Source organism: Diospyros lotus, chromosome 12 (assembly GCF_014633365.1).
Source record: "Diospyros lotus cultivar Yz01 chromosome 12, ASM1463336v1, whole genome shotgun sequence".
Taxonomy (NCBI): Eukaryota; Viridiplantae; Streptophyta; class Magnoliopsida; order Ericales; family Ebenaceae; genus Diospyros; species Diospyros lotus.
Window position 1 is genome coordinate 27,866,951 of NC_068349.1, and position 144,179 is coordinate 28,011,129.

The following is a 144,179-nucleotide window of genomic DNA, read 5'->3' on the forward strand; positions in this document are numbered from 1 at the left end:
ACACTTCAGGTCGCATTGCCTCAATTGCACAATTTTTTACTCTAGGAACAAGCCAATTTCCATGTAGAGGGTTGTCCTCAAATTGTGAACCTGAAAATCTTACTTCTGGGTACTCCGAACTGGCTCCTCTTTCATTACCATCACCACTACTATCATCACCATTATCATATGTTTCATCTGTTTCATTATCACCATCATCATCCATGTGTGCAGCATCATCTAACAAACCAGTCGTACCATATGTATCAAAATCATCATTCCACATTGGACTGCGTGTTGATGTAAGTGGAATGTCAACACCTATATCTTGATTACCACCACAAACTCCAGTATCTTTACTAATCATATCAACATAAATCACTTTATATATGTCTCCTTCGCACATAACAAACTCGACGCTATAGTCGTCATCGATAGGGAACTTAGTACTTGGAAGATTACTTGATGGTTCACTTAAAAAATGAATAATGATGCCGTACATTGTTTTATCAATTCCCATCATCGTGTAAACAATATCATTCAATTGATTAAAAGTTGCATTCTTGTTAGCCATCATACATTTCTTATTCCCCCCAATGTACTGATCATCATCATTCCATTTCCCGTTCCACATGATAACCAACGACACTTTATCCATTGCTGCAAAATTAAAAGCAAGAAGTTAGGCTATTAAACTCGAATATTCCCCAATTCTTTTTAACTATTAGTAAGTATAAAAGACTTATTTTTTTAGATTTGTACAATTCAAATGATTTTTGACTTATAAAAACTACAATCTTATTATTAATTCTAATTATTCAGTTTATGTAATTATGTAGTTTCTGATAAAAAATTAGTTCTATAGTTTCTGACAAAAATTTAAAATTCACTCCTAGAAATTTAAAACTTTTATGAAAAACTTATTAAATATTATATTAAATATTTTAAACTAACTAAATAAATACAAATAATACCCTTGATAAACCCGGCACCGGGCTTAGTGGGTGCCAAACCCAGCCACCAATCCTGGGTTTGGTGGGCCGACCAAACCCGGTCCGAGTTTGGTGGGGAACCAAACCCGTTCTGGGTTTGGTCAGCCCACCAAACCCAATTTCATTGTGCAGATTCTAATTTTTTTTTTTCTTTTCTTCCACACAAATCCTTCAAATCTGGAATAATAGACTAACCATATGTTTTTTACTCATAATTACAATCATTATACACAGCTTAATAAGCAATGTGAACATAAAAATAATTGAAAACCTAAATAGAAATCATAATCGATACCTTGAGATTGAGAATGCTTGCTGGAGAGGAAAGATAGTGAAACATGGTGAATGCGGCTTCAATGAAGTCCTAACTGTGATTGATGAAGAAGATTGAATGACCCAAGTAGCAAAATATTGAATGTCGGAAGAATGGTTGAGTTTGGATGCTTTCAGCAATGGAGAAGAAAGAAAATAAGAGCGTGAATGTTGAGAAATGATAGGTAAAGTGAAAGAGGCAAGGGTATTTTGGTAAATGAAGATAAGGGCAAGGTGAGCTTTCCAATTTAAAATCTCATTAAGGGTATTTTAGGCATCTCACATAAAAGTGGCTATAGAGTGCAATTAGTTTGTTTGATTTGTCAGAAACGTTTTTTTACTAGAAAGTGGTTAAAAACAATTTTTTAAATTTCTTTTAGGTTATTTATGAATTCCTCCCTTTAATCAATTGTCATTTTAGAAAACTCTTTCCTTTATGACGACCCCTCGTTATATCGACATCATTAGGTTTAGTTGTTCTTTTTTCGTGAGAACCTACGATAGCACAATTTCTTGTCGAAGTGTCCCACTTAACCATATGTCTGCTCTCCTTGTTTAAGCCAAGGACTGTGCATATTGCGTATAACTCATTAAGCTTCCGAATATGTTGGCAATGTGTCGGTACAAACACATAAGACAAGATTTGCCTCTAGCAAGGCATCATGCCTACCCAATTATTTAAAAGGATTCATAATCCGTAAATAATCTTTCACGAGCATGGTTATTGTGTAATTCCATCCTCTCGTCAATGTATCTTTTGTGATCTCAAGTCTGGCTATGTGTTGCTTGGTTACGATCACATGAGTTTTCTTCGGTCTTCCGGATATCCTCACTTAATAGAAAGTGAATCAATAATTCCTTATTGATTTATTTCACTATGGCCATGGATTTAAAGTGAATATCCACTAAAGGCACCTTAAATACATCATCCTTTATCAAGGGATAGACGAGTTCCATCTTAGTTATGCACCCATCTCTATAAGCCTAACGATATGCCCAACGATCGCCCACGTGTAACCTTTGTTTAGGCTCATTGAAATGATGTCAAAGCATATTAGTCTTCTTATAAGATAACCGTAACAACCTTAGATTCAAGGATTAGTTACACCCATCTCGTATGAGAATACCATCAACATATAATCAAAATGGATTCTCATGGTGAGTCATGTCCAGTGACACATTCTCCAATATTGGTCACCTATGTACTTGCCTACGTATCCCCATGCCTATGGGTGTAAGACCCCCCATTGCTATCACATAGCAAAAATATAGCACATATAAGTCTTACCACAATTGTCAATATTCATTCTTGTCATTGCTACGACTTGGGACATTTAATGATGTTTAGAAATTCTGATGTATCATCTCACATCTTTATAGATTAATCACAATATACATCATATGGACTTCTATCTAGTTTCATCAAGTCATTACAATAATAACAAGAAACTAATAGAATGACTTCTTGTGAATTTGAATATCTCCTTATTGAATAATAAATATGATTACAATTGTCAGTGTTCAACATGCCCAATCTGATTGGATCTAGTACACCTACACTAACAATCTCCCACTTACACTAGAGTCAATCACTCATGTATCTTATACCTGATGATCGAACATAACTTTCATGTTTCTCTTAGAACAGAGCTTTAGTCAAGGGATATGCAACGTTGTCATCTGTCAACACTTTCTGTATACATGTCACCTCGACAGATAATCTCCATTATCAGATGGTGATGCCGTAATACAAATTTGGTCTATTGATGAGACCGTGGTTCCTTCTCTCTTACACGATGGCTCCATTGTTCTCCCAATAACTATTATTAGATCAACAATGCCGGACACCACTCCAAGTTCATTAATGAACTTACATATCCATACAAGCTCCTTAGCTGCTTCAGAGGCTACTATGTATTCGATTTCAGTTGTTGAATATACCACTATCTCTGGTTGGAACTCTTCCAACTCATTGCCCTTCCATTTAGGTAGAATATGAATCTCGACTATGATTTAAAATCATCATGGTCAGACCAGAAATTGGCATCCGTGAACCCCTTCACGATAAGATCTTATTCTCCATATTCCAAAAACATCTATTTAGTCACTCTTAAGTACTTAAGGATGTTCTTCACTGCAATCCAGTGTTTCTCACCTAGATCAGCCTGATATTTATTACATATGCTCAAAGCATATGCCACATCAGGCCTCGTACATAGCATGGCATACATGATCGAGCCAATAGCTGAGGCATGCGGTGCTCGACTCATCATATCTCTCTCATCTTGTGTCTTTAGACACATAGCCATGGAGAGATGTATTCCATGTGACATGGGAAGACTTCTCCTCCTAGAATCTTCCATGCTAAACCTTTTTAGCACCTTGTCAATGTACGCACTTTGGGAGAGTCCTAACAACCTCTTGGTTCTATCTCTATAGATCTTTATTCCAACAATATAGGTTGCTTCTCCCAAATCCTTCATAGAGAAATTTTCTAAAATCCATTTTAAACTGATTGTAGCATAGGAACATCATTCCCAACGAGCAATATATCGTCCACATAAAGGACTAAAAAGACCACCGCGCTCCCACTAATCTTCTTGTAAACACAAGGATCATCTTCATTTTGTAAAAAAAGCAAACTCTTTGATTGTTTCATCAAAACATTGATTCCAACTCTAGGATGCTTGCTTTAAGCCATAAATGGCTCTTTGTAACTTACAAATCTTATTTCCATGTTCTTCGATGACAAAACCATTGCATTGTGTCATATACACATCCTCAACCAAGTTTTCAATAAGAAAAGTTGCTCTGACATCCATCTACCAAATCTCATAGTCATGATAGGCAACTATTGCAAGCAGAATCCGAATGGATTTTATCATTTCTACAAGTGAGAAGGTTTCGTCATAGTCAACTCCTTGTCTTTGACTGTAACCTTTGGCCACGAGCCTGGCTTTGTACATCTGTATATTGCCTTCCATGTCAGTCTTCTTTTAAAGACCCACTTACACCCAATGGATCTAATACCCTCGGGTGGATCCACCAATGTCCATATATGGTTAATGTACATGGAATCCAATTCGGATTTCATGGCATCAAGCCATTTCCTAGAGTCAATGTTTGACATTACTTCATCATAGGTATTTGGTTCGTCATTCTCAACCAGAAGCACATCTCCATATGTTAAGATGCAAAATCCATATTTCTCAGACTCATGACGAACTCTCATTACGAAGTCCTTGTGTGGAAGATTGGGGAATTAACACAACATCTTGTGTTTGATCTTTCTCGGGTTCTTAGAGGGGAGTATTTGTTTGTGGTTCACCTCGAATCTCATTGAGCTTAACATTCCTCCCACTAACCACAGCATCTAATAATTCCTTCTCAAAGAATACCACTTGCTTGGCAACAAAACACCTTTTGTTCCTGTGGGTGGTAAAAGTAATATCTATTTATTTCTTTTAGATATCCCACAAACAAACATCTCGTCGATTTGGGTTCTAGCTTATTACTGTCAACACGCTTGACATAAGCTTCACAAGCCCAAATCTTAAGGAAAGACAAATTTATCTTCTTTTCTTTCCATATCTCATATGGAGTTTGAGTAACTGACTTATTTGGAACCCTATTCAAAACAAAGATAGTGGTGAGAAAAATGAAATGGGGAGTTCAATGTGACTCATCATGGACTGGACCATGTCCAACAAGGTCCTATTCCTCATTTCAGACACACCATTCATCTCTGGTATTCTAGGTGGAGTCCATTGTGAGAGAATTTCATTCTGCTTCAGATGATCTAGAAACTCACTGTTCAAGTATTCACCACCTCTATCTGATCGAAGTACTTTGATGCTTTTACCAGTTTGGTTCTCTACTTCAAATCTGAATTCCTTGAACTTCCCAAAAGTTTCAGATTTCTGTCTCATGAGATACACATAACCAAAATATGATCAATCATCAATAAAGGTTATGAAGTAGACATATCCACCTCTAGCCTAGGTGGACATGGGCCCACACATGTCAGTGTGCACAAGCCCTAGTTCTTTTGTGACCCTCTCTCCTTTTCAATTAAAATGAGACTTAATCATCTTGCCAAGTAAATAAGATTTGCAAACACCATATGATTCATAATCAAATGTGCCAACATATCCATTGGATATGCGAGTCTCATTTATATGGCCAAGGAAACATTGCCATAAATAAGTTCTATTTAAATCACCTGATTTAAATCGCTTAATATTTATGTTATTGATAGGAGTATCAACATCAAGGATATACAAACCGTTACGTACTATTGCTTTACCATAAAACAACTCATTTTATAAAATGAACAACTATTGTTCTTAACTAAAAATGAATATCCATCATTGTCAAACAAGAATTAGAAATTATATTCCTAATCAAACTAGGATTGTAGTAACAGTTATGTAACTCCAAAACAAGTCTTGTGGGCAATGTCAATAAATAGGTCTCTACAACTAATGGAACAACTCTCGATCCATTTTCCACGTGTAGGTACACTTCTCTCATTATTAATCTCCTCGTACTCCTAAGCCCATACACAAAAGTGTAAATATGAGCACTAGATCCAATATCTAATACCCATGTGGACTAATTAGAAGTAGATAGATTAACTTTAATAACATAAATACCTGAAGTGCCCTGAGTAGAACTTTTCTTACTCTACACTTCTGTAAGGTATTGTTCTATTTCCAATGGCCCAGCTTATTATTGTGGAAACAGATCACATCCTTCTTGCCCTTTTGGGCTTTGGTCTTCTGGACTCTTCCAGATGGCGATGTAAACAAACTTTTCTTCCTTTTGACTTTCTTACTCTTGGGCTTCCCCCTATGCACCTTGGGCCCTTCAACTAAGAGAACACTTCCCTTGGTCTTTATATCAATTTTGGGCTCAAACTCCCTTAGCATGGACAACAACTCTCCAAGAGTTTCCTCCATGACCGTCATGGAGGGATTGTAGCACCAAATCCAGGGTAGGTATCCATAACTAAGTTCAGCTCAAACAACCTGTCGATAAAACCTATCATCTATATGACATGCTTCTCAACAGATGATTCTTGAGCCTAGCCATGATCTCATAGGATTCATAACTCTTATGTTGAGGCCTACATTTTGGGGTTATGGAAACCAAGATGATACACCAAGCGATGATCATATCACCCTCGTGCATTCTCCAAGCCTCATGTGCTACTATCTCCTCAACTGGTAGCTTATCATATGTGAGGACTATCACATAAAGAGTCTTATCATATGTGAGGACTATCCTCAAGATGATCTCCCAGTCATAGAAATTAGACTCGTTGAAGGTATTATTGCCCTCAAGTATTGATCTTATCGACATGTTTCTAGACATTCTGGATCAACAACTGAATTATAGAGATAAATGTTATATTCATGTTGAATTACAAAATCATAAATTGAAAAAAGTAACATTTTATGATTGCTCCCACTATTTTCTACGAGTTCACCACCGTCAAGACGTAACTCGAGAAATCCCATTGGAAGATTTTCTAGTGGGCTAGGATCCCATCTCCCCTTGCACAACCTTGAGTGACTCAACAAATTGTGCTAAGATCGATTAGGTAGGTACTTGCTACCAATTGCATCTCCATGCAACTCCTAGATACGTTGGGTTGACAACTTCTTGTCATGCACATCATATGTGACTCCCAACCTTTGCCTCTATACTTAGTGAGCCCTGAGTGACTCAACAAACCCACCTTTCTAGTTAAGTCAGACCCATCATTCGGGGACATCTCATGGCCCATGAAACATAGGTATCATAGGTGACACATGACCAAGGGTGACTCAACAAATCAAGTGCCAACTAGAAACCTAATGCCTCATAATGATGGATGGCAAGTTGGCTTAATATAAATGAGGGATTTATTATTTATTTATTTAGGTCTCATCACATGCAATTAATCAAATTAATAATGCATAATAAACGACTCAAACTGGTGTATGGTATGGATAACTACGGCTAGCCCCCTCGAGCCATAGAAGGAAAGCTAGCGGGTTAAACCTAGGTGAAGAATCACAACATGTTTCTCAAGCACATTCTTCAAGCCTTCAATGGTCTTCGAATCTTGTCTTCAATTTGGTTCCATCTCTTTCTTTTCATACAAACTACAAATATCACTACTTTATTTTATTCTACATACATTACATAGACTCAGAAACCCTGAGTTACATTTAGGGGGAGTGAGATGAGAAGAGAATGTACATCAGAGTATAAGAGAAAAGCAGGACACGTAGACCCTATTTCAAAAACCAAATTTACAAGCATTCATTCCCAACATAAAATAAATGGTTGACTCGATCCATACCATACACCCATGCAATCAATCACATTGGTTCATTCAAATTATTTTAATTAATTGTTACATAAATCTCATTGAAACATTTTCAATAAATTAAAATTTGTATAATTTTTGGAAAAACAAAAACTGTTTCAATTGTATTTGGGCTTGGGCTTTATCCACTACTCCAACTAACAAGGCTCAATAGCCCTTGGATCAACTAATGCATGTCAAACATGCACTAGAATCCCAATAATCAATAAAACGCCCGTTAAACGACCCTGGTCCATTTTAATCACGGCCCATAGGTGTCATACACGCATGGATTACATCAAAAAAGCCAAAAAAATTGTCAAACAATTTGGTCGGGCCCAACCTGAGGGCACAAAACACACTAAGCCATCGAAGGGTCGACCCGGGTGTTCATCGTGCGCCTCGGGGAAAGGTCAAGACATAGCCCGAGGAAGCAGAAGGGGCCGAGAGGCGACTGGGCAGCCTGTCACATAGGCTGCCAAGCTGTAGGGGCATGCCTGGCGAGCGCGTGGGGCGTCTGGGCCGCGCAGGTGGCAAGGTACATGTGAGTCGCGGGTCTCTGCTCGCACGCCCACACATGCCGATCACGACGTCCAAATTTGGGGTGTGACAGGGGGTTGACATCATAAAATGTCAACTTTCATGTCAAACGATGGCTTAAAATACAAGTATACTTTGCACTCTAGGCTATTATTTAGGAGAGTAACCGAGTGTTTCCATCATAAAATGTTGACATTTATGTTAAAAGCCTAGTAATCCTTAGAGAGGTATTATGTGTGTGACTTATGTGCTCTCTATGCTTTTTTTAGGAGAGTAACTAGGTGTTTTCATCATTAAATATTCGCATTGCATCAAAGCCTAATAATGCTTAGGGAGATGAAAATGTGACGACATTTGTCTTCTTGAAAGCAATTGTGGCTATTTGGCGACTTCTTTTAGCATTTTCTTTTTTTTTTTTTTTTTGGCACTTGTTGTGAGGAATGACTCTTTTTGTTTTGATTGTTGGGTTCATGGTGTTTTTTGGTTAAGCTTGTTTGTTTCTTTATGAGGATTTGGGTACGGCTTAGTTTCTATTGTCGTGCCTTTATAGACTTTTCATGTTGGTAGTTTTTTCTTGTCTTGTGTTGTTGCTTGGGGCATACTCTAGCATGGTTGTTGTATCCTTTTTTTTTTTTCTATTTAATAAAAATCTTATTTATAGAACAAAAGAAAATGAACAAAAAATTATACAAGGTACGATAGAGATCGTGATTGAATACATTCTTTTTTTTGTGTTTTTTCTATTTTTCTAAACATTTTGGAGCATCATTGAAATGACCAAACTACCCCTAAAGAGGCCATGAAAGCAATTAAAAAGAGTTTCAAAGGCTTGCTCAAGCAGTAACTTTAACCTTTCTTATTATCACTCTTTAAATTTTTATAGTTTCTGAAATTTTACATTTATTATACATTTTTTATAAGAAAAACATAATTTTCAAAAAAAAATTCCTCAGAGCTTTTTTTTTTTCTTTAAAAAGCTCTTGCATTGGCAATAAACCAATTTTTTTCGGGTACTAGGTGTTGGTTTTTCTACCTGTCGGGGCTTAACCAAAATTTCTTCTTTCCAAATATTTCACACCTCTAATTAAGGAACTTTATATTTTGCTAAGCATATTTTGGACCTTGATGTATCATGAATAATTCGAGAAATTTCAAAGATTTACTTAGCAAAATATAAAGTTCAAAAAATATTTGGGATAAAAACCCAAAGTTTATAAAGTATATCGTCATTTTCTTTTCTAATTTCGTTGTTGTGGGAGTTAAAAAAAGATGAGAGAAAGAGAAGGTATTTTGTAATTTTTTTAACAATTGAATGGTGATAAAATAATGATATGGAAAAATTGGAACAAAATTTTCATGGCAAATGTAATTGTTAAAAATTGACTAATTTTTCATATTTATGCTTTTTATTTGTAAGTTAAAGACTAGGGATATTGAGTTTATTTTATCTGACATCATAGTAGATATATAATGTACATATTCTTATGATTATAATGTTAATATCAAAATTTGTTTATTGTGTATATTTCTTATGATATTTAATTTTTATTTTTAATTCAACATGTTTAGATTTTATTTTTAATTAAAATAAAAATAAATGCAAAAATAAGAAAATAAATTCGAAAGAATGCTACATTAATCTAACGTTTGATAATCATTATGGGTATTCTGAGATTGATTAGGATTTGCACTTCTATGGATAAACCTTATTCCTTGCATAATTCTTGGAGGAATTTTCAGAGATGTCTGTTTGTGCTTTTGGTTCTGGGAATACCTCACGATGAGAAACTATTTTGGAAGACTTTTTAACTCTCCTAAAACTTTTTTGGTAGGAGTTTGTTGAGACTCTCTTGGGGACCCCTTTGCCGAGAGGGTTTTTTGGGATTTTTTTGTTCGAGACTTTATTCTTATACTTTATCTTCAACTTTTGGACTTGTCGTTCATGGGCCTACATGATTGTGTTAATATGTATTCATTAGGTCCTTTTATTCCAAAATCTTTTTCCATTAGAGTCTACTCTGTGTTTCTTGTTGAATTTATTTGACTAGATCTTAGTCCGCATATACAAAAGAATAATTATAATTTTCACAAGAAAAAGACACGAGTTGCCTTATTTAGGTGGTCACAAAATTAGGATGGAAATTTCATGGTTGAGACATCATTAATATATATAGTGAGAAACCACACATACATACATATAGAATCTTTCTAAGAAAACAACATTTTTGTTTCATATCAACTTCTACAACTACAAGCACTAGAATAGGAGAAAGTGTTATTTGTATGTGATGTTTTCATATTTTGATACTCACATAATTATAAGTATTTCTTTAAAGAATTAACAATATTTCCTTATAAATTATCAATTATTTTTCACAAAGTATAAGCATTTTTGTTGCATGTAAAAAATGTATATAATTATAAAAAAATTAGAAAAAATACTTAAAACTTTATAATTTTATAAATATACAACACTTCTTTATAGTTAATAGTTTCATGAAAAAATGTTGTTAATTAATTGAAAAAATACTTATAATTTTATAAATATCAAATATATTATTAACAAACTCTATTTTTTCACCAAAACTAAAAGAGAAATATTCAATAGAAATCATTTTTGCCAATTCTTTCCTATTTTTTTCATTGGAACAAATAAAAAGAGAAGTGGTATTTTTAATTATTTTTTAATTTTATGATCTGAGATTATGATTCTATTTTATGGACTATCATTTGATCCAACTTAAAATCTCAATTTTAATAACTTTCTTTTTTTAACATTCTATATTGAATCTTATACATTTACATTAATATGACATATAATATAATATATCAATGCAAGAGTATCATCAAAAATATCAAATTTGAGTATACAAATAATATTTATGCTATATTTAATGGATCTTTTAGATGATTTGGATGTGTATTGGATTGTGAAATCTTTTAAAGGACTTTTAGGAGTTTTTATGGTATTTCTCCCCTCCCAAAAAAAAAAAAAAACTACTAGCAATAAGAATAGATAACAATTTTTTTTTTCTTGAAGCAAGATCGAAAATCTCATTGGAGAATCTTTGTAAGAGATTCCAAAATTACTGACAATGAAAAGATGGAAATGTTGATATTAAAAAAGATATTCTTTCAAATATAAAAATGCGAATCAACGCAATCAAAATGTAAGGTAAGATAAAGATCGTGATTGAATCCCAATAAACAAGATGTTTGAGAATTTTCTTTATTTCATATTTATTAATATTTATTTTCTTTTCTTTCTTTAACAAAAAATAAGGAGATTGGAAAATAGAGAAGACAAATTAACAAAGGCTAAATTTGCATTACAATTGATAAGCGAGGTCTGCAAAAGAAAATAAAGAACAATTTTGGGCAAAACTGAAATAACAACAAAATACCCCCAACTAAACTAAACGGCATGCGAACCTATATATACATGGGGCAGGGAGGGAGGGAGAGATTGGATTGGGTCAATCGGAATTGGGATTGGGGATATAAAACCTTTCTAGCTTTCGATTTTCGTTTCGAATTTGAATCTGGATTTTGATTACGTTTTTAATTTGGATTTGGATTTCGAAGCTATATAGAGACAGAGGAGGGAGGGCTTCGTCGATCAGTGTTTGTTTTGCTATCATTCTGAACGGATCAATCGGTAAAGATTCAAGAATCGAGCGACCGGCGACCATTGTCGAAGGAAGGCCTTTAATCTCGACTTCAGGTTTGCATATCTCTCATCTGCGACCGATCTTCCTTTATCAGCATTGATGGTTGAGGGTTTTCTTTTACCGCAATCGTCAAGATGGCTATGGACTGATAGTTTAGGGTTTTATTTTACCACAATCCATCAAGAAGCTGTCAAGAAGGCTACGGCGACCGTAGTCGGTTCTGTGTTTTTGAGTTGTCCGTGTTCGCCCTTCGGGGTTTCGAAATTTTGGAATTTTGTATTTAGGGCATGGAAATCCCGGGTTCGTTCACGGTTAGTGAAACGGTCTTCGGCTTGCAGTCGAGAAATCCGAAGGCTCAGTTGTGTTATGGGGATAGGAGATCCAGAGATTTTGGTCTTGATCGGTTTCTTGGATTTGGATTTGGATTTTGGACGGTTTTTCTTGATGAAAGACGGACGCTGTTGGTTACAGACTACAGCGCGATTGTACACGTCATTAATTAATTAAATATCTTTCTGTGCGTATAGCATGGCTACCGTAGCGGCAAGAGTTTCAGAGAGGACGCAGGGGTCGGGTTTTCATCGGCGGCAATGCAGAGGAGGAGCAGCGAACGTTATTTGTGCCTTTTGGCTTGAGGGGAGGTGCAGTCGACACCCATGTAAGTTCTTGCACGCAGAATCAGAATCAGTGGCTCCACCGCGGCCTAAACAATTCCAAGCTCCCAAGTCAAGAACCTGGAAGAGGACTCCCGACAACAGCAGTACTGTCAAGAATTCGTCCGCGTTGTCTAGTGGAGAGGATGGACCTAAACATATTAATGGTACTGAAACAGTTCAGGACAAAGTTTGCCAACATTGGCTTTCTGGAAAGTGCGTGCGTGGTGAGGACTGCAAATACTTGCACTCGTGGTCCTGTGGCAATGGGTTTTCAATGTTCACGAAGCTAGAAGGGCACAGGAAGGTGATTGTTTGAAATTAGACAGTTCCTGCATTGTTTGGTTCCTGCATTTTCTTTTACTTACAGTATGTGAATAACATTAATTTTGGGCTCAATATATAGGCTGTTAAAGGGATTGCACTTCCTTCTGGCTCCTACAAACTTTACACGGGTTGTAAGGACAAAACCATACGAGTATGGGACTGCAATACTGGTCAGGTCAGTATAATTACCTCCTTTTGCACTGGCCTCTTCTTATTGATAAATCTTGCTTTCCGTGCAATATATAAATTGACATGTTGTATCAATTCTCTGCATGGAAAATGCAGAGTGTGTTCAAGTGGTTGATCTTCCAGGTGAAGTTGGGTCGCTGATCAGTGAGGGTCCATGGGTATTTGTGGGCCTGGAAGATGCTGTTAAGGTACTTTACATTTTGGCCTGAATGCACGATTGTAAATTTTATTTCCTAATATGGTGGTCCAAATTTGTTAATTTTTTTGTGGGTGTTGCAGGTGTGGAACACACAGACAGGCAATGAACTGACCCTCCTCGGACCAGTTGGACTAGTTCGTGCTTTGGCCACCACGGATGATATGCTTTTCGCTGCGACACAGGTATATACTTCATGGACTTGTCAGTTGTTTCAGATATGTAGTTTCACAAGTCTCCATTGAGTACTCATTAGAAAAAATATATAGAGCCCCCTACGATTGGTTTTGGATGCATACGTATGCTTCCATATTGTTGATAAACATATGTTCTCTTCTTAAAATTGAGAGTCTCTTTATGTAGGTGGCTAACAATGTGTAGTCTTTTTTTGAGGGTATCTACATATAGCTAACTGTGTTTTGTCTTTTTCTCTTTTAAAAAATTAAGATGCATGGTTGTAGTTAGCCTTAGATTTGTCAGGCAATTTTCTGACTAATCTTCTTTTTCCTTTTGTTGTAATATGATAATAATTTGTATGTTCTGAAGTTCTTTGTTTTCTTTTTCTGTTTTTTCTTTTTTACCATAGGATGGCACCATATTGGCCTGGAAATTTAGGTCCGAAAATGAACCCCCTGAATTAATCGCATCACTGAAGGGTCATAATGGTCCCCTGAATTAATCGCATCACTGAAGGGTCATAATGGTATAGTTATTTCTCTTGCTATTGGAGCAAACAAGATCTACTCTGGTTCGATGGACAACACAATAAGAGTAAGTTGATTGGCGTTCTAATCTTCAACTTATCCATTGTGGCTTATCATTTAGGTTGACCGCTCATATGTCTTGGCTTCCATGGGTTTTAGGTGTGGGACCTGAATACCTTGCTCTGTGTCCAAACACTACAAGGACATACAGGTGCCGTTATGTCTGTTCTCTGCTGGGACAAGTATTTGTTGTCCTGTTCATTGGATGAAAGCATAAAGGTTGGGTTTTTTTTTTTTTTTTTCCTGCTTTTAGTTCAGAATATCAGCCCCTATAGCTATTATATTCCATTTTTGTCTGTTCTGATTGTGTTTTTCTGAGCAGGCTTGGGGTTCCACCGAAGCTGGGGACATAGAGATGATCTACACGCATGAAGAAGAACATGTAATGACTATTGTGAATGAATTTTTTGCACTAGCTACATCCATCCCCTGTATTGCATTTCTCTGCCTGCATGTGGATACTTGTTCTTTTTTGCTTCTGTTCTCTCCTTTATCTTTTATGTTCTCTATTAGTTCAAAGCATTTTAGCTCATCCAAACATAGTGGCCGCCTAAAACTCACAGTTGAACTGAATCGTGGGCATTTTCTTTTGTTCAATAAGTATTTTGGCTCATCATCCAAACATAGTGGCCAAAAGCTTGCAGTTGAACTAATTAAGATTGTAAAATTCCAATCTGTCTGATGTTTCAGGGTGTTCTTGGCCTTTGTGGACTTAATGATGCTGAGGCCAAACCTATTCTGCTCTGCTCATGCCACGACAACTACGTCCGCTCGTATGACTTGCCAACGTAAGTATGAAATAGATGATGCACACGTCTCCAAATGTCACATTTTTGTTTACAGCACAAACAATTAACCAAACAACCAAGTGATTTGATTTTATGAAAATGAAATGGGTTTTAGGTTCACTGAAAGGGGCAAGCTGTTTGCAAAACGAGAAGTCCGGGCAATTCAGATTGGCCCAGCAGGCACAGGCCTGTTCTTCACCGGGGATGCAACGGGCCAAATAACAGTGTGGAAAATGGATGCAGACTTGAAGAAGGAGACGTCGTCTTCATCATGAGCCAGCCAGCCATTCTTGGTTTTTTAACCCATCGAAACTAATTCTTCTTTCGAAAGTTTTCACTCTTAATTTAGGAAGTTCGGATATGTTTTTTTCTATTTTTCAGGAATGGTTTAGACCTTAAAGGAGCTTATTTCAGTTTATCTATTTCAAAAACTCAATTTGAGGCAATACCCTTAAATTGAAAAACCACATTCTTAACCAAAACTTGAGATCTTTTTAATAGATTATCGACATGGAATTAGTTTGTGACACAATGTTATGCCAAATTAAGCTCATTAACTAATGATTGTATACTTCTATATTTGTTTATGGGGAGCCTTTGGCCTTCATTTGAATCGGATTATACTAATTTGTCCTTGTCTTCATGATCACTTCGTTGAAGATACATAAATAAAAATACCGTAATGTTATTTGTACACAGTATTTTAATATTATATTTTATATTCATAACATTATAAGTATTTTTTCAAGTGATCAACAACATTTTTTCTTGAAACTATCAATTACTTTTCAAAGATTATAACACACTTTAAAAAGTAAAAGTATTTCTAATTTTTGAAAATATTACTAAACGATTAAATATGACTTTTAATTAATTAAATCTAAAGAGGAATCAAAATCACCAATCAAAATTGACAAAGACAAATTTATCAAAATGATCATGAGATGAACCACAAATAGTCAACAAATTAACTAGCACGTCAAAAAAGATGTCAATTAAAGATACTTGTGAATTAGCTATCCTTTGTCCGAAAATGGGAATAGATAAAATGTTTCTTCTTGAAGCATACCAAAAAACTTGTTGGAAAATCTTTGTAGGAGATTATAAAGCTATTGACAATGAAGAGATAATGATTAAGGTTGTCGATAATAAAATGTTCCCCAAGTTAAAGATATGGATACTAAAGAAAGTATTGATACAAATATCAGCTTGTGAATAATATGATCAAAATTGGTTAAATCAACTAATTTGTTGAGAAATATCTTATGATAAAAAAAAGAAGAGAGAGAGAGAAAGAGGGTATTTTGTAATTTTTTAACAATTGAAGGGTAACAAAATAATGATATGGGAAAATTGGAACAAAATTTTCATGGCAAAAGTAATTGTTAAAAATTGACTAATTTTTCATATTTATGCTTTTTATTTGTAAGTTAAAGATTAGGGATATTGAGTTTATTTTATCTGACATCATAGTAGATATATAATGTACATATTCTTATTGTTATGATTATAATATCAATATCAAAATTTGTTTATTGTATATATTTCTTATGATATTTAATTTTTATTTTTAATTCAACATGTTTAGATTTTATTTTTAATTAAAATAAAAATAAATGCAAAAATAAGAAAATAAATTCGAAAGAATGCTACATTAATCTAATGTTTGATAACCATTCTGAGTATTCTAAGATTGATTAGGATTTGCACTTCTATGGATAAACCTTATTCCTTGCATGATTTTTAGAGGAATTTTTAGAGATATTTGTTTGTGCTTTTGGTTCTGGTAATACCTCGCAATGAGAGACTCTTTTGGAAGACTTTTTAACTCTCCTAGAGTTTATTTGCTAGGAGTTTGTTGAGACTCTCTTGGGGACTCCTTTGCCGAGAGGATCTCTTGGGGTTTTTTTGTACGAGACTTTATTCTTATATTTTATATTCATAACATTATAAGTATTTTTTCAAGTGATCAACAACATTTTTTCTTGAAACTATCAATTACTTTTCAAAGATTATAAACACTTTAAAAAGTAAAAGTATTTCTAATTTTTGAAAACATTACTAGCCGATTAAATATGACTTTTAATTAATTAAATCTAAAGAGGAATCAAAAGCACCAATCAAAATTGACAAAGACAAATTTATCAAAATGATCACAAGATGAACCACAAATTGTTAACAAATCAACTAGCACATCAAAAAAGATGTCAATTAAAGATAATTGTGAATTAACTATCATTTGTCCAAAAATGAGAACAAATAAAAAAAAATTCTTGAAGCAAAACCAAAAAAATTCATTGGAGAATCTTTGTAGGAGATTCTAAAGCTACTGACAATGAAGAGATAATGATTAACGTTGTCGATAATAAAAAGTTTCACAAGTTAGAGATGTGGATACTAAAGAAAGTATTGTTACAAACATCAGGTTGTGAATCAATATGATCAGAATTGGTCAAATCAACTAATTTATTGAGAAATATCTTATGATGTCCAAGAACAAGTTGAACAAAGTATGTAAATGTAATTTGCATCTTTGATGAGATAGCGATTTTGGGAGAGTCTTTCTACTTTAGAAAAGGTTAATCTATATCTTCCCTTCCTCAATCGGTGTTATCTCTGTAAGTTGGTAGCGCAACGACACTGTCACATTTTCTTTGGTTGTCCTTACTTCAAATGGATTTTGACTTTCTTCTGAAGACAAGTGAAATTCACAATTGGCCTTGGTCGCGATGGGATTCGAACCACAAGTGAGTGGTTTATTTACATGTGTGGTTTTATATGTATTTTGATGCCTTGGTGCTGTTATGATATTTGTGAACCCTAAGGGTTGTATACATGATTTGAGCATATTGGTAATGTGTGAGCCTTAAGGACCATATGTGTAGTTTTGAACATGTGCATGTGATGTAAAATGGATTATGGCATAGCATGGGGGCATATCGTTATGAACATAGTGTGGATCATGTGGCTGTTGTATATGGGTAACTCCTTTTTGTTTCAATTTCCTATTGCTCTCCGTTTATTTCAGATATGCTTGCTGGGTATTATGGCTCACTTTACTTTAACATCATTCTAGGGTCGGGAAAAGTGAAGTTCGAGGATGGGGTCCAGTGGAGTTTGATTTTCGTGGGATAGTCATGTGTACAGAGCATATCCCGACCGGAAAGATCTTCGAGGTTTCGTCTTTCAAGTGAAAAGGAGTATCTGTTATGCTGTTAAATGGATCCTAAGTGCACCTTTTATGTATTATGGGAGATTAAACCCTAATGGATGTGTTAAAAGGATTTGATCTATATTAGCTTCTGCTGTGCTTTTCTCTTAACTAGAGTTATATTTTTTTTATTTTTTTTTGTTATGGCTTACTATTCCCGTGTGGGAGTTATTGTTGTTTTTTTGGGGAGTAATGTCAGTCACGGCCTCCTAATTTGGGGCGTGATAGGGGGTTGACATCATAAAATGTCAACCTTCACGTCAAACAGTGGCTTAAAATACAAGTATACTTTGCACTATTTAGGAGAGAAATCGAGTGTCTCCATCATAAAATGTTGACATTTATGCTAAAAAGCCTAGTAATGCTTAGGGAGGTATTATGTGTGTGATTTCTGTGCTTTCTATGCTTTTTTCAGGGGAGTAACTAGGTGTTTTCATCATTAAATGTTGGCATTTGCATCAAAAGCCTAATAATGCTTAGGGAGATGAAAATTTGATGGCCTTTGTTTTCTTGAAAGCAATTGCGACTATTTGGCGACTTCCTTTATCATTTTTTTTTTTTTTTTGAGGAATGACTCTTTTCGTTTTGATTGTTGGGTTCATGATTTTTTTTTTGGTTAAGCTTGTTTGTTTCTTTGTGAGGACCTGGGTATGGCCTAGTCTTTGTTGTAGTGCCCTTATAGACTTTTTATGTTGGTAGTTATTTTCATGTCTTGTGTTGTTGCTCGGGTCATGCACTAGCATGGTTGTTGTATCATTTTTTTTCTATTCAATAAAAATCTTATTTATAGAAAAAAGGAAAATAAACAAAAAAATCATACAAAAATTATACAAGGTACGACATAGATCATGATTGAATATATTCTTTTTTGTGTGTGTTTTTTCTATTTTTTCAAACATTTTGGAGCATCACTAAAATGACCGAACTACCCCTGAAGAGGCCGTTGAAGCAATTAAAAAGAGTTCCAAAGGTTTGCTCAAGCAACCACTTTGACCTCTCTTATTGTCACTCTCTAGATTTTTATAATTTTTGAGATTTTACACTTATTATACACTTTTTTATAAGTAAAGAACATATTTTCACAAAAAAAATTTCTCAATCTTTATTTAAATAAAAAGAGAACTCTTAAAAAGCTTTTGCATTGACAATAATCCAGATTTTTGGCGTTTTAGGTCTTGGTTTTTCTACCTATCGAGGCTTGATCAAAATTTCTTCTTTCAAAATATTTCACACCTCTAATTAAGGAACTTTATATTTTGCTAAGTATATTTGGGACCTTGATGTATCGTGACTAATTTGAGAAATTTCAAAAACTTACTTACCAAAATATAAAGTTCAAACAATATTTGTGATAAAAACTTATAGTTTATAAAGTATACCGTTAATTACTTTTTCAATTTTGTTGCCGTGGGAGTTAAAAAAAGAGGAGAGGAAAATGGGAGAGAAAGGGTATTTTTTTAAATTTTTAACAATTTAAGGGTGATAAAAATAATGATATGGAAAAATTGGAACAAAATTTGCATGGTAAAAGTTATTCTAATAAATTGACTAATTTCTCATATATATGCTTTTTATTTGTAAGCTAAAGATTAGGAATATTGAGTTTATTTTATCTGACATCACAGTAGATATATTCAAGTATATATTCTTATGATTATAATATTAATATCAAAATTTGTATATTGTGTATATTTCTTATTATATTTATTTTTATTTTTAACTCAACTTGTTTAAATTTTATTTTTAATTAAAATAAAAATAAAAATAAATGCAAAAATAAGAATTTTTTTTTTGAAAGAATACTACATTAATCTAATGTTTGATAACCATTCTGAGAATTCTGAGATCGATTAGGATTTGGACTTTTATGGATAAATCTTATTCCTTGCATGATTCGTGGAGGAATTTTTGGAGATGTCTGTTTGTGCTTTTGGTTTTGGGAATGATGATACTAGACTGATCACCGAGGTCTGCCTCAAAGCAAGTACCTGCAAGGGCGGGGCCTTTAATCCCCCGAGAGAACTCCAACGCTCAAGTCAGTAGAAGAAAAATACCTGAAATGGAAAGTCACAAAGTAGTCAAATAATCCATACCTGTAGAAGTTGACCTCTATTTAAAGATGGCGTAAAGCATACTTTGAAGAGATAGGATAACCTCTGAACAAGACGTTGGAGAGAATCTCGGTTGACCGAGTCAACCTTGTTCAAAATCAAATATGGGATGAAGATCTAGATTACACGTGGCGCTTCCTGAGATAGGCACGTGGCGGCACCAGGCTGGTAGTCTCCGAGGGTAGTATAGTAATTTTGCCTTTAGTAAAATATCCCCTCACCACTTGCCCCCCCAACTCCTTGAGCTGTGAGGGTGAGGAGCTCGGGCAGCTGAAGGAGTAGTCCTCTAAGCTTTTCTGCTTTCCTATAAAAAAAAGTTTTGCAAAAAATAAATAGGATTAATAATCTCAATTATTGGCTCACTTCCCAACTCAAAGTTCCCTCACCCTTTTCATGGCCCTCCAAGGACTCTATAAAAAGGGATGTGGGTATGGTCCCCTCCTCCTAAGAATTATTGGACTGAAAGCATTCTTGGAGTAGAGAAAAAAAGGTAAAAGGTCTCCCCTCTCTTCTTTTTTTTTCTTTTAATTTTATTTTTTCATTATTTATTTATTTATTTATTTATTTTTATTTATTTATTTATTTTTTGCTTGGCCGAGACCAGCGATCTTAGCCTCACTGGTGGAGGCCGCGGAGGCCTCAGCTGCGCTGGCCTCGACTGTGCGCGCTAAGGCCGCAAGGCCAAGGCCCCGCGCCTCAGCCACGCTGGCCGAGGTTGCATGGCTCGGCCACACACGCTGAGGCCGAGGCCCAGCTCCTCGGCCTTGCGCACCCCCGCTCGAGCGCGTGGCTTTGCCTACGGGGGTTCAACATTCCCCCCCCCCCTTTTTTTTTTGGAATCACTTGACCTGCCTCTAATATTTTTTATTTATTTTTTCATGCAGGCTCCCCACAAGGTACGTGAGACTTTGAGCAGCGTTTTCAAGTCCAACAGGGGACGGACCGACTCCCTCCTAAGGGTTCTTTCGTGCATTTCCCTTCCATCTCCGGAATCAGCCGATATTCTTTTGCCTTCTTTCTCTTATTTTATGTGGTTTTTCATTGTCTCTCTTCCCCATGTCACGCTGTTTTAGTAAGTCGATCCCCATGACCTCATCTAGTAACTCGGATGGGAATAGCTCAGACTCTTCTAGCTCATCTTCCCAGTCTGATATGCAAATAGGAGACGTTGGGACCTCCCAGCCCTATCCTAATACCTCATCTTTTGATAACGATACTGACCTAGAGTTAGAGCTCCATCATAGTGGTCTCCTTGATGACCTAACCCCTTCTTATTCTACTTTGTTCGAGGATGAGGTCTCTGGACTCGCCTGAAAATATCACCTCCCCATCAAGGGCTACTGGTTCACTGCACTCTCCAACCTTAGATCCCATCAAGCCCCTTCTAGTAGTTTAACCATCTATAAAGCCTCTCTTGAAGCCGAGTGTCGGTTCCCTTTCGAAGGCACCCTAGCTAAGATCTTTCGTCTCGTAGGGTTATCTTGTTTTCAGCTAGTGCACAACGGGTGGAGGAACTTAGTCTCTTTCGTTATATATTGTCGGGGGAGAGGTATCGTCCCTAAAGCTGAGCTCTTCTTAAAATTATTTCACCTTGTATGCGTTGATAAGTCCGAATTTCGCTACTCCTTCATGGCATATCTTGGTTGTAAGTTCCTTGTAGACACCCCGTCCTCTTTGAATGGTTGGAAAAATTAGTATTTTTTCATGGGATCTTCCTCTGTTACCATGGGTGTGCCCACCGCCTGGCGTCGGCCTCCCTTTACAAATTTCCCACATGAAATGTCCCCTTTAGAGATGAGGAATGCTGAGCTTTTGATGGGTTTAGAGTACGTCAGTACCGCCAAATTGATTAACGAGCAAACTCTGTCTCTCGGGGGTGTGTGTCGATACCCCTGTCCAGCAGCTGACATTCCCTTAGGTTAATTTTTCCAATCCTCTCGTTCTGCTTCATGTCTCCCATTTATGTGTACTTTATCCTAACAATTAATCTTATTTTGTCATGTTTTGTAGCCAAGATGATTGACGATGCGGAGCTGTGGGGGGATCGATAAGCAGGCCGTTAAAGAGGCCAAACGGGCCCCAAAAAAATGCCAAGAGACACACCAAAGACTCTCGGCTCCCACCTCGGCACAAAAAATCGAAGGCCACTGGGTCTCGTTCTTCTTTGCCCCGAGCTGAGGTAGGCGGCTCCCAAGGCATCGAGCCTCTTTCTGACATGATCGAGGGGGAGGCGTCCATTCTCGCCCGGGTTCTTCACCGACCAGACTGGAACGTTCATGAGTCAGACCACAGCAGCGAGGCTTGGGTGGCGACTAAGCTTATTCAGGGTCTACCAACTCAAGCAGACCTGGAGAGGGCCGCGGATTTGACTTCAGAGACCTTGGAGTCATGTTACTACCAGGGTTTGGTTCAGGTTAGTCTCTTGGTCCTTTATCATGGAGAACTTTTGGCCCCCCATATTCTAATTTTTGCTATTTGCATACAGAGTATTGTCACTCAGAACGAGCTCTAGAGACGTATGGCAAGGAACTCACAAAAAATGCTTGAGTTGGATAATGCCCTTGCTGAGTGCCATAGGACCATCGAGCAGCGGGATAGGGATCTAAGGGCTCAACATCAATGATCCACGGAGCTGGAGGAGCGCCTCCAAAATCTTGAGATTAACCACCATTCAACGGGGGGAGAGTTGGGGTGGTTTAAACAACGCGTTCGAGAGCTAAATGAGAGATATTCAGACCCCACCCAACTCCCCGAGGTGAAAGGGTTTATCAGACGGGAGTTGCAGGGTGTTTGGAAGAAAGGCTTCATTCGGAGCAAGGAGGAAGTGCAAAAAGCCTGCCCCGACTTCGATTTCTCCCCCATCAGACCTATGGAGGACGTGATTGCAGAGCTCAGCCAGGCATCATCCTCCTGAGCCTCCGCCATTGAATCTGAGGAGTTCGAAGAAGAAGAAACCTAGTTGTTAGTTCTAGGTTCATATGTACCTTCTTGCTGTGAGCATGAGTTGTATTAGACTTTTGATCCTTTGTTAAATAAAATCCCTCAAAGTTATGTTTTTTGCAATAGTCCGAGTTGAGTGGTCTCTGTTATCTGATTTCTTGCACCTCTACCGTAACTCTCATGTTGACATGGTGGTGGATGTCATTCTATTTGGTTCCTTTTTATTGGGGGTGGTCCCCTGGGTCACATCTGCCCCTATTATTTTTTAGTCCTCTTTAACTTCAGTATGGAGGTGAGGACTTAGGAGTCTCCTCCGGGACCCCTTAGGTCGGCTTCTTTGGGGGTCGTTTCCACCCCCTTAGCCTTTCTTTCCTTTTTATTTTAGGGGTGATCCCATAGGGCCATATCTGGTCCCTTACTCTTCCTTTTTTTATCGTCAGGGGTGGTCCCCTAAGACCATATCTGGTCCATTGCTCTTTCTTCGTCCTCGCTATCTTTGATAACGAAAGGACTCAAAAAATCTCTTTGGAGGTTTCTGAGGTCAAGGGAAAGTAGTTCCTTCCCCTTCACCTCTTTTTTCGTTTTATATTCTGTAGGATAAAAAATCTACACATGTAAAAAGAAACATAATGAGATTTTATTGGGAAAAATACGCAGCTCCAAATTCCTTGGGGTAAACCCATTATTAATAAAATTTTCTCAAATTCTGAATATTTCGAGTATTCTTTATGGGAGTGTCGTCCACGGTCTCGAGCCGGTATGCCCCAGGGCTGAGGGTCTCGGTAACCTGGTAAGGGCCTTCCCATGTTGGTGACAACTTGTTGGAGTCTCGGGGGTTGCTAACACTTGCTCGTCGAAGGACCAGATCGCCAGGTAGAAAACTTCAAGCTTTCACCCTTCGGTTGTAGTTCCTCTCAATCAGCTGATTATAAACCACCTGGTGGACCCTTGGTTCATCTTGAAGCTCCTCCACTGTATCTAAGTTATTCCTCAAGCCTTGCTTATTGGACTCTAGGTCAAAATGCTCCACCCTAAAAGTTGGGATCCCGATCTCTACCGGAATAAGGGCCTCTGAGCCGTAACATAAGCTGAACGGGGTCTCCCCGGTGGACCCCTTCCTCGTGGTCCGATAAGACAAAAGGATGCTTGGTAACTCATCCACCCAACTTCCGTCTGCCTTGTCCACCCAAGCTTTTAATCCATGGAGCATAGTCCTATTGGTAAGCTCAATCTGTCTGTTAGCTTGTGGATGAGCTACAGAGGTGAAGTGCTGCTTGATCCCCAACTCCTGACACCATTCCTTGACCGTCTGATCTGTAAACTGGGTCCCATTATCTGAAACAATCACCTGTGGGATCCCAAATCGACAAACCATGTTCTTCCATAAAAATTGCTTCACTTTTCAAGCAGTAATGGAGGCCTGGGGCTCGGCCTCTATCCATTTGGAGAAGTAATCTATAGCTTCGATCAAGAATTTTACTTGACCTACGGCAGGCGAGAACAGACCTAGGTTGTCAATCCCCCATTGCGCGAAGGAGCACGGCTGAACTAGGTGGGTGAGCATGGAACTAGGAACATGAATCAGGTTAGAGACCCGTTGGCATCTTTCACATTTCTTAACCAGCTGCTCTGCATTAAACACCATAGTCGGCCAGTAGTACCCTTGTCGAAGGGCTTTCTGATAGAGAGTCCGGGCTCCTATGTGACTCCCACATATTCCCTCATGGATCTCTCTTAAAACATAGTCAACTTCGCGTGGCCTCACGTACCTCAAGAGTGGTTGGGTGAAGGATCTCTTATACAACTCCTCGTTGACTAGTATAAACTTCTGGGCCCTCATTTTTAGCTCACGGGCCTCTAAGTCACTCTCTGGTAGCTTGCCATCCTTCAAATAACTGATAAGAGAGTCCATCCAACTTGGTTCTAGGTCGAGACATAGCTGCTCCACCATCTCGTCAATGCTTCTCTGAGGTAGTGTCTCAATAAAAATCTGTCTGGAATTGGTTGGGAAAGAAGCCGATGCAATCCGGGACAAAGTGTTTGCTTCCACATTTAGGGATCGAGGCACATGCTCATTTTTCACAGATCGAAAATGACTCATCAATTTCTGAACAAAAACCAAATATTTGGACATGTGGTCCTCCCTAGCCTCGTATTCTCCCTTCACCTGCTAAACAACAAGGTTAGAATCAGACTGTACGTTGAGATGCCTCGCCCCAAACTATGCGGCGAGCCTCAACCCTGCTATGAGGGCCTCATATTCTGCTTCATTGTTAGACACCCAGAACTCAAAATGCAGAGCGTATAACTAGGACTGGCCCTTAGGGCTCTTAATCATCAACCCAGCTCCTCCACCCCCAGGGTTTGAGCTGCCATCCATTGCCAACATCCATGGTCCTAGGCTATCTTCTGGAGATTCGCCGAGCCCAAATCCTTCGACAATGAAGTCTGCTAAGGCCTGGGCCTTAATAGCTGAACAAGGCTTGTACTCTATGTCGAATGTTATTAGCTCCATTGACCACTTAAGCATTCTCCCTGAGAGCTCCGACTTCCCCAAAACCTGCCTTAGAGGCTGGTCAGTAAGCACAATGATAGAGTGCGCTTGGAAGTAGGGTCGCAACTTCCTCGTTGAAACGACCAGGGCAAATGCTAATTTCTCCATGAGGGAATACTGAGCCTCTGCCACAGACAATCATTTGCTCGTGTAGTATACTGGCCTCTGCCTCTTATTCTCTTCGAGCACCAGTATTGAGCTTACTACCTCTTCTGCTACGGCCAAGTAGAGGTAGAGCGGCTCGCCCATCCGTGGCTTGGTGAGAACTGGCGGTGAGGGCAAACATGCCTTGAGCTCGTTGAAGGCCTCCTGGCACTTGTCGTCCCAAACAAATTCCTTGGTCCTGGATAGGGCTTTGAAGAAAGGGAGGCCCTTTTCTGCCGATCGGGAAAGGAATCTCCCTAGAGCCGTTATCCTTCTCGTGAGCTGCTAGACCTCCTTAATGATTCTTGGGGTCGGCATTTCTAGTATCACTTTAATCTTCTCAAGATTCACCTCGATCCCAAGATGATGCACGATGTACCCGAGGAGCTTCCCTGTAGAGACACCAAAAGCGCACTTAGAGGGATTAAGCTTTAATTGGAACTTGCGCAAGGTTTTGAAACACTCTTCCAGGTTTGCCGGATGCTCCTCTACCAGTAGGCTTTTTATTAGCATGTCATCCACCTAGGCCTCCATGTTGCATCCTAACTGGTCTTGAAATAGCCTATTTACAAGCCATTGGTATGTAGCTCCTGCATTCTTCAAACCGAAAGGCATAACAGTATAACAATAGGTGCCCCGGTCCATAACGAATGTCATCTTCTCCTGATCCTCTTTTATGTAACGGGATCTGATGATATCCCTGAAAAGCATCTAAAAAACTCATAAGGTGGCATCCAGCCGTGCCATCAATTAGGGTATCGATCCAGGGAAGTGGGTAATTATCTTTTGGACAGGCCTTGTTTAGGTCAGTGAAATCAATACATAACCTCCACTTACCTTCTCCCTTGGGGACCAAAACCACATTGGCGAGTCACTTTGGATAATCAACCTCCCAAATATACCGTGCTGCCATAAGTTTTTCCACCTCGGCCTCATAACCCTTGCCCTATCTGGGGCAAAATTCCTCTTCTTATGTATGACGGATCGGTACCCCCGCTTCACTCCCAAACGGTGCATCATCACTCTCGAGTCTATGCAAGGAATGTCGTGGACCGACCATGCGAAAATATCTGCATATTGGCGAAGAAGGGATACAATCCGAGCCTAAAGAGGGTCTTTCAATTGGGTGCTCACCCTCATGCATCTATCAAGTCGGTCCGGGTCCAATGGTACCTCTACGAGCTCATCCACCAGCTCAGCAGTCTTCGGGTCCTCTGGCCCCTCCAGCAAAAAACTGACAATGGCGGGAGGGGAGATTCCGACCTCTCTCCCTTTGGGGCCCTGTCCATGTCCTAAATCTTCTTGGGGTTCTGACTGCTCCTGTACAATACCCCTAGCAGTGTTGATGGATGTCATGTAGCACTCCCGGGCGGACCTTAGGTCTTCTCTGACTTCGCTAACCCCCGCAGCAGTAGGGAACTTAAGCACCATGTGGTAAGTACTCGGTACGACCCGGAGAGCATTTAATCCTGATCTCCCCAAGATCATATTGTAGGCCGAGGGGACCTCTGCTACCAAAATGTCTAACATGACCTGGGCAAACCGAGAACCCTTTCCAAGAGTTAATGAGAGCTGAAACATACCGTCTGCATACACCACTTCCCCATGGAATCTAATCAAAGGGACACGAGCTGGCTTCAGCTATTCCATCTTATATCCCATGCCTAAGAAGGCCTGTCGATATAAAACCTTAAATGAGCTCCTTAGGTCCACAAGGATCCGTCGAAGCTCCAATTTTCCCAACTTTGTTGTGATGACTAGTGGATCATTAGAAATCGGATACACGGGCAAGTGGTTGTCCGTAAAGGAAACGTCCCCCGATCGAGCCCTCTTGACTCCATCGTTTCGATGCAGATAAGAGTTTTCTCCTGACTCCTTGCCTGGCACCATCCCAGCGGCTAAAGTGTGAAAAATTAAATGTTGTGGAGGACTTCCCTCCCTCTGGCGACTCTCTCTCCTGGGCGAAGTTCTGGTCCTTCCCCTTTCCTGGGATCTACCACGCCTATGGGGAAGGCTCCTTGATCTTCGATGTTCGCCCCTCCTTAGCTACGAACCTCCTTAGGAAACCCCGATTGATGAGCTCCTGAATCTCCTCTTTCAGCTGATGGTACTCCTCCGTGTCATGTCTATGATCTCGATGAAATCGGCAATACTTGTCTTTACTCATTTTGTTAGCCGGGGCCTTCATAGGTCTCGATTTTTTCAAGTAATCCTTATTCTCAATTGTAGCCAAGATCTTTGCCCGAGGGGTATTAAGTAGGGTGAACCTGACCAGACTCCATCAGGGGCCCGACCTTTCCCCCCATCGGCCTGATTTATCTTCCGGCTTCTGCTCCCTATTATGACTTTTCTTCTCTTTCTTATTCGAGTACTCGATTCTCTTGGCCCGCATTACCTCCTCGGCATTAATGTACTTGGTGGCTCAGCTCAGGGTCTCCGTGAACGTCTGGGGAGGCCTCTTAGCCAGTGACTGGGTAAAAGGACCAACCCTCAAGGCATTCTGAAAGGCTACCATGGCAATACTCTGATCGAGATTCTCAATGCTCAGTGCCTCCATATTAAACCTAGCCATAAAATCTTTTAATGACTCCCTTTGGTTCTGCTTGAGATTCACAAGGGTCATAGTTGACCTTTGGTGCCTTCGGAAGGGAGCAAATGCGCCAAGAACTTGTTCAGAAGCTGTACGAAGTTAGCAATCAACCCGTGTGCCAGGCTTGAATACCAGGCCCGTGCATGTCCTTCCAAAGTGGCCAGGAAGACTCTACACCACATAGCATCAGGTGCTACCTGGACCATCATGTGAGAGGTGAAGAGACTCAAGTGGTTAGCAGGGTCGGTTGTGCCTCCATATGGCTTGATGGCTGGGATTCGGAGGCACTCAGATGGAATAATCGCCATGATCTCCCGACTTAATGGCTGGTTGGAAACAATGTCATGTGGCTCTTCCTCCCTCTGTCTCAACTCTGCAACCTCCCTCTCCAAATGCCGCAAATGCCTTTCTCGCTGAGCCCTTCCGACTCGGGCATAATCGGGACCAGAGGACTCCTCCTCCTCTGAGCTCGGCCTCCCATAATCTCCATGCCTGGAGGGTCTGCTCAGTCTCTCGTCTCAATAAGACTCTTTCCCAGCACGGGGGGATCCGCCACCTTGGAATTCTCTATGACTAGAGTGGCGGTCTCCCTGGTGCCGACTATCGTGGTTGGAGTTTTCCCCTTGTCTCCCATTTGGAGGCTGTTGTTGGGCCAAAAAGGTGTTGAGTAACTCCGTCAAGCGTTGGACCTGTCCCTCTAACTGGGCGACACGATCTTGTGATGGCGAGGGATCTGGGGGATGACCCCCTACAGGTCCACTCTCTGGTGGTTGGTGTTGACTCTGATCTGGGACAGGTTGGGTACTAACAGCTCACGGTGGATTTCTTCTTGTCGCCATAACGGGGGGAACTTGAGCTCGTCTAAGGTACTCGACGAACAAGAGCAGATAGAGCAACCGGCCCCACGGTGGGCGCTAAATGATGATACTGGACCGATCACCGAGATTTGCCTTGAAGCAAGTACCTGCAAGGGCGGGACCTTTAATCCCCCAGGAGAACTCCAACGCTCAAGTCAGTAGAAGAAAAATACCCGAAATGAAAAGTCACATAGTAGTCAAATAATCTATACCTGTAGAAGTTGACCTCTATTTAAATATGGCATAAAGCATACTTTGAAGAGATATGATAACCTTTGAACAAGACGTTGGAGAGAATCTCAGTTGACCGAGTCAACCTCGTTCAAAATTCAATTATGGGATAAAGATCTAGATGACGCGTGGCGCTTCCTGAGACAGACATGTGGCGGCACCAGGCTGGTAGTCTCCGAGGGTAGTATAGTAATTTTGCCCTTAGTAAAATATCCCCTCACCAGGGAATATCTCGTGACGAGAGACTCTTCTAGAAGACCTTTTAACTCTCATAGAGCCCCTTTGGTAGGAATATGTTGAGACTCTCTTGGGGACCCTTTTGTTTAGAGGGTCTCTTAAGGTTTTTCTATGTGAGACTTTATTCTTATGCTTTATCTTTGGCTTTTGTGATTGTAGTTTGTTGGCCTTCATGGTTGGGTTAGGGTTAGTATGTATTCATTAGGTATTTTTGTTCTAAATCTTTTTCGAGCGTGTTATAACTTAGGATTTCGGGAATATAAAAATTTTTCATATCACAATAGCTGTCATACATCACACAATATCCCAAAAACCCTAATTTTCACCTTCTCGGTTTAACAAACCCAATAATCGAATAGCTAAGACAGGCGTTAAAATCTTGAATGAAGAAGCTAGATCGAACCTGATATGGTTCACAACCATAATACTTTATTTAACATAAAATTGTTCAAGACATCTACAAAACGTATTACATGGACATCATCTCTAGCAAGTGATAACTGAACATCTTAAACATATCCAAAATTACATAAGTTCGCACATAAACAAAAATAAGCTAAACATGCTACAGGCAGTAAATTAAGCTTATTCTTCAGCTACCTCTTTTCCCTTAAAGCCGCTCATCGAACCTGGAACTTTAAATATTCCAGGGACATAGTCCAATTAGAAGATGAATCTTCTAGTGAGAAACTCCAAAAACAGTTTATATCAATTCATGATCAGGTATAAAATGTATGAGAAAAATAACGAGAACTACTCCGAAGTGCCTCGTGAACATCTCAGCCTCCTCCAATGAGAGCTTTCTCAATGAGGCATGCATAGCGCCTCTCGGGAGGTCCCTAACCATGTCACTTCAGCCAGACCTCATAGCACTCATGCAAGCACCACATCCATTGTTCCTTAAACTCATGGTCTTCCCCACGAGAGCTTTCTCGATGGCTCACGCATAGTGTCTCTTGGGGGATATCCGACTTTTTCCCTCGGCCAACAACAAATAGGTACAACAGTATGGCCACACGAATTTTATAAATGCGATAGTTAAAAAGCCAATAGCATATATTTTTCAGATAAATACATTTCATATATGCAACATGATTTCACGTAAGAGAATAAATAGAGTTTATGAACAAGAACTTCACAAAACACGTCTCATGCAATAGACGTCTCTCATAAGAGAATAAAAAATAGGATTTGGAGTATAGGAGTCTCACCTTGTTGGTTTATCTCTTGGACGGTATAATTTCATAGCAAATGGCTTAGGTTTCTGCAGAAAACACGCGTTTTGGTAAACCTAACCTCAAATATTTTTACATAGGGTTGAGGGACATTAAAGTAGGAACAAAACTGAAAAATTTGAAGAAAAATGGGCCCCTCATGCGCCCTAGAAAAGTGGGCCACGCGCCCTCACACGCAGCTATATTCCGGCACATGTATCTCACACGCTGCATAGCAATTTCGAACTGCTTCGCCTCGATTTGGTATTTCGGCCATAACTTCCTCATTTTAACTCTGATTCGACCCCCGTTTGAACTTACACGACCATCTCTTCCCCCTCTACAGGATTATCAAAAAAATGGGACTTATCTTGCTTTTTCTAACTAACTTTTGCAAATTTTAGCAAAGACTCGTAACTCCGACGAGGCTCGTTCTCCCCGACTTCTCCTTCGATTCCTTCCCGCCTTCTGGCCAAACTTCCTATTCTCTCTCTAGAGTAAGATCCTCCTCTTAGAGTGCCTCAACTCTCAAACTTGCTTGGAATGATTTGAGAACAACCCATGGTGCCTATTTATAGATTTCTTCAACCAATCACATTATGCCACTTGTCACAATCTTAGCCATGGACTCCAAAGACTCAAACCGATTATTGAATGGCTTTTGAAATCCAAAGCTAGAATGAATTTAACTTTTGAAATCCAAGCTAATTCTCAAAAGTTCTTCCAAATAACATTTTGGCCCTTATTTCAAGTTCTCAACTTTAATATTTTACCACATAGGCTCTTAATTTTATCCTTATTTCGTTTGGATAATTCTCTAATTACAATTACACCCTCAAATGTCAAATTTATCGAGATACTTAAAATCTCAAAATTAATAACTCAAAATTACTCGATATGTATGATTTCCTGAAGCACCTTACCATCATTCGGCTATTTTAGGCTACAACTTAGCTTAACCGAAAAATCGTCTCTGATTTAATTTCTTTCAGCGTCATAAATCTCGCCTCGAAATGTTTGTCAAAAATATACCTTTGTCTTCAGGTATCTAAGATCTAGGGTACTCCCTGCGACTAATTTGCTCACTTGTTGCCATTTCAAACATATTTTTTGATATTTTAAACTCACTTAAAATACATGGGATCTTCACAAAAATATGGGGTCTTATAAAGACAACAAGCATAAGTGGGAAATTTGAAAATTGTGGTTAAGGTAAATGTAAAATTAATTAAAATTAAATAGAAGATAGTCTTGGTAATATTTAATTTAAACATTTATTTTTCCTTTCGAAGTTTAATTTTATTAAGAAGAGACTTGAGTTGAGCTGTCGACAGCCCTAGTGTTGTGAGAGATTTAAAAGTGGAAATCTAAGGCAAGTTCCTATCACCTTCTTTCCATTTGGCCAGCTTTATATCCTTTTATGCAAGGTCTCATATTTTTCATATGAGTTCTCATACTCTCTGATTGTTTGGTCAATTAGTTCCTAGTCAGTCTGTGATTTACGTTTAAAAATCCTTATCCTTGGACACTTGTTTAATTTTATAGGATTTTCTTTGTGGAATGATGCCTAACCATATGGGGATAGGTTCCTAGATGGTAATGGGGGTGGTGTTTGTATGCTTATAACTTTATTTTTATTGTTGCATGGTTATGGATGGTTGGCATTTAGGGGTTCATATGTTGAATATGCAAGGGCATGAGCATACTAGTGTGTCATGGGTGTGTGTTTAGAAAGCATCTACATGGCATCTGTATTCCTATATGGGCATAACATGGCTTATGAGAGTTTTGTATCATCGTCAATGCTGCAATAGCCTTGCATCCTTATATGTTGCATTATATGGTTATTATTGCCCCGCAGATTTATCCGTGGGATGTACATTCACAGGCTTAGGTTGTGGTTCATGGCATGGTTTGTATGCGGAATACGGGCAAGACAGTCTCTAGCCTTGTAGCCCTTTTGTTACCTTATGCTTATAGAGTCTTGTAACTCACTCTTGCTCTCTATCATTCTAAGTAAGGAAAAAGCGAAGGTCGAGGGCAGTGCCTAATTCGACTAGATAGAGTGTGTACAGGGTAATCCCAATTGAAGACCCTTGGGAGAGTGGTTGATGTTCTTAGGTGCGGGAGGATGTTGTTTTGTTTTTTTATTTTGTTGTTATGTATGGTAGTATCCTAGCGATTGGCTAGTGGTTCTTGTTGTGTAGAGTCTGTTCCGTACTTGACAGCTTATCTATGTATATTATGCTCCCGCTGTGTTTCTATATGTCTTTTTCTCTTCTTTAAGGACTCCACCTCGGCTTTCTTGGCTTAAGGGTTACCAAGTTGGGGCTCTCTACAATCCCTTTGAGTTTTTCTCAAGATTTTGCTCTGGGTCTCCTATTGAATTTATTTGACTAGATCTTAGCCCATATACACATAAGAATAATTATAATTTTTGCAAGAAAAAGACACATGCTGCCTTATTTATGTGGTCACAAAATTAGGATGGGAATTTCATGATTGAGACACCATGAATATATATAGTGAGAGACCACACACACATACATCTAGAATTTTTTTGAGAAAACAACGTTTGTGTTTAATATCAACTTCCACAACTACAAGCACTAGAGTAGGAGAAAATGTTATTTGTATATGACATTTTCATGTTTTGACACTCACATAATTATAAGTATTTCTTTAGGAGGTGTTTGTTAACCAAGATAAGAGGGAGAAAAGGTTAGATATGGGAACCATTCCGGATGTTTGATATTTCCAACGTGTTTGTTAACCTTATCTGACCATTTCCGGAAAAGGCCTCACGTGACCTCTTATCTCCCCCTTTCAAGATAAATTTATCCGACCTCTTTCAAGATAAGGCTAAATTACTTATCTACCCCTTGTAAGATAATTAATGCCATTTAGTGCATTTTAAAGATTTAAATTTATTAAAAAACCTTATTTATTTAACTCTTATAATTAATATTTTTTAATATATTTTTAAATTATTATATGTTTTGACAATTTTTAAAATTTAAATGACATTATTCATTTCATTGATTTTTAAAATTTAAATTTCTCTCTCTATATATATTTTATTTAACTCTTTTCAACTCTTTTTAAATTTATTTTTGGACATGAATTTGAAAAATAAAATATTATTTTTAATTTTAATCTTAATTTTTTGACAATTCATATTAATCATAAAATACTATTTTAATCATAAATTTGGTAATAGGGATATTTTGGTAAAAAAAACCCTTATCTTGGTGCTTATCATATGTATTAACAAACACATGGAAAGAAAAAATACAATTATCAGTAGATTATAAAAAATTTAACAAACAGTCTGATAGAAATCTTGGAATGCTTCCTGACCTTATCTTGATTATTTCATATCTTGATCTGGAAAGTATTCCAATCTTATCTTGATACCACCTTATCTTGCTCATTTTAACAAACGCCCCCTTAAGGAATTGACGACAATTCTTTATAAATTATCAACTATTTTTCAAAAAATATAAGCATTTTGTTGTACGTAAAAAGTGTATAATTATCAAAAAGATTAGAAAAAATACTTAAAACTCTATAATTTTATAAATATACTTATAACACTTCTTTATAGTTATTAGTTTCACGAAAAAATGTTGTTAATTAATTGAAAAAATACTTATAATATCAAATATATTATTAACAAACCCTGTTTTTTCACCTAAACTAAAATATAAATGTTTAATAGAAATCATTTTTGCTAATTCTTTCCTTTTTTTTCATCAAAACAAATAAAAAGAGATGAGGTATTTTTAAAATTTTACAATTTTACGATTTGAGTTTATGATTCGATTTTATTGAGTATCATTCGATATCACTTAAAATCTCAATTTTAATAACCTTCTTTTATTAACATTCTATATCGAATCTTATACATTTACATTAACATGACACACAATATAATACATCAATGCTTGAGTATCATAAAAAATATGAAATTTGAGTATAAAAATAATATTTCTGTTGTATTTCATGGATCTTTTGGATGATTTGGGTGTGCATTGGCTTGTGAATGCTTTTAAAGGACTTTTGGGAGTTTGATGCCCCCCCCCCCCCCCAAAAAAAAAACTACTGGCAATGAGAATAGATAATAATTTTTTTCTTTCTTAAAGCAAGATCAAAAATCTTTTTGGAGAATCTTTGTAAGATTCCAAAACTACTGGCAATGAAAAGATGAAAATATTGTTATTAAAGAAAGTATTCTTACAAATATGAAAACGTGAATCAATGTAATCAGAATACAAGGTAAGATAGAGATCGTGATTGATTACCAAAAAAAACAAGATGTTTGGTTTAAATTGAGAATTTTCTTTATTTCATAATTAGAAAATTTCAACTTCTTTTTTTTCTTTAACAAAAAATAAGAAGATTGGAAAATCGACGAAACAAACTAATATGATTGTTTGACCGTTTGAGCTTGATTTCTTTATTTTATATGGTATGTTGATTGTCTCTTATAATAGAATGATAAATATGCTTATGCATGGTATGCAAAATGTTTTATCTTAATAATATGCATATTTGTCTTAACTAATTTCATTGTTATCAATTAAATCAAAGAAGTTGTGAGTATCACCTTTTTGGACATCCCACATCTCATGCTATTACCTTTTCGTCTTGCATTTCAATACAATCTCATTTCATTCTGAAAACAACCAACAGTTTGATTGTTTTTTCATAATTGTCTAACAATTTTAAGCAATTTACAAAAATTGTTGACTAATTTCAAAAATCTTATCATAGAAAGGCTCCAATATGACTATTTTAATTTAATCAAAGATAATTTTAAGGAAAGAAAGTCAATATAACTATATAACCAACCAAGGGAGGGAATCCTCCCCGAAGAAGTAGTAATTCATTACCCCTACAATCCTTAACACACACCTCTTCATTCCCACCCCCCCCCCCCCCCCCCCCCCCCCCCCCCACGGCCACCCAAAGTACTCATCTTTTATCTTTTGAGATTTCCAGCAAATATTAGATTTATTCTGTACCACACATTTGAATGCAGTATATATATCGTCTAAAGACAGATATACTATGTATGTGTGTATACACATCGTGTCAATCTAACACATGATACCACCCACCACCAATGAAATACGTCAGTTTCGGCCAAAACCCAAACATCAAAAGCTGTGCCCAGCCCAACCCAATGGGCTAGGCCGAAATATTAACTTAGGCGTAAGAGCTCCTTAGGGATTGGATTCAGGTTGAGTTCAACCTGAAAGACTTCGCAAAACTCCTTCACCAGAGATTTGTGAGTAATATCGAGTACTTTAAGATCATCAATTGGAGAGTCATTGGATGGTAAATGTTCTCTAAGCAATTCCTTGATGCTTCCAACTCGACGATCTCGGATGCCACATGGAACTATGCGTTGAAACGGAGTGAGATCATTGATCACGTTCAGTGCTAAGCCGTGATATGCTATCCATTGAGAAACTCGTATCCCAATGGCTGCCAACTTCTCATCTCCTGAAAGAAGCAAAATTTTGTAGGTTAAAAACAAGGAAAGAACAAAAAGATACTCACGTACGATAACAGAATGTTTTCCTTTTGTCTTGACAGGTAGAACTGTAAAACTTTCGTAAGGAAGCTACTTGAATTTAAGCTGTTATGCAACTGATTTTTCTTAAGAAACTTCCCACACAAACTAGGCTCCGGGCATTTTATGAGGACTTTTTAAGTTCCTAGGCTCACATCCAATAATGGGATGCCATATAAACACAAGTTTTCTTAAAACCAATAACGAATCATTGAAAATTTTCACCTACATCAAGTAATAACTTGTGCAGCATAGCAAGAATACAGTGTTCAGATTTCTAGGCCCCAAAAATGAATACTAATCAATAGAATCTTTTCATTCATGTTTAGATAAATATTTTGGACGCCAGCATTTTCTCAACTAGACAATGAGATTCTTCACTATAACTAATATAATCAACCAAATGGTAGGTGAGAAAGCAGCAAACCAATTACCATCATGTTCAGATATATGAGCTTCAATAGCAGCCAAAAGTGCAAGGTTTTAGACACTCACCAATCCAAACACCAGTCAAACCCTCAATCCGAGAAGCATCAATAGAAAATGTTGAGGAAAGAACACGAATGACGACCTCTTCAAGTGCCCTAAGGTACCAATGAAGATCCATCTTGTGATAACGAAGATTCATAATAGGGTACATTACCAGCTACAACGCAAAACACATAGATAACAAGTTAAATACAAAATTCGACCATCTGCTACTAGACATTTCAAACAATTGATTCACACCAAGGCAATTCAGAATTTGAATCCAGAGCTCTCCATTCTTGGGCATTTTCAACAAGATTCTGAAATTTGGGCTCCAAAAAAGTGATATTGTCTTAATTTAAGTTGCATTCCCTATTTACCTAAAAAACAGAAGTCCAAAAACATGCATTATTTTGTAATTAAGTTGAAGGATTTTATTGAGGAACTCAAGATTTCATGCCTCTCTGTTAGTAACACAGGACACAAGTTCACGCATGCAAAAGACAAAAGAAAATTGCAATTTAAAAGATGTTACTACAATCAAAATACTTCTAGAAAACTCTGCACCCAATAAACTACGAAAAATATAAACAAAAATTTAAAACTGTTCAAACATCAGCTATTGGGATGTGTGCTTGACAAAGCAGACAAAAATTACCTGCCCAGGCCCATGGAATGTAACTTCACCACCACGTTCAGTTCTATATACATTGTAACCAGAATCTTTTATATCAAAATTCAAGAACTCTTCTGAACTACCAGTGCCCAATGTATAAACTGGGTGGTGTTGCAAAACAATCAATGTGTCAGAAGAATCTTGATTTTCTTTGATCAATGCCTTTTTCGCCTTAACAACAGACTTCTGCCAAGACCATGCCACATTATAAGGAACTTGAATGTCGTATAAATCATAGAATTCACACCTGTAATAGGCAGCTTGTAAGTTAACTACCAAGTATGGGAAGATGCACATGAGTCTGACAAGATACAAAACATAGCAATTTTACCTTCTTTTGCGTTCACAAGTCAATGAGGTAGCCTTTGAGGCATTGAATTTGGGCAAGGCCAGGCAAATGCAAGATGGGTATAGTCTCTGTGAATGCTTGCCAGTTGGGTATGTTGGAATGGAGCCTAAATTGGGATTTTCCACTACAATTACGTTATTCATACATATTTTATGAATAACTAAGAGTAGAGAAGTTTATTGATAGCCACTTATAAGATATGAACATATTTATTATCCATGATTGTGAGCTTTTAAAAAGGTGCACATTAAGTTAGCTATAAAGAGTGGAAGTTTCTATAACTGGCAAAAATCATAATCAATGAATCAGGTTTAAGTGAATTGAAGTCTTATTACATAAATGCCATGTGCCTGACAAATAACAAGTTAAACTAAGTTGATGAAGTATAGTTAACAAATAAAATTAATTTCCATGTAAATAAACGCATGTTCGAGAGAAGTTAGCAACACAATCAATAATTTTAGCAAAAACAACTGCTTGTACCATGAAATATATTAAAAAGAAGGTAGATTTCTCAGACAAATGCCTTGTTTTATCATCAGGGATGAATTGTATGGATACATGTAAATATCAGACTTGTCATCATCCAATTATCACAGAGAAATCAAGCGCTAATCTTCTAACTAAACGAAGATCACTCTACAATTAGCCATAAAATGTAAGCACCAAAAGATAAAGGAGGCCATTATACAGAAATCTGCATATAAAATATGCATAAAACAGAAGCATGCAGTAATGCAAACCTATTTGCAACTCTGCTCTAGTTTTACAATTGAAGAAACTTTCCAATTAGGGTTTATCAAGTCACAAGGCTTATGAGTTTATAAGTACAATAGCAACCCTTATTGTCGGACCACATGTAAAGATCAGACTCATCATCATTCAATTATCACAGAGAAATCAAGTGCTAATCATCAAACTTAAAAATGATCATTCTACAATAAGCCATAAAATGTAAGCACTGGGATAGAAAGGAGGTCATTATACACAAATCTGCATAAAACAGGAGCATGCAGTAATGCAAATCCATTTGCAACTCTGCTCTAGTTTTACAAGTGAAGAAACTTCCCAATTAGGGTTTATCAAGTCACGAGGAAGTCAAGTTTAAAGTATAATAGCGACCCTTATTGTCAAACCACTCTCCCAAATCCAATCCCACAACCCTTTTATGAGAAGCCGAAAGGGACTAACTCATAAATTTTTCTTTTCATTTCATAGCCTTCCCATTTTTCTAGCATGACACAGAAGCATTTTGACCTCCCACGGTCCCACATTCAATTTATTAATCATACTTGGCTTGGAATAATTGTTGTAAGTGTTAAATTGACCTATTCTAATTATAATACCCTTAATAAAAAGGTTTCACCAAATCTAGAAGTATAACACCACAATTGCATCTCAATACATCACTCTTCCAAAACTGGGCAGGCTTGGTTAACTATGCCTTGCCATTCAGTCAACCTAACTTTGGCAGTGTGTCTTCGATTGACTATATCACCTCCTCTTTGGTCGAATGAAATAAGGCAGAATGCCTTCCCGATGTCCAGTTTCTTTGCTCGATTGACTATGTGTACTTCCTTGATCAACCTTAGGTCACTGCAGTGCAAGTCCTTGTTTTATTTAAATTTCCAGCCACCAAACTCAACTCTTTTGGCAGTAGAAAGGTATATAACACCTACTACAAGCTTGGTAACCCTTTACATGCTTGTTTGATATATAATGCCACGGGAAACAACCTTTTTCATAGATACAAAGGGTAAAATCTTCAATTTTTTTTTTTTTTCTTTTTGGCTAAGATTAAAATCTTCATATTACATACGCTTCCATAACCATATACATAGAGTAAATACAGAAAACAGGTATAACAAGTTGCTATCTACATCAAGAATCCTGCATATAAAACTTGAATATTCTCAGCTTCGTCCAAAACAAACTGTCTGCAGGTCAAAAATTTATTAATCTGTCACATATTTTAGAATACATGGTAAGCTTCCTAGCTTAGTGAGAAATGTATGCAATGCAATCACAAGCAAGTCATGTGTCTATGTTCATGGTATGTGCATTTAAAAAGAACATAGTTTAGGGTAGCCACATAATTTCATAAGCTATATCCCGCTAGCTAAATATCAGACTACCCATGGTGAAGAGACTAATATTGAGCAACCACCAGCGAGCTAAACAAGGCACTAGCCATTATTCAATATTTTCATGCAACAATTCCATAATTGCAGCTTTCAATAAATTCCTAGTAACAATTCATGACGGATTCTCATTCATCCAACATTCAAAGTACTAAGAACCTACTTGGTTCTTACCTTTCCTCTTTCAACAAATAGCTTCTTCAAGCTTCATAGTTTTTTGACTTGAGGAAAGTCAGAAACCTATTTTAAAAACAAAGCATCATCTTCAATTATTGACAAAATTTCACTGCAGAAAAGAATACAGGTACATATATTTCAAAATCAAACAGAGATTCCAAACTCATGCTTACCTCAAGGTTGAAGATAAACCTATAATTTTTTGTTATTTCCTATTACTTTATCTTCTCTCAGCCTCTGTATTTTCTTAACCAAGGGTGCAAAGAACTCAAGTTTTGTAAAATTTCCTACTTGCAAAACTTCTTCTCTTTTGTGCCACCTCAACCAATTAGACATATATTGAGGCCTATTATAAGCCCATGCACAAATTTAGATCAATTCGCCTTGGAATAGCTTGGATTTTTCTTCAAAATTTGATAAATTTTTGTGTTCGAGCACTTTGGTCTACTGAGCCTTCATTTTGGTTGACCAAAGATTTCAAGATTGTTCTTCTTAGCTCTTTGGACAAGTTTGGCCGACTACATAACCAAAGCCTTCTAGTGTACAATTCCAAAAGTTTGGGAAAAACTTCCAACTTTATGTTGTTGTTTGAGAAGTCAAAAGATATCAGAATCACACGATTTTTTGATTTGTCATAGCTCTTTAAGAGAGCTTTCCAACTATATATATTGTGTTAAATTGATATAGGAATTGCCTGGTCAAATTGTCAAATTAATAGGTGTCTGAAATGGACTACATTCAAGGGACAAATTTTCTCAATTTAAGCCATTTGCATCTCAAATGCATCCAAACTTTCTGCATTACTTCCCAACCCTTCTAATTCATTTAACAACTCATCAAAACCCCTTCCATAGTGTCACAAGCAATTATCAAAATTTTTGTAATTTGTCTAAATGAAAATTTTATTTCATTTACAAGATGCTTCCAAATTTGTACATAAGTGCACAATGTTACACTTATTTTGCTAAATTAAAGTTTTCTCATACTTCAAATGCTCTGTAACTTTGCTACTATTTCCTAATCTGGATCTGCTTTCTTAAGATTATAACTGAGAATCAAAGGACTTCTCTACAACGATGACCACCCCGAGGCCTAATCCCATTGGCTACATCAATTGTAACTTTCCAACCATCTCTATCAATGGGTAAATCTTTTATAAAGCCATGATACCCATATCATGTTTTAAGGATTTCCCACCAAATTCGCTTTGGTCTTTCACTACCTTTCTTATTACATCTTTCATTCTATCAACTCACCTCCCAGATGCAGCTATTGGTCTTCTTTCACATGTTCAAACCATCTTTGTTGTATCTTATGCATCTCACCTTCAACAGGCATCACCTCAACATTATTGCATATAATTTGGCTTCTAATTCTATCTTTGATTGCACCAGAGCACATCCAACATAACATTCTTATCTCAGTTACACTCGTAATTTTCACATGCTAATTCTTAACTACCTAATAATTTAAGCCATTAACAAAGATGCTCTTATAATCCTCAGTTGAAGCTTCTCTTTTAGCTTGAAAGAGATTTTATGATTGCATAAATGATTAGGTGCGCTGCTTCATTTTAACTATCATGACAACATTCTCATCCCAATTACACTCCTAATTTACACATGTTAATTCTTAACTGCCTAATAATTTAATTCGTAAAACAAAGACGCTCTTATAATCCTTAGATTATAAGAGGTTTTATGATTGCATAGAAGATTAGGCATGCTTCTTCATTTTAATCATCGTGTCTTGATTTTGTAAGTAACATTCTTAGTAGTCTCTATTTCTTTTTTGGACAATTAATAAGAAATATCTAAATTGATCTTTTTCTTAGAATAATTTGGTCTTTAGGTCTCACCGCAACATCTTCCACACTTTTATTTTTACCAAACTTAACATTCCATATATTTAATTTTCAACTTACTCAACTTCAAACCTTTAGATTTTAAAGTGCTTATTCATCATTCAAGCTTAATATTCATGCTTTTCTTTAGTCCCATTTACCAAGACAATATCAACAACAAATAACAAATACTTCAAGTCACCTCTTCTTACATGTGCTTGGCGAGTTCACCCATTACAAGAGTAAAATGGTAGAGTTCATTCTAGATACTTGACATAATCCATTTTTTTTTTAAAAAAAAAAAATCTCAATACCATCTATAAGTCCTAACAGAAGTTTTTGCTAAATGAAATGTCCTTAATAACTCGTATAAAAGCAATTAGAACTCAATTCTTTTCTAAAACCCTTCACAAGACTTTTTTGTAGATGATCATAGGCTTTTTGCAATCTATAAATACCATATATTTATCTTTAGATGTTACTTTTAGATGCTTTAGTAAGTACATAGCTTCCTTGTGAATGTACCAGGCATAAGTTAAATTTATTTCTCTACTCCTTTTTTATTCTTGAAAATATATACATATGCATAAAGTGATTGTTGTGAGAAATCCAAATTTTGACTCCATCCCACTTTTTCGACATCTCATCTAATGATTAAACAACCCATAGTTGTCAAAGGCTCCCCTCTTTAGCTATGAGGCAAAGCATCATCTAGAGGTGTGTGCCTTCTACACCTTATCTCATAGAGTACTAAAACCATAGTTGCCAAAGGTGGGCCTAGGCTCAAGGCTCAGCTAAGGGCACCTCGCTCTCTTAGGGCTCACACCTAGTAAATAAAGGCTCGGGCCTAGGTTCCAAGCACTCTTGTGCCTCAGTGCACCTTGATCCTTTAACAACTAAGCTAAAACATAACAAGTTAAGGCGGGAACTCATAAGTCATAACCATTCAACATACTTACACTAAGAGCTAGGAAGTCCTTGTTGCCTTCAACTAGAACCATCAACTGTCCTTCAATAAATTGACCATTCTAAATCTAAATGTAAGTTCACGTTTTCCACAGTTGTTCTGAATGCAAATTTGTACAAAGGGTCAACATGACTGCTGAAAATCTTGCTATTGGCATTAGCCTGCCTTTATACAATAAAACAAACCTGATGTTGGAAGTTGGAACCTCATTCCCCCAAATGAAAAAACATTAAATCAAATTTTTTACGGATTAAAGGAATGATGACATCTTGAGCATCTTGAACCTTGCACCTTGTTGGTGGAGTAGTCCTCACATTTATTAACAGTGGAGACAAATTCTTGCCCACAGACTCTAGTTTCAAAAGGAACATTATTTCAATTCAAAAAGCTCTATCATATAAAGCATACTTTTCACAATCAAATCCTGAATGGACAAACTTCAAATGGATTATTCTATCTTTGCAACTATGATTTAAAGAGGGAAATCAACATGATTGATCAAATAAAGACATAATCCCACAAATGTTAAACATAGAGCTTCTAAATTTTGAAGCTTGTATGATTATATAAACCCAACCAATTCTCATATTGGATAATGTTAATATAAAAATAATAATAGCACGAATAAATACACCACCAACTAGAAATGCATAGACATGTACAAGCAAAGCATAACATCGTTTTTATATTTATGTCAAGCTATTGTTTTAATAGGATACAACAAATAAGAACTAGCTCCAATGAGATTTGAGTAAAAACTCCCTAAACGAGGATAATAAGAAATATGTGGTACCTGAACCAAAAATGTCCTTGAGATCATCAGTAGAAAGGTTAAACTTTCCACCTAACACAGTTGGCAAACAAGCAATGATCACCTTCATCCTGCAAATGATGAAACGACTATCCAAATCAAAGCCCTGGATGATTTTGGAATGGAACAAAAGGTTCGAAGAACAATCGCAATAACACACACAAGAAACCAAAGAATGAACTAATTTCATGGAAGTCATAAATGGGATTCAACTTTGTACCCAAGATGATCTTAATGCCTTCCATGTACAAATGTAAGAATTTATTTGAGAATGAGATGTAAAAGGATGGGTTAGGTAATATTATTTGCATTAATTATAGAAAAAACCTAAATTTTAACTATAACCAAACTTTAGATTTTTCCAATAGTAGGATTCTAGTATTATTTTGTTTCAACCCATGTTTTGAAAACTAGACTAAACTAGACGATCTGACTGAGAAAATCGGGAACCAGCTATAAAGTCAGTTTGGTTCAAGCTAAAAAATGCTGGCTAGCGAAGAACTGGGCAATTCTTTAAATAACCAACTGTTGAACCAACAACTGGATGAACCAAGCCAGCTCAATGTCAGATCTGAGATCTGACCAGGTAGTTCTTCTGTAATTGAGGAAGAATAGAGGGTTGGAGGGAAGAGAAAGATCACAAGAATCAAAAAGAGAGAGAGAGATAAGAGAATGAGAGAATTGGAGGGAAAGGACTTGTGGAATAAACCTCACATAATCCCCATCCTCGTGTATGCATCTTATTTATAGGAGGGTTACATCACTAGAGGCTTCTCCTAACCAACTACTTCTTGGCAGTTAGGACCAACTGGCCATGTGCAATTGGAGTCCTACTAGCCTTAGAATCTCTACTAATTACAATTATGTCCTGCCCCTAATTACAGTCATGCCCTCGGGCTGTAACAACTCCCCTCCTCTTGAGTTATTTCTTTTCCCCAAGAAATCAAAGAAGTCTGCCATCCTGGGATATTACTGGAGAAGATCTGGTAGGTGCTCCCAAGTGGTATTGTCAGGGTGCAAGTATGACCACTGCACCAAAACTTGTGTAAGGGGCATGGAATCTTGGTAGATCACCCGTTTGTCCAACACAGCTTTGGGTTCCACTTCTACCACCAGATCTTCAACCACTTCCAGTACTTCCCTACTAATTGTCTCATATGGTCCATTTGCCTTCTTCAAGAATGACACATGAAACACTAGGTGCATCCCTACCCCTTCAAGAAGCTGTAATCGGTAGGCTACCATTCCCACTTTAGCAAGAATTTAGAAGGGCCCAAAGTACTTTGGGCTGATCTTAGACATAGGTCCCTTACAAAAAGGTGTTGTTTGAACCTTTTAACCTTCAAGTAGACTTCCTCACCCACTTCAAACGTCCTATCAGAGCGGTGTTTGCCAACCATTTGTTTCATTCTCTGTTGTGCCATAGCAAGCTCCTTCTTAATAACTTGCAGAGTGCCTTGCCTGTAAGTATTGATCAGCTGAAGTTTCGGATAGAGTATAGTGCATAATGGCTGGAATTATAGGGGAAGGGTATCCAAAGAGAGCTTCAAAGGGGGTTCTTTTATGAGTTGTGTGGAAGTTGGTGTTGTACCACCATTGGGCCAATGCCATCCACCTACTCTCTCCTGGGTTTATTGAAGCCTAGGCACCTAAAGTATGTCTTTAGACACTAGTTCACATGCTTTGTTTGTCTATCGGTCTCTAGGTGATAAGCCGAAGACAACTGCAGCTCGATTACCAATCCTTGAAATAGTGCTTTCTAGAACTAACTTGTGAATACTTTGAGACAACTACCCTTGATAGCCCATGTATCTTAAACACCGAGTCCATCAATCTCCTAGCCACCTCTATCAGTGTTCTAAAATGCGCTAGGTGTTAGTCGGATGTCAGATTGGGGCCTAGCACCTAGGACGCCTAGGTGGGGCCTAGGCGGACTGTTATTTTTTTTTTAAGTTTTTAATATAATTTCATGTTATTTTTAAATAAATCAAAGTTAAAAGACAAATGAAATTTTTATATATATATAAATCAGAAAATTATATATATGTTTATATATATTATTTATATATGAACAAATAAATATATAGACAAATAAATATATAAATAGTTCTGTTTATATATATATATATATATATGAACTAGGGTGATGGCTAGGGCGGGGAAGAACAGCGGAGATGGAGCTTGAGTCAACGAGGACGTGCCGGCGAGGATGGAGCTTGACGGCGATGATGGCGTAGAGGCGGTGAGGAGGTCACGATGGAGCTGGAGGCAGTGAGGAGGTACCGACGACGTTTAGGCAGCGGCAGCCTTGGGCTAGAAAAGGGGGAGACGGCTGAGAGATGAGGGGTTTCAGAAATGAAGAAACCTTAAAATGGGCGTCCCAGGCGACTAGGCGCCATTGCTGGCCAATTAATCGGGTCGGCGCCTAAGGGGGGCGACTAGGCCAAATTTGCGACGATCGTCTAGGTCGATTTTTAGAACACTGACCTCTGTAGCAACAAATGGGTGTACCAAAGTGATGAATCCGGTCCATTGGGATAGTATCAAACCCTTCAGATTTGGGCAAAGTGATGAAGTGGCTGAACTTCATCATCCGATCCACTAGGATAGTATGAAACCCTTCAAATTTGGGCAAACCCTCCACAAAGTCCATGGAGATATGTTCCCAAGCTTGGGATGGTATCTTCAGGGGTTGTAGGAGGCCTGGATAGGGCACTTGCTCATGTTTGCACCGTTGGCAGGTGGTGCACTAAAGCACTTACTTGGTCACGTCTCCTTTTAGCCCTGGCTAGTAAAAGAGTTACCTCACCCTATGATAAGTGACATTTAGCCTTGAATGGCCTTCTATAGGGGACTCATGCAATGATTGAAGGATTCATTGTCTACGTTGCTCATCTTCCTCAATGACTACCCTACCGTGGTATCTTAGTAATCCCCCCTTGAAAGTATACCTAGATCATAGTTTTGAAAGACGAGAGGTGCAGCGAGGTGCAAAGGGTCCTGGAGCTTGAGGCGCGCGGCGCACGAGGTGAGGCGCGCCTTTGCGAAGTGAGGCGTGCCTTTGCGAAGTGAGGCACACCTTTTAGAAAAAAATCTCAAAATATTGTAAAATCATAAACAACTATCAAATTATCAATAATAATACATTAATATCATTCATGATTCATTATCTTCAAATTCTAGACTAATAACATCAAAATTGATTCATTCATCATGCAAATTCTAAACTAGAAATATCATCAAAGTTCAAACTTAAAATCTCAAACTCAAACAAGTACCAATCATAATGCAAAGTTCTAAACAAACGCATAAACACTACAAGTCCACAATCAATATAAAGAAGTTTTAATCAATCATCATCAAGGAGATCATCAACATCAAGGTCAATATCTTTATCATCCCTTTCAATCACCCCTTCATCTTCTTCTTCATCTCCCAATTCTTCTCCCTCTTCCAAGTCTTCATCATCTTTGGTCTCTGCCTCGCTTTCCTCCTCTTCTTCAATCTCCTGAGTTACTCGCCGCTTTGAAGTAAAAGCCGAAGTTGAACCTGATTGTGATTGAGTTTGTTTAATTCTAAATTAATAATTAGGCTCTCCAACTCCTGCAGCCGCAGCGACATTACTCCATGTTAACCCATCCCCAACGTCATCTAGAAAAACAATTTCATCATCTTTATCATTCTCCTCATCAAGTTTTCCAGTCAACCATTCATTGCTTTCATCAATGTGGCTCAATATGATAGGGTCAATGGTATCACGCATTTGATATCGACGCTTCAATGCTCTATTGTATTTTTCAAACACCAAGTCATTTAAACGAAGTTGATCAAGCCTGTTTCTCCGTTTAGTATAAAGCTGCAACAATTTATACAAAAACATACTAAGAATAAGCTACATGAAACAAACCAACTACTAATAAAAATTGTAAGTGTTATATGTACAATGCACTTACATTTTCAAACACTCCAATTACGTTCACACCCAGATGAACAAAAAGTCAAGCTAAGAATTTTAATTGCAAAATTTTGCAATGTGGGTGTTGACATTTCATATGAAGCCCACCATTCAGCTGTCCAATAAAATTCATGGGTTAATTATTATCTATTATCTAGAATGATTATATATATAATGTAATATATATATATGTGTGTACCTGGTGATTTCTCGGCCCTCTTTCTAATAGCCATATAGTTTCCAAAGAACCCATCTGCCTTGCTATATATCGAAAGCTCCGCATCAATTTTGTCTTGAACCTTTACATCTAGATTTAACTTTCTAATGCATTCATATAAGCCAATCATGATCTTTGGATCTATACGTTCAGCCTTGTAGAAATATTCTGGGTTCAAGTACCAACCAACAACGTGCAGGGGGCGGTGAAGCTGCACATCCCATCGATTATCAATGATCTGAAAAATGGGTGCATACTTCTTTTCATTCTCATTAAAAGAGTTAGCAATCGCTTCTTTGGCCCTATCCATGGCCGCATATATGTATCCCATAGCCAGCTTTTTCTCACCATCCACTAAGCGCAGTACATGCACCAATGGACCAGCCACCTTTAAAGCATATACAACATTGTTCCAAAATGAAGGCATCAAAATCACTTCTAGAATCTTTTTAGCCCCCGCTTCGTTTACCAACTTGCTTGTCATCCACTCCTCGGAGGTAAACATCTTTCTAAGGTTGTTTTTCAGACTATGCATCCTGCCCAAAGTGATAAAGACAATTGCAAACCGTGTTTTTGCAAGCTGTTGAATTTTGACTTAGTAGCTGCTGATGTGGTTTGAAGAAATCAAAATAAAATAGGATTATCCATAACCAATAAATTAGCAAATATCTGATATTGTTTGTTAATTGTTTTGGCTGGATATTATGCCATATTATTCTCCACTTTATGCTCATTTCAGTTTATATTTTAGTTGTATAAATTGGAGTTTACGATTGAATAAAATATATGACTTTTGCTTTGGTATTTTTTTTCATTCTCTTTTTTTTTTCTTCATAAAATACCAACACAGGCCTCAACAACTTTTTCTTGTCAGTAAACCTTCTAAGCATGTTTACTAGACCCGAAAGAGTATAGATGTAGCTATTCACCATAACAGCTCTCTCAACTATCTTCTTCATATTAGGCAACTTGAAAATATCTTCCAACATTAAATCCAAACAGTGTGCTACACATGGTGTCCAAAACAACGTAGGATATTTTGCCTCCAAAAATCTTCCTGTTATTATTTAGAGTAAAATTAACAAGATATTAGTAAATAATAAATATCTAATAAATATTCAAATTGTTCTATTTCTAAACATAATACAAATTACAAAAATGAATTTCATACCTGCTAAAACATTGTTTGAAGCACTATCGGCGACCACTTGTACCACATTTCTTACTCCAATCTTTTCCACACATTTACTTAATAATTGAAACATCTTTTCCTCAGTCTTTAAATAGCTAGAACCATCACCAGACTCCAAAAACATACTTCCTTTAGGAGAATTGATTAAAAAATTAATCAATGTCCTTTCCCTCTTGTCTTTCCAGCCATCTGACAAAATGAAACATCCATATTTGGCCCATGCCTCTTCATGATCTTTCATCATTTCACAAGTGGCTTCCACCTCTTGTTTGAGAAGGGGAACCCTAACTTCATGGTAACTAGGCAGCTTCATACCCGGACTATATTGACCAACTACTTCTATAAATACTTTAAAACTGTCATATGTCACTACATTGAATGAAATGCCTGCATCATACACCCATCATGCAAAGCTTCTACAAACTCGAGCTCTTAACTCTTTTTTTGCAAAATCATTCTCACCCAACCTTGTTTGCTTTCCTTTGCCCTTGCTTTTCAACACATTAACTTCCGGGTTTTTAAGAAAAACATCAAGTGGGCCCTTTTGTGTTGGCCCTTTAACACTACCAACACTACTAGTACCGCTTCCACTTCCAGTAGATACATTGGGTCTTTTTCTACTTCGAGGCGGCGGCTCATCATCATCATCATACCCTTCACCAAATTGAAGATCATCATCTAACAGTGCCATATTTCGTTCATCCCTGTTATTTTTCTTCTTTTGAATGTACTCTCCAATCTCTTCTTTTACTAATGGAGGACATTTTGGAAAAGCTTTAGTATTCCTAAAACCACCCACTAGATGTTGTTTCGCCCGAAATATACCATCTTTTGTTACTTTACGACAAAATTTACATGTGGTGGTATTTCTATCATTAGGATCAGCTTCAAAATAATTCCATGCCGGGTCAGTTTTGGAAGTGGTTGATGACATTTATTGGGCTGCTGCAACACAATTCCAACTTCCATAAAATTCTCCAATCAACACAAAAACAACAACTGTATAAACTATAAAGAGAGAGGAGCAACCAGCAAGAGAAATTAAGCAAGAATGCAAAAAATAATCAAATAAAAAAAAAGTAAAGAACTCACAAGATAGGTGGCGAACTCACAAGAAAAGGGGAGGCTGGAATGGAACCGAGATTGGCAGTTGCTTTCAGTGGGTAGCGGACTGCTTAACAACTTGAACTTGAAGAGTAAATGAGAAGAGAGGCGAGGAAGAGAGGAGAAGAGCGTGAGCAGAGGAGAATAGAGAAAGAGGGCGTGACTAGAGAGGAAATTAACAAGATAGGAGGCGGGCCTGGCTGGAGAGGAGGCAGGCGCGGCTAGAAAGGAAAGGAAAAGGAAGATTGGGCCGAACTGGAGAGGAGAGGAAGAGAGGAGGGGGTCATGACTGGATAGGAGAGGAAGAAGAAGATAGGGCCGAGCTGGAGAGGAGAGGAAGAGAGAAGGGGATCGCGGCTGGAAAGGAGAGGAAGAAAAAGATCGGGCCGAGCTGGAGAAGAGGAAGAGAGGAAGAAGAAGATCAGGCTAAGCTGGAGAGGAGGAAGAGAGGAGGGGGTCGCGGCTGGAGAGGAAGAAGAGGATCGGAGAGGCTGGAGGGGATGCGGGCGAGGAAGAAGAAGATCGAAAGGGGCTGGAAAGGATGTGGGTGAGGAAGAAGAAGATCGAGAGAGGCTGGAGAGGAAGAAAAAGATCGGGAGAGGCTGGAGAGGATGCAGGCGCTGCTGAATGCTGGAGTCGGGAGGAGTGAGGAGCGATTGGACTGCTAGTTTTAATTAAAAGACCTAAGTTTCTTATGGCGCGCCTCACGCCCCAGCGCCTAGGCGCGCAAGGTGAGGGCCTTGCCAAAACCGCCTCGCCTCGGCCCAGGCAAGGCGCCAAACTGGCGCCTTAAGGTGCCTTACGCCTAGGCGCGCCTTTGATAACTATGACCTAGATTCCTTTTGATGGTGTACTGCCAACCTAGTAAGTATCTCTTTAATTCACGTGGTTTGCTCATAGTTGTGGGTGATGTAATACTCGAAATCCTTGTAAGATATTATTCTTAAAGAAATAAAGTATCTTGGAATTAAGGGCTCGGGGAGTAAGAGCAGTTTTTGAAAAATAGAAAAAATTTGGAGAACAAGTGCAAATTCCCAAAAACTTTGGGAATGAATGCAAGAGACCATTATTCCAAGGGTATTTGGAGGATTTAAAGTAAATCCAAGGGCTCGAATGATAAAGGGCAAGGTACTTTAGGCCAAACCATAATTCTTTGAAAGCATGTACTAGATTCTTAGAATAACCAAATGGGGGCAAACGAGAAGTTGAAGGAGTAATGATGAGGAACTAATCTCAAAGAACAAGTGGCACAATAGGGTAAAACTCATGATGGGGCTCTTATCTCGACACGACACATGGTGAAACCCGATTCACCAGAAAAGTCTATAAATAAAAGAAGTGTTCTAAAATGCGCTAGGCACTAGTCGGGTGCCAAGCTGGGGCCTAGCGCCTAGGGCGCTTAGGCAACTTAGGAAAACTGCTGGATTTTTTTTATTTTTTTTAACATTGTGATGTGACTTGATGTTATTTTCAATTAAATCAAAGCTAAAATAGGCATGAAAATATATTGATGATACTGGACCAATCACCGAGGTCTGCTTCGAAGCAAGTACCTACAAGGGCGGAGCTTTAATCCCCCGGGAAGACTCCGACGCTCAAGTCAGTAGAAGAAGATACTCGAAATGGAAAGTCACTCAGTAGTCAGATACCCATACATGTAGAAGTTTACCTCTATTTAAAGATGGCGTAGAGCTTACTCTGAAGAGATGGGATAACCTTTGAAAAAGTTGTTGAGGAGAATCTCAGTTAACCGAGTCACTCTCGTTCAAAATCAAATATGGGATGAAGATCTGGAGGACACGTGGCGCTTCTTGAGACAGGCACGTGGCGACACTAGGCTGATAATCTCTGAGGGTAGTATAGTAAATTTGCCTTTAGTAAAATATCCTCTCACCACTTGCCCCCCCAACTCCTTGAGCTATGAGGGTAGGGAGCTCGGGCAGCTAAAGGAGTAGTCCTCCAAGCTTTTCTGGTCTCCTGCAAAACAGAGTTTTGCAAAAAATAGGATTAATGATCTCAATTATTGGCTCGCTTCCCAACTCAAAATCTCATCACCCTTCTCATGGCTCTCAAAGATCTCTATAAAAAGGGATGTGGACATGGTCCCCTCCTCCTAAGCATCATTGGAGTGAAAGTATTCTTGGAGTGGAGTAAAAGGTAAGAGGCCTTCCCCCCCTCTTCTTCCTTTTTTTTTTTCTTTTTTTTTTTTTTTTTTGTGGTCGAGACCAGCGGTCTCAGCCTTGTTGGCGGAGGCCGCGGTCTCTCTTCCCCATGTCATGTTGTTTTAGTAAATTGATCCCCACGACCTCCTCTAGCAACTCGGATGGGAATAGTTCGAACTCTTTTACCTCCTTTCCCAGTCTGGTATGCAAATAAGAGACGCTGGGACCTCCCGACCCCACCCTGATGCCTCATTTTTGATAACGATATTGACATAGAGTTAGAGCTCGATCGTAGTGGTCTCCCGATGACCTAACCCCTGCTTATTCTACCTTGTTTGAGGATAAGGTCTCCGGACTAGTCCGAAAATATCATCTCCCCATCAAGGGCTTTTGGTACGCTGCATCCTCCAATCTTAGAGCCCATCAATCTCCTCCTGGTGGTTTAACTATCTATGAAGCCTCTCTTGAAGTCAGGTGCCGATTTCCTTTCGAAGACAACCTAGCTGAGATCTTTCGTCTCATAGGGTTATGTCCTTCTCAACTAGTGCCCAATGGATAGAAGAGCTTAGTCGCCTTCGTTATATGTTGACGGGGGAGAGGTATCGTCCCTAAAACTGAGCTCTTCTTAAAACTATTTCACCTTGTATGCGTTGATAAGTTCGAATTTCGCTATTCCTTCATGGCATACCCTGGCTGTAAGTTTCTCGTAGACACCCCGTCCTCTTTGAAAGGTTGAAAAAATCATTTTTTCTTCATGGGATCTTCCTCCGTTACTATGGGTGTGCCCTCCGCCTGGCGTCGGCCTTCCTTTACAAGTTTCCCACGTGAAATGTCCCCATTAGAGAAGATGGATGCTGAGCTTTTGATGGGTCTGGAGCACGTCAGTACCGCCAAATTGATTAATGAGCAAACTCTGTTTCTCGGGGGTGTGTGTCGATACAACTGCCCAGTAGCCGACATTCCCTTAGGTTGATTTTTTCAATCCTCTCGTTCCACTTCATGTCTCCAATTTATGTGTGCTTCTTTATCCTGACACTCGATCTTAATTTGTCATGCTTTGTAGCCAAGATGATTAACGATGCGGAGTTATGGGGGATCGATAAGTAGGCCGCTGAAGAGGCTAAACAGGCCCGGAAGAATGCCAAGAGACATACCAAAGACTCTTGGCTCTCACCTCGGCACAAAAAATCGAAGGCCTCTGGGTCCCGCTCTTCTTTTCCCCGACCCGAGGCAGGGGGCTCTCAAGGCACTGAGCACCTTTCTGACATGATCCAAGAGGAGGCGTCCATTCCTACCCGGGCTCTTCACCGACCAAACTGGAATGTCCATGAGTCAGACCACAACAGTGAAGCTTGGGTGGCGACTTAGCTTATTCAGGGCCTACCAACTCAGGCGGATATGGAGGGGGCCGCGGATCTGACTTCGAAGACCTTGGAGTTGTGCTACTGCTAGGGCTTGGTTCAGGGTAGTCTCTTGGTCCTTTATCACAAAGAACTTTCGGCCCCTCATATTCTAATTTTTGCTATTTGAATACAGAGTATTGTCGCTCAGAACGAGCTCCAGAGACGAATGGCGAGGAACTCACGAAAAATGCTTAAGTTGGATAATGCCCTTGCTAACTGCCATAGGACCATCGAGCAGCGAGATGAGGACCTAAGGGCTCAATATCAACGAGCTGCGGAGGTGGAGGAACACCTCCAAGGGCTCGAGATTAGCCGCCATGCAATGGAGGGATAGTTGGGGCGATCTCAACAACATGTCTGGGAGCTAGAGGAGAGATATGCAAACCCCACCCAGCTCCTCGAAGTGAAAGGGTTTACCAGACGGGAGTTACAGGGTGTTTGGAAGAAAGGCTTCATTCGCTGCAAGGAGGAAGTGCAAAAAGCCTACCCCGACTTCGATTACTCCCCCGTCAGGTCCATGGAGGACATGATCGCAGAGTTCAGCCGAGCATCATCCTCCCAAGCATCTGCCATTGAATCCGAGGAGTCCAAAGAAGAAGCTTAGTTGTTAGTTCTATGTTCGTATGTATCTTCTTGCCGTGAGCATGAGTTGTACTAGACCTTTGATCCTTTGTTAAATAAAATGCCTCGAAGTTATGCTTTTTTGCAATAGTCCGAGTTGGGTGGTCTCTGTTATCTGATTTCTTGCACCTCCACCGTAACTCTCATGTTGACCCAGTGGTGTTCTACTTGATTCCTTTTTATTAGGGGTGGTCCCCTAGGGTCACATCTGTCTCTATTATTTTTAACCCTCTTTAACTCCAGTATGGAGGTGAGGCTTAGGAGTCTCCTCCGGGACCCTTTAGGTCGGCTTCTTTGGGGATCCTTTCCACCCCCCTTAGCCTTTCTTTCCTTTTTATTTTAGGGGTGGTCCTTGGTCCCTTGGGGCCATATCTGGTCCCTTGCTCTTCCTTTTTTTTTTTTTTTTTATCTTTAAGGGTGGTTCCCTGGGACCATATTTGGCCCATTGCTTTTTCTTCGTCCTCGCTATCTTTGATGACGAAAAGACTCAAAAAATCTCTTTGGAGGTTTCTGAGGTCGAGGGGAAAACAGTTCCTTCCCCTTCGCCTTTCGTTCCCTTTTTTTTTTTTTTTTTTTTATATTCTGTAGGATAAAAATTTGCACATGTAACAAAAAGAACATAATGAGATTTTATTGGGAAAATACGTAGCTCCAAATTCCTTGGGGTAAATCCATTATTGATAAAATTTCCTCAAATTCTGAATATTCCAAGTATTATTTATGGGAGTGTCGTCCATGGTCTTGAGCCGGTATGCCCCAGGGTTGAGGGTCTCGGTAACCAGATAGGGGCCTTCCCATGTCGGCGACAACTTGTTAGAGTCTCGGGGGTTGCTAACACTTGCTCGTCGAAGGACCAGATCGCCAGGTAGAAAACTTCGAACTTTCACCCTTCGGTTGTAGTACCTCTCAATCCGCTGATTATAAACTGCCTGGCAAACCCTTGCTTCGTCCTGAAGCTCCTCCACTGTATCCAAGTTATTCCTCAAGCCTTGCTCACTGGACTCTGGGTTAAAATGCTCCACTCTAAAAGTTGGGATCCCAATCTCTACCGGAATAAGGGCCTTTGAGCCGTAACATAAGTTGAATGGGGTCTCCCCGGTGGACCCCCTCCTCGTGGTCCAATAAGACCAAAGGATGCTCGATAACTCGTCCACCCAACTTCTATCTGCCTTGTCAACCCGGGCTTATAATCCATGGAGCATAGTCCTATTGGCAAGCTCAATCTGTCCGTTAGCCTGTGGATGAGCTACAGAGGTGATATGCTGCTTGATCCCCAACTCCTGACACCATTCCTTGACCGTCCGATCTGTAAACTGAGTCCCATTATCTGAAACAATCACCCGTGGGATCCCAAATCGACACACCACGTTCTTCCATAAAAATTGCTTCACTTTTCACGCAGTGAAGTAATCTATAGCTGCGATCAAGAATTTTACTTGACCCACAGTAGGCAGAAACGGACCTAGAATATCAATCCCCCATTGAGCGAAGGGGCACGGTTGAACCAGGTGGGTGAGCATGGCACTAGTAACATGAATTAAGTTGGAGACCCGTTGGCATCTTTCACATTTCTTGACCAGCTGCTCTACATCAGACACCATAGTCGGCCAGTAATACCCTTGTCGAAGGGCTTTCTGATAGAGAGTCTGGGCTCTTATGTGACTCCCACATATTCCCTCATGGATTTCTCTTAAAATATAGTCAGCTTCGCGCGGCCTCACGCACTTCAAGAGTGGTTGAGTGAAGGATCTCTTATACAACTCCTCGTTGATTAGTATAAACTTCTAAGCCCTCCTTTTTAGCTCACGGGTCCCTAAGTCACTCTCTGGTAGCTTGTCGTCTTTCAAATAATAGACAAAAGGGTCCAACCAACTTGGGTCTAGGTCGAGACATAGCTGCTCCACAATCTCGTCAATGCTTCTCTGGGGTAGTGTCTCAATAAAAATCTGTCTGGAATTGGTTGGGAAAGAGGCCGAAACGATCCGGGACAAGGTGTCTGCTTCCACATTCTGGGATCGAGGCACATGCTCTATTTTCACAAATCGGAAACGACTCATCAATTCCTAAACGAAAACCAAATATTTGGACATGTGGTCCTTCCTGGCCTCGTATTCTCCCTTCACCTGCTGAACAACAAGGTTAGAATCAGACTGTACGTTAAGATGCCTCGCCCCAAGTTGTGCGGCGAGCCTCAACCCCGCTATGAGGGCCTCATACTCTACCTCATTGTTAGACACCCGGAACTCAAAATGCAGAGCATATAACCAAGACTGACCCTCGGGGCTCTTAATCATCAGCCCAGCTCCTCCACCCCCAGGGTTTGAGCTGCCATCCACTGCCAACATCCATGGTCCTAGGCTGTCCTCTGGTGATCCGCCAAGCCCAAATCCTTCAGCGATGAAGTCTGCTAAGGCCTGGGCCTTAATAGCTAAACGAGGCTTGTACTCTATGTCGAATGTTGTTAACTCCATCGACCACTTCAGCATTCTCCCTGAGAGCTCCGGCTTCCCCAGAACCTGCCTTAGAGGCTGGTCAGTAAGCACGATGATAGAATGCGTCTGGAAGTAGGGTCGCAACTTCCAAGCTGAGACAACTAGGGCAAACACTAATTTCTCCATGGGGGAATACCGAGCCTCTGTCACAGACAATCGTTTGCTCGTGTAGTATACTGGCGTCTGCCTCTTATTCTCTTTGCGCACCAGTACTGAGCTCACTGACTTCTCTGCTATGGCTAAGTAGAGGTATAGCGGCTCGCCCATCCTTGGCTTGGTGAGGACTGGCGATGAGGCTAGACATGCCTTAAGCTCGTTGAAGGCCAAACAAACTCCTTGGTCTTGGATAGGGCTTTGAAGAAAGGGAGGCCCTTTTCTGCCATAGTTATCAAAGGCGCGCCTAGGCGCGAGGCGCCTTAAGGCGCTAGTTTGGCGCCTCGCCTTGGCCAAGGCGAGGCGGTTTTGGCGAGGCCCTCGCCTTGCGCGCCTAGGCGCTGGGGCGTGAGGCGCGCCTAGGCGTGCCTCATGAAACTAAGGTTTTCTACTTAAATCTTGCAGCCCAATCGCGCTTGCCTCTCCTCCCGACTGCATCCAGCCGCGCTTGCCTCTCCTCTCCAGCTCGCTGCTCGCTCCTCACTCCTCCCGACTATAGCATCTACCGTGCTTGCCTCTCCTCCCAACTCGCTGCTCGCTCGCCCTCCCTGCTCGCTCGCCCTCGCCTGATCTTCCATTCTTCCTCTTCCTCTCTAGCCCTAGCCGCGCGGCCGCGCCTACCTCCTCTCTTCCTCTTCTCTCCAGCTCGCCCTCGCCCGATCTTCTTCTTCCTCTCCTCTCCAGCTGCGACCCCCTCCTCTCTTTCTCTCCAGCCCCAGCCCGATCCTCCTCTTCCTCTCTGCCGCGCCTGCCTCCTCTCTTCCTCTCCTCTCCAGCTCGCTGCTTGCTCGATCTTCCTCTCCAGTCTCCAGCCGCACCCTTTCTTCTATTCTCCTCTACTGAGTCTGCCCACGCCACGGTCTTCTCCTCTCTTCCTCGCCTCTTCTCATCTGCTCTTGAGCTCTTCAAGTTGAAGCTGTTAAGGGCCTAAAGCTGCCGCCGCCGCTGCCCACATCTTCTCCTATATTCATAATTTCATATTGTAAGTTCTTTAGTTGTATTTTATTTGTTTATTTCTTGCATTTTTGCTTAATTTATTTTGCTGGCAGCTGGTTGCTGAAATTTGCTTTTAAGTCTTTATAATTTATTTCTATAATTAGGAGAATTTTGATGAAATTGGAACTGTGTTGCAACAGCCCAATAAATGTCGTCAACCACTTCCAAAACGGACCCGGCATGGAATTATTTTGAAGCTGATCCTAATGATAGAAATACCACCACATGTAAATTTTGTCGTAAAGTAACAAAAGGTGGTATATTTCGGGCGAAACAACATCTTGTAGGCGGTTTTAGAAATACTAAAGCTTGTCCAAATTGTCCTCCATCAGTAAAAGAAGAGATTGGAGAGTACATGCAAAAGAAGAAAAATAACAGGGATGAGCGAAATATAGCATCGTTAGATGATGATATTCAATTTGGTGAAGGGTATGATGATGATGATGATGAGCCGCTGCCTCAAAGTAGAAAAAGACCCAATGTATCTACCGGAAGTGGAAGCGGTACTGGTAGTATTGGTAGTGTTAAAGGGCCAACACAAAAAGGTCCACTTGATGTTTTTCTTAAAGACCCAGAAGTTAATGTGTTGAAAAGCAAGGGCAAAGGAAAGCAAACAAGGTTGGGTGAGCATGATTTTGCAAAAAAAGAGTTAAGAGCTCGAGTTTGTAGAAGCTTTGCACGATGGATGTATGATGCAGGCATTCCATTCAATGCAGTGACATATGACAGTTTTAAAGTATTTATAGAAGCAGTTGGTCAGTATGGTCCGGGTGTGAAGCCGCCTAGTTACCATGAAGTCAGGGTTCCTCTTCTCAAACAAGAGGTGGAAGCCACTCGTGAAATGATGAAAGATCATGAAGAGGCGTGGGCCAAATATGGATGTTCCATTTTGTCAGATGGCTGGAAAGACAAGAGGGAAAGGACATTGATTAACTTGTTAGTCAATTCTCCTAAAGGAAGTATGTTCTTGGAGTCTGTTGATGGTTCTAGCTATTCAAAGACTGGGGAAAAGATGTTTCAATTATTAAGTAAATGTGTGGAAAAGATTGGAGTAAGAAATGTGGTGCAAGTGGTCACCGATAGTGCTTCAAACAATGTTTTAGCAGGTATGAAATTCATTTTTGTAATTTGTATTATGTTTATAAATAGAACAATTTGAATATTCATTAGATATTTATTATTTACTAATATCTTGTTAATTTCACTCTAAATAATAACAGGAAGATTTTTGGAGGCAAAATATCCTACGTTGTTTTGGACACCATGTGCAGCGCACTGTTTGGATTTAATGTTGGAAGATATTTTCAAGTTGCCTAATATGAAGAAGACATTTGAGAGAGCTGTTATGGTGAATAGCTATATCTATACTCGTTCGGGTCTAGTAAACATGCTTAGAAGGTTTACTGACAAGAAAGAGTTGTTGAGGCCTGCAAAAACACGGTTTGCAACTGCCTTTATCACTTTGGGCAGGATGCATAGTCTGAAAGCAACCTTAGAAGGATGTTTACCTCCGAGGAGTGGATGACAAGCAAGTGGGTAAAAGAAGCGGGGGCTAAAAAGGTTGTAGAAGTGATTTTGATGCCTTCATTTTGGAACAATGTTGTATTTGCTTTAAAGGTGGCTGGTCCATTGGTGCGTGTATTGCGCTTAGTGGATGGTGAGAAGAAGCCTGCTATGGGATACATATATGAGGCCATGGATAGGGCCAAAGAAGCGATTGCTAACTCTTTTAATGGGGATGAAAAGAAGTATGCACCCATTTTTCAGATTATTGATAATCGATGGGATGTTCAGCTTCATCGCCCCTTGCACGCAGCTGGTTGGTACTTGAATCTAGAATATTTCTACAAGGCTGAACATATAGATCCAGAGATCATGAATGGCTTATATGAATGCATTAGAAAGTTAAATCCAGATATAAAGGTTCAAGACCAAATTGATGCTGAGCTTTCGATGTATAACAATGCAGATGGGTTCTTTGGAAACTATATGGCTATTAGAAAGAGAGCTGAGAAATCACCAGGTACATATATATATATTACATTATATATATAATCATTCTAGATAATAGATAATAACTAACCCATGAATTTTATTGGACAGCTGAATGGTGGGCTTCATATGGAATGTCAACACCCACGTTGCAAAAATTTGCAATTAAAATTCTTAGCTTGACTTGTAGTTCATCTGGGTGTGAACGTAATTGGAGTGTGTTTGAAAATGTAAGTGCATTGTACATATACACTTACAATTTTTATTAGTAGTTGGTTTGTTTCATGTAACTTATTCTTAGTATGTTTTTGCATAAATTGTTGCAGCTTCATACTAAACGGAGAAACAGGCTTGATCAACTTCGTTTAAACGACTTGGTGTTTGTGAAATACAATAGAGCATTGAGGCGTCGATATCAAATGCGTGATACCATTGACCCTATCATATTGATCGACATTGATGAAAGCAATGAATGGTTGACTGGAAAACTTGATGAGGAGAATGATAAAGATGATGAAACTGTTTTTCCAGATGACATTGGGGATGGGTTGACATGGAGTAATGTTGCTGCGGCTGCAGGAGTTGGAGAGCCTAGTTATCAATTTAGAACTAAACAAACTCGATCACAATTGGGATCAACTTCGGCTTCGACTTCAAAGCGGCGAGTAACTCAAGAGATTGAAGAGGAGGAAAGTGAGGCAGGGACCGAAGATGATGAAGACTTGGAAGAGGGAGAAGAATTGAGAGATGAAGAAGAAGATGAAGGGGTGATTGAAGGGGATGATGAAGATATTGACCTTGATGTTGATGATCTCCTTGATGATGATTGATTAAAAAACTTTTTTATATTGATTGTGGACTTGTAATGTTTATGTGTTTGTTTAGAACTTTGCATTATAATTGGTACTTGGTAAAGTTTAAGACTTTAAGTTTGAACTTTGATGATGTTTCTAGTTTAGAATTTGCATGATGAATGAATTAACTTTGATGTTGTTAGTTTATAGAATTTGAAGATAATGAATCATGAATGATATAAATGTGTTATTATTGATAATTTGATAGTTGTTTATGATTTTACAAGATTTTGAGTTTTTTTCCTAAAAGGTGCGCCTCGCTTCGCAAAGGCGCGCCTCGCCTCGTGCGCCTCGCGCCTCAAGCTCCAGGACCTTTTGCGCCTTGCGCCTTTCAGAACTATGTTTTCTGCTGACCGGGAGAGAAATCTCGCTAGAGCCGCTATCCTTCCCGTGAGCTGCTAGACCTCCTTAATGCTTCTTGGGGTCGGAATTTTTAGTATTGCTTTAATCTTCTCGGGATTCACCTCGATTCCACAATGATGCACGATATACTCAAGGAACTTCCCTACAGAGACACCAAAAGCGCACTTAGAGGGATTAAGCTTCAATTGGAACCTACATAAGATTTTGAAACACTCTTCCAGATCTGTCGGATGCTCCTCCACTAGTAGGCTTTTTACTAGCATGTCATCCACGTAGGCCTCTATGTTGCGTCCTAACTGGTCCTGAAAGAGCCTATTTACAAGCCGTTGGTATGTAGCTCCTGCATTCTTCAAGCCGAAAGGCATAACAATATAACAATAGGTGCCTCGGTCCGTAATGAATGCCGTCTTCTCTTGATCCTCTTTATGCAACGGGATCTGATGATATCCCTGAAAAGCATCTAAAAAACTCATAAGGTGGCATCCGGCCGTGCCATCAATTAGGGCATCGATCCGGGGAAGTGGGTAACTATCTTTTGAACAGGCCTTGTTAAGGTCAATGAAATCAATACATAACCTCCACTTACCTTCTCCCTTGGGGACCAGAGCCACATTGACGAGGCACTCTGGATAATTGACCTCCCGAATATATCGTGCTACCATCAGTTTTTCCACCTTGGCCTCTATAGCCCTTGCCCTATTTAGGGAAAAATTCCTCTTCTTCTGTATGACAGGTTGGTACCCCAACTTCATTCCCAAACGATGCGTCATCACTTCCAGGTCTATGCCAGGAATGTCGTGGACCGACCATGCGAAAATATCTACATATTGGCAAAGAAGAGATACAATCCGGGCCCAAAGAGGGTCTTTCAATTTGGCGCTCACCCTCACGCATCTATTGAGTTGGTCTGGATCCAATGGTACCTCTACGAGCTCATCCACTGGCTCAACAGTCTTCAGCTCAGCAGGCCCGAACGCGCTGTTGAGATCGCCCCAACTATCCCTCCATTGCATGGCGGCTAATCTCAAGCCCTTGGAGGCAATCCTCCAGCTCCGCAGCTCGTTAATGTTGAGCCCTCAGATCCTCATCCTACTGCTCGATAGTCCTATGGCAGTCAGCAAAGGCATCATCCAACTCAAGCATTTTTCGTGAGTTCCTTGGCATTCGCCTTTGGAGCTCGTTCTAAGCGACAATACTTTGTATTCAAATAACAAAAATTAGAATATAGGGGGCTGAAAGTTCTCTGTGATAAAGGACCAAGAGATTACCTGAACCAAGCCCTGGCAGTAGCACGACTCCAAGGTCTCCGAAGTCAGATCCGCGACCCCCTCCATGTCTGCCTGAGTTGGTAGGCCCTGAATAAGCTGAGTCGCCACCCAAGCCTCGCTGCTATAGTTTGACTCATGGACATTCCAGTTTGGTCGGTGAAGAGCCTGGGCGAGAATGGACGCCTCCTCCTGGATTATGTCAGAAAGGTGCTTGGTGCCTTGAGAGCCCCCTGTCTCGAGTCGGGGCAAAGAAGAGTGGGACCCAGAGGCCTTCGATTTTTTGTGCCAAGGTGGGAGCCGAGAGTCTTTGGTATATCTCTTGGCATTCTTCCGGGCCCGTTTGGCCTCTTCAACGGCCTGCTTATCGGTCCTCCATAGCTTCGCGTCATCAATCATCTTGGCTACAAAGCATGACAAAATAAGATCGAGTGTCAGGATAAAGAAGCACACATAAATTGGAGACATGAAGCGGAACAAGAGGATAGGAAAAATCAACCTAAGGGAATGTCGGTTGCTGGGCAGAAGTATCGACACACCCCCGAGAAACAGAGTTTGCTCATTAATCAATCTGGCAGTACTTACGTGCTCTAGACCCATCAAAAGCTCAGCATCCCTCCTCTCTAATGGGGACATTTCACGTGGGAAACTTGTAAAGGGAGGCCAACGCCAGGCGGAGGGCACACCTGTAATACCCCGAAACTTGATATAAAACTTGAAAATTATAGTAGCAAAATGAATGGTATTTTGATTCAGGGCATTAACGTAATAAGGAAATGATTGTAATGATGAGTCCTTACCCTAAAGTCTTATGAATGAATGATTGCAATGATGATTCCTTATCCTAGAAGACATAACTTGGAGAGATATGATTGAATTTGGGAACTTCACCCTAAAGTCTTATGGAATAATGATTAATCTTACACCAAAAGTCTTAGAATGGCATAACTTGGAAGAAAGAGATTGGCTTGGAAAATAAGAGATAAGGGCCATGATAGATTCTTATCCTAGAAGCCATGAGAATGTGAGATTTGGAGGCTTGGAATTGGAAGAGAATAGAAGCTTGCATTGGAAGATAAAATCAAAGAAGAAAATTCAAATATTATAATGATGGCTTGGGAAGAAAATGGGGTGACTTAAAGGCTAAGGGATATTTTGAGATTTGGGGACTTGAGAGACTATATAAAGGGGAGGGGGAGAGACCCACGGGAAGCTAAAACATAACAAGAGAACAAGTGCAACAAGGAGAAGAAAGAAATCCAAGAAAGCAAAGAGGAGGAAGGGTAAAGATACCTCGTCGGAAAGCAGCAAAGACAGAAAGGAAATTAAAGAGGTAAGTTGAATTTCTTTCCGTAGGGTCGTAGAGCACGAAAAGAAGAGTCCGTAGGTTCAAACGGAGAGCGAATCGGAGCAAAAATGAGCAAATTATAGCATTTTTAATTTTAGGTTGCAGAATCCGTAACAGGGAAGGAGGCGATGCGTGGCTAACCTTCCGGGGACGCGTGAGGGCGCGTCTGGCCTTCGTTTGACCTAAAATTTTCACCATAATTCTCCTATTTTAATTGTCTACAATCCCATGTAAAAATATTTAAGGTTTGGTTCACTGAAATGTGTGATTTCTGCATAAATAGCCCCTAGTGCTCGAAAACGGGTTGTGAACAGTGCTATCGAAGGGAAACGATCAAGGTGAGTGATTCCTACATGTTTTGTGATACTTTAAGCATTTGTTGCTTCACTTGTGTGTGGATGATGGATTGCATATCATGCCTTGGTGGTTTACATGTCATATTTTCCCTTGGTTATGCATATTCCTTCTGCTTTATCATATATCATGTTCACGTTGGTGACCGTGGCTAGTTGTTGGGCCATCACGGAAGAACTCGTGCTCTTGCGGTGAGCCAAGGGGTGACTATAATGATCGCGGGGGTGATTGCAACACCCTGGCATTGCCACCATAGGGGTGGATTTCATAATGGCAATATTGCATTTGCACGCATGTACTTTCATTTTCTGAGTCACTCACTTAAATGTTATTATCTAACTTGGGTGTTTCATACCCCTGGGACATTCAACATCCTAGGTATATCGAAAGTACCAGGTGTTCTAGGTTCTGGTTCGAGCAAGGGCGAAAATGTGGTACTTGGCTAGCTTTGGGTTTCGCAGCCAGCTTTGGCCTTTATTTCATTATGTACCTTTGTAAACCAAGTGATGTATTGTAATAGCAGCTAGGATGCTAGAGCTTGTATTAAATGCTTGGGTTGTGTTGGTGTAATATCTCAATTGGTGCACTTCAAATGTTGTATGGGAAAATTGCCATGATGAGAGTTTATTCACTAGTTTGGGCATGTGTTGCAGTTATAACTACAAGTAGTGAGTTATGTCTTTTGAGTTTATTAAAAGTTCTAGCTTTCGTTAAGTTTTCTGGTTTGATCCAAATGCTTCCGTTAGCAAGGGTTTATATTTTACATCATTGTGTATTTGGAAAAGTGGGGCGTTACAGTTGATACCAACTGTAACGCCCCCCTTTCCAAATATGCAATAACTTGAAATATAATGGTGGCTATGTTTATCGTTTACAACACCTAGGCGTTATTGGAAACCCTTACCAACGGAAGCATTAGATCGAACCTGCAAGCTTAACCAAAGCTAAATAAAGAGGATTCCATTAGATTTCCTTTGCAAGTTCAAAAAATGCATACGACTTTCAATACTCCATAAAACACAAGACATCACAACAGGTACAATTGTAGGACACCAACACACACACACTTTACAACCTTAAGTACCCTAGATGCTACTACAATACATAATTGTGGTACAATTACATAATGAAATAAAAACCAGAGCTACCTACAAAACCCCAAGCTAGCCAAGCACCACCTCTTTGCCCTTACTCGAACCGAAACCTGGAACACCTGGTACTTCTGATATACCTAGGACGTTGAATGTCCCAAGGATATGAAACACCTAAGTTAGATAATAACATCTAAGTGAGATGGTTCAAAAATAATAATGTGTGCAGATGTAAAATGCAATGTGAGAATGAAGTCTCCTCAAACACTTTAGTCCACCGAGGCACGTGATTGGAGTTAGATGTCCTTAGCCCCTCCGAGGGCATCGGACTCCTTAGCCCTACCGAGGGCACCGGATTCCTTCCCCAAATCACCACACCCGCCTCATCAACCATCCACAACATCGAAGATGCATGCAAGAACGAAGAAATATGCTTTAACAAAGAGAAACATGAAGCGTAAGCCACAATCATCACACTAATCACACAAATGAACCAACATATGACCAATATGGAGTTTATTGGAGGCAAGAACCACTCACCTTGATTGTTTTCCCTTCGATAGCACTATTCATAGCCCGGTTTCGAGCACTAGGGGTTGTTTCTGCAGAAATCACGCATTTTAGTGAACCAAACCTTAAATATTTCTACATGGGGTTGTTGATAATTAAAATAGGAGAATTATGGTGAAAATTTCAGGTCAAACGGAGGCCGGATGCGCCCTCACACGCCCCCGGAAGGGTGGCCACGCGTTGCCTCCTTCCCTGTTACGGATTCTGTAACTTAAAATTAAAAATGCTATAACTTGCTCATTTTTGCTCCGATTCGCTCTCCGTTTGAACCTACGGACTCCTCTTTTCGTGCTCTACGACCCTACGGAAAGAAATTCGACTTACCTCTTTTATTTCCCTTCTGTCTTTGCTGCTTTCCGACGATGTATCTTTACCCTTCCTCCTCTTTGTTTTCTTGGATTTCTTTCTTCTCCTTGTTGCACTTGTTCTCTTGCTATGTTTTAGCTTCCCGTGGGTCTCTCCCCCTCCCCTTTATATAGTCTCTCAAGTCCCCAAATCTCAAGATATCCCTTAGCCTTTAAGTCACCCCATTTTCTTTCCAAGCCATCATTATAATATTTGAATTTTCTTCTTTGATTTTATCTTCCAATACAAGTTTTTATTATCTTCTAATCCCAAGCCTCCAAATCTCACCTTCTCATGGCTTCTAAGATAAGAATCCATCATGGCCCTTATCTCTTATTTTCCAAGCCAATCTCTTTCTTCCAAGTTATGTCATCCTAAGACTTTTGGGGTAAGATTAATCATTCTTCCATAAGACTTTAGGGTGAAGTTCCCAAATCCAATCTTATCTCTCCAAGTCATGTCTTCTAGGATAAGGAATCATCATTGCAATCATTCCTTCATAAGACTTTAGGTTAAGGATTCATCATTACAATCATTCTCTTATTACGTTAATGCCCTGAATCAAAATACTATTCATTTTGCTACTATAATTTCCAAACTTTATATCAAGTTCCGGAGTATTACAACACCCATAGTAACGGAGGAAGATCCCATGAAGAAAAACCGATTTTTCCAACCTTTCAAAGAGGACGGGGTGTCTACGAGGAACTTACAACCAGGGTATGCCATGAAGGAATAATGAAATTTGGACTTATTAACGCATACAAGGCGAAATAGTTTTAAGAAGAGCTAAGCTTTAGGGACGATACCTCTCCCTCGACAACATATAACGAAGGCGACTAAACTCCTCCACCCATTGGACACTAGTTGAGAAGGACATAACCCTACGAGACGAAAGATCTCAGCTAGGTTGTCTTCGAAATGAACTCGGTACCTGGCTTCAAGATAAGCTTCATAGATCGTTAAACCACCAAGAGGGGATTGATGGACTCTAAGATTGGAGGGTGCAGCGTACCAAAAGCCCTTGATGGGGAGATGATATTTTCGGACGAGTCCGGAGACCTCATCCTCGGATAAGGTAGAATAAGCAGGGGTTGGGTCATCAGGGAGACCACTACGATCGAGCTCTAACTCTATGTCAATATCGTTATCAAAAGAGAAGGCATCAGGGTGGAGCTGGGAGGTCCCAGCGTCTCTTATTTGCATACCAGACTGGGAAGAGGAGCTAGAAGAGTCCGAGTTATTCCCATCTGAGTTGCTAGAGGAGGTCATGAGGATTGACTTACTAAAACAACGTGACATGGGGAAGAGAGAACGCGGCCTCCGCCAGCAAGGCCAAGACCGCTGGTCTTGGCCACACACACACAAAAAAAAAAAAAAAAAAGAGGGGGGAAGGCCTCTTACCTTTTACTCCACTCCAATAATACTTTCATTCCAATGATGCTTAGGAGGAGGGGACCATGTCCACATCCCTTTTTATAGAGTTTTTTGAGAGCCATGAGAAGGGTAAGGGGACTTTGAATTGGGAAGTGAGCCAATAATTGAGATCATTAATCCTATTTTTTGCAAGAAAGTAGAAAAGCTTGGAGGACTACTCCTTCAGCTGCCCGAGCTCCTCACCCTCACAGCTCAAGAAGTTAGGGGGGCAAGTGGTGAGGGGATATTTTACTAAAAGCAAATTTACTATACTACCCTCGGAGATTACCAGCCTAGTGCCGCCACGTGCCTGTCTCAGGAAGCGCCACGTGTCCTCCAGATCTTCATCCCATATTTGATTTTGAACGAGAGTGACTCGGTCAACCGAGATTCTCTCCAATGTCTTTTTCAAAGGTTATCCTATCTCTTTAGAGTAAGCTCTATGCCATCTTTAAATAGAGGTCAACTTCTACAGGTATGGGTATCTGACTACTGAGTGATTTTCCATTTCGGGTATCTTCTTTTACTGACTTGAGCGTCGAAGTCCTCCCGGGGAATTAAAGCCCCGCCCTTGCAGGTACTTGCTTCGAGGCAGACATCGGTGATCGGTCCAGTATCATCATATATATATATATATCTAACATATAAATAAAAAAGAAAAAAATATATATATCTAAGTATCTAATATATAAATAGAAATAGAAAAATATATATACCTAATATATTTAACATATAAATAGAAAAGAAAACATATATATAACATATAAATAGAAAATAAAATCAAATAACATAATAAACATTACACCCAACAACACAACGCGAGAGAGAGAGGGGGGTCGAAAGCGGAAACGGAGGCGGAGATGGAAATGGAGCTTGATAGCGGCAGCGGCATTGACGCAGCGAGGACATGGCAGTGAGGATGGAGCTTGACAGCGTAGAGGCGGTGAGGAGGTCACGATGGAGCTGGAGGCAGTGGCGGCCTTGGGCTAAGATAGAGCTTGACAGTCAGAAACGGTGCCCGTGAGAGAGAAGGGGAAATTGACGAGAGAGATAAGGGGTAACGGGTAAGGGAAAACAAAAACCCTAATAATCAATTCATATAAAATGGATTAGACGGCCGATTAGGCTATAATCGGCCAAGTGGTTCATGCGACTAGGCGGCTGCCCAGTACCGATTAACCGGGCCGACGCCTAAGGGGGCCGATTAGGCAACAATCGCAGTGGTTAGTGTCCGTCTAGTGCCTAGGCGGCCTGTAACATCCCGCATCGAGCGATAGGAAGGATCGGAACAACTTACCCTGATGGGCCTACGTGAACTTCCCGGGGGGGGGGGTCACCCATCATTGGAGTTCGTTGCCTGCATTCAGCCCAAAAGGTATCCAGTTAGTATTGTTTCCTTCCTTACTTATCCTCGATATATACTATTCTCCTCTGGGATCCCGGGGTATTACATTTTCCCCCCCTTGAGCACATGAGGTCCTCGTCATGCGACCATACAACTGGTCTCAGACCTTCTCCCCTTTGGAGGCTGCCATCCTAGAAGCCTGCCAGAAGCCGCTCCTTAATCAGGCCTTACGCACCGGCGCCACTCCCTGCCCTCATTGGACCGCCTTCTTCAAGGGTCGGCTCTGATACCACCGTAGCACCTCCTTGTCTCAAGTATCACGGGTAGGTATACACCTAATCGTCCAAGAGGTGTTAGGAAACCCTAAGCAGCGAAAAACACGGATCGAACCTACCACAAAGTTTGTAGGGTTCCCATACAAGCTAAATATGCACAAGCCTTTCATTAGGATAGAGTTAAAGTCTAACATAAGAAAAAGAAGTAAAATATCTGAATAATTACAACATTTTTGAATAGGATTACATAAAACAATAGAAAGTACTAAATGTCCACAGTTTCTTTCCCGTTTGCCTCGCTCGCCTCCTCGGCTCCTGGCATACCAAACATACCTGGAATGCGGAACGTTCCAGGGACATCAACCCAAGTTAGATTACATGAATCTAAGTGAGACGGTTTCAAGAAAAGAATAGATCGTGTATGAGATGCAAATATACAAAATGAAACCCCCTTTGTGGAAGCCATGCCAGGGTATTGCAATCACCCCTGCGCACGCCATGCTCACCTCAAAACACGCATATGTGACTCCAAGAGCCACTCATGACGGCCACTAACTTGTCACAAACAACCACATGCCATGAAGTGATGAAACAAGTGAAATAACATGCTAAACAAAGAGAGCAAGTGAATATGTCCACATTCAACATAAATGGTTCAAGAGATGATCAATATGAAGCACAAATAATACAAGAAACCACTCACACTTGCTGTAGGTCTTGACGGTTCACCATTTATACGAATTTTAGCCCGATTTAGCTACAGTTTCATACAATTCAGGTCACCAAACCAAAATATTTTTACATACAATCATAGAAAATGATTTAAGAAGCAAACCCACAAAATTACAAAGGAAGAAGCCCAGCCACGTGCCCTCACGTGCCACCAGAAGGGTGGCCACGCGCGGCCACGCACAGCTACAGCTAGCGCGTGTGATGCACACGCCGTCTCCCTACTTCTTACGGATTCTGCACCAAAAATTAAAACGGTCGTATCTAATTCATTTTAACTCCGATTCGCCTTCCGTTTGAACCTATGGACTTCCCTTTCAGTGCTCTACGACCCTATGAAAAGAAAATTGGCTTACCTTTTCGGTTTCCTTTATGTTTTCGCGATTTTCCGGTCAGGTCTCTCTATTCTCCTTCCTTTGCTTTTTTCCCTTGGATCCTTTTCTTCCCTTGCTTTCTTTCTTACTTTTAGCTTTACGTGGCCCTTCCTTCTTCCCTTTATATAGCCCTTCAACCCCAAATCTCCAAGATTTCACTTAGCTCTTAAGTTAGCCCTTTTTTCTATCCTAGTAATCATGACAAACTTTGAAATTTCCTCATTTGATTCTCTCTTTTAAAGGAAGTCTCCATTCTTCCAATCCAAGGCTTCTAAATGCACCCTCACTTGGCCTTCAAGATAAGTCTCTTTATCTACTTCTTTTATAAGCCAATACAAATCTTACAAGTTATATTACTTTTGACTTTTAGGGTGAATCCAATTATTACCATCATAAGGCTTTAGGACTTTAGGGAAAATTCTCCAATCCTAACTCTCCAACTCAAGCCTTCTTGGATAAGAATTCATCATTGCAAATATTCCCATTGGTTGGAGACAAGCTATCTCTTTTACAAATTGTGATATTTGCATTTGGATCCTAAAACCATTTTCGTTTACACTTTAATTCTAAACTTCCATTTAAAACACTTTATTGCAACATCGAACCTTTACATTAAATTTTGGGGTATTACATCTGAAATCCAAGGATCCTGGGAAGTTCGCATAGGCCCATCAGGGTAAGTTGTTCCGATCCTTCCTATCGCTCGATGCGGGATGTTACAGGTGGTATCAGAGCAGGATTATTATGGTTTTGGATAAGATATGATTTGACTGACATTGAGGTTTTGGTGTGTGACAGGATATGGACCCCAACGAAATAGAAAACCAACGCCAAAGGTCTATTACGGGCTAGTGGACTGCGGTGCTTTAGGGACGCGTCATGCAGCCTGCTGATGTTCTGGGAACTTTTCTTGACATAGTTGTTCCCGTCATACAGCAAGTCCCACCAGGCCCAATACTCCCGTATATAATAGAACTCCAGTTAGGTTACTTGGTATCCATACTAACCCCAGAAATACAGGGATTGGCTCATCAACTTTTGGAGCAAGCTATTTACCCTGACATCGAGACCTTTGTGAACCATTTGCGTGAGGCAGAACAAAACCAAGGAATTAGAGACATGCCGGTAGACGTGGATGATCTTATAGATTTTCCTAGGAAGAGGGAACTCACACCTCCCACTACATCAGAATCTGAGGAGGAGTAGGTTACCATGAGTCAGAACAATTTTGTGGGTTGTAGACATGTATGATAGAGGCTAAATCAGATATGCTGTAATATACTAATGATCATAGGATAGGCATAGTACTTACCCCTTACTTGTGGGAATTTTGGATTGTATGACGAATAATATAGCAAACTCGGATGGCATAGGTAAGACTCTAGTAGCAGTGTTTAACAAGGATGTAACAAAATAATAGTAGTAGTACATGTGTATAACAAGGATGTAATGAGTAAGTAGTGGTATAAAATATGATGGTCTAATATAAGGTATAATAGTACTGTGTAAATGGACATGCACAAAATATGTAGACCCTTTGGGATTTTGGACAAGATTAGATGGAAGAAAATTGAGCGTTAGAGTTTGAGAAAGACCTTGCAGATCCTGGGAAGATGCGGGTATTTTAAGGACCTAAGGGCAATAGAAAAGTAGTTGTGAAAAGCGGTTGGTCTAACCATAGGGGTAGTGTTACTTTCTTTAAGGATTTTAGAAGTTTCAATTATGATTTGTGTAAGACAAGTCTAGTTACTTTGTTGTATGGGTGCAAGCATGTAACCCCTAAATGTCGTTCTTATAAACTTTGTGGTTGTTTCAGATGGTGAACACTCGACGATCCCAAACTCTCGGACGAAGGGGTGGCAACCAGGAGGAAGAGACACGACGTCCCCAGGAAGAGAGAGTAGAGTTGTCTCAGGAAAATTCTTCTCAAGGCGGAGGTCAGGGAAGTGGGGATCGTATAGATCGGGTGGAGCGGGTCCTAGAACACATGGTCACATATATGCAAGGGACTCAGCCAACGGGTCAAAGTATTCCTCAGGTGCCGGTTGCCATCGACCGGTTCCAACGATTAAGTCCCCCTGTGTTTTGAGGAAGGGTAAGCGCTGACCCGAGCAAAAGTGAGTATTGGATAGAACAACTCGAGAAGATTTTTGATTTTATTGGATGTGGGGAAGGGGAGAAAGTAGTTTGTGCCACTTTCATGCTTCAAGATGAGGCGGACCATTGGTGGCGAACAATGCAAAGGACTTTGCCTGGCCCTACGAGACAAGGTATGCTAGTTGTCACATGGACTCAGTTTAAGGAATTATTTTACACTAAGTATTTCCCTTTATGCAAAAAGTTGGAAAAGAGTCGAGAATTTATGAATTTGAAACAAACTGGGGATATGTCAGTCGCCCAGTATGAAGATAGCTTTTTTTGGTTAATTAAATACATGATTGTTTATAATTTGGAAGAAGAGGCAAAATCTCAGAAATTTCTTGATGGGTTAAGACTTGAGATACAACTGGCATTGTGTTCCTTAGGGGCCCGTACTTATGCAGGGGTTGTTATGCAAGCTTTAACGGTTGAAAGTAACCTTGTGCAAATGAATGCTTTAAAAGTAGAAGTGCAAGAACCCGAGGACAAGAACGCGGGAAGGAAGCATCACTTAGGAGTCCGAGGAGGAAACTTTAAGTCTAAGAGTAGGTGTCCCAAGTGTCAGAAGTTCCATCTTGGAAGGGCGTGCCAAAGCCAGACTCAAGGATGCTATTCATGTGGAAGGAGTGACCACTTGGCCCGTGATTGTCCCAAGGGACCTAAGTGTTTCAACTGTCAGAAGATCGGTCATCTCTCGAAGGACTATCCAAAAAGGAAGCAAGTCGATCAAGCGGGAGTAGGCAGAGGAGGCCAAGAACCGCGACGAGGCCGGGTGTATCATCTGACGAGGGAGGATGCCAACGCAAGCGCGTCGGTCATACAAGGTACACTGATCTTTCTCAATACACCAGTGCGAGTGTTAATTGATCCTGGATCGACACATTCATTCATTTCACATGCGTGGATACAAAGTTTGAATTTGGAATTGGAGGATTTGGAGTGTCCTATGTTTGTGGCTACTCCTTTAGGGAAACAAGTGAAAACTAGCACGGGGTATGGAGAAGGAAGGGTTGAGTTGGGTGATAGTGAATTTGCACTTGAACTCACGTCATTAGAAATCCAAGATTTTGATATAATTCTTGGAATGGAATTTCTGTCTAAATATAAGGCCCGAATTGATTGTCAGACAAAAACAGTAGAACTTAAAAATAACCAAGGAATTTGGGAAAAATTTCGGGGACAAGAGAGTGATAAAAAGATTAAGTGGATCATGGCCCTCAAAGCTATTAAAATGCTTGAGAAGGGAGCCTATGGGTACTTGGCGGGGGTGCAAACAGAAAATAAGAAAGTGGAACTTGAGGAGAGACCGATAGTTAATGAATTTTCTGATGTGTTTCCCGAAAATTTACCTGAATTACCCCCTCATCGGGAAATTGAATTTTCTATAGAAGTTGTACCAGAAACAAATCTCATATCCATATCCCCATATAGAATGGCCCCAACAGAACTAAAAGAGCTTAGAAGTCAGTTGCAGGACCTTTTGGACAAGGGATTTATTCAACCCAGTACCTCACCTTGGGGAGCACCTGTGTTGTTTGTTAAAAAGAAAGACGAAAGCCTGAGGATGTGTATTGATTATAGGCAGCTAAACAAAGTGACTATAAGAAATAAGTATCCTCTCCCTAGGATTGATGAATTGTTTGATCAGTTGCAAGGTGCTACAATATTTTCCAAAATTGATTTAAGGTCTGGTTATTATCAGTTAAGGATTAAGAAGGAGGATATTCCAAAGACTGCCTTTAGATCCCGATATGGACACTATGAGTACCTAGTGATGCCTTTTGGATTAACTAATGCACCTGCAGCCTTTATGGATTTAATGAACCGAGTGTTCAAACCATATTTGGATCAATTTGTAATTGTGCTTATTGATGACATCCTAATTTATTCTGCTAGCAGAGAGGAGCATGAGCAACATTTGTGGATTGTCTTGGAAACCTTGCGAAAGCACCAGTTATATGCTAAGTTTTCAAAATGTAAGTTTTGGTTAAGTCAAGTTACTTTCCTTGGTCATGTCATATCTAGAAAAGGAATAGCTGTAGATCCCTCAAAGGTCGAAGTAATAAAAAATTGGTCACAACCCAAAACAGTAAACGAGGTACGAAGTTTCTTGGGTTTAGCCAGCTACTATAGAAAATTTGTTGAAGGATTTTCTCACCTTGCTCTACCTTTAACTCGATTAACACGAAAGGGAATTAAATTTGAATGGAACGAAATGTGTGAACATAGTTTTAAGAAACTTAAGGAGAAACTAACCTTTACTCCGGTTTTAGCGATGCCTGATGATACAGGAGGATTTACAGTTTATACTGACGCCTCGAAGACTGGGCTAGGATGTGTTCTTATGCAGAATGGAAGAGTGATAGCCTATGGGTCTCGGCAGTTGAAAAAGCACGAACAACATTACCCTACCCATGATTTGGAGCTTGCGGCGGTTGTGTTTGCCTTAAAACTCTGGCGGCATTATTTGTATGGAGATAAATTTGAGGTCTTCACGGATCATAAAAGCTTGAAGTATCTGTTCTCCCAGAAAGACTTGAACATGAGGCAACGGCGGTGGATGGAGTTTCTGAAGAATTATGATTGTTCGCTTCAGTACCATCTCGGGAAGGCAAACGTTGTGGCCGATGCATTGAGCAGAAAAGAGCCTGCCTTGATGGCCAGTCTGATGACTCGAGAGTGGGATTTGGTGGAGGCTTTTGGCCAGTTAGCGGTAAACGTAATTCCTAAATAAACTTCTATTTATGTTGCTAGCCTAGTGGATCGTTCTCAACTGTTAGAACAGGTTCGGCAAGCCACTAAGGAAGACCCGAGACTGAAACTGTGGGTTGACGACCAAGAGCAGGTCAAGAATCCAAGTTTCTTAGATGGCATACCGCGGTTCGCCAACAGAGTTTATGTACCTAGAGTAAGGGAATTAAGGCAAACTATACTGGACGAAACTCATAGAGCCAAATATACGATTCATCCTGGCGCTACGAAAATGTACAGGGAATTGAAAGGTATATATTGGTGGCCGGGAATGAAAAAGGATGTGGCGCGACAAGTGGCTCGGTGTGATACCTGTCAAAGAATTAAAATTGAGCACCAAAGATCGGCTGGAAAGTTGCAACCTCTGGAAATTCCTGAGTGGAAGTGGGAGCATATTACTATGGACTTCGTAACAGGATTGCCTAAAGGACCCTCAGGGAATGACACGATTTGGGTGATTGTGGACAGACTGACAAAGTCTGCTCACTTCTTGTCAATGAAGACAGGACAACCTGTTAACAAACTAGCTCAGCTGTGCATAAAGGAAATCGTCAGACTACATGGGGTACTAGTCAGCATTGTCTCTGACAGAGATCTAAGATTTACCTCTCGGTTTGGGAGAAGCTTGCAAGAGCGTCTGGGAACACGCTTGCAGATGAGTACTGCATACCATCCACAAACAGATGACCAATCGGAACGAACCATCCAAACCTTGGAAGACATGCTGAGGGCATGTGTAATTGACTTCTCAAAGGGATGGGAAGAACATCTGTCTTTAATTGAGTTCGCATATAATAACAGTTTCCATAGCAGTGTCAGAATGGCCCCCTACGAAGCTCTCTACGGTCGAAAATGTAGAACTCCTCTATGCTGGACGGAAGTAGGAGAAGGGCAAATAACAGGATCTGAAATTGTGCAGCAGACAAATGAGAAAATCAAGATAATTCGAGAGCGGATCAAAATGGCTCAGAGTAGACAAAAGTCTTATGCAGACCACCGGAGAAGGGATTTGGAGTTTCAACCCGGCGACAAAGTGTATTTGAAGATCATACCCTCTCAAGTAATATCCCTAAGAAAGAAGAAAGGGAAGTTGAGCCCTAGATACATTGGACCATATGAGATCTTGGAGCGAATTGGAGTAGTTACTTATCGTTTGGCATTACCTCCGACAATGTCCAACATACATAATGTCTTCCATGTCTCACGACTACGGAAACATGAGCCTGACCCTACCCAGAAGATTCCTGTAGAGGCTATTGAGCTACGAGAAGATTTAACCTAACCTATCCTGAAGAACTAGTTGAAATTTTGGATACAAAGGAACAAGTGTTAAGGAACAAGACGATACTGCTAGTGAAAGTCCTGTGGAGACATCACAACATTGAGGAAGCTACTTGGGAAAGGGAAGAAGAAATTCGGCAAAATTATCCAAACCTCTTTGACATTATGGAGACTTAAGGAAAATTTCGGGAACGAAATTTATTTTAAGGGGAGGAGGATGTAATACCCCAAAATTTAATGTAAAGGTTGGATGTTGCAATAAAGTGTTTTAAATGGAAGTTTAGAGTGTAAACAAAAATGGTTTTAGGACCCAAATGCAAATATCACAATTTGTAAAAGAGATAGCTTATCTCCAACCAATGGGAATATTTGCAATGAAGAATTCTTATCCAAGAAGACTTGAGTTGGAGAGTTAGGATTGGAGAACTTTCCCTAAAGTCCTAAAGCCTTATGATGGTAATAATTGGATTCACCCTAAAAGTCAAAAGTAATATAACTTGTAAGATTTGTATTGGCTTACAAAAGAAGTAGATAAAGAGACTTATCTTGAAAGCCACGTGAGGGAGCATTTGGAAGCCTTGGATTAGAAGAATGGAGACTTCCTTTAAAAGAGAGAATCAAATGAGAAAATTTTAAAATTTGTCATGATTACTAGGGTAGAAAAAATGGCTAACTTAAGAGCTAAGTGAAATCTTGGAGATTTGGGGTTGAAGGGCTATATAAAGGGAAGAAGGAAGGGCCACGTAAAGCTAAAGTAAGAAAGAAAGCAAGGGAAGAAAAGGATTCAAGGGAAAAAAGCAAAGGAAGGAGAATAGAGAGTCCTAACCGGAAAATCGCGAAAACAAAAAGGAAACCGAAAAGGTAAGCCATTTTTCTTTCCGTAGGGTCGTAGAACACTAAAAGGGGAGTCCATAGGTTCAAACGGAAGGCAAATCAGAGTTAAAATGAATTAGATATGGCCGTTTTAATTTTTGGTGCAAAATCCGTAAGAAGCAGGGAGACGGCGCGTGCATCACACGCGCCAGCCGCAATTGCGCGTGGCCACCCTTCTAGTGGCGCGTGAGGGCGCGTGGCTGGGCTTCTTCCTCTGTAATTTTGTGGGTTTGCTTCTTAAATCATTCTCTGTGATTGTATGTAAAAATATTTTGGTTTTGTGACCCGAACTGTATGAAACTGCAGCTAAATCGGGCTAAAATTCGTATAAACGGTGAATCGTCAAGATCTACAGCAAGTGTGAGTGGTTTCTTGCATTATTTGTGCTTCATATTGATCATCTCTTGAACCATTTATGTTGAATGTGGACATACTCACTTGCTCTCTTTGTTTAGCATATTATTTCACTTGTTTCATCACTTCATGGCATGTGGTTGTTTGTGGCAAGTTAGTGGCCGCCATGAGTGGCTCTTGGAGTCACATATGCGCGTTTTGAGGTGAGCATGGCGTGCGCAGGGGTGATTGCAACACCCTGGCATGACTTCCACAAAGGGGGTTTCACTTTGCATATTTGCATCTCATACATGATCTATTCTTTTCTTGAAACCGTCACTCTTAGATTCATGTAATCTAACTTGGGTTGATGCCCCTAGAACGTTCCGCATTCCAAGTATGTTTGGTATGCCAGGAGCCAAGGAGGCGAGCGAGGCAAACGGGAAAGAAACTGTGGACGTTTAGTACTTTCTGTTGTTTTATGTAATCCTATTCAGAAGTGTTGTAATTATTCGGATATTTTACTTCTTTTTCTTATGTTAGACTTTAACTCTATCTAATGAAAGGCTTGTGCATATTTAGCTTGTATGGGAACCCTACAAACTTTCTGGCAGGTTCGATCCGTGTTTTTCGCTGCTTAGGGTTTCCTAACACCTCTTGGACGATTAGGTGTATACCTACTCGTGATACTTGAGACGATGAGGTGTTACACGGCCACCTAGGCTGAGTTTTAGTTCACTGAATAAAAGGCTTTTGGAAGAGATTTTTTTTGGGTATTCAACAAGAGAGGAAATTAAGGAATTTGAAAGGAAATATTCTGCAAAAAGGAGGGGGAAGATTGTTTGACTCCTACCCTTGCGTAAAATTAATTACCTAAAAGACACACACACAAGGGGGTCACACTCGCCAGCGTATGAGGTTTATGTAGTACAGAATTTAAAACTAGTAAGTTCAGGTGAAATCTATAGGGAAGTTAATTATTAAAAGAAAATAAAGACAGTGCATAAAAGTAAATTATAATGTAGTGTGATGTGATATAGAAAAAATTGAGATAGTGAATTAACACTGAAAATAAAACGTCTTGTGACAAGACAAATTCAATGCCGATCCATTCATTTTCCAAGCAAGCATAAAATTATAATATTATCGGGTTTGAAAATTAGATTACAAAATTTTGCTATTAATACGTTTTGGGATGATGATGGTTCTATTTCTAGCATCTTCCATGCATGACATGAGAAGATTTAACTTAAACAACCATCATAAACCAAAATACAAATATATTACACTTAGACTTGGGTATGGTATGACAGTATTTCCCATTTGGACAACTCACATACTTGGCATGGGAGTTCCGGGTTAGGCATATACCCCAATCCAAATTCAAATGTTTTGGCAAGAATTCTTAATTTAATTTCAAAATCTCAACTAAACAATGAAGTTTGGCTTGCTTAGGTTATTCATGGCATTCGGACAATGTCCTTGTCTTGGCCCAAGACTTACTTAGCCACACGCCTCCATTTACAAATTAACCAACAGAAATTAAATGACAGGAAATTAAAGTTGCTCAAATTAAAATGCTGAAATTAAATTACTGAAATTAAAAAATAATATTTAAAGAACAAAAATTAAATAGACAAAAATTTATAACAGCAAAAAAATAAAAACATGAAATAAAAATAAAACAGAATATAAAGCACCAATCTACATCTAATACAGAAATTTATAACGAAATGTAAGCAACGACAGAACGTAAATATAAGAGCAGTAATCTTAATACAGTAATGAATAACAGAAAGTACAGAAACAATGTTCTTGAAGCTGGAAATTAAGACTAATCTCTACTGTTATGCGTGAATTAAAAGACCTCCCTCACTGTGCGATTGTCTTCTTCCAGTGATGCTGTACGTATATATATATATATATATCGCGCCCACCTTCCAGCCTTCGCACTGTGTTGCTGCCCGGAAAATCCCCTTTCGTTGCTGTGCGGAAACTCCTTCCCGTGCTGCCTTCTCCGATAATTCCCTCAGCCTCTGCGTCGGTCTGTCCGAAATTCTCCCCGTCCAGAGATCCCCTGCTATGCGCTCCCTTATATATATATCACAATACACGCCACAATTGCCCTTGAATGTTGATTTAATTACCAAGGAGGGACCGCATGTAGACTGCCGCTGCTGGCATTAAAATTGGGCTTGTGGCTTTAAACATGTGGCATCACTTGCTGGGCTTCGCAATTAACTTGTGGCTGGGCTTTAATTGGCCCATGCGCTGGTGGCTTCAAATTGGGCTTTAATTGGTTTGAGCCTCCATGCTTCCCTGCATCTTCAATTCCAATCTTTAATTATTATATTATATAATAGATATATATATATCCTTCACGCATGCACTTATGAATATATGTATATGTATTATATTATAAAGATATATTATATATTTATATATTGTAAATTCTTTTTCAATTTAATTTCTTTTGTTAAAAATTAAAAGGAAATATTTTTTTAAATTTTTAATTAACTCCTAATCTCTCTTTAAATTTCATTTTCATCTAAAGTTGCATATAACTATAAATTGTGCATAAATATTCAATTAAACTAATTTCAAAATCAAAATAAGGGTATAATTATAACAAAATTTTACAAAATTGACCACTAATCAAATATTCTACCAAGAACGAGAAAGGAAAAAAATGTTGCCAGAAAGTTCAGGTCTCAATCGAAGATCATGCCAAACATCAAGAAAACAGTGAGGGGTAATTCATACCAAAAGTCACAAAACTTTGGTATCTTTTGTAATGTGGTCATTAAACTTTAATTAATTGTAAAGTGATCATAAAACTTTCAAATATTTTGTAATGTGATCACATTTGAGATATTCTGGCATGCTCTCGTCGGAGTTGCTGCCGTTCTGATAACGTGGAGTTAATGTGTTGATGATGTGACAATACGATCACAAAAATGCTGACTGTACAATAAAAATGTGCCATGTGTCAAAACCAAATTGCAGTTTAGTGACCACATTGCGAAAGACAAAATTTTTGTGACTTTTGGTGTGAATTACCCTCAAATTTATTCTAAATTTAAAAATTTATCCAAATTTGTTTTAAATTTCACAAATAAATAAATACATATTTAATATTTAAAATTAATAAAAATTTCTCCTAATTTTACTACTCTCTCATTTTTACCTCACGGACTAATTAGATTTAATTATTTATTACTAAAATAAAAAGATGAACAAATTATCAATTTTTGATTAGTTTATTAGACAAGTAAAAATAAAAAAAATATATAATTTTTTTATATTAACATGTTTAATAAAAATAAAAAATACAACCAAAATTATAAAAAAAATTCTTAAATATTAAACAGCCAAATAAAATTACTCTTTCTTGAATTCAAAAGTAAATGCACATTAGAACCAAAATCAATAAAATTAAGTCCCCCTTCATCTAAGATTTAATTTTTTATTCAAATAAAAAATTATAATTATTGGCCCTATCAATAACCCTACCACTATCCTAAACCCTAAAGCCTAAATTTTTATTATTTTTAAATATTAAATATGTATTTATTTATTTATGAAATTTAAAACAAATTTGGATAAAATTTCAAATTTAGAATAAATTTAAGGGTAATTTACACCAAAAATCACAAAATTTTAATATCTTTTGCAATGTGGTCACTAAACTACAATTTGGTTTTGACACGTGGCACATTTTTATTATACAATTAGCATTTTTGTAACTATATTGCCACATCATCGACACATCAATGCCACGCCATTGGAATGGCAGCAACTCCAGTGAGAGCATGCCGGAATGTCTCAAATGTGATCACATTACAAAATATTTGAAAATTTTATGATCACTTTACAATCAATTAAAGTTTAGTGACCACATTGCAAAAGACACCAAAGTTTTTGTGATTTTTGGTGTGAATTACCCAAACAGTGAGGTAAGTCTAATTTTTGCTTAAAATCGAATAGAAAGAAGAAAAATGAACTCGTAAGTTCAAACAAGGGTCAAAACGAAGCTAAAACAAAAGAGATATGGCCGGGAAAAAAAAGTTGTTGGTCTCGCGTGGGTCGTCTTCTTTGGGTGCGTGTAGGGCCTCCTTGCCCTACAATTTTTCAGTTATGCTTATTTAATTTTGCCCTTAAGACCAATTCTAGTGACACAATAGGGCTTGATCTTGTAATTCTTTAAACCTTATTTAATGGCAAGTTTTATGTTTAATTCAAATTGCAATATGATTTGAATTGAATATATAAATATCCTTTAGTATAATAAAGGGTGGATACCATTCTTAATTGTTAAGAATAATCAAGACGGATAATCCTCAATACGTTATACTATAAATATGTTCCTGGCCATAGAGTTCCTAACTTGGATAATTAGTAACTCGCAAAGGCCGGCACATCGTCTTCCTCATTGTTCGGTATAAGATACCGAAAGATAAGATTGGCGGGTCTCGTACCACTCTGTATAAGATACAGAAAGAAGACAAGTGGATGCTCATTATAGGAACGAGTTCACTGAACGAGACTATTAATATTGAATCACATGGGTTTTATCTCACGGGTCAATGATTCAATATTAACTACGGATTTGCATTAGTCCTTAGACCTGAGATGACATGGATATATGTGTGTTAGTGGATTAGGATATCAACAATATTATATGGTTGTCCTAATCAGGAATAGCCGTAAGTATCTATGTGTTTAGTTCAGTGACACACGAGGTATGTGTGCATCAGACATGGAATCTATCACCTCGAGATATACGAGGAGGATATCCTATGCGATCCAGTAGTCACTTGACGATAAATCCTTAGCCGAGGTAATATGACGACGGAATTTGGATTCCGTAGAGGGTGTGTCATATTAGTCAAGTGTGATTATTGGATTTGGTCATACGACGAGATCGAGAGATTTGACCTACTGACCGTGATCTCATATCTCGTCAGGATATAATATGATAGAGGGACTGTATTGTAGTGCACCGTAATGTAAGGTTCACATTCCCGCTTCACATTAAATTGGGTAATCATGACATATTGCTAGATGTCACTCATGTTTTACGAGAATTAATAATTGATTAATTTTCGTTGCCAATTTAATTGTGAACCTAGAAAATCCCACCCAATAAGAAATTGTTTTAAAAGAAAAAAGGGAAAATTTAGTAATTATGGAATTACTAAATTATAAGTGCAATTATTTAAGAAATAAGAATAATTAAATAAGTAATATGATTATTTATTTAATTATTAATTTGATTAGGCTTTTTGGTAACACCTAAAGCCCGGCCCAATAGCACTTAGGGTTTCTTGTCTATAAATATAACATTAAACCCAGAATCCGATCAATTAATCCGTTGGATCAAAAACAGAAATTTTAGAGAAAATTTTCGTGTCCCTTTTTCTCTCAAGTCTATTGAAGTCTTGACGGTTTCGGGTGGACCGACTCGGCATCTCACGCGTGGGAGATATCAGGCGGGTTATCGACTACGAAATCAGATTTCGTTTCGAGGTAACTTTTTGTTTTTGTGTCTTTGATTTAACCGTAAGATTTGAAAAACGTGATACTAATAAAATCAGATTTTATTTTTCCGCTGTGTATGATCATATCATGTTTTTCTAACAGTGGTATCAGAGCCATCGTTTTTCCAAACTTATGGTTTTAATTTATTTGTTTGTCGGACATTATTTTGTGTTTTGAATCAAAAAATAAATTTATGTATATGAGATATACGTATGTATATGTTGCTGGAAGAACAAAACAAAGTTTATTCTATTTAAATTATGTATGTTAGTATTTACGTTGTTTGCTGGGTTATCAAAACTATATATGTATATATATATGATATATATATATATATTTGCAGCAAATAAAAGGAAAGAGGAAATCAGAAAGCAAAATGGGGAAGGCAAGCGGCGGATTCGATCTGCCGCTGCCATTAGCGGCGCTGATGGCCGCGGCACCGCTGGGCAGTGCCGGCAGGCCGGTCGACGCCGCTAGGCAGCATCACTAGAGGAAGAGGCGCCACTAGGCGACGCCAGATGCAGCGATCGGCGCCCATGGCCAAAGGCTGCGTTGCTGGGTAGCACGGCCATGGCCGCTGCTTCGACCACTGTCATGGTTGGCGACGGTGGCCGTGGGGGTGAGAGGTGGCTGTTGGGCAGCCACCTGGAAAAGGGGCCACCGCCTAAGGCGGTGGCGTGTAGGTGTGCGGCCGCCTAGGGCAGCATGCACCCGCACAACGCGGGCTGGGCCCGCTTCCTCTTTGCTAGGCCGTGGGCTTGACCCGCAAGGGCGGCCTTGGCCCCGCTCATGGGCCGGGCTAAGGGCCCAGCTACAGGCCTCGTATGCAGGCCGCGTGCCTTGCGCAGACGGCCATGTGCGTGCGCCTATGGCGCACGTTGCAGCGCGTGGCCGCGGTTGCACGCGCGCATGCAGCGCCCCCTCCCTTTTTCCATTTTTTGTTTTTAATTTATTTTAAATATTTTCCAACAAATTTAATTTAAAAAAAATGTTTTTCAAAGCACTTAAGGTATAAATGTTATACACATGTCCGATAATCATATAAATTTTATAATATGCTTTTAATTGTTAAATAGCATGTTGTGAATGCCTTGTTGCACATTGGTATTTATCATGGACTTAGGACACTACATAGATGATGTATGTGTTGTTTGGATGTATGGATTGTTTATTTGACGGCCTGCGTGCCAAGATTTGCCTTTTTTTGGATAACGGTTGTAAAATTAACTGTTTAATTTTATTTTCGCTTTTTATTCTATTGTAAAAGTAGTTTATAGTAAATGTAAAAGCAAGGATTCAATCGATAGAGGCACGACGTGGAATAGAGTCATCAAGGTGAAACAATCTAAGAAACGAAGACCCTATGTAAACGGGTTATGCTTGTAATAGTTATAAGCAGTTTTCTTTTTATGCACCCACGTATGCACCGCACGTTTCCAATGGCTGGAATCGTGCTTAGAATGCATGTTTGAGTCCATGACTATATTGACTACTTTATGCAATGTTTATTTTACATAGTTGATGTATGATGATTAAAACATTGCATGTGTAAAGTGAGACCTAAAATTAGACCAAAATCTCTCATTTTATAAAATTAAATTGTAACCGGTTAGACCTTAAGAGTTAAGGCAATTTAATCGGGGCTCCCCATCACGATAGAGATTAGGGCATTTTGATTCGTGTGTTAACCGGGTATGGATACATATGGGTTGCACACTAGTTAAAATGTTTTTAATTTCTATTTATCATTTGATGAGACGGGGATGCACAAATATTGAGACCCAAGAACCTATTATGTGAGGGAATCGATATTCAATTGTGCAGACTTGTCAGCGTGATGGTATAATTTAACCACATTCAATTGCCAGGAAACTATTATGTGAGGTACATTGGACTGGGAGCTAAAATAATATTTGGGACGTACATGAGATGTATTGGACAAGAGTTGTCCACTTATTGAATTTGTTATTCCAAGAAACTATTATGTGAGGAGTAATAAGTTTGATAAGAATCCAAATACCCACTGGAATTCATGCCAACGTGAATTCGCAATTTCCTTTATTGGGAGTAAGGAATCTGAAAAAACTTAGTGGGAGGCACTGTTTGATTTAAAAACCAAAATCAAATAGTTAAGGAAAATAAGATATCTAATAATCTATTTATTTTCTGCAGATACATCAAATGGCTTCATTGCACCCACTTACTAAAAATCTTGACAAGCATCGGTTAACTAGACCAAATTTCAATGATTGGCTCTTAAACTTGAAACTGATTTTGAACTTGGAGAAAATTACTTATGTATTGGATGCTCCTGTACCCGTGCCTACTAATGATGATGGAGGGGAAAGTGTTCCTCAAAACATTACTCAAGAGGAGCAAGATACTCTTACCAAGTGGTGATATGATGATCTCACCGCTAGGAGTTATATGTTTATTTCAATGAGTAGTGAATTACAGCATCAACATGCGAATATGTCTGACGCGTACTCTATCATCACATGCCTACAAGAGCTGTATGGTGAACAAAGTCGGAGTGCGAGATATGAGATATCTAAGGCACTATTTAGGGTAAAGATGTTTCCGGGAGGATCAGTGGGAGAACACGTTCTCAAAATGATCTCCTTGTCGGAGAAGTTGAAGGATTTGGGGGATGAGTTGAATCTTCACCTCCAAATTGATTTGATCCTTCAGTCTTTGCCAAATTCGTATGAAAAATTCATATCGAATTTCTATATGAATAAAATAGAGTGTACTTCGGCTGAGTTAATGAACATGCTTATTACGGCACAAAGCAACATGAAATCGGGTACTGTGATGGCTGTTACCTCTTCTAGTAAGACTAGGAAGAGGAAAGGCAAGAAAAAGGCCACGCAAGTACCATAGGAGGCCAAGACAATAAGTAAGAAGAAGGGCAAAGCTGTTGCCAAAGGAAAATGTTTCCATTGTGGCAAGGACGGGCACTGGAAGAGGAACTGCAAAGATTACCTCAGTTCCTTGAAGAAGGAAGCGGAAGGTATGATGATAGTTCACGAGTATTTTTCCATTACTCATTGTTCTACTTTATGGATTCTAGATTCTGGAGCGACAACTCATGTTTGTGCTTCTGTATAGGATCTGGAGTAAAGTAGAAGGCTCACAAATGATGAGCTCGTGCTGAAGGTGGCAAACGGGCCAAGAGTTGCAACCACGGTTATAGGCACTGTTACTTTATCTTTATTGCATGGACAAAGTTTAGTTTTAAACAATTGTTTATGTGTACCTAGAGTTTTTAAGAACATTATTTCTATTACTGCTTTAGTGAAAGAGAATTATGAATTTTCTTTTAAAAATAATGTTTGTGAGATTTATTTTGTAAATAAATTGATTGCTTTTGGTAATTTTGTCAATGGTCTTTACATTTTGAATGTAACTATTGATGATGATAAAAATCTGCGTGTATTGAATAATAACAAGAGGCAAAGGGATAACCCAAATCCCAAAATTTTGTGGCATCATCGATTGGGTCATATTGGGGATGACAGAATCACTAAGTTGGAGAAAGATGGGCTTCTTGGCCCATTGGGTTCTGAACCTTATCCAACATGTGAATCTTATATCCTAGGAAAAATGACCAAATCACCCTTTGTTGGACAAGGGGTTAGAGTTACAGAATTGTTGGGACTCATACATTCTGATGTATGTGGGCCAATTAATGTAATGGCCCGAGGGGGTTATCAATACTTCATAACTTTTACAGATGATATGTCTAGATATGGATATGTTTATCTCATGAGACATAAATCTGAATCTTTTGAAATGTTCAAAGATTTTAAAGCTGAAGTAGAAAATCAAACTGGTAAAAAGATAAAAGCCTTACGATCAGATCGTGGAGGCAAATATCTAAGTCACGAGTTTGAAGATTTTCTTAAAGTCTAGGGTATTATTTCACAACGCACTCCACTAGGAATGCCTCAACTAAATGGGGTTTCAGAAAGGAGGAATCGGACTCTATTAGATATGGTTCGAAGCATGTTAAGTTATTCTGACTTATCATATGCCCTTCCTACTGCAATATACCTTCTAAACAGAGTACCTTCCAAGTTAGTTCCTACAACACCATATGAGATATGGTTTGGTAGGAAACCAAGTCTTAAACATGTTAAGATTTGGGGATGTACAACTTTTGTGAAAAAGCTTAAATCAGAAAAACTTAAGACTCGATCTTTAAAGGGTAATTTCATAGGTTATCCTAAGGATACCTTAGGATATGGATTCTATATTCCTGAGCTGCAACAAGTAGTTGTTAGTAGAAATGCCTTTTTTCTTGAAAAAGAATTTATTCAAGAAGATGGAACAAAAAGGAAAATAGAACTTGGTGAAGAGTTCACCGAACCTGAATCTATCCCACAAGATGTCCAATTACCAAGTGAAGAGCCAAGGCCGAGTCTTGCACCTCCCAATAGGAGGAGTGAGAGGATAACTTGGCCACTTGAGAGATATGGTTTCCTAAGTGAACAAGAGTTGTTCGTAGTAGGAGACCATGATCATTCAGATGACCCTACCACTTACCGAGAGGCGATGTTAGACATCGACTCACAAAGATGGCTAGAGACTATGAAATCTGAAATGAATTCCATTTATTCGAACCAGGTCTGGACTCTTGTAGATCCACCAAAAGGTATAGTACCTATTGGATGTAAATGGGTCTTCAAGAAGAAGATAGGTTTGGATGGAAAGGTAGAGACCTACAAAGCAAGACTAGTGGCAAAATGTTATCGTCAAAGGCAAGGTGTTGACTATGAGGAAACATTTTCTCCAGTTGTTATGCTTAAATCCATTAGGATTCTACTACCCATTGTTGTTCATTATGATTATGAGATTTGGCAAATGGATGTGAAGACAGCTTTTCTAAATGGTTATATAGATCAAGATATCTATATGGAACAACCTGAAGGCTTCACACCCATGGATCAAACAGGGAAGGTATGCAAGCTTAAGAGATCCATTTATGGTCTTAAGCAAGCATCCAGGAGTTGGAACATTTATTTTGATAATGAAGTCAAATTGTTTGGGTTTATTCAAAATATTGACGAGCTCTGTGTATACAAAAAGGTTAGTGGGAGTGCGATTGCGTTTTTGGTCCTATATGTTGATGACATCCTACTCATTGGGAATGATGTAGCATTGCTATCAAAAATAAAAACATGGTTGTCAAGTACGTTCTCCATGAAAGATTTCGGAGAAGCTGCCTACATTCTCGGCATTCGGATCTATAGGGATAGAACCAAGAGATTGATAGGGCTCTCCCAAACCAAGTACGTAGAAAGAGTGTTGAAGAGGTTCAACATGGAGGATTCCAAGAGAGGCCTGCTACCTTTTAGACATGGAATCCACCTCTCTTGGGATATATGTCCCAAAACACAAGAAAAGAGAGATCGCATGTCTAGGATTCCTTATGCTTCGGCAATAGGAAGCCTGATGTATGCGATGTTATGTACTAGGCCTGATATCGCTCATGCTGTAAGTGTTACAAGAAGATATCAATCTAATCTAGGTGAGCAACACTAGATTGCTGTTAAGAACATCCTTAAGTACTTGAGAATGACTAAGGATTTGATTCTTACATATGGAACGAGAGAACTTAAAGTATAAGGTTACACAGATTCTGATTTCTAATCAGATGTTGATGATAGAAAGTTTATCTCAGGCTATATGTTTACTTGCAATGGTGGAGTATTCAGTTAAAAAAGTTCCAAACAAGATACTACCACCAATTCTACTACAGAAGCTGAGTATATCGCGACATCTGATGCTACGAAGGAAGCCGTCTGGATCAAGAAGTTTGTGGAAAAACTTGGAGTGGTTCCCTCAATAGAGTCTGCCGTGCCCTTGTTTTGCAACAACAATGAGGCTATAGCGTAAGCCAAGGAACCAAGGTCTCACCAAAAGTCCAAACACATTGAGAGACGCTTCCACCTCATTCGAGAGATTGTTGGCAGAGGAGATGTCAATGTGCAGGGAGTAGATACATCAGAGAATGCAACAGATCCACTTACTAAGGCCATGAACCAGAAGCAACTAGATTCTCATCTAGATAAATGGGGTATGAGATACCATTCAGAATGGTCTTAGGGCTAGTGGGAGATTGTTAGATATAAGCCCTTAAGACCAGTTCTAGTGACACAATAGGGCTTGATCTTGTAATTCTTTAAACCTTATTTAATGGCAAGTTTTATGTTTAATTTAAATTGCAATATGATTTGAATTGAACATATAAATATCCTTTAGTATAATAAGGGATGGATACCATTCTTAATTGTTAAGAATAATCGAGACGAATAATCCTCAATACGTTATACTATAAATATGTTCCTGGCCATAGAGTTCCTAACTTGGATAATTAGTAACTCGCAAAGGCCGGCACATTGTCTTCCTCCTTGTTCGGTATAAGATACCAAAAGACAAGATTGGTGGGTCTCGTACCACTCTGTATAAGATACAGAAAGAAGACAAGTGGGTGCTCATTATAGGAACGAGTTCACTAAACGGGACTATTAATATTGAATCACATGGGTTTTATCTCACGGGTCAATGATTCAATATTAACTACGGATTTGCATTAGTCCTTAGACCTGAGATGACATGGATATATGTGTGTTAGTGGATTAGGATATCAACAATATTATATGGTTGTCCTAATCAGGAATAGCCGTAAGTATCTATGTGTTTAGTTCAGTGACACACGAGGTATGTGTGCATCAGACATGGAATCTATCACCTCGAGATATACGAGGAGGATATCCTATGCGATCCAGTAGTCACTTGACGATAAATCCTTAGCCGAGGTAATATGACGACGGAATTTGGATTCCGTAGAGGGTGTGTCATATTAGTCAAGTGTGATTATTGGATTTGGTCATACGACGAGATCGAGAGATTTGACCTACTGACCATGATCTCATATCTCGTCAGGATATAGTATGATAGAGGGATTGTATTGTAGTGCACCGTAATGTAAGGTTCACATTCTCGCTTCACATTAAATTGGGTAATCATGACATATTGCTAGATGTCACTCATGTTTTACGAGAATTAATAATTGATTAATTCTCGTTGCCAATTTAATTGTGAACCTAGAAAGTCCCACCCAATAAGAAATCATTTTAAAAGAAAAAGGGGCAAATTTAGTAATTATGGAATTACTAAATTATAAGTGCAATTATTTAAGAAATAAGAATAATTAAATAAGTAATATGATTATTTATTTAATTATTAATTTGGATTGGGCTGGGCTTTTTGGTAGCACCTAAAGCCCGGCCCAATAGCACTTAGGGTTTCTTATCTATAAATATAACATTAAACCCAGAATCCGATCAATCAATCCGTTGGATCAAAAACAGAAATTTTAGAGAAAATTTTCGTGTCCCTTTTTCTCTCAAGTCTATTAAAGTCTTGATGGTTTCGGGTGGACCGACTCGGCATCTCACACGTGGGAGATATCAGGCGAGTTATTGACTACGAAATCAGATTTCGTTTCGAGGTAACTTTTCGTTTTTGTGTCTTCGATTTAACCGTAAGATTTGAAAAACATGATACCAATAAAATCAGATTTTATTTTTCCGCTGCGTATGATCAGATCATGTTTTTCTAACATAATTAACTTGGAAGATGTTTTTGCACTATGGCAGAAAATGGATCCCAACATAATTGAGAGTCAGAACCAATGCGTTATCATGGGGTGGTGGACAACGCTTTTGGGAAGAGTGTATATGCACCCAGGAAATGCCTTGAGAGACTTTCTAAATGCAATTACACCCTTTTTATGGGAACTCCCACCTGGCATAGTAATGCCTCACGTAGCAACCCTCCAGATATCCTACCTAATTTCCTTGCTTATCCTAGAGTGGCGTGATGCGGGAAACTACTTCTTTGTCAAAATTAGTAAAACCATGACGTCAAGTTTATTCCACTATAGTTTTTATAAGTACATATACAATGATTCATTTTCTTACTATAACCACCTTAACTTGTTATTATATACATAAGCCATTCTGCCACTATTTTTCCCTTTTTGTACACATCTATAAATTTACATAAGCAAAATTGTCTTCTCTATTTCTCAAAAAAAAGTCACTATTCAGCCTCAGACCTAGAAGGTGGCGTCGGGGCTTGTTCTTCAGCATAAGCTCTTCTTCAGGTAAGGGCATGTCCTATATACCTATGTTAGCCTCAACCTCACGTAATTAAGTCGTGAAGGCTACAAGGTCGAGGTAAACTTCGTGAGCAAAAAAATAGTTTCCCGCATCACGCCACTCCGGGATACGCAGGAAAATTAAGTAGGCTATCTGGACGGCTGCTACATGAGGCATCACCATGTCGGGTGGGAGTTCCAATAGAAAGGGTGTAACTGCATTTAGAAAGTCTCCCAAGGCATCCCTTAGGTGCATATACACTCCTCCCAAAAGCGCTGTCCACCATCCCATGATGGTGCGTTGGTTCTAACTCTCAATTATCTTGGGATCCATTTCTTGCCATAGTGTCAAAACATCCTCCAAGTCAGTTAAATCAAAAACCTAAATCAAATCATAAAATCTAGCTCTAATACCAACTGTAACACTCCACATCTTAAACACATACAACAATGCTAATGACAACATCGCTAACCAATTACATTCAAACGGTCGTTATGGAAGCCTTTGCCAACATGAGCTAAGGATCGAGCTTGAAAGCTTAACCATAAGCTAAGTAATTGATGCTTTCACTATATGTTCTTGATATAAGTACATCACAACACTCCCTATTGCAGAATAGGAAGCTAAGGACTATACATGATCCATTTTTTCTTACATTGTTCTTGCAATACAACACTTAAAGTACAAAAGTATACAAAGATGGGAAACTTTTGCAACAAGACTTACCAGCTCCTTGCATTTTCTTTGACTCATCCTTGGGGTACCTAGCACGTTGAATATGCCGATAGTAAGATATGAACATCTTAGTAAGTGATTTAGTAAAGGAAATTCGTGCATGTAAATGAAATGCGTAAGTATGTCGTGAAACCTCTCGTGTGGTAGAGCTGTCGAGGTATTGCAATCACCCCCACTAATCCATCATGTTCAAACTCCTCACATGACTACTCCCTGGTCCAACATGATGGCCTTGACATCAACTAGCCACACACACTACGATGATGCATGACAAAGTGAAGAAATATACTTGGGCAAAGGAAAAGTATGATATGCAAGTCAACACCCTTACCCAAATGAAACCAAAATGATCGAGATGAAGCAAAAGCATGCAAGAACCACTTACTTTGTTGGTTTACCTTCATTGTGCACTGTTTATAGCAAGCGGGATTGGGTTTTTGCAGACAACACGGGTTTTCGTAAACCAAATTTTCAATACTTTTATATAGAGTTGCAGGGAAAAATTAAATGAGCATAACTACAAAATTACAAGAAAAGAGGGCCCCACACATGCCCTCACGTGCCCAAAGAAGATAGCCCACGCGTTTGTACACGCGGCCAACAGGGGCGTGTGCACTTCACGTATCGGTGTCTTCTCTGGCAACTGTGACGCTGTAACTTCATTTTTTGGCCATATCTTCTTTGTTTTAACTCCGTTTCGACCCCCCGTTTGAACCCAAGGCTTCCTTTTTCTTCCCTTTACCCGATTATAAGAAAAAATTGGACTTACCTCACTATTTTATAAAGGCCCAAACTTTCTAACGAGGCCTTTTCCCTTCCTTGTTTTTGGCAGAATCTTCTCCCTCTTTTTTGCAGAATATTTCCTCTCAAATTCCTTACTTTGCTCTCTTGTTGAGTGCCCAAAAAAATCTCTTTCAAAAGTCTTTTATTTATAGACTTTTCTTACAAATTGGGTTTCGTTATGTGTCACCTCGAGATAAGAGTCTCATCATGAGTTTTATCCTATTGGGCCAGTTGTTCCTTGAGATTAGTGCCTCATCATTACTCCTCCAACTGCTCGATCACCCCATTTGGTTATTCTAAGAATCTAGTTACAAGTTTTCAAAGAATTATGCTTTGGCCTGAAACACTTTGCCTTTTATCACTCAAGCCCTTGGATTTGCTTTAAATCTTCCAAATACCCTTGGAATAATGGTCTCTTGCATTCATTCCCAAAGTTTTTGGAAATTTGCACTTGTTCTCCGATTTTTTTTCATTTTTCAAAAACCACTCTTACACCCCGGGGCCCCTAATTCCAAGAGATACTCTATTTCTAACAATATCTTACAAGGATTTTGAGTATTACATGCTTCGGTATCAGAGTAAGAGACTACTCTATTATATACATATAATAGCAAGTCAAGGTGGTTATAGTAAGAAAATGAGTCGTTGTATACGTACAAATAAAAATTATAGTGAAATAAACTTGACGTTATGGTTTTACTAATCTTGACAATTTTATGGTGACAAGATAAGTATATGACGATTTTGGGATATAAAGAAGAGGAACCCCAAAGGATTCGTAACAAATTCGATGAGTAAGTAGACGAGACAAGGATAAGTAAGTCAATTGTTCAGTGGGTTAAATCCCCTTGCTGCTATTTTGGGTGACTTACTGGATTTTTGGATGTGGCATATAGAATCCTTTAAGCAACTACTTCTTAGAAATTTGATGAATTAGGACTAATCGAATTTTGAATTTTGAGGATATTATGAGTAACGATTCGTTAAAACGAACAAGTATTTGCAGGTAAAGGACTTAAAATCTTAAGGATTTTGGACAACTATCTTCGGAGAATCATTGGTATTGTAAAAATATTTGGAACTTGGAGAATCAAAATGTATCAAGGGTGTTAGTGGACATCCAGCCGTAGGAACCCTTTCAAGGATATATCGCAAGCTTGAAGATCTTATGAATATAATAAAACCCCAAAAGGTTGCTATCTACAGGAAATTTGAAATTTGGAAATAATCAAGTTAGGATTTGCAAGTTTGTCAATAGATCTAATAGGAATGGCACGGATCCCTCATATGAATATAGATAAATGGGTGTTTGATATGCATAGGTACTAGAAGGAAGTATAAAACTTAATGTGTGTGATTGTGTGCTTTATCTTGTTAGTCGGATATAGATATTTGGAAATATGTTAATAAATTGCTCTTGTGATCTCTTATGAATATTTTTAGATGGTAAACACTCGTTGATCTTGAAACCTTAGGCACAGAAGCAACACTCAAGAGGAGGAGGACATGAAGGACCTTCATGAAGAAATGATGGAAACGTCCCAAGAAAACCTACCACCAGAAAGGAACCAAGGAGAGAGAACCCGCATGGACTAGGTGGAACGAGTCTTGGAGAACATGGTCACACTTATGTAGGGAACACAACTAACGGGTCAGGTTATCCCTCGAATTTCTTATGTTAGTGTCAAGTTTTAGCGGTTAAACTTGTCGATTTTTTTAGGAAGGGCAAGAACTGACCCTTGTAAAAGTGAGTATTGGTTGGAGTAGATCGAGAAGATCTTTGATTTCATTGGTTGCGATGAGGAGGACAAAGTCAATTGTGCTACTTTTATGCTTCGGGATGAGGTCGACCAATGGTGGAAAACTATGCAGAGAACCTTGCAAGATCCCGAGGGGCAAGGTACGCCAAATATTGCATGGGAGCAATTTAAGGAACTTTTCAATATTAAGTATTTTCCTATGTATAAGAAAATGGAGAAAGGCCGAGAATTTATGAATCTAAAGCAAAATGGGGACATGTTTGTCGCCCAGTATGAGGCTCACTTCACTTGGCTAATCGAATATATGCCCATCTACAACCTGGACAAGGAGTCCAAAGCATAGAAATTCCTTGGAGGACTGAAGTTAAAGATCCACCTGTCATTAAGCTCCTTGGGGGCACACACTTATGCAGAGGTGGTTCTATAGGCCTTGACTGTGGAAAGCAACCTTCATCGGATGGAGACCTTGAAAGTTGAGTTTCGTGGGCTTGAGGACAAAAGGTTGGGAATGAGGCATGACTTGGGGGCTAGAGGGAAAAAATTTAAACTTAAAGGTATGTGTCCTAAATGTCATAAATTTCTTCCCTGAAAACCTTGTAGGACCAGAAGTTAAGGATGATGTTGCACCTTTTTGTATATTAGTTTTGCTGATGAAAAACATCTATTGGCTTATTCTCTAAGTCATGAGTCAAGGTTGTGGTTTTCAACATATATCAATTTCAATATCAAGTATTATTTTATTCAAATAAAAACAAGTTAAGTTCATTCTTATACATATGGAGATTTTCAAAAACAAATATTATGATTTAAAAGAATCTCCTAAAGTGATTTTCAAAATTAGCCTTGAAATCGTTGGTTAACATAAAGCTAAAATTATTCTAAGGAAAAAGACCAACTAGAACATGTTTTTGAAAATATTTTCTTTTTTGGAAAACTATTTCCCGGTATTTCGATAGCTAATATCCATTGGTGATAAAATGATTTTTTCAAGAAATATAAAGTATGTATTTTGAAGGTGTAAAATTGCTAAATCCTAAGTTTGTATTAAAACCAAAATTTTACTTTCTTATTGTTATGAATTTTGATTTTTTAGATATTTTTATTAAATCCAAATAGGGGATACTTGCTTATTTACATTTATGTATTAAAGTAAATGTCCATTTACTTAAACTAAAGAAATATAAATATGCTATAATGTATACATGCTATGGATTATGTTGTCAGGCAAACCCTTTTGAAACTCTATCATGTTTCTGTGCATGTATCAAAACCCCTTCTGAAAAGGTTTTCAATATTTTTCTAAGTGTATATGTTATTTTGAAACATCTATGTAATGCTTATGTTTTCAAATCAGGTTTTGGACTATGTTTCAAAACCTGCATTCTATGTTTTGAAACATCTGACATTTCTATCAGCAGAGATTTAAAAAATCCGAGATGCACTTGTGTTAAACATTTATTTTTATTCTCTGATTTTTAAATCCATCTTCTGAGAAAGCAAATTCAAATTTGAATTTGAATGTGAGTGTTTTTAATTAATCATAGTGGGCATAAGACATTGTCTCCCACTCAATGCTGTCTCTAAGTGCAAGTCCAACTAGAAAGGTTGTATGTTTCGAAACATGAGCAGTATGTTTTGAAACCTTAGTATAAATTTATGATGTTTCGAAACCTATATGTTATGTTTCGAAACCTTCTTTTCTTTCTTGTCTCTAACAGTTATAAACGACCAGATTTCTATCTCTTGCTATAAATAACAGGTGTTTGAAGACAAAAAAAAGTTACAACAAGTGAGCACACACTAGAGAGACACACACAAACACAAGTAGTGATCAAAAGATTTTTATTGAGCTCTCAAAGAAGATCTATCTTCATCTTAATCTTGTGCATTGCAAGTATGAAAAGAGAAGCAAGTGCAAATAAGGAGTCTCATCTCTTCTGCTCTCCTCACCTCAAACCAAGAGGTTTGTACAGCCATTTGGTAAGGCATTTTATTGCATTCAATCTATTGGGCTGTAAAGATAAAACTTTACTTATCTTGTTAATGTTGTAAGGTTTGAGTTTAGCCTTAAAACTCATTTTGGTGTAAGGTTTAAGTTGAGCCTAATACTCATTGTGTCAAAGGTTTGAGTTGAGCCCGTAAAAACTCATTGTACAAGATTTTTGGATGAATAGTGATAAAACCCTTATTGTGGTTGATCACTAGTAAAAGTGATTGAGATTGAAAAATCCTTCAAGTGGGTAAGCTTGAAAGTAGTGGACTAGGCAGGGTGCCAAACCACTATATATCTTGTGTGCACTTAATCTTTTGCTTTTGCTTATCGTTATTGCCTATTGCTCATGCTTTGAAAAGAAGTGTCTTCAAAGACAAAAACATATCTTCCTTGAGCATAAGCTTATACATATACATAAGTATCTATCTTTGATCTCAAACACCATTAGTATACTCTTACTTATGTAAATCATTTTCGCCAAAGATCATTCTTTTGAAATATAAGCTAAGAAATTTCGAAACAAGCAAAATAGTAAGTTGTATTTCGAAACATACCTCATAGATTTCAAAAAAAGCTAAAACAATAAAGTATATATTTCGAAACATATATAATAGGTTTCTAAACCTATTTAACAGAAAGGTTTATTTCGAAACATATACCCTATATTTCGAAACATATTATTCTTCCATCAATAATTGTTTTAATTATCAAAAAATTTATTCGAATCCCAATTTCGCCCCCCCTCTTGGGATATATTTTCCATCATTAGGACCAACAAAGGATGCTATTCATGTGAGGGAACCAACCATGTGGCCCGAGATTACCCAAAAAGGCCCATGTGTTATAATTGTTAGAAGCCCAGTCATCTTTCTCGGGATTGCCCACAAAGGAAAGAAGTTGTTCAACTAGGGGAAAACAAAAAAGGCCTAGAGCCATGACGAGGACGTGTGTTCAACTTGACGAGGGAGGATGCCAGTGCTAACTCGTCAATCATACAAGGTACAATGATTTTTCTTAATACACAAGTGCAAGTGCTAGTTGACCTAGGATCTACTCATTCATTTATATCACAAGCATTGGCACGTTGTCTAGAGTTGGAATTGGGAGAGTTAGGATGCCCCATGATAGTAGCTACCCCTTTTGGAAAACAAGTAAAAACAGGCATGAGTTATAAGGGTGAAAGGATCGTTTTAGGGAATAATGAATTTCCAATCGAACTTACGTCCCTAGATATTTAGGATTTTGGCATAACCCTAGGATAGATTTCTTGACCAGATACAATGTCAAAATTAACTGCCAAGAAAAAATAGTTAAATTACAAGTAGATGATGGGACTTGGGAGGGATTTCGAGGGCAAAGTAGTAATGGAAGAACCAAATGGATAACAACCCTTAAAGTTGTTAGGATGTTAGAAAAAGGAATCTATGGCGACCTGGCTTGTGTACAAATAGAAAATAAAAAGGGTGAGCTTGGGGATATGCTCATAGTAAAAAAATTCCCTATTGTCTTTCCCGAAGACTTACCGGGGCTACCCCCTCAATGAAAAATTGAATTTGCTATAGATGTCCTACCTAGAACGGACCCTATATCCATACCTCCCTACATAATGGCTCCATCATAATTAAAAGAATTAAAAAGTTAGTTTCATGACCTTTTGGACAAGGGATTTATCCAACCTAGCATGTCACCTTGGGGAGCACCCGTATTGTTTGTAAAGAACAAGGACAAAAGCTTAAGGATGTGTATAGATTACCCACTAACTGAATAAGGTAAACATAAAAAACAAGTACCCGCTCCCTAGGATTGATGAATTGTTTGATCAGTTACAAGTTGCTAAGTTATTTTCAAAATATATTTGAGATCGGGGTACTACCAATTGGGGATTAGAAAGGAGGATGTAACAAAGACTACATTTAGATCTCGATATGGACATTATGAATACTTGGTGATGCCATTTGATGCCATTTGGGTTAACTAACGCACCAGCAACCTTCATGGATTTGATGAATAGAATATTCAAGCTATTCCTGGACCAGTTTGTGATTGTGTTTATTGATGATATTTTGATCTACTCAACTAATAGGGAAGAACATGAGCAACACTTGAGAATAGTCTTGAAGATATTATAGAAGTATTAATTGTATGTCAAGTTTTCAAAATGCGAGTTTTGGCTAACTCAAGTAGCTTTCCTAGGCTATGTTATATCAAAGGAAGGAATAGCGATGGATCCTTCAAAGGTCAAAGCAATAAAAGATTAGAAGAAACCCAAGATCGTAATCGAGATATGAACCTTTTTGGGACTAGCAGGTTATTATAGAAAGTATGTCAAAGGATTTTCTAATATTGCTTTACCCTTTATCTAGTTGACAAGGAAGGGAGTTAAATTTGAATGAAATATGGCATGCGAGCATAGTTTTGATGAACTAAAAAGGAGACTAACCTCTACTCCTGTTCTAGCTATGCCGTGTGGAACAAGAGGATTCACAGTGCATGTCGATGCTTTAAAAATTGGCTTGGGGTGTGTCCTCATGCAAAATGGAAAGGTGATAGCGTATGGGTCTCGACAATTAAAAAATCACGAGCAACACTATCCTACCCATGATTAAGAGTTGGTCGCAATCGTGTTTGCCTTAAAACTTTGGCGGCACTATTTGTATGGAAAAAAGTTCGAGGTCTTTACAGATCATAAAAGCTTGAAGTATCTATTTTCACAAAAGGATATGAATATGAGGCAACAACGATGGATGGAGTTCTTAAAGAATTACGATTGTACAATCCAGTACCACCCTGGGAAGGCAAATGTTGTGGCTGATGCTTTAAGCAAAAAAGAGTCTACTCTAATGGCCAATCTAATAACCTGGGAGTGGGGACTGGTGGAGGCTTTTAGCCAGTTGACGGTGAATGTGATTCCTAAAAGAAAAGTCTATCTACGTCGCTAGCCTGGTGATTCATTCTCATATGATGGAACGAATCTGACATGCTACTCTAGAAGACTTGAGGGTAAGGTTATGGGTAGATGACCAGGGAAAGGTCAAAAACCCTAACTTTAGTTTTTCTAATAGAATATTGCGATTTGCAGACTGAATCTTTGTGCCCAGGGTCAAGGAATTGAGGTAAACCATACTAGATGAAGCACACCAGGCCAAGTATACAGTCCACCCTGGTGCTACCAAAATGTACAGAGATTTGAGGAATTTGTATTGGTGGCCGGGACTAAAGAAGGACATAGCTTGACATGTAAATTGATATGACACATGCCAAAGGATAAAGATTGAACACTAAAGGCCTGATGAAATGCTTCAACCTCTAGAGATTCTCGAATGGAAATGGGAGCATATCACAATGGATTTTGTTACAGGATTACTAAGAGGCCCCATGGGAAATGACGTGATATGGGTAATAGTGGATAGACTAACAAAATCTGCTCATTTTCTACCCATGAAGATAGGACAACATGTCAGTAAATTGGCTCAAATATACATAAAAGAAATAATTAGGCTAATTATTGTCATGATTCATGAACTAATGTAATGTCTAATTATTATAATAAAAAATGATAGGTTGAAATATATCTTAATTAAATTGCTACAAAAACATTTCATTGAAAGATTAAGTTATTATTCAACAAAAAAAAAAAAAAAAATCCAAATTTTCAAAAAAAAAAAAAAAAGATGAGATCAATTCCGAAGAACTTTTTATTTATTATTATAAATATAGTAGACATAATTCCATTGGTCTAATTCGGGGCCTTATGATAGATTTTTGAATTTATTTATCCTACAAACATATCAAGATAAATAAAGGTCCTTAAATTTGTTTGTGACTGTTAAGGAGCTGTATGAGATAAAAATCTCATGTACAGTTCTGTAATAGAGATGATATTAGTGAACTCTAGTAAGTATAGTATCCGACAGAGATCCAAGGTTTACTTCTCGATTTTGGGAGAGTTTGCAAAAATGTTTGGGAACGCATTTGCGGCTAAGGATGGCATATCATCCCCAAACAGACGAATAGTCAGAACAAACAATTCAAACTATGGACGACATGTTACGAGCTTGCGTGCTTGAATTTTCAAAAGGATGGGAGGAACACATACCCCTGATTGAATTTGCGTACAACAAAAGTTATCATAATAGTATTGGTATGGCTCTTTACAAGGCCCTTTATGGTCGAATTGCATAATGCTTCTATGTTGGACCAAAGTGGGAGAAAGGCAATTATTGGGACCTAAAATAGTGTAGTAAACAAATGAGAAAATTAAGGTGATTCAAGAAAGGATTAAGGCAGCCCAAAGCTGACAGAGATCATATGCAGATAATCGAAGACAGAATTTGGAATTCCAAACTAGAGATAAAGCATACCTGAATATCCTACACCAAGGAAAGAAACGAGGAAAACTAAGCCCACGATACATTGGGCCATATGAGATTCTGGAACGTATTGGGCCAGTGGCATATCGATTGGCATTACCCCCAACAATGTCCAACATACATAATGTGTTCCATGTGTCTCGACTTCAAAAATGCGAACCCGATCCTTCTCAGAAGATTTTAGAGGAAACTGTTGAACTACAAGAAGACTTAATCTATCTCGAAGAACCAATTGGAATTTTGGACCAAAGGGAGCAAGTTTTGAAAAGCAAAGTAATACCATTAGTGAAAGTATTATGGAAACACCATAATATTGAAAAGGCCACATGAGAAAGAGAATAAGAAATGCGCCAAAAGTTCCTGCACCTTTTCAACCATATGGAATCCTAAGATGAATTTCGAGGATGAATTTTTTTTTTTTTTTAAGGGGGGAGGATGTAATACCCGAAATCCTTATAATATATTGTTCTTAAGGAAATAGAGTATCTTTTGGAATTAAGGGCCCTGAGGTGTAAGAGTAGTTTTTGAAAAATAAAAAAAATTTAGAGAACAAGTGCAAATTCCCAAAAACTTTGGGAATGAATGCAAGAGACCATTATTCCAAGGGTATTTGGAAGATTTAAAGCAAATCCAAGGGCTCGAGTGATAAAGGGCAAAGTGTTTCGGGAAAAAGTGTAATTCTTTGAAAGCTTGTAAATAGATCCTAAGAATAACCAAATGGAGTGAACGAGCAGTTGGAGCAGTAATGATGAGGCACTAATCTCAAGGAATAAGTGGTGTAATAAGGTAAAAGTCATGATGGAGCTCTTATCTTGAGGCTACACATAGTGAAACCCGATTCATCGAAAAAGTTTATAAATAAAAGGATTTTGAAAGAGATTTTTTTGGCATTTAACAAAAGAGGAAAGTAAGGAATTTGAGAGGAAATATTCTGCAAAAAGGAAAGGGGAGATTCTGCAAAGAATGAGGAAGGAAAAAAACCTCATTGGAAAGTTTAGGCCTCTATCAAAGATCATTCCAAATGCTAAGAAAACAGTGAGGTAAGTCCAATTTTTTGCATATAATTGGGTAAAGGGAAGAAAAATGAAGTCGTAGGTTCAGACGGTGGTCGAAGCGGAGCTAAAACGAAGGACATATGGTCGAAAAACGAAGTTGCAGCGTCATAGTCGCCGAAGAAGACATCAGCGCGTGCACTGCATGCACTGCTGCTGGCCACGTGTACCGGCATATAGGCCATCTTCTTTGGGCACGAGAGGGTGCATGTGGGGCCCCTTTGCCCTACAATTTTCCAATTATGCTCATTTAATTTTTCCCTACAACCCTATGTAAAAGTATTGGAAGTTTGGTTTACGAAAACCCGTGTTTTCTGTAAAAACCCAATCTCGCTGGCTATAAATAGTACACAGTCAAGGTAAACTAGCAAAGTAAGTGGTTCTTGCATGCTTTTGCTTCATCCCGGTCATTTTGGTTTCATTTGGGTGAGGATGATTACTTGCATATCATAGTTTTCCTTTACCTAAGTATATTTCTTCACTTTGTTGTACATCATCATGGTGTGTTTGGCTAGTTAACGTCGGAGCTATCATGTTGGACCATGGAGCGGTCATGTGAGAAGTTTGAACATGATGGATCAACGGGGGTGATTGCAACACCTCGACATCTCTACCACACGGGAGGTTGCACGACATATGCATTTCATTTACATGAATGAATTTCCTTTACTGAATCACTTTCTAAGATGTTCATATCTTACTATCGACATATTCAATGTGCCAGGTACCCCAGGGACAAGCCAAATGAAAGGCGAGGAGGTGGTCCATGATTAGTTTAACTTTTTTTAAGTTCTAGTTTAAAAGTGTCCCATCTTTGTATACTTTTGTACTTTAAGTGTTGTATTGCAAGAATGATGTAACCTGTATAGTCCTTAGCTTCCTATTCTGCAATAGGGTGTGTCCTGATGTACTTGTATCAAGAACATATAGCAGAAGTCTCAATTACTTAGCTTATGGTTAAGCTTTCAGGTTCAATCCTGCAAAGGCTTCCATAAGGTCCGTTTGAATGTAATTGGTTCACGATATTGTCATTAGCATTATTGTATGTGTTTAAGATGTGGGGCGTTACAGGTGATGCCTTGTACCCAATTCGGGACCAAGGCTAATATGGCATGGCGGTAGCTGTGTTCTCCTATCTTGACAATGCGTTTGCAACCAAATTCTCCTTCCCCTTTCTGTATTGAATACAATAATTGAACCCTACAATTTGGTGATTCCCTTCCTCTGTAACTGGTTATGTGCTCTCTGTTAGAAAAGGAACTTCAGATTCTCATGGTTTGTTATAATGATAAATCTCTTGCCTTCCAAATAATACCTTCATTTCTCTATGGCCATCAGAACAACAAGCAATTGCTTATCATATATGCTCAACCTAACATGCATTGGGGCCAATGTTTGACTTAGGTAAGCCACCAGTCTTCCTTCTTGAATTAGTACAACCCTTATTCCCATGTTGCATGCATTTGTTTCCATAATGAACTCCTTAGAAAAGTAAGCAAGGTCAAGATTGGGGCTTGGGTTATGGCATCCTTCAATGTCTCAAAAGCCTTCTCTGTCTTAGGTCCCCAATTAAAGTTGTTCTTCTTTAACAGATTAATGAGGGGCTTACTTATCACTCTATAGCCCCTGATGAACCTTTTGTAGTAGCCTGTAAGGTCCTCACTATCGATGAGCTTCCAACTTCCTCTTCCCTACTACTCCCTTTAACTTAAGTACCCTACCTAAGGCATGACCTTGCAAGGCAAGCATAGAAATTCCCCCCCTTCTTCGCCATCAGTCTATTCCCCTTATTCTTCCTCAACTCAACCTCTACTTTCCTTTCTTTTTCTCCTTAGCCTTCCATTGTTAGCAACATCCTCTTAAACTGGTGCCCCTGCCAAAATTTATCCCCACAATGGAAGTAAAGCCCCAATTGCCTCTTATGACCCACAATTAAGGCTTTGGTCGAGGATGGGGTTGGTTGGTGCCTCACCATCATTCCACTCTTCTGATAAGGTTGGTTACTCCCCTTGTCGACTACCCCATGCCCCCCATAGGAACCTTCTTCCCTGATTCCCTTAGGAGATAGTCAGTATCTCTTTGCAAAGGTGTCTAAGGCCATCTTATGAAGATGCATTTGCTCTACCGCCTATCCCACTAAAGTAGTGTATAACATCTTCACAATAAGGTGGATCTAATCGTTCAATCCACTAATGAAGCTAGATACAAAATAGGCCTCATTCAAAGAGGGATGTGATAGGGACAACAAAGATCTAAGTTATTCAAACCTTACATGATATTCCTTCACCATTCCCTTCTTTTTCAGCTTATTGAATTCCTCAATGACATCCGTCCTCGTCTTCTCCCTGAACCGATTGCAAAGGCCATGTACAAACTCCGACCAACTCCATTCCTCACTTCCTTGGCTCCAATTTTGAAACCAAGCGTGTGCAACATCATCCAAGTAGGTTGCAACCATGTTCACTTTCTCCTTTTTAGCTACTCAGTATTGGTAGAACACTCGTTCACAATGCTAAATCCACCACCGAGGTCGATCTCTCTCAAACGAGGGAATGTCCATCCGAGGCCTTGGGATGGTGGAGTAGTTACTGCCCACTCCTTGATTCAAATTATCCACCTCTACCTTTGTCTTCTCCCTTGCTTCCATAAGATTGTTAGGCCTCTGCCTAGATCTTGGGGTCATTAGAATTGGCACCAATGAAGCCCTACGAGGGAAATATGTCGAAAGGCTGGCATCAGGCTGCTGAGCAAAAATGCTCAAGGCAGTACCCAATTGTTGAGTCAATTGATGGCTTAATCCAACGAACTCCTCCCTGAACCCACTAACAACGTGATCCAAATTGATCGCATACTCGAATCAGCTTCGACTAATCTCTTCTTGTGTGTTTCTTATTCCCAACTCCAGCGTTTCTAATCAATCTTCCACTTGTTCTTGGTTTTTTCGTATCCCCATTTTGATTACATCCAACCTGGTCTCCACTTGCTTCGCCCTTGTGCCCTCAACCATCACCACCACCTTAGCTAGCTAGGTTTCTGACTCTGATACCAAATGTCAGATATGAGATCTGACCAGGGAGTTCTTTCGTAATTAAGGAAGAACAGAGGGTTGGCGGGAAGAGAAAGATCACGAGAATCAAAGAGAGAGAGAGAGAAAGGGAGAGAGATAAGAGAATGAGAGAATTGGAGGGAAAAGACTTGTGGAATAAACCTCACATAATCTCCATCGGCGTGTATGCATCTTATTTATAAGACGGTTACATCTCTAGAGACTTCCCCTAACCAACTACTTCTCAGCAATTAGGACCAAGTGGTCATGTGCGCTTGGAGTCCTACTAGCCTTAGAATCTCTACTAATTACAATTGTGTCCTGCCCCTAATTACAGTCATACCCCTAGGCTGTGACATTCAACTGCCTCATTTTATCAAGAAACAGTGGCGACATGAAGAAGAAGAAGTTCACAAAGAAAAAGAAGACACAAAACTGAGATCAATGTCCTTCACTGGTCATGGTGCAAATTTTATCGCTATCAATATATAATAACTCATCTTCTTCACAACAAATAGCTCATGGGGTTGTACCATAGATTATAGTTGGATCCGGGGAGGGTACAAGGCATAAGAAGAATAAGACAAATGAGAGAGAGAGAGAATGGATATAATATGAAATTGGTAAAGGCTTATAATGTATCTGTAGCATCGCTTCATTAGAAACATACAATGATAGCTTTTTGAATTTTTTTTTTATCACAACCCCAAGTGAATTAGGTAATTATGTTGTTATATATTTATTTAGTCGTTATTTACAATTATATTTTAGGAGTAATTGAGTATTATTTACAATTAATTTACAGTTATAGAGTAAGTAGTGATGTAGTGATAACTGCTACTAAGTAACTATCAAATAGCTTTATATATAAGGCTATGCACAGTTATGGGAATTACGTACATCAAAATTATTGGAATATAACTTGATTTCTTTTTTACTCTCAAATCTCCCCCCTTACATTTTTGTTAGTTTTCTCTCTCATTTATGTCTATTCTCTCTGTTATTTTGTCTGCTTCTCCTTAAATTCTTCCTATTCAAAAGAAAACATTGGTTAAGTATAGGGTCTAGACATTTTTGACTTTTGTACTTTTGGCTGCTTTGCAAATTGGAGAGGCAAAGTCTTAAACGAATGTTTGCTTGTTTTAAACCATGATTGATTAATTTCTAGGTATTTAAATAACATGATTAATTTTAATTTTTTATTTTTACATATTTACACGATATAATTATATATAGGTAATAATCTAAATAGTTCCTATTCTTGATTTTATTATTTTTTTGTGTATATATATAAATTTTATATATTTTTTAATATGAACAACATATTTTTTATTTTTATATTATAATTCTAATTATATATTTATTTATTTAATAAAAAATAGAAATTGATCCAATCCTTGTTTGAGCTCTTGGAGAGCATTGAGCAATGAACCTCTCCCTTTTCCAGTTCAATGTCCAAATTGGTTATGAAAACACTGGTTTCAACTATGCCCAGCCATCTCTCTCTTTTCAATATTACCCGTTAAATGTTGATGTTAAAAGGTTAAGTGGCAGTTGAGTTGGCCACCTCACCAGCCTTTGCCACATCAGAGAGGGAATCCTCCATTCTCTCGCTTTTCTTCTCTTACCTCTCCCTCTTTTTTGCTCCCTCCAGCCACCGCAAACACCCTTGCAGTGAGGGGAAAGGCCGCTCCTTGTCTAGACAGCCACAATAACCCCATGCTACTCTCCAATCAATGTAGCAATGGTCAACAACAACGGTGGTCTGCAACTGCACTCCTTTCTCAGTCAGTCAAGCAACATTGTGCGGGCCTTTTTCCCATGATTTTGTTTCAGTGGCAGCACTGGTTTCCTTCAAATGGCGGAACACTACAACCCATGGTGGCTTCAGCTTCTCAACCAACAACAGCAGCAACAAAAGGGGTCAGGTTTCCCTTCAATAAGTTGACAATGAACACCAACTAGCGGCTGAAGCTTTCTCCTCCGCCTGATCACAGTCTGCAACATGTGACCATAGCACCAACTAACCTGACCTTCAACAGCAGTTTAGGCCTTCTTCACTTAAAGGTTCTTAACACTTTTCAAAACACGGGCTATTGCTTTTGTTAACTCAAATGATTAGCTAGCTAACATGTTTACTAAATCCTCCAGAGGCCCTAGAGTAAATCATATTTGTAACAAGCTTGGTACATGACATACATGCTCCAGCTTGAAAGGAAGTGTTAGTATATAATTCTATTAGTATGAGGGCATTTGTATAAATTTATGTATATTCTCTAATTTTTTAAATGTAACATAATCAATAGCTTAGAGTCATATTGACACGGGCATTTCTACAAACTCATCATCAAAAGCACATCTATGTTTGTCTTCAAAAGTGCCAACCAACATTATTATGCAGTTCTTTAACTGCATTACTATAGATTCCATAATAAAGCTAAAGCATTTAAAGAAGGCCTTAGCAAGCGATAGATATCATGAGTATAGACAACAATGCTGATTTTATGCTTACTTGATTCGTGAATTGCAACTTTGATGTGATCAACTCCATGAAAATCAATCATTCAAATCAAAAGTATCATTAAATTCCTCACAACAACAAATTTTACAATTATAAGCTAGTATGGAAAGGTTTTAAGTCCAATAAATACATAAACAATTCAAAGTATAAAAGGTTTTTCACTCAAATAATTATTTTTCGTAGATTATGCATCTTAAATTCTATTTTGCACCTTAAAATAAAGGTTTTATTTTATCCATTCTATTATATAAGCAAACACAAATTTTGTGTCAAACAACACTAAAGACCTAGCTTTTTTGTTTTCCCAAAATATCCTTTATATATTTTGCTTAAAAATCAACCAAAGAAGATATTTCCTAACTTGAATCTATAACTTCAATGTCACAATAAAATGAGAGCTAGCTCTTACTGTTACACCAAGGCTCATCATTGATTAAAATTTCCTTAAAAAAATACTAAAACTATACTGCTTTTGCCTCACACCACCCACTAAAGTCCCCTCATTTGAAATCTTCTATTTTTTACTTGCAAGTGAATAACACAAGCCACCCCTTAGTTTTTGAATTATTTTTAGTAATGTTTCAGGATTTAGGGTTTAGAATTATTTTTAGTAATCATTGAGAAAACAAAAAGGTTTTAAAATTCCCACAAATCTATTGAAAGTTTTAATGGTGAGAAGTTTAAGAACCCTCATAATTAACCTCAAAATATTTGTGGCCACTCTCTTGAAATATGCATATTTACTCAATACATTTCATTCAAAGGTTAAACATAAGTCCTTGGGAAAAGTCCCAGTCACCAGCAAAACGATGTATAAATTACACACAAGGTTCAACCCACATGGGAATCACTTGGGATTGAAGCAAAAGAAATGATTTCAATATTTTCTTTTTGTTAGGTTGCTTAGTTTATAGCTTGAACTAAACAACCTAAATTACAATCTTTTGGACCAAAAACAGAAACGAAAAACAACAAAAAACAAAATGGTGTGGAATTCCACAAGGGAAAACAAGGTTACCAACCCTAAATTACAATCTTTTGGACCAAAAACAGAAACCAGAAACAATAAAAACAAATTTTGGTGTGGAATTCCACAAGGGAAAACAAGATTTTTCACAACACAGCATGCGAGTTGCACAAGTCAACAAAACATGATATTCACAGCACAATAAATCACGAAGAACCGGAGGTCCAAAGCCTCCCATATCCTAAACCCATCCCCCTCCATGCATAAATATTAAGTAGTTAGCATAAATATATATAAAAAATGGGTGATCCCCTTAATTGTCAAGGGCTCAAGGCACACTAAGGCACAAGAGTACCTGAAGCTTTGGCGCGAGTCTTTTGTATGTGAGGTGCACATTTAAAAAAAAATATATAAAAATACTTATACATCATTATTTTTAATACATGCCTATAAAGAGATAAATGCAAGCTTATAAAATCATATGTAACAAATAACCAATGCTATGTTACTAAATAATGGGGTGTTTTATTGTTTTCTAAAGTTCTTTTAATTTATTTTAGTTATTCCTAGTTAGATTTTAATTATTTCATCAAAAAATTAAGAAGAAAATTACATAGGAGCAGAAAAGTCGTGCACATTGCACCTTAGGGTGGGGCACATCCTAGCACATAGGCACGCACCTCATGGAGCAAGGCTCCCGGGCTGAGAATAAACCTAGGTGTGCTTTTGAAAACTATGGTGATCATCCACCACCCAGAAGAAGTTTTTACTTTCTCATCAATCAAGGGGTACGTACCTTGGCAATGCAAATACCACAGATCCAACAAAAAGAAAACAAATACCAGCACTGGAAAGAAAAATAAAAAAATTAAGTTAATGAGTTGGCTTGTTTATTGTTTGAGTATTTCATTATTCAAAGGAAAAGACAAAAGGTAAACAGAGAATTGGGTGGGCCTAAATTAATCTTTTGCTTCCCAAATTTTTGTTCTCTACTCTCTCAAAAGAAAATTATGTTCCAAAAAAGAAAATACAGATAAATTGGATTATTTTTGTCACGCCCCATTTTCAGATGTCGTGATCGGCACTACCCCCTAAGAAGGTGTAGACTCTAATAGGGAATAGTAAGTCTTACGGTGAACCGTTTACTATCTATTATTGCAAACACTTCAAATTTACCACAAAAATTACCATAACTTTCATTTTGGAATTTAAGTGCCCGTTGGCCGAAGTCATCATCCAATTACATTGCCAAAATTGTTTAGAACACAAAGAAAAGAATATAAATGTTCCCATACACAAGTTTAGTAAAGTGTAGTGAATGTGTTGTAGCCCAGAGTATGTCTAGGGTAAATACAATTAGAATTGCCTACCACAATAGAGTCGATGCCAGCCTATAGATTTGAAAATATTACAGGGTAAGTTTACCACTGACTTAGTGAGAGGTAAAGAGCATTATAATAGGGGAAATATAGAATCAATGCATCAAAGATAAATCATTATGCCATCAAGTAATAATTAAGACGAAGTAGGAGATGACAAATAAATATGCACATTTAGGAGCAAACAAGTTAGAACCAAAATTCACATATTTCATTGACTTGGCGCGGAACGACTTTCACCCAAAAGACCCATTTTGGCATAACCACTCTCGCCAGATTTAAACATGATGGCGGAACCACTCTTGCCAAATAAGGGTGAATCCACTTTCCCCCTAATGTATATATAACGACCCGTTAGTGGGTCTAAATTATTTTTCAGTATTATTTTAGCGTATATTATATTGTGGCCATAAAATGATTAAATTGAAAAAAAAAAGGAGATGAAATGATAAATAAATGATGTGGATGTAGAAAGGAAAGGAAAGGAAAAAAAAAGGAAATGTGTATATGCATGTATTTCTATAAAAAAAAATTAAATTGAATGGGGGCATGGTGGGCGTTGGCACATTTGGTAAGGGGTAAAATGGGGAAAGAGCAAAAGAGAATTAATAGGGGGGGGGGGGTTGCTCGTGCATCTCATATCTTCCCTTCTCCTTCTCTCATTTCTTTCATTTTCCTTCTTTCTTCTTTCTTTTTCCTTGTTCTTCTCGGCCACCTCAAGATCCTCTCTTCTACTTATTTCTTCTTCCTCTAGCTTGGTTTTTAGACTTTAGTAAGGACCAAAGATTAGTTTGGAGGCAGCAATTTTGGCGTTAATTGGGTTTCTACAACTTAAGGCAAGTTCTCTTCCCTTTCACATTATGTATTTAATGCCTCTCTTTTTCATGAGGATGGTAGGAATGAGTCTTGTGGGGATTTTTGGAAGCCTCTTGTAAATGAATTTTACCAAGTTGAAATCTAAAAATTGGGTGTATCTTGGTTTGGGTTGCTTTTATGTACAAATCTAGTTGTATGTAAGTCTTTCATTTGTTATACGATTTTGAGTGTCTAAGCTTGTGGTGTCGTTGGGGTATTGATCTACCCCATATTTCCTAAGGATAAACACTAGTTTTGAGCCAAAATCAAGCTTAAATGAGTTGGAAATTGAAAAACTGGGTTAGGGTTTCGTTATGTTGATTCTGTTCTATTTCTACTTGCAAAAGTCGACTCCCAATATGTTAAAAGTCCACTCTCCTTCAAAGGTCAACTCCAACATGTTAAAAGTTGACTCTCGCGGTGGACTGCATTGCGCATCTTGTACTCTTTTAGCCATAACTTTCTACCCTGATATCGGAATTGAGATCCACTTTTTGGGTTGTAAACTAGACATCGAGGGATTTGATTTGATATATGATTTGGGATATTTTGGTTGTAAAATAAATCACAAAAGTCTATTTTAAAGTGACATACCATACTAAGAGAATGAATTATCAAGTATGTGCCCACAAAGAGTCCATAATTGTAAGAGAAGTGCCAAGATGATCAAATGGGGCTCAAATTTAGATGAGGCATAAGATGTTCACATACATGTTTCACATGCATGATATACTTATATGCACATTAGCGCTCCTAGTATTTTGCGCGGAGGAAAAGCAAAAGGATATCCTATAAAAAAGAAAGTGTAAGACTATGGGGTTAGAGTCTCACTGCATCTATATGCAACAACGTGTAAGATTGTGGGTTAGAAGTAACGCCCCGCTCCCACTTACGGGTGTTACTCACGAATAATCAGCTTATTATTCACACGCTAGGGCAAAGATAAAGAGATGGCTACGTTTCAACGGGAAACGACCTAGGTGGGAACTAGGCTTTGCCCTCTCTTCGCTCCACTTGAGGGTCCGGGAATTATCAAAATGACCCATTAAAACCCGAAACCTCGCAAAGTGTCACCCCTTCTCAAGCTCTTAATGAAGAGCTAAGGGTGACCTCCTAGGATCGAAAGAAATAAACTAACTCCTATGTTTCATATAAATTATGGCATAACGCTTTAATTATAAGAAAATAATTTTTCTTTTCTTTACCCCAACCATTAACCCATTTATCTCACTTCCAATTCCTTTGGAAAATATTTGGATTAATATTTCTTTGGAAAAATTTAATAAAATTTTCCTCATTAAATCTCCATTGATTTTCCCTTTAATTATTTCAAAATACCATACTTTTCCAACCCTTAGGAAATTAATTTCTGAAATTCAAACCTCAAGGAAACCTCATCTATTTTCAAAATTTAAGGAAAATACTCCATTATTTATTTTCCAAAATATAGAAAATTTCCCCCAATTTCCTCAAATTTATATTAATTTAATAATTAATTTGAAGGCTAAAATACTCATTTATTTATTTATTTAAACATAAATTATTTCAGGATTTCCAAAATAACATAATATATTTAAATAAACAGAAAGTGAAAATAAAATAAAACAAAACAATACAAACAACAGCAGGGGGGCGTGCGGCAGCCAGCCGCGCCCCCCAGTGCGGGCCGCACGCGTACTCGGCTTGGCCGCGCGAGCGCTGACCACATGCCATAGGCGCGCGCGCGCGCATGCTGGCGCCCGGCCGTGCCCAGGCGCGCCCCCTGGGCCAGCACACTGCCACAACTTTTTAAATAAAAATATATATATATTTTAAAATCCAAAATTTCCAGAATGCTTTTATACTACAAATGGCTTTCAAAACATTCAAGTTTGCCACTATTTAACCACATTAAACATTCATTACATATTTAACAAAATAAATACAACATTACTCACTAAATCCACAAAATACATATACTTCACATGCATTTCTCTTTTCTTCATTACCTTCAACCTTGCAAAACTCCTTTTTCCTTAGATGATTCTCCACCTACATAGAGGTCAAAGGACCTTATGAGCCAATGCTTAATAAGGGTGCTATGCAAATGTATATGAAACATGAGAATATGAACATGTAATGCAAATGCAATGCATATAATGGGTAGTCCTCCATACCCTCATAACCACTTAGGTTAAGGCACCAACCAACCCCTCTCTCGTCACTAGTCGTCCTTATGGCCATAAGTCCACTAGAACACAAAACATGCAATAAGACCATTACATGCAACTCATTAAAAACATATACAAATGCAAGCAAAACCCCCACCACTTGGGGTTATCCCTTACCTCTTTCTTTGAAGCTTCAATACTTCCACTTGCCAAGACTCTCTCTTTGGCTTTTAATCACCTTAAGAAAATATCCTTAAAGCATTAGAAATCTTTAAGACTAAAGAAAGAATGGAAAATGAAAACTTCCCTACACACTTGAAGAGAATTAAACTAAGGCTTACCTCTTGCTTGCCTCTCTTCTTCTTTCTCCTAACCTTAGCTCTTTTTGCTTTCTTTCTCTTCACAAGTGGGAAAACCTTGAACTAAATTCTCAACTCTCTATTTATAGAGCTTTTCTACTCAATCCATGCCAAAATTCAAGATTACATCTTAGCCATTGATTTTTCTTTAATTCAAGAGACTCAATCTCAACTCTCTAACACAAGCACAATCCTTGTGCTTCTCCTAATCTTCAATCTTAGCCATTGATTTTAAGAGAACTCATCTCTAGTCTCTAAAGAAACACAATCCAAGAGACTTAGTCTCTTTAAATCTCAACCTTTGATTTTCTTTGGAGATTAAATCCTCAACCATTGGATCAATCTCTAATTCCCATAATTCTCCCATTTTCACAATTAATAAATAATGACTAATTTCAAGATTGACTAATTTCTCCATTTTCCATTTAATTTAAATCCATAACTTTTCAAGCAATTAATGGAGACTATTATCTTTTCTTTTTGATTTAATTTAAATTGCTCTTGAAAGACATAATTCATTTTACTTTGGCATTTAATTAAATCCACCATTTTCCCACATAAATGCATGACTAATTTCCATTTAATATGGATTTTCTTTTAATTCTCTCCATAATGGCTCTCATTTAATGCTTGAGAGACTAATTTATTTTCTTTTTAAATTTCTTTAAATCTCACTCTTGCTTCAGAAGATCATGCCAAGTGTCACCAATCACACTTAATCAAACTATTTCTTATTCCCAAATTAAATTAAATCTCATTCCATGAGATCTTGCCAAGTGTCACAAATCTAACCATACTTGGCTTCCATTTCAATTTCCTAATTATCCATACACTTAATCAAGAATTAAATTCTCAAAAAAAATCAATTCTTCAATATAAATAATTTCTCCAAAAATAATTTACCCTTTTTATAGGACAGAACTCCAAATTACCATTTTGCCCTTCCTAAGGCATTCTACATATTATGGGCCTTCTCTTTAATTCAAGGGCAATTATGAAATTTTTCATATACCAATATTCCCTTAATTGATAAAATTTATCATAACTTATCAAGGGTATTACATTAGAGTCCCGCAACATTTGTCACTGTGATGCGTAAGACTGTGGGTTAGAGTCCCACTACAACTATTCCAACTCGCCTAAAATGTGGTCAGGATGAGGGTGGAAAGTGTTCCACGAGATGATGGAGCATACATTTTACCTGGTAACATATGACATGTTTTGATATGATATATATGGGATGCATGTATCGTTGAGTCAGAAATGCATGATGTAATCACACATGGTAAAATAAGTTTATTGTATGTCTATTTATGTCTCTTTGTTCCTATTGCCTTACTTTTTCATAAATTATACTTGTTGGGCCTTGTGGCTCACTTTATTTATTCTGTGTCAATTTAGATAAAGGGAAAGCGGCAGCGGATGGTGAGTCCAGTACAGAGTCACCTCGAGCGGAGGATCCTGGAGAGTGTTTTGTTTTCTTTTTGGCAGAGTGTGGAAGAACAATTGTATTGATGTAATTTTTGTTTCATGCCACCATGTTTTCTTTGTATTGTATGGGTGGCTAAGCCTAGACCAAACGTGTACTTGATGATGTTGTATGAATGTCAAGTTCTTTACGTTTAAATGTTAGTATAATGTCATGAAAGTACTGTTGGGATGCTTTGTTTCCATTTCTTACCAACCTTCTCACGGATTGCCTATGCTAGTGGGTACTCCAGAAGGTGGGCCATGACAGTATACGTGGTGCATCAACGACTGACTTTTACTATAATTAGCAATACAAGGTTCTAACTAGTTACTCCATTTAATAGGCATGTTATACTATCATTTAGTATTAACAAGTGGCACACGTAGTATATAAATTATAAGTATAAACATGCACAAACCAATAAATCATATTTTTCCCAAATGTAAATTAAAGAAAATGTAATCAACTAGAAGTGTCAATTTGCATAGATCAGGCAATATAGATTCTATTTTCCCAAATGCAATTAAAGAAATGTCATTGTGATAGAATAGAAAGAATACCAGGATAATTAGAAATATAAATGTAACAATTACCACTATAATACACTTTACCCACTTACAATGTTATATAAGATTTGGGATTCCCTTAGGCGCCTCTTGGTTGGATCGCGACAAAGTCACATAATAAAATTATTAAATTACATGAGAATTAAATAAATAAATACAAGATCTAAAATGTCTATCCTAACTAACTAACGGAAAGTTGACAATTAGGGTCAAACGAGTCAACAAATTGGGTTTTGGACTAACCTAAGGGTTATCACAATTGGGTCAGACCCCGCTCCAAACACATTGGACTGGCCCATGAACTAGCTAGGCCCTGCCAACTTGGCTAACCCCAAAAATAGCCTAACCTAGCCACAACTGCCACCGACCAGAGATTCCCATGATTAGAGCCTCCAATTAGAAATGCCAAACCAAGGGGGTTAACATACACAAAAAATGGGTTAAATTTAACGGTTGGATTTTTGTAGATCTGATTCTTAATTTTCAGGCCAAAACTGAAAAATGCACTAGTAGCTGCCACCAGCCACCATGGTCGGTGGTTTCCAATGGTCAAAGGCAACCACCCGACACGCTTATCCCCATCGACCAACATACCCAAAAACCAGCAAGATCCAACGACTGAATCTCTATAGATCTAAGCTTAAACCTCCAGCCAAACCCAAATCGTGCGTATGTACATATACATTATGGATCTATGCTAAAAATAATTTTTGATAAAACTAAAAGACTTACCTCTTTATAGATCAGGGTCACTTTTACAGTGAAAATATAGTCGAATCCAAGATCAGACGGTTGGATTTTACAAAATCAGCGAATCCAGAGGTGTTCAAGAGAGAGAGCAGAAGATCGCCAAAAGAGAGTGAGAAAAGAGAGTCAGATGATGAAGAAGGCATAAATCCACATTGGGGAGGGGGAAAGATGTTGCTGTCATGGAAGGAAAGGGTAAGAGATTGTCGATCGAGTTTGGGAAATGGAAGGAAAGTTCCAGGTGTGAGGCGACCATTGCAAAGCTTGGAGCCCTAGGGATCCCTTACACATGGGCTTGGGTCTTTTGGAAGATAAAGGCCCAGAGGTCGAGCCTTACAGTTTTCACTTGAATTACAATTGAAGAAAATGGCTTTGGGCTACGGGTACTCTATCTAGGGCCTTTAACACACTTAAACGCACCAGCAAAAGTAAAGTGTATACTAAATATGATCAATATCCACAACAAAGTTAATAAATAAATACAAATATTGTGAATGCAAAAAGTAAGGCAAAAAAAAAAAAAACAAATTGGGAAAGCACATTAGAAGCCAAAGTTAAGATGGACACATGCCAAGAGTAGAAGCACCAACGAGGCTCCACTACAATAGAAAAAGATAAAAATAAATAAATCAATAAACAACTCAATTGCAAACATCTAAGTAAGCACAACATTACATGCACGCATCTATACAAGAAAATTAAGTTTACAAACCCAAATGTACCTGACCTGAGCACCCCCAAAAACCAATTGTAGGTAAGCATGCACATCACTTAATGTGACAATTATGAAGTTAACAGTTATAACAATTAAGTCACAAAGTAAGCATCATCAAAACTTCTTATATTTTGACATATGAACATCAAAGATGTAATACCCCTGGAGCCTAAAAGAGGATAGTATATATCGAGCATAGGTAAGGAAGGAAACAACACCAACTAGATACCTTTTGGGCTGAATGTAGGCAAAGAACTCCAGGGTTAAGCATGCTTGAGCTGGGGAAACTCAGGGATGGATGACCCCCTGGGAAGTTCGCGTAAGCCCATCAGGGTAAGTTGTTCCGGTCTTTCGTATCGCTCGATATGAGATGTTATAAGTGGTATCAGAGCCGACCCACGAGCCTCTGAGCGCAGTGGTAGGGCAAACCTCAGCGAGAACGCTGAGTCCCTAGAGGGGTTGCATGTAGGCATCTTAGTCGAATCCCACATCGGCCATGCATCGGGGGGAGATCTGGGACCAGTTGTAAGGTTGCATGACGAGGACGTTATGTGCTCAAGGAGGAGAGAATGTAATACCACTGGAGCCTAGAAGAAGATAGTATATATCGAGGATAAGTAATGAAGGAAACAACACCAACTAGATACCTTTTGGGATGAATGTAGGCAAAGAACTCTGGGGTTAAGCGTGCTTGAGTTGGGGAAGCTTAGGGATGGGTGACCTTCTGGGAAGTTTGCGTAAGCCCATCAGGGTAAGTTGTTCCGATCTTTCCTATCGCTCGATACGGGATGTTACAAAAGAAAAGACCCACTAGATAATGTCATGGTATGAACAGAACACCACTGATAACATCATAATAGCAGGGTCTTCTTTATTTCACTCAATAGAAAAACCATAACACTTGAACAAATTGAAATTGAAAACCAAAACAAAATCCAATAATTTAACTAAATCCCTAATAGAAATCCAAAAAAATTACCTATGAAAATGTGAAAATCCAAACACCCTGACAAAAAAATCCTCATGCATATTCACTTATGTATAGTTATATACTTTAACTATTTTAAAATGGGTTATTTGAGAAATGGTGTTAAATTCATTAAAATTAGTTAAGGGTGCTTAATAAGGTATGTTAGAGATAGAGGACCAATTCATAAATTTAGAAGCTTAAAGGCCAATTCATAATTTTAGAAACATGGGTCAATTCATAATTTCATAAATTTAAGGGCTATTTCATAATTTTACAAACTCAAGCCCAACTCATAGTTTAATAAACTCTAGAGTCAATTCATATTTTAATGTCTATTTATTTTCAATGTCTATATATTTTAAACGAATTTTTCTACAAGGCACTGTCAGCCGCTGATTCCAATGATCGGGATTAGCCATCGGATTCCCTTGATTACAGTGATTCATATATCTAAAAATGAGAATAATCCAACAGTTAGATTTTAGTAGATCTAAAATTAATTTTCTTGGTCAAAACTACCATTTCTAGAGAAGTGTCGTCGGGCATTGTCCATGGCGGATTCTGATGATCGGAAATGACCATCAGACTCCCTTTGACCTAGTGACCTACATATTCGAAAATCCAAAGGCCCTACCAATTGGATCTTAGTAGATCTAAAGGTGCGTTTGATTGCAAGCATGGAATTTTCATAGAAAGAAAATAAGTTCTAGGCAATTCAATTGCCTAGAAATTATTTATATGGAAATTATCAATTAAAAGTGTTTGATTGCAATTCTATTTTCTATGCAATTTCCTCCCCAATCCCACCCCACCCTCATTTCCTCCTGCTTTCTCCATCTCTCTCTCTCTTTCTCCCCCTGCCTCCCAAACCTAGTTCTTCCCCCTACCTCCCCCCATCGCTGGAGAATTGAGAGATCCAGCAGCACAAGACCTAGAGAACTTGCCTTCTCCCATAGCCGCCATTCCTACCTTCTCCCATCGGGACCTAGAGAATAAGAAGGCGCTAGAGGAAGGAGATGAGGTTAATGAGGCATCCGTCGATCAGATTTTGACTCTAAGGAGGTGCCGCCATGAAAGGACCAACTCACTTTCAAAGCCTTCGCGGTAAGTTTTGCTACCCATCTCTCTCTATCTTTCTCTCTCTCTCCCCCATTCCTCTCAAACCTAGTTCTTCTCCCTGCCTCTCACCATCATCGTCGCTGCCATCTTCGATGCCCATCGCTGATGGGCGATCTTCATTGCTCTCCGTTGGTAGGCGGTGGTAGAAGAGGAAATAGTTGTGTGGTTACATGGAAAATGAAATTCAACCCCTCCATGGGAAAATCAATTCCAGTAAAAGTGGGAATTAAGGGTCACGTGACTGCTGTAATGCCCCGGAGCCCAGAAGAAAATAGTATATATCGAGGATAAGTATGGAAGGAAACAACACCAGCTGGATATCTTTTGGGCTGAATGATGGCAAAGAACTCCCAAGTTAAGCGTGCTTGACCTGGGGTAATCCAAGGATGAGTGACCTCCTGGGAAGTTCGTGTAGGCCCATCAGGGTAAGTTGTTCCAGTTCTTCTTATCGCTCGATGATGGATGTTACAGGTGGTATCAGAGCCGACCCTTGGAGAAGGCGGTCCGATGAAGGCGGGGAGTGGCGCCAGGGCGCGAGGCCTGATCAAGGAGCGGCTCCTGGTAGGCTTCTAGGATGACAGCCTCCAAAGGGGAGAAGGTCTGGGACCAGTTGTAAGGTTGTATGACGAGGACGTCATGTGCTCAAGGGGGGGAGAATGTAATACCCCGGGAGCCCAGAAGAGAATAGTATATATCGAGGATAAGTAAGGAAGGAAACAACATCAACTGGATATCTTTTGGGCTGAATGTTGGTAAAGAACTCCCAAGTTAAGTGCGCTTGACTTGGGGTAATCCAAGGATGGGTGACCTCCTGGGAAGTTTGTGTAGGCCCATCAGGGTCAGTTGTTCCAGTTCTTTTTATCGCTCGATGCGGGATGTTACAACTGCAGTATGGAAAACATTTCCATGAAAAATTTGGTCAATCAAACACCCCAAAAACTGGAATTTGGGTGGAAAATGGCGATGGAGAGGGTGGCCAAAAGCTTGGTCGGTCATGGCTGCTAAGCTTTTTTTGAAATTGCATTTTCACCCCCCCCCCCAAATTTTGAAATGCATTGGCCCTTTCCATAAGGCCCCTAGGTTTTCCAAAACTTTTGTTGAGACCCTTACGATCTAAACTTCTCATTTGACACCCAAAATTTTGAAATTGATGTCGTTTCGACCTCCCTCGGGAATTTTCCAAAAATTATACTTAGGCACGAATCTTCATTTTGGCTGTAAACCCTTTTGTTTCTTCTTGAAACCACTGAAGGGTTGTTCCTTATGTAGTATTTGACTTCTGTGAAGGTTCCATTGTCTTTTCGAAAGCCTCTTACAACAATTCGATTTTTCAATCTGATTCGAAGTTGTATTGAAAATCGTTCTTGAATTGACTTCCCTCTACACTAAAAAAATCTTATTTTATTATGCTTGCTATGAATATATCTTTTTTTTTTTTAAACATGCATGTCCCAAGGTACTCATTTCTATCGATTCGGCTATTCAGTACCCTTAATCTGTCTCCTAGATTCCATTATTGCCACCAAACATGCAATATTTCATTATATATTTATTCATTTCGATTTGGGACATTACAGATTGGGTTTTGAAATTTGAGTTGAGGCCAAAGGTAAAAATTATTGTGTTTTATTTGAAGTATAGTTGTGAAGCCCATTGGGCCTAAGCATATGTTTGGTCATTTGAATTGGGCTAGTGAAATGGGCATTGAGCCCATGTTCATAAAATTTGTGTATTTTATTTAATCAAAAAGAATGGATTATGAAAAGTCTAAAGAGGGCTTGTCTTATAAGTTGAGTGTGATAAAGTTAAGGGTAAAATGGAAATTTTATAAATGGATATTTATTATAAATAATTTGTTGTGTATTATGAGTAAAAAGGAAAATGGAAAAGAAAAGAAAAAGAAGCAAAATGACCATAATGGCATCTCATAAAGTTTTTGTGTGTGTGTGCATGGTGAGGGGAAAAATAGTAAATGTGTAAGGGGATAGTTGGAGAGTGGGTGGTAGACCACTCCTCCCCCATTTCTTTTCTTTTCATTGTCTCCTTACTCTCTCTCTTCTCTTCTCTTCTCTTCCACCATAATGACATCTCTTAAAGTTTGTGTGTGTGCGCATGGTAAGGGGCGAAATGGTAAATGTGTAAGGGGGTAGTTGGAGAGTAGATGGTAGACCACTCCTCCCCCCATTCCTTTTCTTTTCATTGTCTCCCTTTATTTCTCTTTCTTTCCTTCCCCGAGAAATCTTCTTGCTCTTCTTCTTATTTCTTTTCCTTATTCTTCTTCATCTTCTTCTTCCATTGATATTAGTATTGGAGGTTCAAGGGGTGGATAGAAAGTCTCAAGAGTTGTTTCTTCTTCTCATCTTGGTGTTAGCAAAAGGCAAGTTCCTATTCCTTTTTATTTTTCAGATGCAAGTTCCTAACCCTCATTTCATGCTTTTTGACCCTTATGCAAGTCCCCATTATTTTACATATTTTACTCCCTCCCTTGCCATGATTCATTTCCATGCATTAATTATATAAATACGCGTGGTAACTATTTTATAATATGTAAGTTGTTGAGTCTGTGGACGGTAGGTTTAAACTAAATATGTGACTCTAGGTGATATTCGATTCTAACTGCTACAGGGCTTTGTATTGCCCCTACTTCTTTGGGAATAATGCCGAACTAATGTGGGGTTAGGTTCTTAGAGAGTTGGGGAGACTCTATATGGTTGATGAACATTATGGGTTTTGCACTAATAGTCAATCAATCGATCTCTGCACAATCTTCAATAATATTAAATATGTTAGATTGCTCAATAATTTGGGTATCCACGGGGTTCGAAAAAAGAGACATTATTTATAACCTTCAGGAAGCGTGATACAAATACTTACCCATATGGGGGATTCATAATTGTATGTTAGAATCATGTCAAATATCAATATGTCGACTTATGAATATTGGGCTAAAGCCATATGCCATAAATGTGTTGGGGAAACGTACAAATATGGGTTCAATGATGTGATTTGCATAACATGGAACATGTGGGCTTTTGCCCTTGAACTGAATAAATATTCCCATAACAGCTGTGTAAAGACCCTTGCATATACATAATGGTGTGAGTTGCATATGATCATGCATGACATTATATATATGATTATCAGGTGAGGTTTATGATGGGTATTTATCCCTTCAGCCTCTGAGTAAGGGCACTACTATTGCTATGCCAGTGACATCTAGGCAGGTTAAGCGTGTGTTGCTATGCCAAAGAGGGTGACGTATGATTAATGAATGCTGCTATGGGCCTTGATGTTGTATATTATATTGTTGAGCATATTAACAGGTGTGAGAATAAGGGCTATTTGTATTTTATTAAGCATGTGCATGGGTTGCATTATGATATGAAACCTTTCATGGGGGTACATGATGTAAAAAGAAATGTGAACGTGAACGTGGATGTGCATGATAGTGCATGACATACAGTATGAACCAGGCCCAAATGGCCATTTACATAATCATGAATATGTGTTGTATAAACCTAGAACCTGACATGGGCGTATAACGTAAACTATAACGAATATGTGCAATAATTTGAGACATGATGTGACAACATATGTAGGAAGCCTTGTTATGGCTAGCCTTGAGTGATATCTTCTTGTTACAATATCCTATGGTGCCGTTTATTTCAAATATACTTATTGAGCCTTGTGGCTCACCTTGTTTTTAACATCATTCCAGGTTGAGGAAGGAGAAGTTTGGGGTTAAGTCCAGTGGTGTCAGATCCTAGTCGATAGTTATGTGTACGGGGCTCCCTAACCGAAAAAATCTTTGGGGATGAGTGTATACAGGGGCACAGGTGGGTGCTTTGCTAGATTTGAGTAGTTGATGTGATGATGTGTTTGTAAAATCCCTTGAGATGTGTGTTTTTAACCAATTTTCTTCTATTGTTGTAAATAAAAATTGAGGTGAAAATTTGGGTCGTTATATGTTGAACCACGAAAAAAAAATATTGATACAGATATTCTCAAGTCGTGGATGTAGATGAGACCCACTGAATTATGGAAACAAAATATTGATACAGATATTATCTTGTTGCGGATGTAGGTGAGACACGCTAAATTGCCGAAACAAAATGTTGATACAGATATTCTTTGATTGCTTATGTAACCAGGATGCACTTAACTGCCTAAACAAAACTCCAGAACCCTAGCATCCTCGCTTTCTGACCCTCAGGTATTCTGACACTCTTATGCATGCACATATCACGGAGGTAGTTGAATCTGAACGTCGGTAAAAAATATATATATGTATATATATATATATGAATGGCCATCTCTCTATATGGTTATCCATTCCAACGTATATACACGCTCCTGGTATTCTCATTATGGAATTATTAGCCTTGAGACTGGCAATCTGTAAGATTGACAACCCAACCCCGTTTGGGTGTCACCTTATAGCAATCTGAAGCCAAGCCTTCAGGCTAACTTGGATTCCTTGCAACAACTCGATGTCATGCCTTGAGGCAAACCTGGATCCCTCGTTGTAATCCTACACTAAGCTATTTGGCTAACTTGGATTCCTTGCGATTATTCGGTGCTAAGCCTCCAGGAAAACTTGGGTTCCTTATAGTAATGCGGTGCTAAGCCTCCAAGCAAATCTAGATTCTCTATGGTGACCCAATTCAAGACATAATATACCATATGTATATCTGGATTCTTATTGCGGAAGTAGGCGAGATATGCCGAACCACGTAAATAAAATTGTAGCGACTTGTAAAGACTGGTGATTTAAAAGACCAGCAAACCACAAAACCATTAACCAACCCCGTTGGGGAAGGGGTCACCCTTTGGCAATCTAGCACCAAGCCTCTAGGCTAACTTGAATTCCCTATCATGATTTGGTGCCATATCGCGAGACTAACCTGGATCCCTTGTCGTAGTCCGGTTCCAAGCCCCATAGGCTAAGCTAAACTCCTTGTAAGGATTAGGTGCCAAGTCTCTTGACAAACCTGGACACTTGGTTGTAATGCGACACAAAGCCCTTAGGCTAACCTAGATTCTTTGAGGTGACCAAACTCCGAGGCAAGAGATAAAAGCTTATTTATAAGCCACCCTGCAACAATCTGGCACCAAGCCTCTTCATTAACCTGGATTCCCCATCATGATCTAGTGCCATGTCATGAGACTAACCTGGATCCCTTGTCGTAGTCTAGTGCCAATCCCTTTAGGCTAACCTGGACTCCTTGCGAGGATTTGGTGCTAAGTCTTCTAACAAACTTGGATCCTTGGTTAAAATCCAAAGCTAAGCCCTTAGGCAAACCCAGATTCTCTAAGGTGGTCGAATTCGAGAAAAACTCGTTTATGCACCACCTTGTATAGCAATCCAACATTAAGCTTTCAGGCTAAGCTGGATTCCCTGCGATGATTTGGTGCCATGCCTCGAGGAAAACCTTGACCCTCTATAATAATCCAGAGTTAGGCCTTTGAGCTAACCTAGATTCCTTGCGATGATCCAACGCTAAGCCTCTAGGAAAACTTGGATCACTTATCATAATTTGGTGCTAAGCATCCAAGCAAACTTGGATTCTCTATGGTGGCTGAATTCGAGATGGAGTCAGTAAATACCTAAAGCCTAAATTACAAGCCTTCATCTTGGGCCACGTTTGGATCCCACTATCTTGCACCAAGCCAAAGTCTAGATATACCCACAAGTAGCTGGTCCTTATCTATCTAAAAGATGTCGTGCAGTGGTAACATATCCACAACGAGCCTAGCATACGGCTTTACTCGAGCGATCTAGTGCGAGTAACTTCGCCTGGAATCCACTCTGAGGTCAGAACGGGGGATACCTAGCCTAAACACCAATTTAATTATCCTAATGGGTTGGCTCTAAGGTCCCTCATACTCAAAACCCAGCGAGATGGTTAGGTTAGAGATGGCTACACCTCGATCCCCCATGGTAGCCTGACAAGAGGCTAAGGGATAGTATAGATAGCATTGGTAATTTTCCCCAATTAGTCATCGCTATCTTAGCAACCCAACTAGTGGTCTCCAATTTGAGGTACACCAGGAGCCTAATTTTAGCATAGAATTCCTTGAGTATATTTCAATATTAGTTAAGTAAAATTAGCAGATACTTGAGTATTCTTAAATGATTGTCGATTAAGCTTAGGCATACTCGACATATTTACTTAGTCGATTATCATTTCAAATACAAAAACCCATTGTCTGTCTAATAAATCTTACTCGACTAAGTTACTTTGTTACTTGATTATATAATGGCATTACTCGAATACATGATATCTCAAAATTGATTAATGTTTTGACTTCCAATTAATTACTCAATTAAGCACATTTGGTCATCGATTACACAATGTTATTACTTGAGTACAGAATACATCTTATTTGATTAACATTTTAACTTCATATTTGCTACTCGATTACATTTTTCTGATACTCAATTATAACATGTCATTACTTGAGAACAAGATACTTCTTAGTTAATTAATAAAATAGATACAGAGACTTACTCTTTGTTTAGAACATTATACTCGACTAAGTTTCTTAACTACTTTACTAGGGTAAGAATTACTTGATTAAGCCTAACCCCGTAGTCGATTAATGTCCAAGTGCAAAGACTTGGAATTTTTCACTTGATTAATCACTTGAATAAGATTTTTGATTACTCGACTAAAAATATGAGATACTCGATTACGATTTTCTTTTAGTCGATTAATAACACAAGTCTAGAGACTTGTTAATTTAACCTTAATTCTTTCTCGATTACTAAATACAATTACCTAACTAATATCACAGTTAGTTGAATATCATTTAGATCACTCGATTAAACCTTTTTAGATTAATACTAGAATACATCAATCATATACTTTATTCATCCTTAGAGTATTCAAGTATTACTCAATTAAACTGACAAGTTAGTCGAGTATGAACATTTGTTACTCAACTAATCCTTTCCTTACTTGATTGACCTTAATCCTATTCATTATCTTACTCGATTAATAATATTGATTACTTGAGTATTATCTTGAAAATTGATTAACACTAACTTTCCAAAACACTTACTCTCAATTGACATATAGGAGTTTACTTGAGTAAGTAATGTGTTACTCGATTGGTTTTACTCTATTAACAGCTTAATATTAAGTTCATTAAAGTTTTGCTTAGACTTCATCATCAAAACATAACTCAACAACTAGGAAACAATTTGAAATTTCTTGTACTGAAGGATCTCATCATCATATTCTTAATAACTTAAGAATGAAATATCCAATAAGAAATCTAGGGACTCATTCATATAAGATTGGAGGAATATGAATGAAGATAAAATTTCCTTTTATTAAATACAAGGATAGAACAAAATTTTCCCATTTAGATCTAAATATAGCATTATGGCACATTACCAGTAAGAAAATATTTTTGAATAAATTGAAATTAGACCTGAAAGGGGGACTAGTGATAATTTGGTTAATGGTTAAGTCTTGGTAGGAATCTAAAAGAACTAAAATGATAATTTACGAATATAAATAAGGCCTAAGTGTAATTAGTTTTTCAAATTACAAATATGGGTCAATTTCAATAACTAAATGAGCTAACTTTGAGTGCAAAATTTGACTATATTGAATCAAATTGAGTTGAGCCCAATATATGGTTTCATAGGTGGGATTGAGATGAACCCATAAGACACAATTTTACAAGAAATCATCAAGCAAGTTAAAAGTTATTCTAGCCCAAAGTTGATTAAAACACATAACAGGTTAGGTAATCTATTTTGAACTAAAATAGAATTCAAACAGGCTCGGGTTAAGATGACCTAAAATGTGGGTTTCAAAGAGGACATGACTAAGAACATGGTGGTATTTTGAGTTTGCAATTTTAACTATTGAATTGAAAATAATCAAGCTTGAAAGATTAATAGAAAATTTTCCATGACATGACGAATAGTTTAGGTATCCTATGTTGGGCTCAAATTTTGAACATTTGGCTTAGAATTGAACTAAACAATTTTATTGATCTTACAAACAACATGGAGGAGAGTAACTAATTTGTATTTTTGATATGGATTTTTCCTCATCAACAATGAAGATATAAGGGAAAATGAAAAATAAACCCAAATTGAGTTCAAGAATATTGTCCACCACCTTACCAAGACTTCCAAATCTCTCTTCAAATATCCAAATTGAGGCTTGAAACAAATTTAGAAGGTTGTAGACATCAAATTAGATAAAAAATCGAAATATTTATACCAAAATTTGGCAAGAAATCAACTATGATAAAATTACATCTATGTATACACAATCGGCAGTGAATCGATGCATATCAAAAGTTATTTCTATATAAATCGAGTCTTTCTTGGGTTTTGAGCACCAAGGAAAAGAAAAAAGAAAGGGATAGTTTGAGAATGAGAGAGAGAAGAGAAAGCTGGCTAGAAGTGGCAAGCGATTAAAGACAATCGACAATGGTAGTGATAGTTTTTGATGTTTTTAGGTAGTGAGGTGGTATAAGTGATAGCTAAGCAATTGATAACAATGTTTGATGGCGAGGTTAGTAATGTTGGTGACATATTGGTGTAGTTAGAGGCTCATTAACGGTGGAAATAGTGAATGGAGAAGATAGTGTGTGTGTGTGTGATTTTTGTAAACTTTTAAAGTCTTAGGTGACTTTGTAGCCTAAACTTTGGGTTGTTGCACTTATACCTTATATTTTTATTAAATTATGCAATGCCCTCTAGTTTTGTTTAAAACGCTTTAGCACCTTGGAATTTATATTTTATTATGGATAAGACTATTTAATTGTCATAAATTTCAGCATTTTCAAGTATGAATGTGAAGTTTATGGTTATTATATTAAAACCCATTTTTATTGTCATTCATGCATACATGGTCATGTCATTACCTTTTATGCCTCGATTGATAAATGAAGAGGCAAATTGTTATTCATGGGTGATTGGCATTTCACCCTAAACCAAAAGTTGTGGATTTAATTGAGAAATAATAAGTGTTGATTATCATTCCTTTTGTCATGATGGGTGTAAAATGTTTATGCATATATATGCACTTGACTATATGCATGAAAATTGTTTTTGAGGTGTTACTAACTGATTCATCACTTGATTTTGACATATTCAAACGTGGCAAGTGATACAAGCACAACGAAGAGAAAGGAGAAGATGGCCGAGTAGGCAACTATTATTTTTATATATTTTCTCATATTTAGAATATTCTTCAATGTAATATTTAGTTTCCTTATATTGTTTAAACATGATACATGTTATGTAATAAATTCGAGTTTATTTCTTAATTGGTTGATTTATTTTCGATATTACATTTTGATTAGGTTCAATCTAAACTAAGTCTTGCGCAAAGCTTTGATTAGTTGTCTTATATATTCTTAAATTTTCGAGAAAATAACACATTTTCAAGGCGTTACATGTTCACTTTCCATTATTCTTGGGCCATGAATTGATGAAATTATTAGGGCATTTATGGAATGATAAGAAAAATTATTGAAAGATTTGGTTCAATTTAAACCAATTTTGTTGCAAGCTAGCACTTGTAGTGAATTTTGAATAGTGTAACGCACATAATTAATGGAACCAGGCTGAACCTACCCCAGGTGCTACCATAATTGCCTTTACTCCAAGTAAAGCAAGTCTTTTGTTAGCAACGTGCATAAATTTTTTCAGAAATTTATAAGTCACTGATCCCCATTGTTATTGTGTAAAATTAGTAGGTTTTTTAGTTCCAATAGTCTGAAACGAGAGAGGGATCGAGGAAGACATAAGACAGATGAATATGAAATAATCCAAACAAGAAACTACCAACTATATATGAAAGAAATTAACTATGTACCCTTTGCATGAATATCTTATGAATCATATCATATATATTTTCCATTTTTTGGGATGCTAATAAGGTAAGGCTAGAGGTTGTTTAACAAAAAAAAAAAAGAAAAAAAAGAAAAAACAGAGAATTCAGGTGGGCTATAACTTTTTGAGACCAACCAGATAAAGAGATCCAACGTTAGATATCTGAAACAAAAATAAACGTTTATACGTGTTTGTTTTAAACAAAATGACTATTTTATTTAATTAGATGTAACCTAAAAAGCTCAATAAAAAGAAGAGAATAACCCTAGATGACTGCGACCAGCGTCCTCCATGATTAATTATATGTTTTAAGTTATAATATATGTAAGAACAAATTAAGATAGTAATTAAAACCCACACATCAGCAACATAAGAACAACTATAAAGATATATATAAGTTTTATTATATATTAATTTTATTAAGCAAAGGGTGCTAATTAAGTTGTTTATTGTGAATGCAAATATATATAATAATATAAATATATCAGAAGAAGCCACGTCCGTAGCCATAGCCTAGAGTGTAGCCTTGTGGAGTCATGGAGAGACCCAAGCCATGTCCAGCAGACAGCTTAACGTCAACATCAGCGGCGGTGGAGCTTGAGCTCCCGATGAAGAAGGAAGGAGGAGCGACGTTGACGTTATTGTTGTTGTTGTTAGCAGCGGCGGCCTTCTCGACTTGTTTGGTCACATTCTTCTTCAGATCCTCCATCGCCGCCTTCAACTGCTCCAGTTGCTGCATCCCAAGCTCCTGAATGGGAGCCTCCCACCAACACCTCTCTTTCCTCGCCTTCCCGCCCATCAGCTCTTCTCCCCGCTTCTTTTCCCCCTCCAACTGGTTCATCACCTCCGTCAGCTGCGCGTTCAGTTCCCGCACGCTCGCATTGCGGTGCGCCTCCACCATCTGGGCAGTGGCTCCGCTGCCGGTGCTAGCACTCCGGCTCAGGAACCGGTCGATGATGGTGTCCACGCAGGGGTGCCCGAATGAGAAGGCTTTCTTGCCAGGAGAGAAGACGATTATGGCGATTTCGGCCCCGCAGAGGGTGCAGAGTTCGCTTGCCTTCTTGAAGAGGCCGGAACGCCGCTTTGAGAAGGTCACCAGCAGGTTGCTTTCTTTCGACATTCTAGTCATCTCGACCTTCTGCCGACCCTTGCTCTTCCTTGCCATGACTCTAATCATACACTCTGACCAACACACACACACTTATATATACATATAGATGCCAAAGCAATGTACCCTTCTTTCTTCTTAAAAGGAAGAAATTTTTGCTGAATAGTTTAGTGTGTGTTAAAAGGCAATTTTGGAAGTGAAAAATGCATGCATTTGCCCACCTGGAATTTACGTTCATGATGAGCTGTGGAAATTTGCTTCCTTTTTCAGAATTTTATTCCTTTGCTGAGGAAAAGCTCCTTTATATGTACCCATAAATAGTAGATTGTAAAGGTGTGAAACCATGTATACGTCATTATCCACGTGAATTCTCTATCAATTCCTCTTTGTTATAACATATTTGTTTCTAGATGAGGTAAGAAGGAATTTTAATGAATTAATCACTATATATAACAACCATTATGCCCATCAATTTAATATAAATTTTCTACTATAATTTATTTATTTTACATGAGGTAACATGGATGATATGCGTAATGACCAAAAAAATGGAATAATAATAATAAATAAAATAATATAGAAGAAAATAATAAATTAAAAAAAGAGATAAAAATAAAAGACGAAACCAAAGATCCTAGCTAGTAGCTAGAATCCCCCGAGCAAAGGGGAGAGTCTTCGAGAGACCCTTCTGCGTCAGTCTTCTAACCTGTCTCTCGGAAGAGTCTAAAAACCTACTTTCACTAATTTTTTTGGAAGAGTTTCTTGGTTATCAGTTGTGAATCGTCCACGAAAAAATGTATAAATTTTTACTTCCAATGTCCACTCCCAAAATCATTACAGAAATGTTATTGGTAATTAATTGTTACAGAAACGGAAGCATATTTTACAATTCATGGAAGTGTCAATTATTTGGGATTATTTTGCATCAGTACCATATTCATAACCTTATTAAATGTTATTGGTGAATAAGAATTTAATCCTACTTTTGGATATAAAGACAAGTTATATTGTAATCTCTAGTAATCTCTAGCAATTCAACTTGAAGGATATATATATATATATTTTCTTAATTTTTATCTTTTGTGATTTGCTTTGTGGTGAGGATGGTTGGCATAAAGTATGATGCAACAAGAGATAACCCTAATATAATATAAGGGTATTACTAGTACAACTTTGTATTGACAGAAAACTAAAATGATCGAAAAATCTTAAATAAAACTCTCTTCAATTGGGTAATATAATGACAATAGTCAAATAAAGCATAATCGAACCAAAGAATCATATACGAGAGCACAAATATTTAACATGGAGAACCTTTTATTGTGAAGAAAAAATCACACGACAAACTAAGACAAAATTGACTAAATACCAATCTATGATTACAAGGAGTCAAACCCATATATTCTCTGTTACAGTAGTTGCTCTAGATCTAATCAGATTGAACATATTATATACTGATAATTACAATTATATTTATTATTAAATAAGATTTCACAAAAAATCGTTCTATTAATTTCTTGTTATTATTGTAATGACTTGATGAAACTAGATAAAAGTCCATATAATATATATTGTGATTAATCTATAAAGATGTGAGATAATGCATCACAATTTTTAGACATCATTAAATGTCTTAAGTCGTAGCAATGTTAAGAATGGATATTAACAATTATGATAAGACTTGTATATGCTATGTTTTTGCTATGTGATAGCAATGAATGTCTCACACCCATAGGCATGGGGATGCCTAGACATGTACATAGGTGACCAATATTGGAGAATGTGTCACTAGACATGACTATCGCCATGAGAATCTATTTTGGTTATATGTTGATGGAATTCTCATACGAGATGGGTGGAATTAATCCTTGGACATGAGGTTGTCATGGTCATCTCATAAGAAGACCAGTATGCTTTGATATCGTTTCGATGGGTCTAGACAAAGGCTACGTGTGGGCGATCATTAGGCATATCGTGAGGCTTATGGAGATTGCTGTATAACCAAGATGAGACTCGTTTATCCTTTGATAGAGGATGATGTATCTAAGGTACCTTCAGTGGATATTCACTTTAAATCCGTGGCCATGGTGGAAGAGATCAATAAGGAGTTATTGATTCATTTTTTATTAAGTGAGGATATTCGGAGGACCGAAGAAAACTCATGTGATCATAATTAATCAACACATCACCAAACTTGAGATCACATAAGATACATTAAAGAGATGATCGAATTACACACTAACCATGTTCTTGAAAGATTATTTGCGGATTATGAATTCTTCTGAATAATTGGGTAGGCATGATGCCTTCCTAGAGGCCAATCTTTTCTTATGTGTTCATACTGACATATTGCCAATATATTCAAAAGCGTAATGAGTCATACGCATTTGGTATGGTCATTGACTTAAACTAAGAGAGTGGATGTATGGTTAAGTGGGACACTTCGGCAAGAAGTTGTGCTGTCATAGGTTCTCACGAAAAAAAAACAAATAGACGTAATGACATCGATATGATGAGGGATCATCATAAAGGAAAGAGTTTCCTAAAATGACAATTGATTAAATTAGGAAGGAGTTTCTAATTTAATAATTTTCTATTTGTTGGTGTGGTAAATAGGAAATAAAATATATTTGGGTTTAAATTAATATTTGGGCTAAATTGGATTTGGGACAAATATTAAATTAAATATTATATTTGGGTTAAATTGAATTTGAGCCAAATATTAAATTAAATAATATATTTAGACTAAATTAGATTTGGATCAAATATTTTATTTGAACTTATTATTGGATTTGGGCCACTTAATTAAGTTTCTCGTTGGACTAGGATAAATCTATTTAATTAAGTTCCTAGTTAGAATATGATAAATGCGTCAACTTATATCCATTAGGGTTTAAGAAACCCTAGAACTCCTCTATAAATACCCTTTTAAGGGTTGCCCAATTCATGAAATTATTTTGTGTGATTTTTCAAGAGTTGAAAAACAATTGTGGTTCATTCTCTCCCGTTTCCTTCTACATCGATTCGAAATGAAGATGTTTTTTCCATCCATACACAAGCTGCGAAAAGGAAAGAGAGCTAGCACTCCCATTCTGCTCTCCTCGCCAACGGACGTGTGTCGCATATCACAAGTTAGAGGCCAAACGTTTGGATGGCTTGAATCCGTAAACGACTTGAAAATCTAAAGGTTATATTTATTTTATTTTGTATGTGAATGATTTGATTTTGACATTGATCCAATCGCCCGAATCGGGGTAAGCTTCAAAATTTTTGAACTACTCTACTTACTTTGTAGCGATCTTGCTTTACTTTCAGTGGTATCAGAGCCATCGTCAAAATCTTTCAATTCCTTACTTGCGGATTCGATTAAGTTAATATTTGTGAAATAAATAAATATTGTTGCGTTTGTATTTTTGGATTGCAAAACATTTCTTATTAAAGGGAAAAAAGATCATGTGTGACATGAAAAGGGAAAAATGGGGAGGTGGGGTGCATACGGATGCATCGGAGAGTCAAAAGGCGCAACCAGGTGGGACCCGCGTACGAGCAGGGCCCGGCTAAGAGCGGCCAGGCACAGACTGGTGTGGTCGCGACCCGCGTGCAACCCTCGAGTGTTACCTGCAAAGTATGTGTGACCCACGACTCGCGGCCTACCTGCGTGGCCTGTGCTAGCCCTTCGTGGCCACATGCGACCCGTGTGCCCCCTGCCACTCGTGCGGGCTGCAGCCTGTGCGCCGGAAGCAGCCCACGCGTGCCATGTGCAACCCTAGGGCCCTACAAGCTGGCAGCCTGTGCGATAGGTGCAACCAGCAATCGTCGAGCCCCCCGGTTGCTTAGGGCAGTGGTTTGGCCCTTTCCCGAGGTGCACGACAAGCACCTGGGCCGACCTATCAGTGTCCCAATGCGTTCCGTGCCCTTAGGTAAGGCCCGACCAAATTGTTTGGCATTTTTGGGCTTTTTTGATCCGATCCATGAGTGTATGACACCTAAGGTCTGTGATTGAAATAGGTCAGGGCCGTTAATTAGGCGTTTTATTAATTATTAGGCTACTAGTGCATGTTTGACATGCATTGATTGATCGAAGGCCTGTTGGGCCTTATTAGTTGGACTAATGGATAAAGCCTAAGCCTGAGAACAATTGAAAAAATTTTGTTTTCAAAATTATAGAAATTTCAATTTATTGAAAGCATATCAAAGAGATTGATGCAACAATTAATTAACATAATTTGAATGAATCAATGAGATTGATTACATGGGTGTATGGTATGGATCGAGTCGACCATTTATTTTATGTTAGGAATGAATGCATGTAAATTTGATTTTTAGAATAAGGCTTGCATGTCCCGCCTCTCTTATAATCTGATGTACATTCTCTTCTCATCTCACTCCCCCGAATGTAACTCGGGGTTTCTGATTCTATGTAATGTATGTAGAATAGAATAGAGTAGTGATAGTTGTAGTTTGTATGAAGAGCAAGAGATGGAGCCAAATTGAAGACAAGAGTTGAAGACTAATGAAAGATTGAAGAATGTGCTTCAAAAGCAGGTTATGATTCTTCACCTAGGTTTGACCCTCTAGCTTCCCTTCTATGGCTTGAGGGGGCTAGTTGTAGTTATCCATACCATATATTGGTTTGAGTAATTTATTATGCATTTTTAATTTGATTAATTGGATGTGATGAGACCTAAATAAATAAATAATAAATCCCTCATTAATATTAAGCTAACTTGCTTTCCATCATTATGAGGCATTAGGTTTCTAGCTGGCACTTGATTTGTTGAGTCACTCAAGGTCAAGTGTCACATATGATACCTGTGTTTTATAGGCCATGAGATGTCCCTGAATGATGGGTCCGACTTAACTAGAAATGTGGGTTTGTTGAGTCACTCAAGGCTTACTGAGTATAGAGGCAAAGGTTGGGAGTCACATGTGATGTGCATGATAAAGAGGTGTCAACCCAATGTATCTAGGAGTTGCATGAAGATGCAATTGATAGCAAGTACCTACCTAATCAATTCTAGCACAATTTGTTGAGTCACTCAAGGTTGTGCGAGGGGAGATGAGATCCTAGCCCACTAGGAAATCTTCCAATGGGATTTCTCGAGTTACGTCTTGAGGGTGGCGAACTTGTAGAAAATTGTAGGAGCAATCATAAAAACGTTACTTCTTGCAATTTATGATTTCATAATTCAATATGATTATAATAATATCTCTAATTGGTTGTTGATCCAAAATGTCTGGAAATATGTCGATAAGATTGATACTTGAGGGAAATAATACCTTCAATGGGACTAATTTCTATAACTGGGAGATTATATTGAGAATAGTCCTCACATATGATAAGATTCTCTATGCGATAGGGAGATCTCTTATTGCGAAACCACTAGTTGAGGAAATAGTAGCACATGAGGCCTATGAGATCATCGCTAGGATCAAGGATCATCTATTGAGAAGCATGTTATGGAGATGATAGGTTTTATCGACAAGTTGTTAGAGCAGAATTTGGGTATGGATGCAGATGCTTACCCCAGATTTGGTGCTACAGTCCCTCTCTGACGGTTATGGAAGAAACTCTTGGATAGTTGTTATCCATGATATGGGAGGCCGAGCCCAAAATTCTAAAAGGCCAAGAGAAGTGTTCTCTTAGTTGAAGGGTCCAAGGTACATAGGGGCAAGCTCAAGAGTAAGAAATCCAAAAAGAAGAAGAGTTCTTCCATAGCGCCATCTGGAAGAGTCTAGAAGACCAAAGCCTGAAAGGGTGAGGAGGATGTGGTCTATTTCTACTATAATAAGCTGGGCCATTGGAAACGAAACTGCAAGGAATACCTTACAGAAGTGTAGAGTAAGAAGAGTTCTACTCAGGGCACTTCAAGTATTTATGCTATTGGAGTTAATATATTTACTTCTAATCAGTTCACATGGGTATTAGATATTGGATCTAGTTCTCATATTTGCACTTTTGTGTATGAGCTTAGGAGTACGAGAAGATTAATAATGGGAGAAGTGTACCTACATGTGGGAAATGGTTTAAGAGTTGTTTCATTAGTTGTAGGGACCTATTTATTGACATTGCCCCACAGTGCTTGTATTGGAGTTACATAGCTGTTACTTCATTCCTAGTTTTACTAGGAATATAATTTCTAATTCTTGTTTAGACAAGGATGGATATTCATTTTTATTTAAGAATAATAGTTGTTCGTTTGATAAAAATGAGTTGTTTTATGGTAAAGCAATAGTATGTAATGGTTTGTATGCCCTTGATGTTGATACTCTTATTAATAACATAAATATTAAACGACTTAAATCAGGTGATTTAAATAGCACTTATTTATGGCATTGTCGCCTTGGCCATATAATTGAGATTCGCATATCCAACAGATATATTAGCATATTTGATTATGAATCATATGATGCTTGCGAATCTTGTTTGCTTGGCAAGATGACTAAGTCTCCTTTTAAAGGAAAGGGAGAGAAGGGTATAGAAGTGATAGGGCTTGTGCACACTAATGTGTGTGGGCCCATGTCCACCTAGATAAGAGGTGGGTATGTCTGCTTCATAACCTTTACTGGTAATAGATCATGTTTTGGTTATGTGTATTTCATGAGACACAAATCTGAGACTTTTGAAAAGTTCAAAGAATTCAGATTTAAAGTAGAGAGACAAACCGAGAAAAGAATCAAAGTATTTCGATTAGATCGAGGTGGTGAATATTTGAACAGTGAGTTTCTAGATCACATGAAACAGAATGAGATTCTCTCGCAATGGACTCCACCTGGAACACCAGAGATAAATAGTGTGTCTGAAATGAGGAATAAGACCTCGTTGGACATGGTCTGGTCCATGATGAGTCGCATTGAACTCCCCATTTCATTTTAGGGACTCACACTCTTCACTACGATCTTTGTTTTGAACAGGGTTCTAAGTAAGTCAGTTACTCAGACTCCATATGAGATATGGAAAGGAAAGAATCCAAATTTGTCTTTCCTTAAGATTTGGAGTTGTGAAGGTTATGTCAAGTGTGTTGACAGTAATAAGTTAGAACCCAAATCGACAAGATATTTGTTTGTGGGATATCCAGAAAAGAAAAATAAATATTACTTTTACCACCCATAGGAACAAAAGGTGTTTGTTGCCAAACATGCAGTATTCCTTGAGAAGGAATTCTTAGATGCTGTGTCTTGTGGGAGGAATGTTAAGCTCAAAGAGATTTAAGGTGAACCATAAATTAATACTCCCTTGAAGGAACCAGAGGAAGATTGGACATAAGATATTGTGTCAATTCCCCAATCTTCCACACAAGGAATTTGTAGGTTAATGAGAGTTCGTCATGAGCCTGAGAGATATGGATTTCTCATCTCGACACATGGAGATGTGCTTTTGGTTGAGAATAATGAACCAAATACCTGTAAAGAAGTAATGTCAGACATTAACTCTAGGAAATGGCTTGATGCTAAGAAATCTGAAATGGATTCCATGTACACTAACCAAGTATGGACTTTGGTGGATCCACCCGAGGGTATTAGACCCATTGGGTGTAAGTGGATTTTCAAAAAGAAGACTGACATGGAAGGTAATGTACAAATGTACAAACCCAAGCTCGTGGCCAAAGGTTTCAGTCAAAGACAAGCAGTTGACTATGATTAAACCTTCTCGCCCGTGGCAATGATAAAATCCATTCAGATTTTGTTTGTAATAGCTGCCTATCATGTCTATGAGATTTGACAGATGGATGTTAAAACAACTTTCTTTAATAGAAACCTGGTTGAGGATGTGTATATGAGACAACCGATGATTTTGTCATCTAAGAACATGCAAATAAGATTTGAAAGTTACAAAGAGTCATTTATGGTCTAAAGCAAGCATCCCAGATGTATTCCATTTTATGTACGAGACCTGATGTCGCATATGCTTTGAGTATATATAGTTGATATCAGGCTAATCCAAGTGAGAAACACTGGATTGCAGTGAATAACATCCTTAAGTACTTGAAAAGGACTAAAGAGATATTCTTGATATATGGAGAATGAGAGATTACCGTGAAAGGGTTCATGGACACTAGTTTTTAGTCCAATTATGATGATTTTAAGTCACAATCAAGATTCATATTTTGGCAAAGCCATGAGTTAGAAGAGTTCCAACAAAAGATAGTGGCAGATTCAACAACTAAAGCCAAATACATAGCAGCCTCCGAAGCAGTTAAGGAGGTTGTATAGATCCATAAGTTCATTAACGAACTTAGTGTGGTGCCCAACATTATTGATCCAATAACAGTTATTGTGACAACAATGGAGGCATCGCGTAAGTGAAGGAACCACAGTCTTATTAACGGACCAAACTTGTATTACAGTATCACCATTTGATAAATGGAGATTATCAGTTGAGGTGACATATATAAAGTGTAACGGCCCGCCTCCCGGAGCCCCTATCGCTGATAGAGGATCCGTGAGAGGGTCATTATTTAAATGATATCGAACAATATCATAAACTAAAACTCTCACACAACTCTTTTAGAAACCATTACTCTTTATCGCAGGTCATTTAATAGTCATTCTTACATAATCATTCACAACTTGGGCCCACCTGGGCTTACATAACCTGTATCTACCTCAAAAGCATAAAAGCATTACTCTGACCAAAACGACGACACCCAGGACCTAATCTCGGGAGAGCTCTGCACTTGCTATCATGGCTCGATGAACTGAACCCACCCTCGTCGAATGTACCTATTCCCTTGGACAACTCTCTTACTTGGAATGATGGAAAACAAAGATGAGTCGCGAGACTCAGCAAGCTCAAGAAAGAAAGGCTGAAGGGTATAAACAAGACTCTTCCCATAACACCTCATGCAATCCGTGCCATTGCAACGTCATGTCATGCCCAATACCTGCCTTATTTTCAGATGCAAAATCATATAATAAATTTTATATAAACGGTCATTGGAGCCCACATCAAACACACATTGGCACCAAAGTCCCACATACAAACCTATTGGCAGCCTTTTATAGGCTACCATATCATTACTATTCCAAACATAATATCTTTTGTCATCAAATCATCTTATCCTGTCATTGCCGAGGGACTCTACCCCCCGGTCTTGTTGTTTCCATGGGACTCTAATCCTCGATCTTTCCGTGGTCCACGCCACCATGGGTCTCACTCCCAAGGTCTTACCATGGCCACACCCATGACACATACTCATCACTTAAAACCACACATTCTCACTATGCAATGTAACAATTAGGAAATGCAACGGCTTTTGTAGCATAAATGTGATGACAAGGCCCTCATAAACCAAACATTAGGCCATGTTACGCCCACATAGGAATACACACATGCAACATGCTCTAAATACACCGGCTCACCTAGGGAACCCAAGTTAGCTCTTGGACCAACTGGGTCATGCAAATGCTCACACACCCTGTCACACATAAAGCATGTCCCAACAGTAAATGCAACCCAAGCCCTATATAACACACATCATGATATGCACAAACTAAGGCAGTAATCTAGCAGTACTAGCTCTTCTGGCCCGTCTAGTGCTTATCGTAATAACCGATGACTGGCGCCCATACATCTAGCCATCAACTGTTACGACCCACGATCGACAGTCAGTGGCTTTGTACCCCATACCCTTAGACACACATAGACGACATTAAACTTAGTCACTTAAGCTTATCATTTCGCACACTGTATCCATATCAACATAGACTTCATTATGTCATTCACGTTCTCATCTATTCTCATACACAGGAAACCATCTCCACATCCTTAATAAATTATTAACAAACTCCATAATCTTGACCATAGCCATTTTCTAAGAACCTAGCCCCAACGGGTTCGGCATCATTCCCAAGGAAAGCAGAGCGATACGAAGCTCCGTGATGGTCGAAATGAAAGATACTAAGACATCATTGCTTAGCTAATTCCTCTAACAGTGAACCCATTAATAAAATAAAAGTCATAGGGTGGTTATCACGTGGATTATTATTATTAATGCATGGAATCGAATCACGATGAGGGAGGATTTAAAATATGAAAAATAATGAAGACTCTTGCAGGAAATGAAGAACACAAGGAGAGGGTTAGGAGCTTGCCTGTAATCGACTGATTCTAACCTCTTTTGTGTTCCTAATACAAAGTAAAACGTTCTATGGGAAATAACAAGATAACGACTCAAATTAATTAAATCTAACGATATAATCCACATAATCTAGCTGTGAAAAATACATAATTTAAACATATAACACTTTTAGTAATTTAACCCACTTACCGGAATATTTTAAACACCGAATCTCTCCAAAATCCGTTAATTTTCTTCCCATTTTCTTGCTCTTTCTTGAGCTTTCCGCGCCTCCCCTTGTTTCTCCTTTCTTCCCCTCAATTCTCCTTTCTGTTTGGCAGCAAAAGTGGCCAAATTAGCCATTGAAATGGCCAAAATTGGCCTTCAAATTGGCTTCAATACTTGCTGCCCAAGATTGTCCCTTTTATACTCAATTCAAGTGGCTTTTAAGCCATAAAAAGAAATGGCCAAGGATGGGCCACGCACACACACAAACAAATATATATATATATTAATTATTTAATTTAATTTGATTAGCTCTTTTACTATTATTATTACTATTATTATTATTATTATTATTATTATTATTATTATTATTATTACTATTGTTATTGCTATTATTTTTATTATATTTTATTATATTATTTTCATAAATACTTCCAATTTAATTTAATTAATCACCTTAATTTCCTATTTCTTCAAAATATCATTGATAAGTATTTTCTCAAAAATCCCTAAATATTCTAAAATATCCTCAAACACCCAAATTAATTATTTTTACTTGTCTCCAAATTTTTTGGATGTTACATAAAGTGTCAACGGATTACAACATCACAGATCCCTTGACTAAAGCTCTGTCTCAGGAGAAACATGAAAGTTATGTTCGTTATCAGGTATAAAATACATAAGTGATTGGCTCTAGTGCAAGTGGGAGATTGTTAGTGTTAGGTGCTCTATACCCAATCAAATTGAACATGTTGTACACTGATAATTACAATCATATTTATTATTGAATAAGAAGTTATTCAATTTCGCAAGAAGTTGTTTTATTAATTTCTTGTTATTATTGTAATGATTTGATGAAACTAGATAGAAGTCTATATGATGTATATTATGATTAATCTATAAAGATTTGAGATGATGTATCACAGTTTCTAGACATCATTAAATGTTCCAAGTCGTAGCAATGTCAAGAATGGACATTGACAATTGCGATAAGACTTGTTTGTATGTGCTATGTTTTTTCTATGTGATAGCAATGGAGGTCTCACACCCATAAGTATAGGGATGCCTAGACAAGTACATATGTGACTAATGTTAGAGAACGTGTTACTAGACATGATTCTTTATATGTTGATGGAATTCGCATACGAGATGGGTGTAACTAATCCTTGGATCTGAAATTGTCACGGTCATCTCATAAGAAGACCGGTATGCTTTGACATCATTTTGATGGGCCTAAACTAAGGCTTCATGTGGGCGATCGCTGGGTATATCGTAAGATTTATGGAGATGGGTGTATAATCAAGATAAGACTCGTCTATCCCTTGATAGAGGATAATGTATTTAAGGTACCTTCGGTGGATATTCACTTTAAATCCATGACCATAGTGAAATAGATTAATAAGGAGTTGCACTACAAGAAAAATAGTTTTTAATGACGGAATTTAGTGATGAAATTATTTCGTCGCTAATATTTTTAAATATTTTTTTAATTTAGCGACGAAAATCTGGTGGCTAAAAAATAAAAAAAATTAAATAAAAAATTAAAATTTAGCGACTGAGTGACCCTATCGCTAAAAAATAAAAAATGTAAAATTTAGCAACATCCGTTGCTAAAAAATAAAAATAAAAATTAAATAAAAACTTAAAATTTAGTAATGGGGTCACCCCGTTGCTAAAAAATAAAAAAAAAAAAATAAAAAATGTAAAATTTAGTGACAGGAATACACCCATTGCTAAAAAATAAAAATAAATTAAATAAAAAATTAAAATTTAGCGATAGGATCATACCCGTGTCTAAAAAATAAAAAATAAAAAATAAAAAAATAAAAACTGTAAAATTTAGGGACAGGTGTGATCTCCATCGCTAAAAATTTAAAAATAAATTAAATAAAAAATTAAAATTTAGCGACGGAGTCACACTTGTCACTAAAAAGCAAAAAAAGAAATAAAAATTTAAAATTTAACGATGGCCCCATCGCTAAATAATTAAAAAAATTAAATTATTTAAAAAAAATATAAATATAACTTTTATGATACTCTAAAATAACAAAAAATTACATTTAAACATATCATAATAATTTTTACTAACATTAATATTAGTAAAAATGAAACTAATAATTTTTTAAACATATTTCAAATAAAAATCAAAATAAGAACATAATTTTTTACTGCTAATATATTAATTTATAAACTTTTTATTTGAATTAATAAAGAAATAAAATAAAAAGAATATTCATTTTCCTCTAGTAACTTTAATATTAAAATTAATATCATTAAATAAGTTTAAAAAATTTTAGAGTGTAAATATAACGTTGAAAAATTTGGAAGAGAATACTATAAATATATTTTATACACATTAATAAATAAGGAGGCTTCCAGATCGGCTGGCTCGTGCACGAAACTTGGTAATGAGAGATTGGGGCTTTGAATCTGGTAGAGAGTTTGAGATAATAATTGAGAGTAATATCCTAGTGCTGCCATGTGGCACGCATGAGGGGAGGGCGGGGGCTGGCGCGCATTGAATTTTAGGCATGCTTTGAATTTAGCAACGAAAAACAATTCCGTCGCTAATCAGTGACGAAAATTCCATTGATGAATTTAGCGACGGGGTTGTACCCATCGCTAATCTGTTGATTTCGTCGCTGATTAGTGACGGGTACAACCCCCATCGCTGATTCTGTAGCTAAAAAAGTCCCGTCGCTAATCCCGTTGCTAAATTTCAGCGACGCCCTTTTTAGCGACGGATTTTGATATTTTAGCGATGAAATTTTTCGTCACTAAAATGTTGATTTTTTGTAGTGTTATTGATTCACTTTCTATTGAGTGTGGATATCTGGAGGACCGAAGAAAACTAATGTGATCATAATTAATCAACATATCGCCAGACATGAGATTACATAAGATACATTGACAAGAGAATCGAATTACACGGTAACCATGCTCGTGAAAAGTTGTTTGCAGATTATGAATCCTTCTAAATAATTGGGTAGGCATGATACATTGCCAAAGGCCAATCTTGTCTTATGTGTTCATACTGAAACATTGTCAATATATTCAGAACCTTAATGAATCATATGCAATAGGTATAGTCCCCGACTTAAACTAGGAGAGTAGACGTATGGTTAAGTGGGATACTTTGGCAAGAAGTTGTGCCGTCGTAGGTTCTGACGAAGAAAAGAACAAATAGATGTAATGACATTGATATGACGAGGGATCGTCGTCATAAAGGAAAGAGTTTCCTAAAATGAAAATTGATTAAATTAGGAAGGAGTTTCTAATCCAATAATTTTCTATTTGTTGGAGTGGCAAATAGGAAATAAAATATATTTGGGGTTAAATTAATATTTGAACTAAATTAGATTTGGGTCAAATATTAAATTAAATATTATATTTAAACTAAATTAGATTTGGGCCAAATATTAAATTAAATAATATATTTGGACTAAATTAGATTTGGACTAAATATTTTATTTAAACTTATTATTGAATTTGGGCCACTTAATTAAGTTTCTAGTTGAACTAGTATAAACCCATTTAATTAAGTTCCTAGTTAGACTAGGATAAATGAGCCAGCCCATATCCATTAGGGTTTATGAAACCCTATAACTCCTCTATAAATATCCCTTTAAGGGTTGCCCAATTCATAAAATTATTTTGTGTGATTTTTTAAGAGTTGAAAAACAATTGTTGTTTATTTTCTCATGTTTCCTTATGCATCGATTCGAAACGAGGAGGTTCTTTTCGTCCATACACGAGTCACGAAAAGGAAAGTGAGCTAGCACT

General features: G+C 38.2%; 5 protein-coding genes across 5 annotated transcripts; 3 read left to right on the forward strand and 2 right to left on the reverse strand.

Moving 5' to 3' along the window:
* The first annotated feature begins 11,647 nt into the window (after positions 1-11,647).
* LOC127813930 (zinc finger CCCH domain-containing protein 63-like) lies at positions 11,648-15,418 on the forward strand. Its single transcript, XM_052355071.1, has 10 exons — positions 11,648-12,812; positions 12,912-13,007; positions 13,120-13,209; positions 13,301-13,402; positions 13,804-13,882; positions 13,927-13,988; positions 14,081-14,200; positions 14,304-14,363; positions 14,672-14,769; positions 14,885-15,418. The coding sequence occupies exons 1-10, from the start codon at positions 12,381-12,383 to the stop codon at positions 15,042-15,044; spliced, it is 1,299 nt and encodes a 432-aa protein (XP_052211031.1). The 5' UTR covers positions 11,648-12,380; the 3' UTR covers positions 15,045-15,418.
* Positions 15,419-35,820: 20,402 nt separating this feature from the next.
* LOC127787130 (octanoyltransferase LIP2p, chloroplastic-like) lies at positions 35,821-79,920 on the reverse strand. Its single transcript, XM_052315005.1, has 7 exons — positions 79,802-79,920; positions 65,491-65,573; positions 43,854-43,942; positions 37,915-38,056; positions 37,566-37,830; positions 36,935-37,085; positions 35,821-36,369 (listed from the first exon to the last, which is right to left on the reverse strand). The coding sequence occupies exons 3-7, from the start codon at positions 43,939-43,941 to the stop codon at positions 36,065-36,067; spliced, it is 951 nt and encodes a 316-aa protein (XP_052170965.1). The 5' UTR covers position 43,942; positions 65,491-65,573; positions 79,802-79,920; the 3' UTR covers positions 35,821-36,064.
* Positions 59,128-59,691, forward strand: LOC127787132 (uncharacterized). Its single transcript, XM_052315008.1, has 2 exons — positions 59,128-59,272; positions 59,387-59,691. Exons 1-2 carry the CDS (start codon positions 59,128-59,130, stop codon positions 59,689-59,691), a joined length of 450 nt encoding a protein of 149 aa, XP_052170968.1.
* Positions 60,032-61,174, forward strand: LOC127787131 (uncharacterized). Its single transcript, XM_052315007.1, has 3 exons — positions 60,032-60,189; positions 60,270-60,388; positions 60,485-61,174. The coding sequence occupies exons 1-3, from the start codon at positions 60,042-60,044 to the stop codon at positions 60,986-60,988; spliced, it is 771 nt and encodes a 256-aa protein (XP_052170967.1). The 5' UTR covers positions 60,032-60,041; the 3' UTR covers positions 60,989-61,174.
* A 49,538-nt stretch (positions 79,921-129,458) lies between the features above and the next one.
* On the reverse strand, positions 129,459-130,167 carry LOC127787337 (agamous-like MADS-box protein AGL62). Its single transcript, XM_052315319.1, has one exon. The coding sequence runs from the start codon at positions 130,165-130,167 to the stop codon at positions 129,487-129,489; it is 681 nt and encodes a 226-aa protein (XP_052171279.1). The 3' UTR covers positions 129,459-129,486.
* Positions 130,168-144,179: the final 14,012 nt, after the last annotated feature.

Excerpts from the sequence above, each read along its gene's own strand:
- LOC127813930 (XM_052355071.1), top strand. The coding sequence starts at position 12,381 with ATGGCTACCGTAGCGGCAAGAGTTTCAGAGAGGACGCAGGGGTCGGGT. Across the intron at positions 12,813-12,911 it reads AGCTAGAAGGGCACAGGAAG|GCTGTTAAAGGGATTGCACT; the intron begins GTGATTGTTTGA and ends CTCAATATATAG. Across the intron at positions 14,364-14,671 it reads ACACGCATGAAGAAGAACAT|GGTGTTCTTGGCCTTTGTGG; the intron begins GTAATGACTATT and ends CTGATGTTTCAG.
- LOC127787130 (XM_052315005.1), bottom strand. The coding sequence starts at position 43,941 with ATGAAGGTGATCATTGCTTGTTTGCCAACTGTGTTAGGTGGAAAGTTT. Across the intron at positions 38,057-43,853 it reads CAAGGACATTTTTGGTTCAG|TGGAAAATCCCAATTTAGGC; the intron begins GTACCACATATT and ends ACGTAATTGTAG. Across the intron at positions 37,086-37,565 it reads CATTCCATGGGCCTGGGCAG|CTGGTAATGTACCCTATTAT; the intron begins GTAATTTTTGTC and ends TTTGCGTTGTAG.
- LOC127787132 (XM_052315008.1), top strand. The coding sequence starts at position 59,128 with ATGTTCTTGGAGTCTGTTGATGGTTCTAGCTATTCAAAGACTGGGGAA. Across the intron at positions 59,273-59,386 it reads TTCAAACAATGTTTTAGCAG|GAAGATTTTTGGAGGCAAAA; the intron begins GTATGAAATTCA and ends AAATAATAACAG.
- LOC127787131 (XM_052315007.1), top strand. The coding sequence starts at position 60,042 with ATGAATGGCTTATATGAATGCATTAGAAAGTTAAATCCAGATATAAAG. Across the intron at positions 60,190-60,269 it reads GAGAGCTGAGAAATCACCAG|CTGAATGGTGGGCTTCATAT; the intron begins GTACATATATAT and ends TTTATTGGACAG. Across the intron at positions 60,389-60,484 it reads ATTGGAGTGTGTTTGAAAAT|CTTCATACTAAACGGAGAAA; the intron begins GTAAGTGCATTG and ends AAATTGTTGCAG.
- LOC127787337 (XM_052315319.1), bottom strand. The coding sequence starts at position 130,167 with ATGGCAAGGAAGAGCAAGGGTCGGCAGAAGGTCGAGATGACTAGAATG.